Source organism: Heloderma suspectum, chromosome 7 (genome assembly GCF_057233095.1).
Source record: "Heloderma suspectum isolate Gila_16-S chromosome 7, 16-S_ref, whole genome shotgun sequence".
Classification (NCBI taxonomy): domain Eukaryota; kingdom Metazoa; phylum Chordata; class Lepidosauria; order Squamata; family Helodermatidae; genus Heloderma; species Heloderma suspectum.
In genome coordinates, this window is record NC_139464.1 from 88654695 (window position 1) to 88768828 (window position 114134).

At 42.5% G+C, this 114134-nt stretch overlaps 1 protein-coding gene across 2 annotated transcripts; it reads right to left on the bottom strand.

Annotated features, from left to right (window-relative positions):
- Positions 1 to 44897: 44897 nt before the first annotated feature.
- SLC13A1 (solute carrier family 13 member 1) lies at positions 44898 to 112769 on the bottom strand. 2 transcript variants are annotated; one of them, XM_084811827.1, is made up of 15 exons: positions 112649 to 112769; positions 102256 to 102384; positions 98866 to 99002; positions 87855 to 88042; positions 87677 to 87734; positions 87533 to 87590; positions 85234 to 85394; positions 70272 to 70391; positions 67076 to 67174; positions 66875 to 66976; positions 53596 to 53699; positions 52413 to 52522; positions 49046 to 49207; positions 48249 to 48386; positions 44898 to 46119 (listed from the first exon to the last, which is right to left on the bottom strand). In XM_084811827.1, exons 1-15 carry the CDS (start codon positions 112745 to 112747, stop codon positions 45976 to 45978), a joined length of 1809 nt encoding a protein of 602 aa, XP_084667953.1. In that variant the 5' UTR covers positions 112748 to 112769; the 3' UTR covers positions 44898 to 45975. The 2 variants fall into 2 exon arrangements, with proteins under 2 accessions (XP_084667953.1, XP_084667952.1); XM_084811826.1 differs by having other exon boundaries at positions 85234 to 85397.
- Between the last annotated feature and the right edge of the window lie 1365 nt (positions 112770 to 114134).

Here is a 114134-nt window from a genome sequence, read left to right on the forward strand (position 1 = left end):
TACCAACCCTCTGCATTTACTTTGGCATGATAGCCCTGCTCAGGGGTGTGTCTTTCACCTGGCCATGACCTCAATGACCCCGGTCAAGGGGTGTTCCCCCAATGTTTTCCCTCCCTGTGTTTCCCTGATGTTTCCACCATTTTTCAGCTGGCTGTTCAGAAGTTCTGAGCTACCTCATGGTATTTACTTTGCCTTGCCTACCACTAACCTGTGGTGGCCATCCCCCCCAAAGTATAGGTGTGCTCTGCTCTGCAGCCTCTACCTTAAAAAAAATCCCCTTAAAAGCGCAGCGTTGAAATAGCGCGTTGCTGCTCCATCGTGAACCCCAAGTAAGCACTCCAAGTTTCACCAACCGCAGCTGGCGCGGGGCAGGGGGTGGGGAGTGATTTACAAGTGGGGTATGGAGTGGGTAGACATAGAGTACAAAAGGTGGGGAGACCAATGAGTGAGGCATGTTTCCTTCCCCTGGCCAGACTCCTGGCTGCTACTGCATTATGAATGCTCCCATAAACTGGAAAGAACATTATTGCGATAAAGTGATAAAGCAGAGATGGGATTTTACATAATAACTGCAAAACTACAGAACATCAAAGAACCCCTCATATTACCGCAGTAGTGGGGACACTCAATCACTTTAGTTAGCCTGGTTTCAATCTTTAACATCCCCCCCCCCAATTCTTTGCATGTTTACTCAGAAGTAAGAAATAAATCTCAGTTCTCTGCAATGAAAAGGTTAAAGGCTAACTGTAGGAACTCGCCCTAAAGTGCTCTTTCGCTTCTCTGTGGCTCCTTTAAATCCCAGTTGCGATGTTGTGCTTCTTTGCTGTTCTGTAGTTTCTCTGTTGTGTAAAATCACTTCTCCACTTTATCACAGTAACGATCCTGGCTTCTCATTGTGATCAGGGGGAAGGAGAAAGAAAGGGAGAAAAGAAAAGTGGTGGCGGGGGGTGGTGGATGTGGAAGCAGTAGGCAAAAGTGCACACATGGGGGAAAATGTATGTGTGGGGCAGCAGTAACTCTGCAGCAGATTGCTGGGATGCAGCAAAATTGGGGTGGAGCTAGAAATGGGGAACACTGCAATCCTATGCATCTCTACTCAGAAGTAAGTAGACCCCAATGGGGCTTCTTCCCCTGTAAGTGGGTTTAGAATTGCAGCGGACATCTCCCAGAGGAGTTCTCAGAAACAAAAGCAGGATTAATAATAATAATAATAATAATAATAATAGAAGAAGAAGAAGAAGAAGAAGAAGAAGAAGAAGGAATTCCTTCCAAAATGGGCAAGCTGAAATCTGAATTTGAAGACTCCTTTGTAAATCCAGAGCTCCCCCCACCCCAATTTTGCCATATCCCAGCAATCTGCTTCAAATTCAGTCTTCAAATTCAGCTTGCCCATTTTGGAAGGGATTCTCCTGATGATGATGATGATGATCCTCTTTTTGTTTCTCAGAACTCCTCTGGGAGATGTTGGCTGCAATTCTAAACCCACTTACAGGGGAGGAACTTCCCTACTTACTTCTGAGTGGAGATGCATAGAATTGCAATGTTCCCCATTTCTAACTCCCCCCACTCCCATTTCATTGCATCCCAGCAATCTGCTGCAGAGTTATTGCTGTCCATCCTATTTCCCCCCCATGTGTGCACTTTTGCCTACTGCTTCCACACCCCCTTTCTCCTTCCCCCTGCTTGCAGTGAGAAGGCAAAATCGTTACTGCCATAAAGTGATAAAGTGGAGAAGTGATTTTACATAACAGAGAAACTACAGAACATCAAAAAGCACTAAGGGAGCAATGGAGAAGCGAAATAGTGCCTTAGGGAAAGTTACTATGGTTAGCCTTTAACCCTTTCACTGAATGGGAGTGAGATTTATTTCTTACTTCTAAGTAAACATGCACAGAAGGGGGTAGGCAATGTTAAAGATTGAAAGCAGGCTACCTAAAGTGATTGAGTGTCCCCCCTAATGCGGTAATGTGAGGGGTCGCTGCTAAGTATTAGTCCTGGCACTTTTGTGGTTTTAGAGGAAAAATAAAGTTTTAAAAATTGGTTGGGGAGGGTCAGACATAGGTTGGGGAGGGGGGGCACTAACACTCACACTGGCCAGAGAAAGCAGAAGGGGCAGAACAAGGCAAGAGTGGGAGGGTGGGAACAGGATCTCTAAATAATGACGTGGACGAGATGGATGAGACTCCATCTAGTAGCCACACAAACAATTTGCAGTAAACTGTGTGTGACCTGCCAAGAGCCCCAGGCTAGCTTTCAGATAATCCCAGTTTGTTTTTGACTCCCGTAAAACGGGAGAGAGAGCAGATTCGACTCCAGTAAAAACTGCAACAAAGTGGAGAGCGAACTAAACCCATCACCGTGGAGATTCCCCCTCTGCTTAGTAACATGGGGGTGGGATGGGGATGCATTTGCTTCTGTTCTCCTTGTAAAGATTTTTGGAAAGAAATGACCAGGCAAAGCTCAAAGCTCAGGTAGGTCTGCATCTTATTGGTTGTGAACATCACTCAAGGCAGTGCGACATTGAAGGCCATTAAACAAGAGGACAACTGATTCACAAAATCCTTTCCTCATGCTAAGATGAGCACCTGGTACGTCATGACAGCACAGAGCATCTCTTTGCTTCATCACACATTCTACTCGACAGAATGCCAGGTATGCAGTGAAATGTACCATGTTCCAGGAAATCACATATTAGTAGAACCAAAGGGGCTATGTTTATTAGCTGTTAGTGATGACTTGCTTCCCCCCACCCTTTTTTTGGCAGTTCTTTGCTTTCAGTCATAGAAATTTAAATATATTTTACCACATTTGTGATCCTAACGGAGCCTATTAAAGTGCTTTTAAAGAACAAAAATGGATCTGGAATGAGTGCAAAAGGTCTTTATTTTTTTTTCTTGATCCCATTGTATTACTTCATCTCATTTTCCATTTGTTTAACTTATGTATTCTAAACTCAATTCTGTTCTTAGTTGGAGAGCTCTTAAAAAGTGAAAGGGAATGCAATGACACATAAATTACTTTGCTGCTTCTTTCCTCCCTAGAACTTGGAGCTCTCACATTTTAAGTTGCGTCAGATTAATTTGCTTTTCCTTCACAAAGTATTTTTAATACAAGACCCTTGAGACTGATGCGTACTGATATAAAGGAGTTCTTCGGCTCACATCCTGGTATTATGTCCAGTGATTCCACCAATGGTGAAAACAACAGCCAATCATGTCATTTCTGAAGAAGGATTTTTGCCATCCTTTGTTTATATGATTAATAATAGCTATGGGAAGTTCAGGGCATGAATTAGCCTGTTGTGTGTCCTCTTATGTGGCTCTTTGAAAAAGAAGATTAATCACACCAGGGGAAAACGTGTTTTTTTTCCAAAAAAACATTACTGGAGATGATTTAAAATCATCTTATGGCTGGCCTATTGGATAGGCAGCAACTTAAGTTAGAAATGTGTCTGACTTTAATGCTGATTAAGGAAGCTTCAAGGTAGCAGTGGGGAAACCTGTGGCCCTTCAGATGTTGTTGGACTTTAACTACTATCAGCCCCAGTCAGCATGAAGAATAGTCAGGGATGATAAAAATTGTAGTCCAACAACATCTGGAGGGCTACAGTTCCCCACTCCTACTTTAAGGCATAATTGTGAAGCATCAGTATTCAGTGTTGGGAGAAGGTGGCTTAGCTTCCATTGCCCCAATGACTGGCTAATAAAGAGGTGTAGGTACTAGCAGTGAAAATACACACACCCCTAAGTTATATGTGTATGTAAAAAGTTGTGTTATGTAGCTTCTTGGCCTATTCCAGCAGCTTAGCCAGGCAGGTTATTTTTCAGACAAGACAATGATCCAGTTTAGGAACACAACAGATCTGGAACACAAACTAGGCCTCCCTTCTTGAAACTCCACCCCTCACACACGCACAGGCCTTCTTACTTCAGAACCCTCTCTGGTTTTCTGAGTTTGCCTCTCCACAGACAGCAGTCCTACTAGGGGCTGCTTTTAAAGATACATGAAGAATACATTGACTTTGTTAACACTTGTGTAAGTTGTAGATTTATATCCCACTCTAACTCCAAGAAGTTCAGGGAAGCATATGTAGGGTGTTCCCATTTTATCCTCACAATAACCCTGTGAGGTAAAAGAGGGTGACTTGCTCAAGGCCACCCACTGAGCTTCATGTCTGAGTAGGATTTGGACCAGGTTTGTCCTAGCCCAGGTCAAGACTCTATACTATCCTGGCTCTCAGATGCTGCCTTCAGGCTGATAATAATCTTTTCATCTGTAGCTTGTGAAATCAAGTATATTTATTAAGCCTTTGACTCTAGCAATTTATATTGATCTCCCACCACCACCACATACATGCTTGCCATCATAAATAGTGTTTATTTGGACTGAAGTATAAATTCTATTAGGCACCTGAAATATAGCGTCAGTGCTGTCTCTTTCTCGTATAACCCCTAGCCATGGATGGCTTCTCATTCATTTTTAGCTACTAACTCCTGTGGGCTTGTGTGGCAAGCCTGCTGACTCCTTAATTAAAATAGCATGCCAGGAAGCAAACTGCCTGCTGAAACCTTCCCTCCTACTGTTGCATTCTGTCAGTTCAGGGATTTTATTTATTTATTTATTTAGAAAGAAAATGTCAGCTGCTTTCTCTGAAATAAAATGTGGAAGTCTAGTAAAATGCAGAGAAAGTGATTAAAATCAGGGAAATCCCCAATCCAGATGAAAGAGAGCATATTTTATTAGTTCAAGGATTCAGCTATGGAGCATGTAAACACACAATAAGAGAAAAATGCTTTTAATAAATACAACATATTCATAATAAAGTCATCACATTGCTTAATAAAATTATCATGCTGCAGGGAGGGGTGGGCAGCGGCCGTGGTGGGAGGAGGAGGCTGGCAGCGGCGAAAGCAGGGAGGGCGAGGCGGCCTTTGGCAGCACCATGCCTGAGGGCACCCTGATGTCTGGCACTGGCCCTGAGAACCAGTACAACAAGGTATGGCCAGTCATCCATACCAATGCATGGATACCAGGGGGCAGGGCCAGCAGCATGGCCCTTCTCCGTGTATACCACAATGTTAAGTAACAACTGGGTTTGGTTTTCTTCCATCACAAGAAAGATGTGGACAGATCATGGAGAAATGTATTCACATTTGTTTTGGCTCACACTAAATGTAGGGGTGTGGAAACCAGCAAATAATGAGCTTGTCAAGGTTCTCCAAGTTCTACCTCAAAGTTTGGTCCAACTTGTGTCCATATCCGATTGTGAACTTTTTTTTTTTCATATGAAAATCACAAAGCACTTGGGTGCATACTTGGGTGTGCATTCAAAATTACTCAATCTTCTCCCATTGATTAAAGCATGTTTGTGAGCATTTTTTAAAAGTACACGATTTTTTCATGCGTATTTTTCAAACACATTTTCCCTCTCCCCTCTACAAACAGCATCGCAAGCGGGAATGTCCGAGCTTTGACCGCAGATTGTGTTCCTGTCTGGGAAGTATGAACAGGGTAAATTCTGGTCATAAACACATTTCTGTCATATATGTGGTGTGTGTAAGGGGATCCTTTCCAAGGATTGCTCCCATGCCGCCATTTGTGGAATGTACACGTATGGGCTGTGTATGAATAAGCCCTCTGTGATCAATTTTCTATAGCAAAATAGTCTACGAGAGACCACCAGGCCCATCTTCCACAATTATTTCAGCCCAGCGCAGCCAGCAACATGAGGTTTTTTTCCCCCATTTGCAGTGTGTAGACTTGTATAACAAATCCCCATTTGTTAGATTCAAAAAGGAATGTGAACAGGTTACCTTTTAATCGTGAATTTATAAAGTTAGACTAAATTTTTAACAATAAAGAATACAGAGCTTGGCAGACCTGACTTCTTCAGTGAAGCTACTTCTATAAGAGGAAATAGCTATGGGGAATACTCTCTCAACAGACCCTATAGATATTAGTATTAGACAGGTTATGACTGAGTAATAAGATAGAGGTTCTGACAATAGAAGAATCATATCCACTATATACAAGGATCCATAGGTCAGGGCCTCTGTGTTCCAAGTGTAAAATAGGATAGGTTGATGGATGCAAGAGCTCAGACAACCTAGGTACTATGTCAGAGGTAGGTAATGTGGTGCCCTCCAGATATTTTGGACTACAACTCCCATACTCACACCCCATTGGCCATAGAGGGTGGAACTAATGGGAGTTGTAATCCAAAACATGTGGAAGCACCAGGTTGCTTATCCTTGTACTATGGGCTTCTCCACATGGGGCTTTTATCCTGCAATTGAGATTGGTCATTCATGGAAGTTTGCAGTTCTTTTACATGACGTTGTCAACCACCAGGGTGTCTCCCACTCTAAATGACTTTTTAAAAGGTTGGAGATGATGACCTATCAAATTACAGCGCATTGAGTTTCCTCATGAAAAGAGGAAGCTGTGTAATAAGAAGAGCTAGACCACAGCACCATGTAGTGGCTGTATAATATATATCTTTTTGTATCTCTATGTCAATTCTGCCCTTTACTCTTTCAAATACTATTTTTCCTGTAACATATGATTTTCACATTGCAAAATCTGGTCATGAAGGATAACAATTAGAAGCCTCTTTGGCTAGAACGGAGTCTAATAATTTCAGTGGTCAGAAAAGTGACCGTAAAATTAGCACTTTCTCACTTAACAGACTGGCTGGACAAATACATTGAACCACACCTTACCCACCCAAAAGTTTGTCCTCAGTGCTTTTCAAATCCTATTTCACAGTTCTGAGGAGAAACAGAGATCTTGGTATGAATCCCCCATTTCATAGTGGATTTATGGATTCCATCTGCAGAGATTAAGTCCTATTTCTGTTGCATCCATAACACTGAGAGCAGAGCTGGACTTTACTGCAATAGAGAAAAGGTGAGTTGCAAAATATATTTTGGCTAATTATTCAGCCACTTATATTTTTAGACCCCAGATGGTATTTGTAAGATTGAATACAACACAAAATACTAACGATCCAGCCAAAGTTATGCATTTTTAAGTCCCATTTAATTTCGGTGGGAGACAGTATGGGGTTAACTCTCCCAACAACTGATCAGAAATACTAGCAAATCATGCCCGAATATAAAGATATGTGGAAGTGGCTAGGTCACATCTTGCTCATACTACTCTTTGCCTCGTGGATGAAAACATAAAGGGTCACAGAGGGCTGGCTTGCAATGTGTGCAGACAATGGCACAGATGTATGTGAAAGGAGTGAATGACAGCATATTAAAGAATAAATATAAAGCAAATGGTTATAATGTACTACAGGCCACATTATAGGATTACAAATGTCATGCTTAAGAACAGGCATGCTGCAATTATCTAGGACTATAAAAAAAACAACTACTGCCATCCATAATTGCCTAAGACAGCTAAAGTCCCAAATTGAGATTATGGGGTGAACGTCAAATCAGATCAGAGGGCAACTTCAACAAAGCAGTGAAAGGCGCATGGAGAATACAATATAACCAGGAACAGTGCAGTCAACCAATCAACTCAAACCCATCTAAACACAAGGGAAGTCTAAAATGTGCTGTGACAAAACTGAAAACTGCACAAAGAAGAAATTGTCTTTCTTTAACTGCATCAAAACATCAGATAAAGAACAGATGATCAAACTGCATCAAAACATCAGACAAAGAACAGATGTTCAGATGTGTGTTATGAGCATCCTTATACTAGTGCTTGTCAGGGTTGGATCTGAGCCCATAGAGTCCCAAAGCATCTCTGATTCTGAGGAAGAGATACAATCCGTGAAAGAGGAACCCACTTGTTTTTCAGAGGCACAGCTGGAGGGAGAGCCCCCCCCCCGCTCACATTCCTGGGAGCGACAGTGACCCTGGCATGGAGAGGGAGGGACAACTTGAGCTTCTAGATGTGAGGCCCAGGCGCAGAGACAAGCGAGAGGTTGTGGGTGCCAAGAGGAGGCACTCAGCCCAACTGGCGTGACGACAGCAGCTGCACCCCGATGCCCCACAGGAAAGGGGGGGACTCTCCCCTCCTACTCCTTAAGTTCAGAGAGTTGCCATGCTTTTCTCCAAATGGAGACCAACTGACATCCTAACGCTTAGAATCCCCTGGTAGGCTGCTCCTTTGAGTTTTCCACTTAGTCTCAGGCAATTAGCATCTGTAAATGTCATTAGGTTGAATGGAAAGAAAGCCTTGGAAAAGAGCCCTTTTGTCTGCATGTTGATTCTGGCTACTTGAGGATTTCAGAAGGCAGCAGGGGCGCTCCTGACAGTGCTACCCTGAAATCCTAGAACTGCTGCAAGAAAACACCAACTCCTTGAATTTCTCCTCTGGGATGTAAAAAACAAAACAAAGATAGCCATGCTGGTCCATGAAAAAAAAAATCCATAGATGGGCAATACCCTTATTATGACCAACCAAACTTGCACAAAAGTGTGCAAGCTTTCAAATTCTCCAGAACTCTTTATCAGGCTAGGTGGTATAAGAAGTAGGGGATGAGGGAAGAAAAATAGCCAAGTCCAAAAATTTGGCCAGATATTAAGGCCATATTTTGCTTGGTCTTAAAGGACAAAGCAAAATAATAACTGTTTTGGATTTTTTCTTTTGGAATGGTTCACCTATAACTTGATGTTCAGCACACACATCAAAAAAAGGCTATTTTCAAACTTGCAACTCAAATGACTCCTATAGCAGGGCTGGCCTGAGACATTTTGCTGCATGAGGCGAAAACAAGATGGCACCCTCTCCCATTCCATTTACATAAGCCACAAGCCAACTGGACTGGCAGTTGAATCTTACTTCAATACAGTGGATGTGACAGTGTCCTCCACTGCACCTGAAGGCAGCAGGCTAGCTTTGGAGTTACAGAGCAGGCTACATAGCGCACAGCTCTCTCCTCCAACACCTTTCTGCCACCTCTCAGCATCTGCGGCTTCAGGCGACTGCCTCACTCTGCCTAATGGTAGGGCTGGCCCTGCTTATCGGTCAATCAATCACTCTTTATTACGGTCCTATGAACAAAGCAGCACAATAATCAACAAAAAGCACACTGACCAATAACAGGAAATAAGACGATATATGTATAAAACCAAAAAATATAAAAGTTCCAGATATTTCAGAAAAGTTCTAGACATTTCAAAGAAAAAAATATTTTTACTGAGTGAATTGAGTAAATTCTTGACGGATGTTGCTTGCTGCTGCAAAAAATTTGGCAGCAGTAAGAGTAGTGGATGCTTTTTTATCAGAAGTAAATAAAAGGACATAAAATGCATCTGAGCATCCTGGCAGTTCAGATAAAATGGGATCAATACAAGTTTTAGGAATGTCACAATAGAAAAGACAGTACAGAAGAACGTGGGTCACTGTTTCAATCTCTCCTGAGTCACACGGACACTTCTGTTCATAGTAGGGAGTTTTACGGAATCTACCCTCCAAGACAGCTGAGGGTAGGGAATTGAGACGTGCCAATGTAAAAGCTCTGTGATACTTCTGGACTGAGAGTGAATACAAATAGTTTGCTAGTTTGTAAAGTTGAGGTGCAGTATCAATTAAAATGGAATTTGAATTTAAGCTCAAATCAACTTGATATTCAATATCTACTAGGCATTGCCTGAACATTGCTCTGGCCTTCTCATACCCCAGAGAAATCAAATAACTAGGGGAGAGTCCATAAAACAAAAGCTTTTGAGATAAAACTTTAGTCCAGAAAGATTGAAATACATCTTGAAAGATTAATGGAGCTAGACCTGCTGGAGAAAAAAAAAAAACTTTAACCAAAAATTTAAAATGGCAAGCCAAGCCCTAGTTTCAACCTTCTGGAGGCCAACTTCTAGTCTCAAAGCAGCATTGGAAACAGCAGGGCACCCGACGGATAGCCCTCAGAAATTTTGATTGTACTAGCAAACAGGGACATTTTGAGTTTATTGATGTGTTTCTCCACAAGATGCTGAAGGATTAAAGCTTGGTCCATAGTGGATTGGCCTGATCTAAAGCCAGCCTGTTCATCGGCCAAAATGTTTTCATGTTCCATCCAAGTTTGAAATTTCCAATACAGATGCCTGGCATATAGCTTGCTATATAATGGTAAGTAAGCTGACTGGGCGGTAATTGACTGGGTCATCTTTCCTTCCCTTTTTAAAGATGGAAATGATGATAGCCAAGCCCCAATCTGGAGGAATATGGGCAATTTGATCTATGTATGTGAAGCGAGTAGATAGAATAGGAGCTCACCAATCAATATTTCTTTTGATTAGCTCTGGATGTATATAGTTGCAGCCAGGGGCCTTGCCAGGTTTTAGTTGGTTTACCAGATCAATAATCTCAGAGACTGAGACAGGAGGCCATTCAGTAAAGGGTCCTGAGTTACACTCCATCCAGAAAGTAGGTGCCTCCTCTTCTGCATATAGTGCATGGAAATTTGTCTCCTTATCTCAGAAGAAATATGATAGTCCAAATGTGTTGGACCACAGGTAGGAAGCACTGTCGTCAAGTGCCAGAAGGAGGCCCTTCTCAGCATGAATGAGTTGTTCCCACCCTGCTTTTTGAGCACACTTCTTTTTGGCCTTATGCAGGGTTTTATAACATTTTTTTGGGTGATATTAAGTCAGCCAATGAGACTGCTAAAGGGTTTTCCTTATAGGCCCTGAATTTAGCAATCAGGGCTTTCTTAGCACAAATGCAGTCCTGGTCAAACCAGCTCTTAGATCTAAACTGGGTAGTCTGATGCTTCCCCGAGTTTTTAACTGTTAAATGAGCCTTTAATTCATCGAGCAAAATCTCGTCAACATCTAAAATTCCAGAGTTTGCACCCGTTGTAAGAATGGAAAAATGAATCTTGTGGAAGGGATCGGCGTTTAGCAACTTCGTAATGGACCTGTCCACCTTCTCAGTCCACTTGATCTTAGTGGTTCTGAAATCAGCCTCAATGTTACGCTGAAAAGCAGCAGTCACCTGCACATGGCACTCAAGGGGCTTTGGGGCCAGGGTCAAGGGAAGATGATCACTGTCAAGTCGATTGTCTGTTGCCAAATGATCCACAAGTTTTAACATGTTATGTGAGGAAATCGGGTAATCAATAGCACTCATCCTAGTACCTGACCAAAATGGGTATTCTCCCAGGATGTCGCCGGTAACACTTCCATTTAGAATACATAAATCCAAACGGTATGACATTTGGGCCAGGCATAATCCAGCATAACTGCAGATAGTATCTTTTGAAAGGCAGGAGTTTGTAGAAAAGAAAGTTGGCCTTTCAGGAGGACAGAGAGGATGATGAGCATAGAGGACAGTGTCACCTGGTCCCAATCTGGCATTAAAATCACCCCCAATAAATACTTGTGTAATCTGGGTGGTTATTATCAGATTTCCAATATATAATTCTAGATCTTGCCATAACGCATTGATCTGTGAATGGAGTCATTGGGAAGGAAGATATACGTTCAGGAGTAACATATTAAATGGATTTAATTTAATTGTTATTGCAATTACAAACCGATTAAAAGAGGGGAGATTAGTCAATGACATGTGAAGCCATGTAGAGACAAAAATGCCTAGGCCGGCATCTTATCACTTCTTATCACTAGGGGAGGAGTGAAGTTGGTAGCCAATGAAACCATTTAGTTCTATATTGTCCAGAGCCCAGGTCTCTTGTAACATCAAAATGTCAAATTTAGAGATGTAATTTATAAAGAAATCATCACTGCTCTTGTTTTTCCACCCTGCTATATTCCATGAAAGCACAGATAAATTTTGTTGGGAAGTTGGCAGTCAATCTGAGCATTTGGGAGAAGACTCCATAGTGGGAATTAGCCTCCCTGAGAATTCTGCAATGATTTTTGTAATGTCATGTTCAGCCAAAATATGATCTTTAGAGCCAGTGCTCTGCGGCACATACAAGGGAGTTGTAGTCTGAGACTGCGGGCCGATCTACACTGCACCTGCCATCGCAATGAATTTGGTGTCCCGTCGGGTTAAATGCTCTCGCATTAAAACATGATTATTCACACTCACTCATTTTCCCCATTGCAGTGCTTCATCAAATGTGCGAGCTCGGTTCACACTCGAGCGCTGTGCTGTTTTCCTGCTGTTTTCCTGCATGCGCTTGTCTTACCTCGGATGCTAAGCGGGGTCGGCCCTGGTCAGTAGTTGGATGGGCGACTGCCTCGGAATCAGGCTTCCTGCATTGAGCAGGGGGTTATTGTATCCCTTCAAATGAGACTAAGTTTTACCCCCTCCTATCCCCCGCTCAGGATTTTTTTTTTTTAAATTAAGGCGTTATCCTTGCAGAATCGGGGCTTCTCCGTGAAGCTTCACAACTTTGAAGCTTCAAAGATCATGCCTGAATTAGAAAAAAAACATCCCAGAGAAGCCCCGATTCTGTCAGAATAACGCCTTAATTTAAAAAACAACAACATCCAGAGCGAGGGATAGGAGGGGGTAAAACTTAATCTCATTTGAAAGGGATAGAATAACCCCCTGCTCAGTGGAGGAAGCCTGATTCCCAGGCAGTCACCCATCCAACTACTGACTGGGGCTGACCCCGCTTAGCTTCCGAGATAAGATAAGCACATGCACATCCAGCCCTTTGCTTGTTGCTGAGGAAACGGGGGCTGCTGAGGAAGCTATGCAATCAGTAGCCGGAAGAAGACATGGGGCCATCGAGAGCTGTGATTGGACAGCAGGGAAATACAAACACCGCCATATATGGACAAGTGGGGGAGGGGACTATGACCGGGTATAGTAGTGAAGGCGGAAAATCAGAGCACATTAAGGGAAAATACCAGGATACTGGGGTATTGAAAGCGGGAGCACGGAAGTGGGAAATTCTGGTTCCAATTCGAGGCGGCTACTGCGTAGTGTGAAAGGCAGGTGGTGAAACCTCATTGGAAGCGAAAAAAGGCGGTAAGTGTAGATCCAGCCTGCATCTTAGGGGACGGCACCTCCATGTGATTTAACTGTATGTTGGCTTCTGTTGTCATCGGTTGGAGAATAGGAAAGGAAAGACCAGAACTATCCTTGTTGTTGTTGTTTTTCAGTCGTTCAGTCGTGTCCGACTCTTCGTGACCCCATGGACCATAGCACGCCAGGCCTTCCTGTCCTGCGCTCTCTCCCGGAGCGTGCTCAAGTTCATATTCATTGCATCCGTGATGCTATCTAGCCATCTCATCCTCTGCCGTCCCCTTCTCCTTTGGCCTTCAGTCTTTCCCAGCATCAGGGTCTTTTCCAGAGAGTTTTCTCTTCGCATTAGGTGGCCAAAATATTTGAGCTTCAGCTTCAGCATCTGTCTTTCCAATGAGCACTCAGGGTTGATTTCCTTTAGGATTGACTGATTTGACCTCCTTGCAGTCCAGGGGACTCGTAAGAGTCTTCTCCAGCACCACAGTTCGAAAGCATCAATTCTTCGGCGCTCAGCCTTCCTTATAGTCCAGCTCTCACAGCCATACATTACTACTGGGAAAACCATAGCTTTGATTAGACGGACCTTTGTTGGCAAGGTGATGTCTCTGCTTCTTACTATGCTGTCTAGATTTGCCATAGCTTTCCTCCCAAGGAGCAAGCGTCTTTTAATTTCATGGCTACAGTCACCGTCTGCGGTGAACTTGGAGCCCAAGAAAGTAAACTCTGTCACTGCTTCCATTTCTTCCCCTTCTATATGCCAGGAAGTGATAGGGCCGGATGCCATGATCTTAGTTTTTTTAATGTTGAGTTTCAAACCATCTTTTGCACTCTCCTCTTTCACCCTCAACAAGAGGCTCTTTAGATCCTTTTCGCTTTCTGCCATTAGGGTGGTATCGTCTGCATATCGGAGGTTGTTGATAATTCTCCCAGCAATCTTAATTCCGATCTCTGATTCATCCAACCCGGCATTTCTCATGATGTACTGTGCATATAAGTTAAATAAGCAGGGTGACAATATGCAGCCTTGTCGTACTCCTTTCCCAATTTTGAACCAATCGGTTGTTCCATGTCTGGTTCTTACTGTTGCTTCTTGACCCTCGTACAGGTTTCTCAGGAGACAGGTAAGGTGGTCTGGTACTCCCATCACTTTAAGAATTTGCCACAGTTTGTTGTGATCCACACAATCAAAGGCTTTAGCATAGTCAATGAAGCAGAAATAGACGTATTTCTGGAATTCTCTTGCTTTCTCCATGATGCAGCGAATGTTGGCGATTTGATCTCTAGTTCCTCTGCCTCTTCGAAACCCCGCTTGTACTTCCGGTAGTTCTCGATTTGCATACTTCTGAAGCCTAGCTTGTAGGATTTTGAGCATCACCTTGCTGGCATGTGAAATGAGCGCAATTGTGCGGTAGTTTGAACACTCTTTGGCGTTGCCCTTCTTTGGAATTGGAATGTAAACTGACCTTTTCCAGTCTTGCGGCCATTGTTGAGTGTTCCAAATTTGTTGGCATATTGAATGCAGCACTTTAACAGCATCATCATTTAGGATTTTAAATAGCTCAGCTGGAATACTGTCATCTCCGCTAGCTTTGTTGTTACTAATGCTTCCTAAGGCCCACTTGACTTCACTCTCAAGGATGTCCAGCTCAAGTTCAGTGACCACACTATCATGGCTATCAAGGACATTACGATCTTTCCTGTATAGTTCTTCTGTGTATTCTTTCCACCTCTTCTTAATCTCATCTGCTTCTGTTAGGTCCCTGCCTTCTTTGTCCTTTATCATGCCCGTCTTTGCACAAAACGTTCCCTTGAGATCTCCAATTTTCTTGAAGAGATCTCTAGTCTTTCCCATTCTGTTTTCCTCGATTTCTTTGCATTGTTCATTTAAGAAGGCCTTCTTATGTCTCCTTGCTATTCTCTGGAACTCTGCATTCAGTTGGATATATCTTCCCCTTTCTCCCTTGCTTTTTGCTTCCCTTCTTTCCTCAGCTACTTGTAAAGCCTCATCAGACAGGTACTTTGCTTTCTTGCATTTCTTTTTCTTTGGGATAGATTTCGTTGCTGCCTCCTGAACAATGTTACGGACCTCCGTCCATAGTTCCTCAGGCACTCTGTCTATCAGGTCTAATCCCTGAAATCTATTCCTCACCTCCACTGTATATTCATAAGGGATATGATTGAGGTCATACCTGAATGGTTTAGTGGTTTTCCCTACGTTCTTCAATTTAAGCCGAAATTTTGCAATAAGAAGCTCATGATCTGAGCCACAGTCAGCTCCAGGTCTTGTTTTTACTGACTCTATGGAGCTTTTCCATCTTTGGCTGCAAAGTACATAATCAATCTGATTTCGATATTGACCATCTGGTGATGTCAATGTGTAGAGTCGTCCCTTGTGCTGTTGGAAAAGAGTGTTTGCTATGATCAGCGTGTTCTCTTAGCAAAACTCTATTAGCCTTTGTCCTGCTTCATTTTGTACACCAAGGCCATGCCTGTCTGTTATCCCGGTGATTTCTTGACTTCCTACTTTAGCATTCCAATCCCCTATGATGAAGAGGACATCTTTTTTTGGTGTTAGTTCTAGAAGGTGTTGTAGGTCTTCATAGAACTGATCAACCTCAGCTTCTTCGGCCTCAGTGGTTGGAGCAGACTTGAATTACTGTGATGTTGAATGGTTTGCCTTGGATTTGTACTGAGATCATTCTATCGTTTTTGAGATTGTACCCCAGTACTGCTTTTCCCACCCTTTTGTTGACTATGAGTGCTACTCCATTTCTTCTAAGGGATTCTTGCCCACAGTAGTAGAGATAATGGTCACCTGAATTAAATTCGCCCATGCCTGTCCATTTGAGTTCGCTGATTCCCAAGATGTCAATGTTCAATCTTGCCATTTCATGTTTGACCACCTCCAGCTTACCTTGATTCATTGATCTGACATTCCAGGTTCCTAAACAATATTGTTCTTTACAGCATCGGATTTTCTTTTCACCACCAGACACATCTACAGCTGAGTGTCCTTTCGGCTTTGGCCCAGCCACTTCACTCTTTCTGGCGCTACTTGGAAATACCCTCTGCTCTTCCCCAGTAGTATATTGGACACCTTCCGACCTGAGGGGCTCATCTTCCGGCGTCATCTCTTTTAGCCTTGTGATACGTTCCATGGGGTTTTCTTGGCAAGAATACTGGAGTGGGTTGCCATTTCCTTCTCCAGTGGACCACATTTTGTCAGAACTCTCCACCATGACCTGTCCGTCTTGGGTGGCCCTGCACGGCATAGCTTATGGCTTCACTGAGTTACGCAAGCCCCTTCGCCACAACAAGGCAGTGATCCATGAAGGGGGAGTTGGTGTTAGAGATCTGTAAAATATGCCCAGCTTGGAAGCAGCACTTTTTGAGTTTTCCTATTGCCTCCCCAAGGGCATCACCTTTAGTGCAGACTGCCTGGAGACTACCAAATATTGCAATAACAGTTTGGGCAGTTAAGAGACACTGTTGAGTAACATATTCGAAAGAAAAGTTCTTTAAAATATATGGAGTTCTATTTCCAGGAGATGGGATCTGTGCATTTTGAGAGCCCAGAAATTAAGTTTCAGCTGGTTTGTGGGAGGGGAGAGTCAAATCTACTGGTGGAGAGATAACTCAAGACTCCAAGACAGCATACCTATTTTTAGATGTGGGGGGCAATAAATTACCCGTAGAGCCGCTGGCTGAGAGAAGATGGTCAATCCTTTGTTGTTTCAGAGCCTTCGAGAACAGAGTTCCGGGGCTTGACCTGCGTCGCTTTTTATTGCCCATGAGTAAACAGTTTATGATCTGTTTTGGGTGCTTGTTATTTTTTGGAGCTTCCGCAGACTCCTCCCAACTGGTTTACAAACACGGTCCAGGAAATAAAAACTTAAAGCAGTCTTTCGATGTAGTTTTAAGGACCCTCTAAATAAAAAGAAAAGAAAAAACTAAAAACTAGAAGAGCTCATTAATCAGGCTGCCAGAACACAGCCCTCTCCTACCGGAAGTTCCCTGCTTATAGGTTTATAGATCTGATGGAAGGGGACCCAGTTAAGCGAAATCTGAAAATATTAACAGGCCAAATACCTCTATTCCATGTCTTCCAAATTCATAGTTAATTCACAGTAGGGCTACCATGAAATTCTCCCCTCCACTTTTGTAGCTTGATTTGCAAGCTGCAAAAATGGGGGAGGTGGATTTGGTGATTTTTTGGACGACTGAAGTTCAGGAGGGGGCAAAACATACCAGTGTTAGCAGAACAGGAACTGTGCTTTGTCTGACAGCCACCACTGCTCTCACACAAATGAGGGGACCTCTAAGGTGATGGTGAAGAAATGGAAGCTACCAGCTGGTGGTGGCTGGGACAAGCATTACTGCCCCCATCAGCATTAGCACTGCGACTGCCGCTGCTATCTCAAACAGGAAGCAATGAAGAAATGCAAAAGTGTCTAAGCCGTTTTAGGCTGAATGAATCTACACATAGCAGTTAGACCGTTATCATAGCATTATCATTCATTACTATTGGTTCTCATGACACCAATGGGCACCAATAGTTATGATAACAGTGTGATAACAGTATAATTGCTATGTGTCGATTCAGCCGGAGGGAGCAATCCTATGGCCGCTAGTCAGTGGCTAGGCCATAGGATATCTGGTTTTCCGGGAACCGACCTTCCCCCCTTCTGCGCTGCCTTGCAGGCAGCATGGAGAAGCCTCATGCTCCGCGCTGCATGGAGTGGCTGAAATGGGGCGTTCCAGGGTGGGGAGGGCAGAAATGCTGGTACCACACATCCAATGTGTAGTCCGGCAGCCTCCTCCCCTGCTCCGCCATCCCGTGGCTAGACAGCCAAAAGCGGCTATCTAGCTGAAAATTCAGGGCAGGAGGAGCATGGAGGGTATGATCCCTTCCATGCTTCTCCTGCCTTGCACTGGATAGGCGGTCACCTCCGACTTCGCAGGCAGCTACCTATCTGCATAGGATTGCGCCCTTAGTCCTCTTTCACCTTTCAAAATTGTCCCAAACCTTGCCTGAAAAAGAGCATTAATCTCAGCCATAGTAACCAGGATTCATATAAAAAATCATGTATACCCTGTAAAAGCCTTATTTATAGCATCCCTCTGGAAAGGAACACCCTGGTATCTAGACTATATCAGATTTTCTTCTAATCTACTGCCGACCTACAATAACAACAACAACAACAACAACAAGGAGTTATATGACATGCTGGGAATCAGATATAGGATTACCATTAACTGAAGTCAAAGTTTAGGCATCAACCATCAAAGTCTCACTCTGCACACGCTTTTACATTATCTCTTCTTTGTACCTGAATCCTCAAGGATTAAGCACATTATGCAGTCCAGCCCTGACCTCTGCTGGTCTGGCTGTCAACAGCCAGGAACTTATTCACATACAAGGATTATTTATTTATTTATTTATTTATTTTTATTTCTATACCGCCCAATAGCCGAAGCTCTCTGGGCGGTTCACAAAAATTGGATAGAATGTCTTGTGATTCAACAATTAATTTTGGTTAGAGATCATCTCTAAACAAAATGTCCAGTGTTTCATTCCCTTTTCCGGACACCCCATTGCATTCTGGATCCCCCTGCCACTGGTTTTCCATTCGTCCCGTAACAATCATGGCCCTTGAGCCTGCTCAGTCCTCACTTCTGCATGCGTTGGGGTTTCCTGGAGCTTCATACCTCCCTCTTGTGCGTAGATGGTACCATTTTGGCTACATAAAGACTGGTCCTCAGAGAACCGAGATTGCTATTAGTATATTCAAGTTGGATCTGCTACAGAAGATTGCAGTGCAAAGTGCTCCTGTTTAGGGTTCCAACCAGCCATGCACTCCACACTGCAATGTTTTGTTGCCAATCTCATTTGTTTATGCTAACAACATTATACTGTCAGCAAATATTTGGTGTGATGGGGACTTAGAGAAGACAAGGCTTTAAAAAGGAAGTATCTAAGGGTACAATCCTATGCATGCTGTAAGGGGAAAAACCCCAGGCTAAATGTGCCTGAGTAGGTAATACCAGGTGCTCTGGAAATTTAGCCTGTGGTTTTCCCCCTTACAATGTTTACACAGGAAAAAAGTCCTACAACTCCCAGCATTCCCCAGCAAGATACTTAGAGATGTCAGCTTATACCAGAAGTTCTGAGAATTTCTGTGGGTCAACCAAAACAAGGATCAATTTCAGATTGGACCAAAACCTTCTGGAGTCTGTCTGGATCAAGCTTAGGTCTCCTCAGAGGCTTTCTGATTAGGAATGTACGAAACCCCCCTTACCTGGCTCTGCCGGGTTCCGCTGGGGGGGGAGGCGCTCTGTCCCTCCCCCCGAAATCCTCGTGCCTCCCCCCGGAACCCTGGCCGGCCAGCTCCGCTCCGTGGGGATTCCGCAGAGCCGCCGGCCAGCTCCGCCAGCAGCCGGACATCTGGCTGCTGGCTAGCAGGGATGCAAATGGCGGCGACCGTAGCCGCTGGCTAGCAGGGACGCAAATGGTGGCAGCTGTAGCTGCCACCGTTTGTGTCCCTGTATTCAGCTGTGATAGGCTATGTAAAGACTTACACGTCTGGGTTAAAAAAAAAAACGCTGCCGCCATTTGCGTTCCCTATTTTTGGTTGTCTTAGTCTACGTAAATATTTACGTAGACTAAGACAGCGAAAATAAGGGGGAATGCAAATAGCGTCCACTACGCTATTTGCGTTCCCCCTTAGTTTCGCCGTCTTAGTCTACATAAATATTTATGTAGACTAAGACAACCAAAAATAGGGAACGCAAATGGCGGCGGCTGTAGCCGCCACCATTTGCGTACTTTTTTTTTTTTTAGCCTGCCGTGATAGGCTACGTAAATACTTACGTAGCCTATCATGGCCTCCGCAGGGACACAAAAGGCGTCCCTGCGTTAGCCGTGATAGGCTATGTATGTATTTATGTAGCCTATCACGGCTTGAAAGAAGAAGCGAATGTGTCAGGGTGGACACTGAGCCCATAGAATCCCAGAGTAGTTCTGATTCTGAGGAAGAGCAGTTGCTCCTGGGAGAGGAGCGCGCTCATTCTTCCCAGGGCCAACAGCTGACGGAGATTCCTCCCACCAGCATTCCTAGCTTAGATAGCAGTCCAGGGAGTGACAGAGCGCAGATAGCAGACTTGGTGGATGCGTGATGCCGACACAGAGAGCAGTGCCAAATGGAGGGCGCAGAAAGGAGGCGTAGTGCCCGGTTGGCGCGCAAACGGCTGCGCCCAGAGGATCCAAGGGAAAAGGGGAGGGACTCTCCCTAGTCCTTAAGTTCAGGGGTCTGCCAGTAATTCCCTTTCAAACGGGGACCAACTGTTCCAACTTAGGGCATAGGTACTGTGCTGCTCAGATCTAGTTGCAAATGGTAGAGTTGTTAAGTTGTAAAAGAAGAAGAAAGCTTTAAAAGGAATCCCTTTGTCTGTGTCTGGACTTGGCTACTGGATTAGACTGAGAGAGGCCTCCAAGGAGCCCTTGACAGAATGGCGGCCACAGGGCGGCCGCCATTCACAAATTGGTGCCGACGGGAGCAGGTAAGTGCTCCGTTTCGCGCGAGTTTCGTGGGGTGGGGTGGGGCGGGGGCTTCGTGCTGCCCGACTTTTGTGGGTTGGGGGAGGCAGGGGCTTCGTTCCACGATGGATTTTGGGGGGCCGAATGCACTTGCATTCGGCCTCACCGAGATCTGTCATGGAAGTCTCTGAAATCCCTATTTCTGATGCACCATGCATGTGTAGGAAATATACTGGCTGCACTATTCCAGCCATCCTTTCCATCTCCTGAAAGTAATGTGAAATGGTGGGATCAGCCAGGACTGCCTGACTGTCTACATTAAGGCCACGCTAGGATTTGAGAACTGTGGACTTCAGCACTAGATAATGATGTCATCACTATGTACCAAGGCTTTTAGGCTTTGGGGGAAGGTAGCACAGTCCACGAAACTCATCTGCATTTAATTTAAAGTTGAGATTCAATTCTTTTTCTGTTGAAATAAGAGTGGGATGAACATATCATATATTCATCATTAGAAGATACAGGAACCTGTACCTTTATTTTAAATAAAATTCCAGTAAAGCATCCCCCCTCCCCGAAAAAAGGTCAACAGAAGAAGTGATAGGCAGCTTGAGACATGCACTTTTGCTCTCTTTCATCTTACAGAATTAAATCATTATTGCTTTATTGAACTGAATGGCCAGTGGGCAACACATTTGCTGAAACTAATCAGCATTTAAAATGCAGGAAGGAGTCTGTCTGTAAACATGTTCATTGTTTTATAGTAGTCCTATCTTTGGAAGGAAACCAGTTTGTGCTTCTGAATTAATAGTGGCAAAAAATGAAATGGGTTGGGCAGGGGTGGTTATTGGTTGCAATCCTAAACATACTTTGTATTAATCCTAAATTTTCAACACACCCAGAGAGCTATGTCTCTGCTATGTCTTATCTATGTCCTATCTATGACATAGATATGTCATACCCAGAGAGCACACCCAGAGAGCTATGTCTTATCTATGTCCTAAGATAGGATTTTTCAGTTTCCCAGCTCTGAGCTCGTAGACAGTGTCATGAGTCTATAGCTGGGAAACTGTGCTCTCCCTGCTCCCTCCCCCTCCCTCTCACAGCCGGGGTGGAGAGAACCAAGGCGGCTGCCTGTCTGTGCTCATAACACAGAACACAGGCAGGGCAAGAAGGGGGCGTTCCTAGGGGCAGGGTGGGGAGGAGACTGTGGAAGCTGTTTTAGCCCCGAAATTGGGCATCTAAGGCAAACTGCAGAGCAGAGCAGGGAGAGGATTACTGGACTAGAACCTTTATCCCCAACATGCTACATTTTACTGGCAGGGAGTTTTTAAAAATGCATTAAAAATGGCATTTCCTCTCTGCAGCCTAAAGTGGATAGTGCTCATTCTACCACCTCAGATTCTCGCATCTCCTTCTGCTGCATGTGTAGACCCAGTGCTGGCTCTACCATTAGGTAGAGTGAAGTGTGCACCCCAGGCAGAAGTGTCATGTGAGGGTGGCAAATTGGGTGTCATGAGAGGGCAGCAAATTGTTGCTTTGTTATTACTGTATTTTTATTGCCAAGGATGTGAATTTTCTGACTCATGTGCCAAAATAATTTGGCTAGCTTTTGATACTAGGGACCTTAAGTTGGGTGGCGGGGGTAGTGGTGCCATTTGCTGCCCTGCCTCAGGCAGCAAAATGCCTTGGGTCAGCCCTATGTAGACCAGGTCTTATTAAAGGGTCAGGGAGTGGGTTATTGCTCCCATACTATCAATTCATGACTTTTCATGGTAACCAAATAGGCCACCTGACACTTTCAATGCAAAATCTATTTAAATTATTAGACTCTAAAAAGGCTCTGATAGGTACATCTAGCTGTGCTGACAGGCACATTAATTATCTGTCTCTGGTCTGCTACTTCGTAGATTTGATTAATAATGGTGACATTTAAAGACACAAGACAGACCACTCGCACCTTGCTCTTGCTTGTGTATGCGTGTCAGAGTTCAGCAGTATTTCAGAAATGGCTGCCAGGTCAAGATATGGAAAAATATATATATGGGCAAACTGCGACATCATGGAGCTGTGGTGGCTGTCAGACGGATTTCAGTGGAACAGCAGCATTTTGAAAGATGGACTCTCCCTCATGTTTAACTGGACAGTAATGATGCGTTATCATATTTATGTAGCGCCATGTACACGCCAACACTCAAACTGTTTCTGTTTACCAGATACCGTCACCCTTTTCTGGTACTTTTCTTTGGTAAATCACAGTCTATAATATTTTGTCTGTAGATGTCAGGGGAAGAGTACTTACTGGAGGTTCCATGCCCCAATAGGTTCTCTCTCAGGTCAGCACTCAGCAGAGACAGGTAGGTTGAGAAACAACCTCCTTTTCATTAGGAACAACACATGGAAACTTGCAGCAAGGCAGACCAACTCATACAAGCCTTTCCCTCACTCCAATATACCCTCAGAGTGGAATAAAAGAGAGCTACATCCAGTGGGACTAAAGGACACCTGAGGGATGTCTCCATGAGTGATTTACTCCAAGCCGGCTGTGTTTGGAGGTCGTTAGTGATCTATGACATCTTGGCCATCCAGCAGCCATCCCGGAGCTTATCATGGACATACCAGATTTTCTGATGCTGCTTAAAGTTCGATTCTTTTCCTTAAGTCTGGTTCTCCACAGTATAGTTGCTGTGTGCCCCAACCTCCGCATTGACCTCAGGTATGCTAGCCCTGACCAGGGGTGAGCCTTTCACTGTGACCTCGGTCAAAGGGTGTTTCCTGTGTGTTTCCCATCCCTGCACAAACCAATTAGTGTCTGTTCAGAAGTAACTCCCATTGTGGGCAATGAGGCGTGTCCCCTGAATGTCCACATCAGAATTTATAGAGATTCCCCCACACTGAAATAGCACATTTTAAAGCACTAATTCCCTAGAGACAAGGGAGGAAACCTCCCAGGATTTTATTAAAGGAGAAAGGGTGGGAGAGGGGGGAGCCTCTCTTATTGGTTGAGTAGCCCCTGCCAGTCACATGACACCCCCCCCCCAAGTATGTTCTGTGAAGCAACTTTTCCTGGTGCGATACACTCACCTATGGAGCCCTGCAAGGACCAAAGCTGGCTCCTTGAAAAATCAGGGCAAGCCAGCTTCTCCTTCCATCTTCTGTTGTCATGGAGACACCCCCCCCCCCAGGAACATACCAGGAGCGAAATGGGACTGTTACATTACAAGCCCCTTAAAGATACATTCCATATACCATACTCTGTCCCATTTTGAATAGATGCAGGGGTTGTCAGATGTTGTTAGTGCGAGTTGCTAATGTTTCTTGAGGGTTCAAGTATTGAGTAACACGCTTCCATGTAAATCAGGAGTGTTCAACCTCTTTCAGCCTGGGGGCAGAATTCAATTTTGGAGAAGCTGGGGGTTGAGGGCTGCATTCCATTGGTTGGTGGGGCTGAAGACAAAATGAGCTGGAGCGGAACACCAGAAATACTAGCCGATTTTAGTTTAAAGCTCTTACTGCCAGCGACTAAGCCTTAGAAGGGACCGTTCAGCTTTTTAGAATGGAGGAAAAATGCACAAAATCCCGGAAACCACCAAAAGATCAATGGCTGGGCTATCTAGGGTCACCCAGAGGGCTGGATTAGAACCTAAGAAGGCTGAATTTGGCTCACTGGCTGTATGCCCCAGCCGTGGGCTGCTAAGGTTTGGAGGTGCTGAGATAATGATATGCCAGACCCAGGTTTGCTTACAAGGAGAATTTATTGAGTACTTACAGCACACAGGCATACCCAAATGGTTGGATCAGACAGTTTCTCTGAACCCAGAGCCATGGGGTAAAATGGGTTTTATACCATACATGTCAGCAGTGAGGCAGCATGACAGCAGTAAGCGTTAATACATAAACATAGCCTCACTTCTCAGGCACATAGGACCTGATAAGATACTAGCCTTCGTTAGCATGGAATGTGCTGAGGCCACACTATCGACCTTTGACTCATCTCACATGCTCAGAGGTCCACTAGCAAGGAAACTGCACCAATAATGAACCTAAGCAAAGCATTATGGATCTCTAGGCCCCTCTAAAACTACAGGTGTCTTGGTTACAGGCCTGGGGCCAATACACGGGCCTGGGGTTCTGCACACCAAGGCAGTAAGTGTCATTTCACATACTGATGAAGCTCTGTTTTGAACTGTTACAGGACAGGTTATAGGACAGCTATATGTTTCCCGGAAGTTCTTTAAACTAAATAACAAACAGTTTATTGGCTTTTAAAACAGGTTATTGCAGGCTAATTGATTAGGGCTGCAATCCTATACCCACTAACGTAGGAGCATACCCTATTTGAGTTAATATGGACTTATTTCTGAGTAGATATGATTAAATTGCACTCTGGAGCCTGCAGCAAATTGAGTACAGCCTCCAGCAATGTGTGAAGGCTGGGAGTGGGTTGTACAGTAATGCTTGGTGTGAAAAAAGAGGTATTATAAGCAAGCAGGCCCTTCAGTAAAATATTGCCCCGTATCCCCGGTGTGCATGTGTTACCAGAGACAATGGCTGAGGAGGCTCAGGAAAAGAAAGTTAGCACCAAAGACAGGACACCCTGCTCTAACTTGGGTCTCATTTGATTTGCAGTTTTTAAAAAAAGGTTTTGAACCTTTTTAAAGTATAACCAGTCTGCATGTAAGTTAATAGCACATGTGGCTTTTGCAAACAGTTGAGTGGCCTGGCATGTCTGAAGGGCCTCTTCAGTGTACATCCCGGTTGTAGAATGACCTCCCCAGAGAGGTTTGCCTGGCACCTACACTGTGGTCTTTTCAGCACCAGGTGAAGACCTTTTTTTATTTTCCCAGGCTTTTAGCCCTTCAGTTTTGGAGACCCCTCACCTTTTAAATCCCCCTCCCTTAAGAAATCTTTGTACTTCTGCAAAACTTGGGATTCCCCTAAGCCTGCTGAGACTTCCCTCTTGTACATATGTAGTGCCACTTTGGTTACATATGGATCAACATTCAGGGAATTAGTTCATTGTTAATAGGAGTAATGCATCTATTAATTATTATTATTCTATACAAACACTACAAATGAATATACACCTATAGTTCTATACAGCCAATAACAAAACATCATTAAATACTCATTAAAGGAGCAATCCTATGGTCGCTAGTCAATGGCTAGACGGCCATAGGATATCAGATTTTCTGGGAACCGACCTCAGAGCCCATGCTCTGAGGTCGGTTCCTGGAGAACCGATCTTCTCCCACTTCCGTGCTGCCTTGCAAGCAGCGTGGAAAAGCCCCGTGCTCCGCACTCGCAAGAGGATCATGGAGCAGCCAAAATGGGGTGTTTCTGGGGGGCATTCTGGGGTGGGGAGGGCAGAAATGCCTGTACAACACATCCAATGTGTCTTACGGCAGCCTCCTCCTCCACTCTGCCCTTCTGCAGCTAGACAGCCTCAATTGGCTGTCTAGCCAAAAATGCAGGGCAGGAGAAGCATGGAGGGGACAATCCCCTCTGTGCTTCTCCTGCCCTGCATTGGATAGGTGGCCCCCTCCGAGTTTGGAGGCAGCCGCCTATCTGCATAGGATTGCACCCTTAATCCATTTTGATGCTCCAGTTAAAACGTCAAGTCACCCTTATCTAATATTATGTCAGATCATTTCATAATAATAAATAATTCATCTCCAAATCATTTCTACCCAATTTTAATCTTATACAATATAACACAGGGTCCCAAATTTTACTATTGTCTTATCACTCTTTAAAAATGCAGTTTAACAATAAGTTCAATTTGTTCCCACAGCTTACATATTAGTTCCTTTTTGCCAGGACAATTGATTACTTTCCCACAATGTTGTATAAGATATTCTGGCTGTTGTAGATATATATAAATTGGAATGTCCTTTCCTGTAGGAATATTATTCTTCACAAATTTCAACAAATTTATGACCAAATCTGTGCCTACCCTGAGCAAAAATATTTTGCTAATTCGACCATGTGGCATCTTCTTCAAGAACGTATCCTCTTTGCCACAAACACACATGTGATAAAATATTCGGATGGGCCCCCATTTTTATCAGTGAAGCATTAGTGGTGATGCCATTGACCCTTTACAGCAGGAATGTTGAACCAATTTCAGCCTGAGGACCGAATTCCATTTCAGAGAATCCCTTGGAGGCCACATTCCAATGGTGGGCAGGGCTGAAGGCAGAAATGAATGGGTCAAAATAGCAGCATATTTTAGCTTCAAGCTTCTACTGCCAGTTACTAAGCCTTAGGAGAGGCATTTCAACCTTTTAGAATAAGAAAAAACTGCTCAAATGGTGGGAAATCACCAAATGATTGGTGGCTGGGCAGGGAGTGACTATCTGGGGAACGCTGGAGGGCTGGATTAGGAACCCAAGTGGGCCAGATTTCACCCACTGGCCTGAAGTTCAGTACCCCTGCTTTACAAAGTGACATAAGCAAAAAGACCAGGCTCTTTGCCTCTGATGGGATTATTTAGTAATGATGCCTCCTGTTAGAGAAACAACAAAAAAGCAAGACAGAATGAGTGTTTACCAGTCCCACATGCATGCAGGTTATCTTAGAACAATAAAGGAGACCACACCCTTTGTTGTATACATAGTAAGAATGACTGCAAGCCTCAGCAGGCCTCAAACACAACTGTTCTTTACTCAGCACACATAGAAGTGAAGAACTGAGCAGAAGCTGCACCCACTGTTGCTCCCCCAACTCTACAGGAGCTGCCAAGGTTCAAAAACAATAACTAACCCACAGTACGCCCCCCCCAATACATCCTTCTTTAGTGAAGAAAATTTAACAAATATTCTTACATATACAATGCAGGTACAGCATACACTTTTAAAAGGAGCTTGATCAGTCCATTTTGTGTTCCATTACACTGGCAGGAGGGAGAAAGCAAACATATGTGCTCCCAGCGATGGTGGCAGGAAGGGAGGGCAGGGGGAGAGAAGGGGAGGAGCAAAGGGAAGAAATCAAAGGAAACTACATTGTAGGCTTGTTGTTGTTTATTTGTTCAGTTGCTTCTGACTCTTCGTGACTTCATGGACCAGCCCACGCCAGAGCTTCCTGTCAGCCATCACCACCCCCAGCTCCCCCAAGGTCGAGTCCATCACCTCCAGAATATCATCCATCCATCTTGCCCTTGGTCGGCCCCTCTTCCTTTTGCCTTCCACTTTCCCTAGCATCAGCATCTTCTCCGGGGTATCCTGTCTTCTCATTATGTGGCCAAAGTACTTCAGTTTTGCCTTTCATATCATTCCCTTAAGTCAGCAGTCTGGCTTTATTTCCTGGAGTATGGACTGGTTTGATGTTCTTGCAGTCCAAGGCACTCTCAGAATTTTCCTCCAGCACCACAGTTCAAAAGCATCTGTCTTCCTTCGGTCAGCCTTCCTTATGGTCCAGCTCTCGCAGCCATAGGTTACTACGGGGAATACCATTGCTTGAACTATGCGGACCTTTGTTGTCAGTGTGATGTCTCTGCTCTTAACTATTTTATCAAGATTTGTCATTGCTGTCCTCCCAAGAAGTAAACGTCTTCTGATTTCCTGGCTACAGTCAGCGTCTGCAGTAATCTTTGTGCCTAGAAAGACAAAGTCTGTCACTGCCTCCACGTTTTCTCCCTCTATTTGCCAGTTATCAATCAAGCTGGTTGCCATAATCTTGGTTTTTTTGAGGTTTAACTGCAACCCAACTTTTGCACTTTCTTCTTTCACCTTCGTCATGAGGTTCCTCAGCTCCTCCTCGCTTTCAGCCATCAAAGTGGTATCATCTGTATATCTGAGATTGTTAATGTTTCTTCCAGCGATTTTAACTCCAGCCTTGGCTCCGTCAAGCCCAGCACGTCGCATGATGTGTTCTGCGTACAGGTTGAATAGGTAGGGTGAGAGTATACAACCCTGCCCTACTCCTTTCCCAATCTTAAACCACTCCGTTGATCCATGGTCTGTTCTTACCGTTGCTACTTGGTCGTTATGCAGATTCCTCAGGAGGCAGACAAGATGACTTGGTATCCCCATCCCCCCAAGAACTTGCCACAATTTGTTATGATCCACACAGTCGAAGGCTTTAGAATAGTCAATAAAACAGAAATAGATATTTTCTGAAACTCCCTGGCTTTCTCCATTATCCAGAGGATATTGGCAATTTGGTCTCTAGTTCCTCTGCCTTTTCTAAACCCAGCTTGTTCATCTGGCAATTCTCGTTCCATGAATTGCTGGAGTCTACCTTGCAAGATCTTGAGCATTACCTTTCTGGCATGTGAAATAAGTGCCACTGTTCAATAGTTTGAACATTCTTTGGTGCTTCCCTTTTTTGGTATGGGGATATAAGTGGATTTTTTCCAATCTGTTGGCCATTCTTGTGTTTTCCAAATTTGCTGGCATATGGCATGCATCACCTTGACAGCATCATCTTGCAAGATTTTAAACAGTTCAGCTGGGATACCATCATCTCCTGCTGCCTTGTTATTAGCAATGCTTCTTAAGGCCCATTCAACCTCACTCTTCAGGATGTCTGGCTCTAGTTCACTGACCACACCGTCAAATCTATCCCCGATATTATTATCCTTCCTATACAGATCTTCCATATATTTTTGCCACCTGTTCTTGCTCTCTTCTGCTTCTGTTAGGTTCTTGCCATCTTTGTTTTTGATCATACCTATTTTTGCCTGGAATTTACCTCCGATATTTCTAATTTTCTGGAAGAGGTCTCTTGTCCTTCCTATTCTATTATCTTCTTCCGCTTCCGCGCATTGCTTGTTTAAAAATAATTCCTTATCTCTTCTGGCTAACCACTGGAATTTTGCATTTAATTGGGCATATCTCCCTCTATCACTGTTGCCATTTGCTTTCCTTCTTTCATGGGCTGCTTCCAGTGTCTCAGCAGACAGCCATCTTGCCTTCTTGGTTTTCTTTGGGATGTTTTTTGTTGCCGCCTCCTGAACAATGTTGCGAACTTCTGTACATAGTTCTTCCGGGACCCTATGTACTAAATCTAGTCCCTTAAATCTATTCTTCACCTCCACTGCATATTCATTAGGAATATTAGTGAGCTCATATCTAACTGATCTGTTGGTCTTCCCTATTCTCTTTAGTCTGATTCTAAATTGTGCAATAAGAAGTTTGTGATCTGAACTACAGTCAGCTCCAGGTCTTGTTTTTACCAACTGCATAGATATCCACCACCTTTGGCTACAAAGGATGTAGTCAATCTGATTTCAGTGTCAACCGTCTGGTGAAGTCCATGTATAAAGTCGTCTCTTAGGTTGTTGGAAGAGAGTGTTTGTTATGCACAGTGAGTTGTCCTGGCAAAATTCTATCAGCCTATGTCCTGCTTCATTTTGTTCTCCCAGACCATGCTTGCCTGTAATTCCAGGTGTTGTTTGACTACCCACCTTAGCATTCCAGTCTCCAGTAATGAAAATAACATCTCTTTTTGGCGTACTATCCAGTAGGTGCTGCAGATCCTCATAGAACAGATCTACTTCTGCTTCTTCAGCATCTGTGGTTGGGGCGTATATTTGGATCACTGTGATGTTAAATGGCTTACCCTGAATTCGAATTGAGATCATTCTGTCATTTTTTGGATTGTATCCAAGCACTGCTTTAGCCACTTTATTACTAATTATGAAGGCTACTCCATTTCTTCTGTGGTCCTCTTGTCCTCAGTAGTAGATGTGAAGTGGCCCATTCCAGTCCATTTCAGTTCACTGACACCCAAAATGTCTATATTTAATCTTGACATCTCCCCAATAACCACATCCAATTTGCCCTGGCTCATAGATCTTACATTCCAAGTTCCTATGGTGTGTTGATCTTTAGAACATCGGATTCGTCGTTCACCACATTGTAGGCTACGTATAGAGATCCTAAGTCTCGCAGTGATCAAAATTCCCATGAATTAACAAACTGCACCACTGCCCCCTTCTAGTAACTTGCAGACAAGGTTGCAATATTCCCAACAGCTTCAAGGAGCTTACTACCACTCCCAATAATGCAATTTTATTTCTAGGTATGTTTACTCAGAAATCAGTTCCACTGTGCAGTGGGACTTCCTCCTAAGGAAGAGGGTATAAGATTGTAGCCTTAGTTTTGAAAGGGATATGGAGAAATGAGGAAGGGGAGACAAAAGCAGTAAGGGATTAATGCGAACACATATATTATTGGCTGGCATGGTGTGAAATGGCCACTAATCAATAATTTAAGGCTATATACTCTCTGGAGCTTAATTGTATTCCATTATGTCTTCTAATAAGAAGAACCAGTTGTTTTGAATTCTCTCTGCATGACATCAGCAGAATAGCTAGCCAGAGGCAATGGTGACCATTAAATTAATGTCTGTGTTTTTAGTGTATTTCTCAAAAACGGTTGTGGGGCATTGCAAAATGTCAGCAAGACAGCATGCAAAGTCCCTAGTATATTTGCTGACCTTTATTATCAGAGACAGGTTTGTTGTATCCTGGTAATGCTACAGATGCTCTCTCTTCAATAATGTAACGCTGTTGTCTTGCTTTTGGAGACTGAAAGCACTTGACCAGGCTTGGGTAAAGCCTACAGCGTAGATAGAAAAATGCAGAGAAATAAATAAAAACTCACAAGTTGTGTGCCAATGCAACTGAGGTGGATAATGTTTCTATTTCTGTTTTGCTCCCAGCTAAGGATGTCAGGTCTCAACCAGGAAATGGCATCCACACCCCCGAAAGCTTCAAGGAGGTAGCAGAGGATGCTGTCTTTTTCTAATTTACTCACCTTCTACTCCCATCTCCTGTGGTGTACAAGTGGAATCCTGCATCTACAGCAGGCAAGGAAGGGAAAGTGGGCAAAGTCCCTAGTGGGCAGGGCAGCAGTTATTGCCTTCTCCCTCTTCATACCTTTTAAAGGTGTAGGCACCAGTACACCAGGTGTAGGCTATGCCTTGGCAATTATATTCCCAATATGTTCTTAATAAAGAATCCCTGAGGAGTGAGGCAGCAGGGCTAGCAGCTAGGGTTGTCAACTTTTTCTATGGCAGACCTTCTGTGCTTTTAAGAGCTGGATGACAAATAGAAATGCAGTAGCTGTTGTAGTCTTGGCATGGAGAAGTTTTCCCCTGTTGAACTGTGACCTGTTGTGCAGCTACTAAAACCACAGCCACCTGCCTTATACTGAGTCAGACCACTGGTCCATCCAGCTCCATAGTGTCGATACCAGCCTTCCCCAGTCTCGTGCCCTCCAGCTGTTTTGAACGACAGCATTGGCCATGCTGGCTGTGGCTGTTGGAGGGCAACCCAGCCAGCATCTGGAGGACACCAGGTTGGGAGAGGCTGGTCTACATGGGCTGGCAGTGGTTCCCCAGGTTCTTTCCCAGCCCTGTCTACAAATGCTGTGGAGTGAACATTTACGTACAAAGCATGAATCCTACCACAGAACTGTAGCCCTAATGTAGCAGTAGTACACCCAGCAGTTAGACATCCTTTCAGAGAAGGCTGGCCACCTTAGGCTTAATCTAGGCATTCTGAAAATGGTACGCACACATCCTTGCCCCTCCACAAGTCCAGCTTTGTCATAAAGCATTAGGAAGCAGATTTCAGAAAGGACACCCCTTGTCCCATCTCCAGTCTCCACCCCTGGCTATCATCTGGAGTTTGTTTGCAGCATTCCTTTTAAGTTTGCCTTATTTTTCCCTATATATTTCCTTTTTTGGTTTGTTCATTGATTGTTGATTGCACTTATTTGGTATTTTCTCACATTGAATAGGGACTTACATTTTGTCTACACTGGCTTGTACCAGACACTTAGAAATATACATATTACTATTAACTGTCTTCCTGGGCACTCTGTGTTAACATCATTTTTCATTCTATTTAAATTAAAGCTTATGACACTTGTATAAATACATCTTTCTTTCCTTCCTTCTTTCCTTCTTTCTTTCAATTAGACCTGCGTTCTTCAACCTGATGCCCTCCATATGTGTTCAATTACAGCTCTCATCATCCCTAACCATTGGTCATGCTGGTGGGATTTGTAGTCCAAAATCTCTGGAGGGCACCAGATTGGGGAAAACTGAATTAGACATTTTCAAGGCAGCTTGCAAAACTAACAAAAAGATCAGACAAACCACTTACAAAAAGTGTAATTATAAAACAGCAAGACAAGCAGCAGTAAAAACAACCATAGGAATAAAACAGCAAATGGGCAAATAAAACCATGGGCAAAAAAATATTTTGCACCTGGTGCCTAAAAGTCACAAGGCCCTTTGGCATCAAGCAAACAGTCCTGAGCAGGGTGTTCCAAAGCTGAGGTACGATTATTGAGGAGGTGTGACCACTGGTTGACCCCCATCTAACTTCTATAGCTGTATATTCAATATATATATATATATATTCCCAGGGTAGCTGGGATGATTGCAGTGAACAGGCAGGTTGATATAGAAGCAATTGGTCCCTGAAAGACTCTGGTATATAGTATATAGGTATCAAGTATATAGTGCTTTATACATAAAACCAGCACACTGAGTTGAACTAGCCTTAAAAGCACAATTGCTTTGAGTGTCTTCATTTGCTACGGACAATTTTAACAATGGGAGCAATTAACAATGCTTTTCATCATGAGCTAACTTGAAAGTCTTCAGCTGAGTTCAATAGAAACTATTTCAGGGCTTTTGAATTATCCAGTCCCTGTAGAAAGTGATGCTTCTTGGACTTCCCATAAACAAGATTTTATTCATTTGAATTATACATGGCTGAAAATGTTGGTATCTTTTTCATCTTTGCTGTGCCCAGTCTTTTAAATTTCATTAACATTATCACATAAAAACCTTTCTTTTCTTTTCTTTTCTTTTCTTTTGTTGGTCATATCTGTTGTGATGTTTAACGCTTTATGGTATTTGATCAGTTTGGTACTATTATGCTTTAATGTTCTGCCAACCCTAATACTATGGAAACACTAACACATTAGTACTTGAAAGGTTGTCACAGAGAAGAAGGCCAGGATCTCTTCTTGATCATCCCAGAGTGCAGGACACGGAATAATGGGCTCAAGTTACAGGAAGCCAGATTCCAGCTGAACATCAGGAAAAACTTCCTGACTGTAAGAGCAATACAACAATGGAGGCAACTACCCAGGGAGGTGGTGGGCTCTCCCACACTGGAGGCCTTCAAGACGAGGCTGGACAGCCATTTGTCAGGGATGCTCTGACTTGGATTCCTGCATTGAGCAGGGGGTTGGACTCGATGGCCTTGTAGGCCCCTTCCAACCCTACTATTCTATGATTACCTAGGAGTGACAAATAGGGAATGGTATTTATTAATGAGTGGTCGAATTACTTAAGCCAAAAAACAGAATATCACTTTTTATCATGGCACAGATGGAATAACAAATGTACGAACACAAAAAGATTGTTTTTAATTCTACTGACTGTGAGAGATTAATGTGCCAAAAGTACTGGTTCTGACAGTGTCTTCTCAGTGTCACTGAAAGAGAATGTACAACCTGATCCTGTGCATGTTTCTTCAGATGTAAGTTCCACTGTGTTCAAGGGGACTTACTCCCACATAGGTGTGCCTAAGTCTGCAGATGTATGCATACTTGCCTGTGAGTCAGCCTCATTGATCAGAGTGGAACTTCTATGTCAATGTGAGTAGGAGTGGTCTTTCCTAGAGTTGCCAGTACTGAGCTTTGGAAAACACGTTGAAGCTAGATGTCAAGAGAAGTTGAGCAACTGGAAAGTTCTCAAGCTTTATAATGAGCAGGCACACTTACAGCATAACCCTATGTGTGCCTGCTCAGAAGTAAGCCTTACTGAGTCCAATGGGACTTACTCCTAGGGAAGTGTGTATAGGCGTGCAACCTTAATGTGTACCACTTTAATTGTTTGTAGTGGTGAACATTTGAATGCTGCCACGCATATGGGAAAAATATATAAACTATAACATGACCTTACAAAACTATAATTTGATTAGGGATGGGTGAATCTGTCAGTTTTACTTTCACCTGTATTTGAATATTACAGATCTCAAGTTCTTCCTCTCCTAGATTTGCAAATTTTGGAAAATTCTGAGAAAAAACGAACTGAAACTTAATTCTGACTCAATCTGCACCAGCCAAATTCAATAGGTACAGCAATTTCCAGCATGGAGAGGAGTGGAGGACCATAATGTGCCTATTGGCCATGTAACTATTAAAGATGAGGAGTCTGTCATTAAAAACAAACAAACAAACAAAAAACAGAAGGAGGGAGCAATCCTATGGGTGCTAGACAGTGGCTAGATGGCCATAGGATATCTGGTTTTCTGGGAACCAACCTCCCTCCACTTCTGCGCTGCCTCAAAGGCAGCGCAGAACAGCTCCATGCTTGCAAGAGGAGCATGGAGTGGCTGAAAAGGGGCATGGCTGGGGGCGTTCCAGGGCGGGCAGGGTGGAAATGCCTGTATGACACATCCAATGTGTCATACAGCAGCCTCCTCCCCCGCTCAGCCCTCCCGCAGCTAGAAAGCCGCAATAAGCTGTCTAGCTGAAAATGCATGTGGAAGGAACTATCCCCTCCGTGCTTCTCCTGCTCTGCATTGGATAGGTGGTCGCCTCTGAGTTCGGAGGTGGGCACCTATCTGCATAGGATTGCTCCCTGAAGCACTCAAATCCCTGGGCCTGGATGGATGAAGTTTCAGTTTCTTCCACATTTGCATTTTTTAAATCTCAAATTCTTTTTCTCTTGAATATGGAGAACTTTGCAAATTCTGATATTTTTTAAAATCAAAACTGAACTGAAACAAAATTCTCACCTATCCCCAGCTCTGATGTTTTCTCACCTTTTATTTAGTATGATTGGATATTTAGATTAATTAGGATCCCAGTATCTTCTGTCAGTAACCAACAGAGACTGTATCCTTCCTTTCACCTTTCAGTGCAGCTCTCTGCTGACTGAGTCTCTTCTATGCTTTCCTTCCTCCTCCTTAGCAGATCTATTGTAGCATCATTATCATCCATTAATGGATCACACATTTGAACAGACAAGCTGAAGCACCTGTCTGTCCTATGGGAAGTCCCCCCCCCCTTAAGTGACACTGCTACATAGTTGTATATAAAAAAAGTTCACTTGCATGTGTCCGCCACCGTAGCTCATTATGCAGCTGTAAGTCTGACTTGTGAAGGTGGAGGTGAATATTTCATGACAGTCTGAACATGGGATTCAATTTCAAATGTGTCTCCAATGCAATTATGTGCAGAGTGAAAGTTGGACTTGAAATCCATTTGATTATGTAATCCCTACAGCTAAATTACTTTCTCTTGCTATTTCAACAATTGTAACAGGTTATTTTTTAAAAAGCTACAGTAGGAGTTGATTCGTTAGTACCAGACAGGATGTGTGTGTATTCATTTCTGAATTTCACTCTGAGCTGGTGTATGGCTAGAAACTTGAGCAATTTTCTATACTTTTGTTTATGACATTGATTTGAAGTTGAAACTCCTGTTTTCTTTGTGAAAATATTGGGAGGGGAGTAAAAGTGACAAGGGAGAGAAGGTGGGGGAGCAGAGATAGAAGAAATGAAGGAAAGGATAGAACACTGGGAAAGGCAAATAACAGCCCCATTAGAGCAAAGAAAATGTGCAGGGGATAAAACATGTAGTAGTGCAGAGCATGTGAGTGCCTGCATCCACCAGTCCTGCCCTAACATTCCGGTGCAGGCCAGCCTGGCCACTTTACCTGAACCTTTCTGGATTGAGTGGGAAGTTCTGAAGGGGATTCTAAGTACATTCAGCTGAACATGCTTAGAAGCATCCCTTCTATGGCAAATCCAGACAAAGCAGGGTTCCCAGTTGTGGGGAAGATTCTGCTGAACACACTTCGAATCACCTTTCAAATCTTCACGTAAAACTCTTCAGTGGGGATGGAGGCCTTGGGGGTGGGGCTTGCATGTACTGCCCTCTTCATGTGTTCACTGTGAATGCCTGAATATAGCTTATGCCTCATTTGGCATACTCCAGGGTATAGTTTTTCTCATACATTAGCACAGAGAACCCCAAACCACTTCACACAAGACATCTTTAAGATGCACTCTTTTTTTGTTTACACATGAATAAATATGAGAATACATGAAAAATGTAACACTATATATGGTTACAGGCACCCCGGTTCTCTAAGCAATGAAACGTTTCAGTGGTGCACTGCTTACTCTAGGTAGATTACCTTTGGAATGAGGTCACTGGAAGCTTATTGGCATTTTGTAATATTTGCATATACAGGCTGAGTGCAGATACAACATTAAACACTCCAGCAGATACCCAAAATCCACTGTTCCCACAGCAGGTCTTCTAAGAAAACAACCAGCATCTACAAGATCTCCAAACCTAGTCCTGCCCTTGTTTAGCCTGACTTTCTCCAACTTGTGCTTTACACACAGGGATCTGGATTAAAAAAATTATTCTAGCTAAAGGGGGAGAAATCTGAATAAGTCATTCTTAAGCTCCTGAGCTATTCAAAAGGCCAGCTATTGATAGCAATCAGGAGACGTATCCTAGGTTACACTTGGCTGAACCAGTTTGACCTCTTTTTCAGTGGTCTTGCCTCATTAACTGTTGCCCTGTCCAACACCCTACTCTTACTGAAATCCCTTTTTCTTGGGGCCTGGGGTTAATAATGTCTATGTACTGGTGCTTTCCTTCAGCTTGGATACATTGTGCTCGCTTACAACTTACCTTCCTTGCCCCCATGCTTTTCCTTGGACTTTCAGGCTCACATTCAAAGGGGGAGGGTGGAGTGCCTGGGACCAACAAAGATGCCCATGTTGTCTTGGTCTTGTATTGCCTCACATTACTATATTGCTAGAGGAATTCTCCTGTGAGTTGATCTACACCCATTTGTTGCTTGTAAGCAAGAACAATTCGTGACACTGTACAACATTGTTACTGATCATAGTTTGTTAAGGCATCAGCCTTAGCTTCCAATTTCCTGGCCTTGTGGAGCTTGAGGCAATGTGAGATAGTCTGAACTCTGGTTTTAAACTGGCAGGGTTTTTACCAGGCTTTTAAAAAGGAAATTTATTATTACACTTTTCTGGAAAACCCCCAAACTAAAACTAAAAACAGAACACTAACAAGTTATTAACTGAGTAGATATGTAGACATGAATAAATATATCCCTGTATTTTCAAAAAGGCTCAATTCTGAGTAAGCCTGCACAGGATTCCAACATATCCTTTCCCTCCCTATCCCCTCTTCATCAGTGATCTATCTATCAGTGAGAGTGGTTCCCTCAGCCTTCAAAATTATCTCACCCTTTTCTCAGTTGACAGTTCCCTGCTTCTCCTCCCTCACTGTCAGAATGCTGACAGGAACACTGGAATTCCTCTCAAAACACTGGAGTACTGGCAGCATTCTAGCTTCAGAGTGAAACTGAGCTTGCCCAGCATGATTTTGCCAGGAGTTGCTGCCATAGGTTTCATGAGAAAAAAAAAACCTTAATAACTTTCAAACTGCCACTCGGAACGTCACCAAGTCAATAAAAGGCACACCTCCTCTACAAACCTGAATAAACTACATCAGCTTGGATGAAGAAGTACAAATGTGACAATTTTCAGCAATTTGCTGAAAATGTGGCCTCGCTGTACATGTGGCAATCTTTAGCAGTGATTTGAAATTTTGCACAACTCGTTGGGTAGATCATGGATGACAAGTGTCACATTATTAGCTAAATGTGTCGTTTTTAAAGCAGTAGAAATGTTAGCCTCAGTGGTGGAAACTTCTTTTTATGACTCACCTTAACTAAAGGGGCACTCCCATGCCCCTTTAATAACTGGTTTGCCTGCAATTTTGGACCTGCTTAGGGGTGTGGCTATCGGGAGCATCATGATTAGCACTTCAAAATTTACCACACCACTTCCCCCCAGTGGAAAAGTCCTGAGGCAGGAAAACAATGGCTCTTCCCATTCTTGTTCGCTTCTCTTTGTGTTCCTCTGTCAGCTTCTTCCTGCAGTCTCCTCTTTTCTCTTTATCCTTCCTCTACCACTCTCCCCCTTCTCTCAGATCTTTAAGTCCAGGCAGGCTGTCTAGGCATCAAAACCCCTCAATGACTCTCTTTTCCTCAACTTTCCCCACTTCTTTTTTCCACTGTCAAAACCTAACCAGAACTAGGGATGTTGGAGAAAACTGCAATGGAACTAAATGAGTTTGGATTTTTATGAGTCTGACCCATGGATTCCACAGCAGAACAGCTTTTCAGGCGGATTCCATGGACTTGCAGACCAATTTTCTAACTTTCCCAAATTTCATCATGGAAAAATATGCACATTTAACAAAAAACAAAAAAAAACACCTCGGTCAAAAATGCACTTCCCCATAGGCTGAAGTGCAAAGGCTAAAACACATATTTTGGGGAATTTGCGAATTTTGCAAGTGCAAAATTGCACAATTGCCCATTACACAATTTTTTAAAAAAGATCCGATTCCATCAATGGGAGGATGATGGAATGAAAGGTGCCTGAGAATCCACGAAACACAGCTGGAATGCATTTTATACTGTCCATACATCCCTAACCAGAACTCTGATTTCCCTCAATAGTATTCTTCATTCATTTGTGTCAAGTTCCTTCCTACATCTTTTGTAGAGAACAGGAAAACTAAGGCTACAATAAAACCAAGAATCACAGAGTTGGAAGGGATCCTGGGAGGCCATCTAGTCCACTCCCCAGTCCCATAACAATATTATACAAGCACGTTCACCAGAGAACTGGGATTGGTCATAACTCCTGATGAGTGGCCACAACTAGTGCAGAATAATGATACAAGCAAAGTGCCTGGTTCTTTAGCCATGAACACACTCGGCTTGTGAGTTCTTAGGAAATACGCTATTTTCTCTCAGCCTCAGACCCTCCATCTGCAATGAGAGAATGATAATAATTAAATTGGCCTGTTGTAAAGATTACTGAGATAATACATGTGTGGCTGGACACGTTCAACATGGTTTGTGTATAGTTGTGTGTACACACATATATACACACTGTTGTTTTGTATTTCAAAAGAGTAATAATACTGTTGTATTGTAGGAAAAATGACAAGAAATCCTGTGCTGCCTTAAAGATGGATACATTTATTATAGCATGAGTTTATATCAGCAAGAGCCTACTGCATCATATGGGCATTCAGTGACAAACATGGATTTGCCTCCGCTATGACTCACACTCTAGAAATTGTTTACTAGAGTGTGCACTTTTTACATTAATATATGTTTCTTTACAGCCTTAGCGCCATTCAATTGCTGAACATCATTAAAGGGGGTTTAAAAGCCATTTTTAAATGGAAAGGCTTCTTTCTTTTACATGGGTCCTTCCATAATTTTAATGCACATTTTTCTATGAAGGACTTTTCAAATATTATCTTTAAAAATAATTAACTACAAGATGTTACAATAAGATCAGAGCAGTTATACATTATATCACTCCAAAACTTGACAAATACCTTCAGAAGTGATGACCTGGTTCGCAGGATCAAAACAGCCCATCCTGGATTATTTATTTAAGCCACGGTGGCTGTGGCATGTGCCAGGCATTTTGAATATTCAAACCCCAGCTGCAGCTTGTTGTGTCATCTGAACCCAGGGACTGCAGGTTATACAAGGGTTAAACAACCCTTGAATAACCCATGGCTGGGGCTTGATTATTCAAAATGGGCACCGGCATGTACCACAACCCACCTGTTTGATCATGCTTGTTTGATTGGGCTTGTTCGATTGTGCAAACAAGGCTAATGAGTAAAGCACTGTACAAAAAAGAACAAAGACATATAGATGCGTTGACAATATGTACATGGCAACAAAATACACAGTTTAATGGTACTGCCTTCAATATCCAGGCTACAGTTCTACAAAAAAATACATAGAAGAACTCTTCTTCAACTTAGGGGGACTTACTTCCAAGTATTTGTGTCAGGATTTGGCTGTAAGAATATATAGATCTTTGTCCTCAGTCTTATGAGTGCTTCAGTCTATACAGTGGAACTGTAGGATAAAGCTCTTCCAAAACAATTCCCTTGTGTACAGAAAGTGAATTACATAAGGCTAGTATACATGGTTAAGACATCAAGGCAGGGGTTGGCAACCTGTTCCCCTCCAGAAGTTATGGCCTAAAACTCCCATGATGGGAGTTGTAGGCCAGAATATCCGGAGGACTACAAGTTGCCCACTCCTTCATTAAGGGGTTTAAAATTAATATATTAAGGGTGGAAAAATCCTATGCATTTTTAGCCAGAAAAAAGTCCCACAATTCCTAGCACTCTCCAGCCAGCCATGCTGGGAACTGTTGGACATTTTTCTGTCTAAACATGCATAGGATTGCACCCTAATGGTATTTTAAAGCTTGACTGCCTAGAAGTTTCATCCTATCCCCTGGCCAGAGCCCAGGGGGTCTGGTAGCAACGCATCTAAAGCAATCAGTCTCGGCATTGCACCATCATCGCTACACATTGTGCCAATGCATGGCATTTGAGTTGTGTAATGCATCATACAAGTAGGGATGGATGGATCTGTTCATTTCCACTCCATGTCGATTTAGCATGTGTTCATTCCATCCCATTTCTGCATCTAGCTGCATTTTTTAAACCTCACAAAAAATTGCATTTAAATGTGTATTTAAATAAATATCTGAAAATGTATTTTTTTGCCAAAATACACATTTTCGTACACATATATTAAAATGTACACTTCAATACATATTTTATCCTAAAATATGCAAAGATATAGGTTCATTGTTTGAGCCAAGAACCATGCTGCGAAGTTCAGAGGAGCTTCTGATCCACATATTAGTCCTGAAAGTTCAAAACACTTAAAAATGCAGATCAAATGAAATCCTTGAGCAGCCCTACATACAGGGCCTTTTGCACCCCAAGGGAGTTAAGAAGGGGCTACATACTGGGGTTAATCAATTTAAAACCAATGCTTTAAACAAACATTTAAAGATATCACAAGCCAGTGAAAACTTTACATTCACCCCTTTCCCAATAATAATTGCCTGACCTACAAATTAAGTATAAATTATACAAATTAAGTATAATCCAATTTATAATACAATCCTATGCATGTTTAGACATAAAAAGTCCTACAACTCCCAGCATTGCATTGCTGGCTGGGGCATGCTGGGGGTTGCAGGACTTTTTTCTCTCTAAACATGCATAGAATTGTATTATAAATTGGATTATACTCCTCCCACTTTAAAAGCGACTATATTCCTCCAGCTACTGCAGAAGATATTCCCCAACTGCTTATTGGATGCTGGTCCAAACTGCTCACTGACTAGACTCAGATTCAATCCCACAGGCATCTTTCTAGCTCACTTCTTCCATTTTCTTTTCTGTTACCCTCTGCTCTCCAGTAACAACTGATAAGGTCAGTTGAAAGCCTTTTCATGTTTAACTCTGGCTTCTTCGTTTCTGTTTTAAATTAAAGTATTATTGTCTCCACCAGCAGCATGACCCTTTGAAAGAAAAAATGCCCATGGTTTATCCTCCTGTTCTTAGAGCAGCAATGGGCAGATGACTGAAGATTCCCCTTGCCAGTTCCATGAGACAGCACAGAAGGGATACTCCATGTGAAACCGTGACACCCCCCCCCCCGTTCTGTTTTATATAGAGAAAAAAGGTTAAAATTAAAATGTACCTCATTTCTATTCATCGGTAAAACAAAAAATGCAGGGAAGTCAAAATGGGATTGTAAACTGATATTTCTACATGGCTATGTATAAGTTTTTAAAAATGGTGACTAGACCATTTAAACCTAATTCTATACTTAAGTCACACCAACATCAACAGTGGGAGACAAGCTTAACAGTGTTATAAGTAGCAGGTGTGAAATCTGCCAGAAGATTCCCACTCCTTAGCCTTCTAACCTGACTTTATGCCAGATTAGTACTAATGACTGCAATTTCCGCTGAAGTACATTTGCTGACCTCCGTGTAAATTACAAGCTTTTTACAGGCATACAGCAGTATCCTCTCCATGTCTACTCAGAAGTAGATTTCATTGAGTTCAATGGGGCTTACTCCAAGAAAAGTGGGTATAGGTTTGCTACCTAAATTGTGAAGTTGCAGAATTGAGGGGCTGGAAATGGTAATTTAATTTGTTACTCTCCAATCAGATAGCACCACTGTCTCAATTATTTAGCCCACATGAGTGAGTGATCAAGATAAAGAGCCTGCAGACCTGTGTTAAAGCCCCACTTTCAGCTGAGCCCTTGCTCTTTAATGTCAGACTGAGGGAAACATTAATGTGTACATCATATATTATATTCTAGGACATGTTATTATTCTGTCAGATGTCTTGAAAGTAGCCTCCGCATTAGAGGCAGTAAACCTAAATGAGTGTTCCACTGTGTAAGTGACTCTTCATCTTTAAAGTGACATTTCACTTTCTGCTTAAAAGCAGACTGTGTAGAAATTCGTGTTATTAATTAGAAAGAAGCAACAAAAGTTTGTAAGTTGACAGTCATTATCCACTTTTTTGAATATGTGTTAGGGAAGGAAAATATCTGGCTGTTCATGTATGTAAAATATTATCTAAACTGATGGAACACTGAAAATGTTGCATACATTGCAAGAGAGCAATGTGGGCTGCAGACATTTTATTCCCCTCTGTCAAATCTTGTCAGGCACATCTCTTTATTTTTTTTAATTCAGAAGTTATTTGTTTAAAGTTCTGCTCTGTGGGATTGCCTGTTGAGATAACTTCCTTTTTGTTAAGGCTCAAGGGGGAGGAGCACTAATATTTTGCACAATCACTGACTAGCCAGACAAAAAGCCACAACAGAATAATTTGCTGCATCAAAAAAGTAAGAATTGATAGGACACAAAACACTAGGAACTAGCAGTGTATAATAGTGCATTATCTATCATAATTTGCTCTGTTCACATGGTTAGGTAGGTAGAGATAGACAGGGTCCTTGCAAAAGCCCAGTGATGCAATAGAACTTTATGTTTTGACCCAACATGACAATAATAGAATGTCCAAATTGTTTGTGAACACTTTTAGTTCCAAATTTGCATTGAGGGTTGCAAGTTAAAGCAGTTTATGACTGCAGTAGTCTGACTACTTCTCAAGCAGTGGGATCAAGGGGTACACAGATGTTCAAAGGTGTCTGTATATGCATGTATTATTTCCACACTTGATGTGTTTGTTGCAGAAAATACCAGTATAACTCTGGTGTTCCCCACAGCAACCGTAATTTGTAGGTGCTGCTTTTATTGTCTTGCACATACAGAATCCCATATTGGCCCTGAGTGACTCAGATTCAGAAGATCAGAGCCTCTAGCAAGCTAGGCTTCCTATCTGCCTGAACACCAACATCCTTGCTGCATTGGCAGCTGTAGTTCTTGGTTCCTCTACTACACCTCTTCTTACAATAGAGGGGTGCAACTTGTGGTCCTCCAGAAGTTTTGGCCCACATGTCCCCTCACCGTTGGGTATATTTGCTAGGGCTGGTGGGAATTGTAGGCCAAAAATCTGGAGGACCACCAGTTGCCTACCCTTTACTGCCTGTTTGTTTTACCATTGATTTTTGGAACTCGAATACTTTCCTTGGCCCAGTAATTCTATTTCCTCTGCCTCTACATTCTATACGAATGTCGTGGGCGTTTGAGTGATAGAGGCATTATGGTGGCTACCAACCTCAACTAATTACAGCTGAGCTGAAATTGATCAAAGTCATTTTTTTGAGGGAATTTCTGCTTTTTTTTCACCCTACCCCCAAAAAAGTCCTAACAGTAGGCAGTTTTCTAATGTAACATTTCAAAAAGTGCTGCTGCATCCCACCACCTCACTGAGGTTGTGAAGGGGGGAAAACATCTTTCTAGGCAACACAGTAACTACATCTTGTAACAATCCTGTATACAGCATAAGTACTCCACAAAATACAGCATAGACATCTAAGCTCCACCTAACATCATAAAGAGCCAGCTGTGATATTTCCAAAAATGAACAGTACAATCCTATACATGTCTACTCAGAAGTAAGTCCAATTAAGTTCAATGGAACTTACTCCCAGGTAAGCGGTTATAGGAGGGTTTGGGAACTTGTGGTCCTCAGGAAGATGTTGGACTCTAACTCCCATCAGACCCAGCCAACATGGCCAGTGGTCAGGCATGATGGGAATTAGAGTCCAATAACACCTGGAGGGCTACAGGTTCCCCAGCCCTGAGGTACCGGATTGCAGCCTAAGCCTCTCAACTAATAAGTGTAATCTTTGAAAAACAATTATTGCCATTATTGTGAAATAACTGCATCTACTATCCTGATCTATAGTGCTTAACACTGGCCAAACATATCTGTTCAACAGCCAAATTGTTGTAAGGGGAAGACATGTGTTCTGAATATAAAAAACAAGATAAATAAATTAAAAAACACTGTTCTATCGACCCCTACACATTCAGGTATCTTTGGAGTTTCTAGCATGGAACCAGCCTCAAAAAGAAATTTCCTGCAAGATTACCATAGCATAATTGTATAATTTATCCAAATGTTAGAATAACAAGACATTTCAATAAATAGGAATACTATTTGGCATTGTTACATTTACATAAAGCTATACTGGGGACATGCAATGAAACTGAATAACCAGGATTTTGGGTGAGTTTATACAATGATTTTTTAAACAAAGAAATATTACCAGAAGCAGAGAACTTGCTATAATTCTTCCATGATTACTTATCTTTATTAAAATACATGTATGCAATGCAATAGGAATAAAAAGGAAATAAATGGAAACAGCAATAAGAAAAACCCTTGTACCACACTCAAGCGGCACAATTGATTATGGCAGAATCAATATGGTTTGGTGAGGTTTTCTGGTTAAAAAAATGGTTAAGTAGTCTCACCCTCAGATTCTAGGTGTTTTTCTATTGTAGCGTCTAATTGTACCATGGTTAGGTCTAGCATGACACTGCCATGCAGAATATCCTAGTTGCTGTGTTTAGTTTTTTGTCTGACTGTTGCATCCATGCACAATTACTTGATCATTTGAAACTTCCATCTAAAACTTGGAAAAGATCTTCCCATTAGAAGCGACCAGTAGCCATCACTGAGGATGGAAGCTCACACTGGATAAGTTAGTTTATGGCATGATATGCTTCATGTGAGCATGTTGCTTTGTCTTAAGGCCCCCTATAATATTTCAGTGCACACACCGAGACTAGGAGACACACTGGCCATAAGTGTAAAAAGGACTAGCCCTAATATATGCTATGTCAGTATTCTTGCAGGCAAATTCCTAAAACTATATTATTTTGTGACCCTAAGAACAGGGGCAAATTACCATCCATAATGAATGCGCATAACCACAGATGCTAACTTCTGCTAATGCTCACAAGTAAAATCTGAACTAGAGGATCTGATGGAACACTTGTACAGACTCAAACTGAAACATTCTTGCTTTATAACCTTTGGTGTGGATAGCAAGGAAACATAACGCATTAGATCTCCTCGACCATAGTTGTACTGTGTCATACAGTTCTATCATCTTGCCCCATAGGAGGGGAGGAACAAGGAAAAGAGCCTTCTACTCTGTTTTTAAAGTCCAGTATTGTTAGAAATAGAAGGAAGCGGTGCCCAAGCAGGATACGTATGGAGATTGAACATGGGCACAGCCCACGTCATGACAGCAAGCATGACGACAGCAACTCCAATGATATTTATACCCAAACCAGCTTTTACCTAAAAAAGAGGAAAAATATTTTTACAAATGGAAGTTAGCAGGAAGCCCAACTTTTCTAAATAAATTCTGCAGAGCAAATTATGGGCCGATCTACATTGCGCCCGCCATCACAATGAATTCAGTGTCCCATTGGGTTAAACGCTCTTGCATTAAAATGTGATGATTCACACTCACCCATTTTCCCCATTGCAGTGCTTCATCGAATGCGCAAGCTCGGGTCACACTCGAGCGCTGTGCTGTTTTCCTGCTGTTTTCCTGTGCGTGCTTGTCTGATCTCGGATGCTAAGCGGGGTCGGCCCTGGTCAGTAGTTGGATGGGCGACCACCTGGGAATCAGGCTTCCTTCACTGAGCAGGGGGTTGTTGTATTCCTTCAAATGAGACTAAGTTTTACCCCCTCCTATCCCCCGCTCAGGATGGTTTTTTAAAAAAATTAAGGCGTTTTCCTCACAGAATTGGGGCTTCTCCACGATGTTTTTTTTTCTAATTGAGGTATGATCCTTGAAGTTGTGAAGCTTCACAACTTCGAAACTTCGAAGATCATGCCTCAATTAGAAAAAAAAAAAAAAAACATTGTGGAGAAGCCCCGATTCTGTGGGGATAACGCCTTAATTAAAAAACACACACATCCAGAGCGAGGGATAGGAGGGGGTAAAACTTAGTCTCATTTGAAGGGATACAACAACCCCCTGCTCAGTGCAGGAAGCCTGATTCCCAGGCAGTCTCCCATCCAAGCACTGACCGGGACCAACCCCGCTTATCTTCCAAGATCAGACAAGCGCGCGTACATATAGCCCTTTGCTTGTTGCTGAGGAAACGGGGGCTGCTGAGGAAGCTATGCGATTGGTAGCAGGAAGAAGACATGGGGCTGTCGAGAGCTGTGATTGGACAGGAGGGAAATACAAGCACCGCCGCATATGGAGAGGCGGTGGAGGGGACTATGACTGGATATGGTAGCGAAGGCGGAAAATCAGAGCACATTAAGGGGAAATACCGGGATATTAGGGTATTGAAAGCAGGAGCATGGAAGTGGGAAATTCCCGTTCCAATTCGAGGCGGCTACTGCGTAGTGTGAAAGGCAGGCGGTGAAACCCCATTGGAAGCGAAAAAAGGTGGTAAGTGTAGATCCAGCCTGTGAGAGCTTAAATAACATAATGCTTGAGAATGTGAATGCGATCTATGAACTGAGAGGTCCGTGGTTCAAATCTCAGAGCAGCCTTGCATTCACTGGCCACTATCTCTCATGACCCCTCTCTGAGGGTGCAATCCTAGGCATGTTTAGACAGAAAAAAGGCCTGCAGCTCCCAGCATGCCCCAGCCAGAATGGCCGGCTGGGGCATGCTGGGAGTGGTAGACTTTTTTTTCGGTCTAAACATGCATAGGATTCTGCTCTAAAGGGTTGTTGGAAGATCTGTTGTTAATTTATGGAATTCACTTCCGCAATCTGGTAAGTGATGATGGCACTAACTGAAAAATAGTGTGGTGTACTGGTTGGAGGATTGGACTTGGATTGGGGAAGTCTAGGTTCAAATTAGCAACGAAACTCACTGGGTAATCTTGGGCCAGTCACTTTTTCTCAGCCTAACCTACCTCACAGGGTTGTTGTGGAAATAAAAGGGGAAAGGAGAACCATGTATGATACCTTGAGCTCCTTGGAAGAAAGCTAGGATTAATTGATAATAAATAAATAAATACATAAATACATAAATAAATAGTAGTAAGTAACCTAGAAGGCTTTTGAATGGGATTAGGCATGGGATTCATGTAGGGTAGGTTTATCTATGGCTGTTAGTCATGATAGCTAGATAGAACCTCCATATTCAGAGGCAGTATGCCACTGAATACCAGTTATTGGGGAACAACAATGGGACAGCACTCTTTCCTTCAGACTCTTCTTGTAAGCTTTCTTGAGATATCTGGTTGGTGACTGTGGAAACAGGAATCTGGACTAGATGGGCTTTTTATCTGGCCACCCCAGGGCTTTTCTCATGCTCTTACGAATTACTTAGGTGATGTAGGAGAAGTGTTTTGTGAGGAAAAAGATGTAGTTGTTGCTCTTGTTGTTAGTAAAGATGATGATAATATTGCAAAATATGTGCATGAATTGTGCATTATTTGCTGATAACTTACCATGTCAATAACTGTCAGGTGACCATACGAAAATACAATGGCATTGGGTGGATTTGCTACAGGTAGCAGAAATGCAAATGAAGTGCAGAGGGTTGTGGGTATCAAGATATACAGAGGGTTCACATGGATGGCTTCAGCCTGTTACACAAGTAAACACTGTCAGAAATCCGTTATGCTCACTAAAGGATGATTGTACAGTCACTTGTTTTAATAGTGAAATGAGCATATTGATACTCCACTTTACTAGGCTGAGGAGACCATAGTCAAAATGAATATGATGACTCAATAATCTGTGCTATTTGTCACAGGTCACAGTATAGTCACTAAAGACTGGGATAAGAAACTTGAATGTATTATGATAAAGAGCATAAGGACACTCAGAAAGGGAACATGTCACTAACTCAAACCAAACACATAAATATTTTCACAGCCTCACAGACTGCACATTCAGATCTTGTTCCCCTGAATGTAATGGAAGAGAATGACTGATATTTACCCACTGTCATCCCTTAAGATCTATAGAAAATATGCATTTATTATTTTTCTTTGCAACTTCTCAAGAAACAGCCATGAACTCAACACCATACTATAACCTTTTAAACTAGAAATAAGAAACCTCATATAGCTATCACACTGTCTGGTTCTGTATTCACACACTCACAGCAGCTAATTCAGACCAGTCTTCTCTTAAGCATTTTTTGAAAGAATGGGAAATTCATCTTTTTAAAATCATCTTTACCATTTGTATTGTGGACAGACCATTTCAAAACTAAATCAGTCTTAGAAAGGTTACTCACCAAAGGACCTAGGATAGGTAAAAATATAGTGATTGTGGCAGGATTGCTGGCTACTTCAGTTACAGAGGTGACAATCAAAGATGAAATGAGGATAATCAGCCAGATGGGAAGTGATCCCAAAGGAGTTAATTTGCTTCCTATCCAGTGTGAGAGTTTTGAGACCTGCAAAAAGGAAAGCTCACATAGTTATCAATCAATGGTATTAAATACTTTTAATATTTATAACTGTAGCATTAACAGCATTTTTTCACTTATTAACAGTTATTTCTTCATAGGGTCAGTATGAAAATGGAAATAACTGGCTTGTAGGAATTCATGGCCCCAAAATGTGTCCCACACCCACTAAGTGTATTCATGCAAAGATGATAAACCTCCGGGAGGTGATATATTTTAACCATGTGTAATTTTGCATAGAAAATCACAACTGCTGGCAGGCCTTTTAAGATAGCAAGCTTCTTCTCCTGTTATCTCTGATCAGTAACTGGAAATTAACCTTTAAATAACCTGCAATGTATGGAGGTGTGTACTGGGGCTTACTCCTGAGTAGGTTTCCTTAGTATTGAGCTGTGTTTTGTATACTTAGTGGGAAAATGTCCAAACTGGTGAGAATTCTATCTGCCCCTGCCCACTTTGCTTTCTTTTTCCTTGGCCTTGCCCCATGCCTTAGCCCTGCCCACTGCTGGAATGCAGCCCCTTCAAGAGCCTTTCCATATTGGTGTTTGGCCCCTGGAATGAAAAAGGTTCAACACCCCTGTTTTAGAGGAAGGGGGCTAGGGGGCTGTATACATTGCTTAGTATAAAGGAGCTCCTATCAATATTTGCTCAATCCCTGACTGTTGCCATAAAGAATAATTAAACTCTCAGGTACATTCAAATCAATGGGACATATTTCTAAGTAAATATATTTAGAATTATGCTGTTAGGCTCAGCAAATGTAACAGCTCAGGTTTAAGCCCACTTCTACCCCAATCATGTCTAATGTAGGGATGGGTCTAATTTTTAGAGAAAAATGGGGATGAGAGTATTTGGAACAATCCCTGCACAAGCCGCTCAGCCCCCTTCCAGGTGCTTTTCTTAAGCGACAATAAGGAAGTAGGTTATGGGTGATGGAAGCAGAGTCTAGCACACCTGAGTTATGTGATCTTTTCACTCCACAAATCCCTCCCCCCATATTTCATTGGTTTTATTTATTTTAAGTGGGTTGAATCCAATGTTAGTTCAACTAAAAGCAGACACTTTGAAATGAATGGGACCTAAGTTAGACTAACATTGGATACAACCCAATATTTCTCTCCAGCTCTATAGTCTAGTAAAAACTGTTCTCCAGAACACCACACTCCTTTCCCCCAACCACCAATTATTTGGTGGTTTCCCTGCTTTTGTGCAGATTTTCCCCCTATTCTAAAAGGTTGAAATGCCTCTCCTAAGGCTCAGTTACTGGCAGGAAGAGCTTTAAGCGAAAATAGGCTGGTATTTTTAGTGTTCTGACTCCAGCCCTTTTGCCTTTGACCACACCCACCACTAGAATGTGGCTCCTGAGAGCTTCTCCGTAATGGAATTTGGCATTTGGGCTGAAAGAGGTTATCCACCCCTGGACTTTCAGAGCAGTTTCCACAATTAAAATACAATTGAGATAACATCACAAATAATTTAAGACTGAAAAAGCAGAATATAAAAATTAAGTCCACTTCAGCAGATAAATTAAAAACACGGGATGAAAAATAAAATGATCTGTATGATCTATATGATCCAATGCTCAGATGCAATTAGGATGGACCCAGGTTTAAACAAATGGTTCTGGCCACAGAGGTACGTGTAGTTTAAACCTCAGTTTCTCTAAATGCTACAACTCTATAACCAGTAGATAAAAAGGATGTTATTTTTATAGCCTAGTGGTATGTATAGGCCAGTGGTATGGGAATATGCATACTGTTGGCCGCTGGATTCTGATTTGGCCTCAGGCTGCATGCTGATGGCATAGCATCAGTTTGTCAGTAAGCTGGGATACTTTACAGGCATGGTAACACAACTATGGATATAAAGAGGCTGCATTCATGCTAAACCATGGTTTTATTTCTGAATCTATGCTGACTCATAAACGGCGGTTTGTGAGGGGCTTTCAAACCAGGATTTCAAACCACAGTTTGAAGCTAGTTTGCAAACCACCAGTTTGTGCAAACCTTGATTTACTTTTATATCTGAATTAACAAACCATCACTAAATAGTTATGGCTGTTGTTCTATCTCAAAAGACTGCTGCACTATGGAGAAGGGAGTGAATTTATGAAACTGAGTGCTGCTGAGCAGATGGAAAATGAAAGAACACAAGTACTAAGCCATGATTTGTCTGTTGTACATTTGGGAACTCAAACCACGTCATGCATTCTTAACTATGGTTAGCAGAATCCATGGTTTTGTGTGTTGTCTGAACTGGATCAGAATATAATTCAGAAAAATCCTTTTCTTTTTCTTCTACACCAGCTGGAAGATTCGGGTTGGGTCTGTTATGTTACAAGGCACAGTGGATTTTGACTATATGTGTGCATGGCAGTATCAACACACGTGAGCAAAATTGTTTTTATAGCTGGAGTCAGGCACTGGGCTTCAATGTGGGTAGTGAATATGTTTGATTACTAAATCATGAAATATGGCTAAAAAAACGAAACCTAAATCTGATTTCAAATATTTCAATTAAACAGCAGCATTATGTTATATGAAGCTGAGATGTTCTAGGATACATAACAGTCCTTTAAATTAGTGAAACCTAGAAAGTACCACAAGACACTAGCTCTGTGGTATGCTGATGGCCTAGTCCAGGGGCCAGGCCATAGGCCAGACTACATGCACTTATCATAAGGAGGAGATGACATGCTAGAGGAGATGACTCTCTGTGTTGCATGCCACGTACGGATCATGTTTTGTCCGTATCAGCTTAGACTCTTCTTGACTTCAGTGAATGAGCCTTAGGGCACAATCCTATGTATGTTTAGACAGAAAAAAGTCCTACAGCTCCCACCATCCCCTGGCTGGGGGATGCTGGGAGTTGTAGGACTTTTTTTTCTGTCTAAACATACATAGGGTCACACCCTTTGAGGATCCCGCCCCTGTACATCAAGACCTAAATGTTATTAGTTCCAGAGATAACATTTCGTCAAAGGAAATTACTGAACCTTCTATGCTAACCTCCTACTGCCCCATATCCTCCAAAATGACAATTCTGTTCAATATATTGTTTAATATTGTCCCAGTGTTAGATAAATATATATAACCTTGGAAACATGTCTGCTCTTTCCCTGCATTTCTCTTTCAATTAGCTACAGCCTATTAATATTATTATTGACTGAATATGTTGGAAAAATCTGCATTACCTCACAGCCATCTGCCAGTGCAAACCCTCCACCAACAAGAATGGCAATTTCCCAGGGCATGCATGCCTGAAACTCTTTCCAGGTTATCAGTGGAGTGTAATCGTAAACAACTAGAGGGGGAAAAAGATTTTTTTTTTTTTAATATCCAGGGCAGGAAAAGCCCATTACATTATCTTGCCATTACTGATTTGTTTGTTTTTTACACACACACAAACCTGAGGATTGTAATAATCCCTCTTGACTGTTTCTCACGATGAAGGATATACCATCTTTGGCAAAGTTCTATGACCCATTCACATTCAGACTGTCCATGCATTCATTCAGCCGGCACGCGTGGCGGCTAAGAGGATAGAGAGGACAGGGGTGCGCAAGCAAACCCCACACCCAAAGTTCCTGAGTGTGTAGGTGCTTCTAAAAACTGCTGCGTGTTTACCCTAAGGTCTGGGGGGTTGTATGCAAATTCCCCTTTATCAGGAAACCTACCTTATCAAGGTTCCTGATTGTGAGGAAGTTTGCAAGCATGCTCAATTGAACATACTTACAAACTCCCTACAGACCTTTGTGCTCAAGTGGAGATCTACAGAGGAGCCAGGAATGTTGGGATGCTAGAGAGGGTGTCGTCCCTACTGTAATTTTGACTCTCGTGTGTGTAGGCTGAATGCATAGGACTTGTGTGCATAGGTTATCCATGCAGCAGCTATGCACACAAGTCCTTGATAGGACTTGCGTGCATAGGTTATCCATGCAGCGGGTAATTGGAGCAAGCCAGGCAGGGAGAAAGTTTCTTTGCTGCACAAATAAGCTGTAATGAACACAAATGTGAAGATGGAGCTTGGCTAATCTATCTGACATTCTCATTCATTTGAATGGAGGGAGCTGATCCATGTGCAGAAATTGGCAAGCGTCACCGAAATTAATAGAACACCCTCTCTCACTTGCTTATAAGAGCCTGATGTGAGTATTGCACACAGAACTTTGGACCGGGGTGCATCAGTTTTAGCTTCTGGAAGCCAATTCACATGATTGGATTCCTACATGCATATTCAATCTGCACACAACAGCAGAAGTCTAGATTAATTGGAAAGGAAGCTAAAAATATTGTTGTGTAACTCAGCCCCAGGCTGTCTCACATAATCTTTACTTACACTAGTTAAGTGAAAAAGGCCAGAGATGTATACTCAACTGTTTTTTCCATTTGAAGTTCTTGACAATGTCTTTGCCGGAATAATGAAGAAGAGGAGGCCAATTATTAAGGCAGCTGTTGAGTCTGTCGCAAACCCAGGGTATCTGAAGAAAGATTCAACATTTCATTTTGGCAACTAATGTCACAACTTTAGGAAAATGAATTGTTAGGAAAATGAATTCTTCAGCGATAATATCAGGCATTAATCCACTTTGCTCATATTTCAGAAAGCTTATAAATCTATTTCGAGGTGATTAAAAACATCTCTTAATTTATATTGGGAGGCTATTATTATGTGTGAGCAGGACTACATAGCAGCGATAATAGCAGCGATAATTCTTCAGCAATAATATCAGACATTCATACACTTTGTTCATATTTCAGAAAGCTTATAAATCTATTTCAAGGTGATTAAAAACATCTCTAATTTATATTGGGAGGCTATTATTATATGTATAGCAGGGCTACATAGCAGCACCCACAAAACTGGACATGAGGAGGGCGTGGGCTGTGTAATGCCCATCCCTGTTACTTAGGTTGCCACTTGTGGGAAACTAGAATCCAGCAGTTTGGCTGGATTAGCTGATCTCAGGAAGTACAGTATAACAGCCTAAAGGAGGACAGATGGAAATCAGTAGTTCCTAATAGTTTTACAAAAACATTTTGTTGAGGCTAATCTCTTGACCTGAATGCATCTTACACATATCCTTTCCCCACTTGCTGGGAAACAAACAAATGTTGTTACTATTTATTAGGGAACCATACAAAGATAAAGGGTGCATCTACATTACAGGAGAATCTGGGAGCCCCCAGAGCATTTTGCTTCCATTTCCATAGTGCGATGACTGAGGACTGGCTCCTTAGATGAGGAAGGTGACAAGATGTCCTTTCTTGGCAGCCTTCCCAGAACTTTCTATATTTTTCAATAAAAACAGCACCACCTAGCAGCTGAAAAATTGTGGTATTCCCTGTATTAAACTATATTGTTTTAAAAATCTGATTATTTGAGGGGGGTTTACAATGGAGTAAACCAGAAAAAGCAAAGGAAGGGCCCTGGATGCCGACGGCGTCAGGTAAAGTATCTGCAAACTTCTGTGAGTGGCTAATCACGAGCGTGCATTAAATCATTCTGTTGTTGTTGTTCAGTTGTTAAGTCGTGTCCAACTCTTCATGACCCCATGGACCATAGCACGCCAGGCCTTCCTGTCCTCCGCTCTCTCCCACAGCGTGCTCAAGTTCATATTCATTGCATCGGTGATGCTATCTAGCCATCTCATCCTCTGCTGTCCCCTTCTCCTTTTGCCTTCAATAGTATTGTGACCGGAGACAGGGTAATAAAGAGACAGACACAAATGCTTGGGTTAAATATGGCACCACATTTATTGAAATATCTGCAAAGGGGAAACCTAGGATGGGCAGTGGCTAGCTGGCACTTTTATGGGTGAAAACATACCCAGCCTGAGGGGTGGTGTGACAGCATCGCCGCCCCTCCGTACTCTCCCTCATGGGGGAGGTAGACCTTCCCCTGTCACCCCCTCCTGGGTTGCAAAGCTCCTGGGTGAGTGAGGTGAGTCAGTCTCCCAGGCAACCCTTATCCGCCTGTCGAGCCACAAAACCTGTTTGGGAGGTCTCAGGCATCACCTGTCATCATAAGGTGCCTCTGAATGCTCACCATCCCTAAGCTCATTCTACTTTGCCCATCCTAGCTGCCACCAGGAGTGGGAAGTGGGGCCCTGGATGCCGACGGCATCATGTAAAGGACCTGCAAATTTCTGTGACTGGCCAATCACGAGCGTGCATTAAATCGCTCATGTAGAAATGCTCAAAGTTTAGTATTCTTGGGTACTTTATATTTGTATGTGCAAACTGGTCAGGAAGGAGAATTCACAGCTCCACTATATTTATTCCTCTTCCTCTGGGAAATCTGCAGTATTAAAGAACTTCTATGTCACTCTCTGCTTGTTATGAGCCTTTCTACCTGTTTTTGCTGGGAAAAGAAGAAGTATGTGATGGTTCTTGTTGGCTGGACTGTGAATCTCTAAGACAGCCTCCCCAGCCTGGTGCCCTCCAGATGTTTTGGACTACTGTCAGCATCCCAGACCATTGACCAATTCTGTCTGGGGCTGTTCGGAGTTGACGTCTAAAACATCTGGAGGGCACAGGTTTGGGAAGGCTGCTTTAAGGCATGATATGACAAGGTGGCACTGCTCCAGCAAAAAGGCAACTTGAAGCTTTGTTCTTTAAAAAGCTGTATTTGTACTAATTTCTATTTCTATAACTATTTACAATTATATTTTAAAATAATAACAATGAACAAGAACAAAAATTAAACTAACCCATGACAATATTTTAAATTCATCTAAAGCATACATAATCTTTATTTTTCCAGCGCCATATCATGACTCTACATGACCAATTTAAGAACAGCCCTGATGGGAAATGTCTTTATTGAAAATTAAAAATGTGGGTTCAATAAGCAAATACAAAAGTAATAGTTTGAGGTGTGCCAGCAAGTGTCAGATTAGCTTTTGTGTAAGCTAGAAACGACTTCACGTTAGAAAGAAACCTTCAGAGTTAGTATGGACCATTATTTCTTTGATTTGATGTGATGAGATCATGAGAAGCCCCAACTTTGAGCCACCTGTCTGGAATCCCAGTCACAGAGCAAGACTCTAACTGAGGAGGGAGGATCAGGTGAACACAATGAATGCAGCACAGTTCTTCTTGGCAACGATTAAAGTGCTGTTAACCTCCTCTCCTCCATATCTGAGGCCCAAGAAGAAACAGGAGCCGCAGAGATCCTGACACTACCATTGATTCACCAATTGAATTTTATCAGATTTGATTTTTTTTTTCAAATGGAAGGCTCCTTGAGAAGTTTGAAGGGATGGATACCAGAAACCCTCATTATCTCTACCCTCTCAAGAAATTGCTGAAAACAAGAGTTTAGGTGCTATGGTGTAAAATAGCTAAAGGATATTTTGTGGCTAATGAGCTAATCTGAAATGCCTGTAAGAAACAGGAATCACGGCAAAGCTCACATGAACTATTCTGTTCAGGTGCTTATAATCTCAAATGTTGCTATGGTAACTATACACTTTTTAGAGTAAATGTAAATAATATTTGAAAATGAAATCAGCAAAGGACATTCATATGTTCTTCAGCACATTTATTGATATATGGAAATGAGCCAAACACTCGAATGAACTCTCAATTTTCACATGAAACTTCACATTGCAAATAGAATATAAAGGATGTTCATAGTGAGACTGCTAAAGCCTGTAAGAATTAAAAGCTCAGTTTGGTGTTTTGAGGAAAATTAAAACAAATGCTAAATGTAAACAGAGACATATGGATGCAAGCAAGTTCTAGATAGCAAGAAAAAGAAAAGAAAGAAAAAGGAAAAGAAAATGATTTTTTAAGTTCTGTTATATCTTGGTATTGTTAAGAAGTGCAGCCTTCTGATTTTATCAGGTTAGTCTGGATATATTATGTTATAAAAATAATTTACTTTAATGTAGAATGACACATATTCACATTTAGTTCTGGACTATAGGGGAACATTAAAGCAGAGTCAAAAGGATCATACCTTTTTACTACCTGAAAATGGAGTTCCTATTTTTTTTTTAAAAAAGACCTGCCTCTGAATGACAAAGAAGGGCAACCAAATGTGGTAAAATGTGCAGATGTATCTGTTATAATCACTATCTGTTATTTGATATAATTAGTATGTAGCTAAAGCTCATTTACTCTGGAGGCTTTTAGTATCCATAGTAGGTTATGAATGTCATGTGATGTGACCAATTCATGCAATTCTCAGGTCCCAGATCATATCAGTAAGACCCCTGTAAAGGCTCTGCTTTGTAATAGGCAAAGATCATATACCTCCCACATAGTTTATTTTTATATTTTTCTCTTACTTTGGAGAAATATAGATACAGGATAATATAATTTTAATGTACTGATTTATGTATTTTTAAAAACACACCAATGGACTCTTATATTCCATACGTCACTAAATAATTCACTGGGATTTAGACATATTGAAATGGCTAAATATGCTAATACACATTTTAAGGCCGGAGAAGCAGCAATTGCAACATAGAGAGAAGACAGATTTGTTCACTGAGAAAATGTATAGCAATAAAAGGCAACAAGCATAGACAGTCTGTTGCTTTCACGTTTCCTAGAATCAACCCATAAAAGCCATAAGGTGAGACGTTACAGAAAACAATGACTGGAGTTGTTACCTTTGTATCCTGGAACAAATTATATGATAGGGACTGGAATCTGATGCCCCGTGAGCCAAATCCAGCTCAGCGAAGGTTGGCAGTGCCAACTGGCCCCTAGTGAGCGTTCCTGCCATCCGTACCTTATGGGAAGCATGGCAATATAACTTGGAAACTGGATTGATAAGAGTTCAGCAACAACAACAACAACAAGGTACACAATAATTACAAATGTGACTGTAGTTGTTTCTTTGTTCTGTCTCATGCAAAGTGAAACCTCCCTCAACTAAGCTGGCATAAAGCCATCTGGAAAGTTATGCCACTTCCACAGCCAGTGAGTTGGCTCACCTGAGGAAAGCTGAACCATGGATGCCAGGAGAAGGGAAAACTGATAGAATCTGCCCCCACTTCCCCTTCCATGCAAAATGTAAACATTTTGCAGGCCAGCTGGCTAGGAAGTTATGCTGCCCTTTGTGAAGGAATAACTAGCATATATTATCACTGTCACTTCTGACAGTTATGAGGGTTTTTTTACGTGTACTTCCAAATGTACTTAGTAATAATGTTAAGAATGGTAGTACAACTTCTTCATAGAAATTCTCAAAATAGTGCTACATAATGACTGTAAGCCCCTTCACGGATCACTGCCTTGTTGTGGCAAAGGGGCTTGCGTAACTCAGTGAAGCCATAAGCTATGCCGTGCAGGGCCACCCAAGACGGACAGGTCATGGTGGAGAGTTCTGACAAAATGTAGTCCACTGGAGAAGGAAATGGCAACCCACTCCAGTATTCTTGCCAAGAAAACGATGGAACGTATCACAAGGCTAAAAGAGATGACGCTGGAAGATGAGACCCTAAGGTTGGAAGGTGTCCAATATACTACTGGGGAAGAGCAGAGGGAATTTCCAAGTAGCACCAGAAAGAGTGAAGTGGTTGGGCCAAAGCCGAAAGGCCACTCAGCTGTGGATGTGTCTGGTGCTGAAAAGGAAGTCCAATGCTGTAAAGAACAATATTGTTTAGGAACCTGGAATGTAAGATCAATGAATCAAGGTAAGCTGGAGGTGGTCAAACATGAGATGGCAAGATTGAACATTGACATCTTGGGAATCAGTGAACTAAAATGGACAAGCATGGGCAAATTTAATTCAGGTGACCATCATATCTACTACTGTGGGCAAGAATCCCTGAGAAGAAATGGAGTAGCACTCATAGTCAACAAAAGGGTGGGAAAAGCAGTACTGGGGTACAATCTTAAAAACGACAGAATGATCTCAGTACGAATCCAAGGCAAACCATTCAACATCACAGTAATTCAAGTCTATGCCCCAACCACTGAGGCCGAAGAAGCTGAGGTTGATCAGTTCTATGAAGACCTACAACACCTTCTAGAACTAACACCAAAAAAAGATGTTCTCTTCATCGTAGGGGATTAGAATGCTAAAGTAGGAAGTCAAGAAATCACCGGGATAACAGGCAAGCATGGCCTTGGTGTACAAAATGAAGCAGGACAAAGGCTAATAGAGTTTTGCCAAGAGAATACGCTGATCATAGCAAACACTCTTTTCCAACAGCACAAGAGGCGACTCTACACATGGACATCACCAGATGGACAATAGCGAAATCAGATTGATTATGTACTTTGCAGCCAAAGATGGAGAAGCTCTATGCAGTCAGTAAAAACAAGACCTGGAGCTGACTGTGGCTCAGATCATGAGCTGCTTCTTGCAAAATTTCGGCTGAAATTGAAGAACGTAGGGAAAGCCACTAAACCATTCAGGTATGACCTCAATCATATCCCTTATGAATATACAGTGGAGGTGAGGAATAGATTTCAGGGATTAGACCTGATAGACAGAGTGCTTGAGGAACTATGGACAGAGGTCCGTAACATTGTTCAGGAGGCAGCAACTCAATCCATCCCAAAGAAAAAGAAATGCGAGAAAGCAAAGTGACTGTCTGAGGACGCTTTACAAGTAGCCGAGGAAAGAAGGGAAGCAAAAAGCAAGGGAGAAAGGGGAAGATATATCCAACTGAATGCAGAGTTCCAGAGAATAGCAAGGAGACATAAGAAGGCCTTCTTAAATGAACAATGCAAAGAAATCGAGGAAAACAATAGAATGGGAAAGACTAGAGATCTTTTCAGGAAAATCGGAGATATCAAGGGAACGTTTTGTGCAAAGACGGGCATGATCAAGGACAAAGAAGGCAGGGACCTAACAGAAGCAGATGAGATTAAGAAGAGGTGGAAAGAATACACAGAAGAACTATACAGGAAAGATCGTAATGTCCCTGATAGCCATGATAGTGCCATCACTGAACTTGAGCCGGACATCCTAGAGAGTGAAATCAAGTGGGCCTTAGGAAGCATTACTAACAACAAAGCTAGCGGAGATGACAGTATTCCAGCTGAGCTATTTAAAATCCTAAAAGATGATGCTGTTAAAGTGCTGCACTCAATATGCCAACACATTTGGAACACTCAACAGTGGCCACAAGACTGGAAAAGGTCAGTTTACATTCCAATTCCAAAGAAGGGCAATGCCAAAGAGTGTTCAAACTACCGCACAATTGCGCTCATTTCACATGCCAGCAAGGTTATGCTCAAAATCCTACAAGCTAGGCTTCAGCAGCATGTGAACCGACAACTACCGGAAGTACAAGCGGGGTTTCGAAGAGGCAGAGGAACTAGAGATCAAATCGCCAACATTTGCTGGATCACGGAGAAAGCAAGAGAATTCCAGAAAAGTGTCTATTTCTGCTTCATTGACTACGCTAAAGCCTTTGATTGTGTGGATCACAACAAACTCTGGCAAATTCTTAAAGTGATGGGAGTACCAGACCACCTTACCTGTCTCCTGAGAAACCTGTACGAGGGTCAAGAAGCAACAGTAAGAACTGGACATGGAACAACCGATTGGTTCAACATTGGGAAAGGAGTACGACAAGGCTGTATATTGTCGCCCTGCTTATTTAATTTATATGCAGAGTACATAATGAGAAACGCCGGGTTGGATGAATCACAGGTCGGAATTAAGATTGCCGGGAGAATTATCAACAACCTCAGATACGCAGACAATACCACCCTAATGGTAGAAAGTGAAGAGGATCTAAAGAGCCTCTTGTTGAGAGTGAAAGTGGAGAGTGCAAAAGCTGGTTTGAAACTCAACATTAAAAAAACTAAGATCATGGCATCTGGCCCCATCACTTCCTGGCATATAGAATGGGAAGAAATGGAAGCAGTGACAAATTTTACGTTTTTGGGCTCCAAGATCACCGCAGACGGTGACTGTAGCCATGAAATTAAAAGACGTTTGCTCCTTGGGAGGAAAGCTATGGCACACCTAGACAGCATAGTAAGAAGCAGAGACATCACCTTGCCGACAAATGTTCGTATAATCAAAGCTATGATTTTCCCAGTAGTAATATATGGCTGTGAGAGCTGGACTATAAGGAAGGCTGAGTGCCGAAGAATTGATGCTTTTGAACTGTGGTGCTGGAGAAGACTCTTACGAGTCCCCTGGACTGCAAGGAGGTCAAATCAGTCCATCCTAAAGGAAATCAACCTGAGTGCTCATTGGAAGGACAGGTACTGAAGCTGAAGCTGAAATATTTTGGCCACCTAATGTGAAGAGAAAACTCCCTGGAAAAGACCCTGATGCTGGGAAAGATTGAAGGCAAAAGGAGAAGGGGAATGCAGAGGATGAGATGGCTAGATAGCATCACCGATGCAATGAATATGAACTTGAGCACCCTCCGAGAGAGAGCGGAGGACAGGAAGGCCTGGCATGCTATGGTCCATGGGGTCACGAAGAGTCGGACACGACTCAACGACTGAACAACAACAACAACAACAGCAAAGAATAGGACACTTTCAGATCAAGGGGTCCTAGTTAGGGATGTCAGAGAATTCCGCGACGGATCTCGGTGAGGCCAAATGCCAGTGCATTCGGCCCCCCGAAAACCATTGTGGAATGAAGCCCCCACCCCCCCAACCCACGAAAGGCATGCGGACGAAGTGCCTGCCGCCCCCACCCCACAAAAGGCGCGTGAAACGGAGCACTTACCTGCTCCTGTCTGTGCTGCTGTGCGAATGGCAGCTGTCCTGCGGCCGCCATTCGCTTCCTCCTTCAGCCGTGATAGGCTACGTAAATACTTACGTAGCCTATCACGGCTAACGCAGGGACGGCTAATGCAGGGCTAATCACGGCTAATGCAGGGACGTTTTTTCCCCCCTGCTCTGATAAGCTATGTAAATATTTACGTAGCCTATCACGGCAGGGGGGAAAAAACCCAGCCTACACAAATGGTGGCGGCTACCGCCATTTGCGTACGCTGGGGTTTTCCCCCTGCCATGATAGGCTACGTAAATATTTACGTAGCCTATCACGGCTCACTACAGGGATGCAAATGATGGCGGCTACGACAGCCGCCATTTGCGTCCCTGCAGGGCTGCCCAGCACCTCCCCCCACCTGAGGAACCTGGCAGAGCCAGGTAAGCGGGGTTTTGTACACTCCTAGTCCTAGTGTTGCTGATCAAAATATATTGAACACTTGTTCCATTTTTTCTTCCATAATGGAATTCTTCTGGTCAAAAAGAAGATGGAAGAAGTGGAGGGATAATAAAGGAGGGTTAAAAATGGAAGAAAATAAAAGCACTGGGTACTACCCAATGGTGACTGCCCAAGAGCGACCTACCCTGCTAATTCTGTTGCACTTACAGCATCCACCACTTGCACAAAAGAGATTCACCTCTCACGGGGGCAATCCGACATGAGCAAAAAAGCTCATTTCTGGACTGGGGTAGGTTGGCGGAGCTCTCTGTCCACTCATGGAATGGAAGCAGCGGTGGGCCCTGGTCATGGACAGGCAGTGCTGGATCCTGCCCTTCATCTGGAAGCACCTTAAATGGCAGGTACTGGAAACAAGTGAGGAAGTTAGGTGTGCTACAAAAGCAAGAGTTAGAAGGAGAAAAGAACTGACGATATACGACAGTGTGATTTATACTGCAACCCAAAACAGGTTTACCTTGAAGTTAGAAGTAGAACCGATTTCCACATAAGGACTGTAGCCTTAGACACATGTAGGTGCTGGTTATTTGAAGTACAGCAAATGAAACATAGTGGTGCTTTGAATTCATCTATCCTCATTAGTACTCCTGTTGTGAGGCTGAGTGGGGATGACAAAGACTGAAAGGCTAACTCTAGAACAGGGAACCTCTTTCCTGTCAAGGTCCAAATTACTTCACTTTAAATCTGTTTGGGTCCACATTCCAGCAGTGGGTGTGGCCAGAGTCCAAAGTGGGCAGAGTTACAGATGTGACTTTTACCTTTGTTAAGTATACAACAGGAGAAAAAAGATACTTGCATCAGGCATTCTTCTTTCCCAATTTTGTTAGTTTCCCTCCATCAGCTTTGTAGTTGGGGGATACAGCAGGATGGAATAAATAATAACAATAACCCAGAGTGGATGTGGGGAAAGTCCAAATTCAGAGGCCTGGTCTGGAGGTCCGCATTTGGGTTGACACACAGGCTGGCAGTTTCACACTGCTGATCTAGGAGATCTCAGAAATAACTATCTTGGCTACTTGGGTTCAAACATACTGCCATTTTAAAAAACTTTATTGGCCATGGCTGATTTAGGTTATCTCCATGTCAGTGGGGGCAACATGACTAGAAGTGTGCTGTTCCTATCTGGCTTGAAAATTATCACAAGAGGTTTATGGAACAAACTCTGTGACATTAATTTTTGTGAACTGCCCAGAGAGCTTCAGCTATTGGGCGGTATAGAAATAAATAAATAAATAAATAAATAAATAATAAATTTCCAGAAAATATCTCATTTTAGCTTCATTGGAATTGCTGGGAAGGCTACTGAGAAACTACTAAACCACCTCTGTCAAAGCAATATAAGATATGTTTTTATAAAATGCCAGGTGAAGTGTAACTGAATAAGCTTAATGATATCTTATTAAGAATTTGGAGATGTAAACAAGTAAGAACACTAATGTATTAAGGAGAAGACACACAAAGACACAAGCAGGTCAACAATGAATTCTGAGTAACTGATATGAAGAAATAATGGGCAAAGAGGTCTGGGCTATATTTAAGGAAGGAATGCAGAATTAATACCCATCATTTAGGGCCAAGGGGTATTCGAGGAATGAAGCATTGTACAACTTTATGTTTGGTGTCAATGTTTATCTTAAGAGTGTTGGGTTGTAAAACAGTATCATTTAAGGTCAAATGTATACTTAGAATTTTGCTTATCCACTCATGGTTGATAATTAATGGGAAATAAATATTGTACAAATATTGATTGTTTACACTATCAAATCTGATACATAGATGTTTAGGGAAGATGATACAATTAGATTTTAAGTAGTACATTTTGAGATGGAAATTGTTTTCCCAAAGATAGGATTTAGAACCAGTCTTATCTGACCTGAAACATATATGATAACCTTAAGCCCTTTTGTTAGTATATCATTAGAATTTTTGAGGAGTTGAAATTGATCTCAAAAGCATGGGATAGTAAACAGTGAAATAATTTTGTAGAAAGTGTATAAGAATGTGCTGACGTTTTGGGTAAATCAGCTTCTTAACATCAAGAAATGCACCAACACATATATACCAACATATCATCTGATAGCCTATTCAGAGCTGGGTAAGAGACTTGGACTTAGAACTCTCTTCTTAAAACCTTAAAGTATTAAGAACTCTTTAATAACAAGAAATGCTAAGAAATGCTAACTCATTTAAAAACCTTTAAGGGCACAATCCTATGGCTGCTAGTCAGTGGCTAGATGGCCATAAGACTTGGAGCCCACGCTCTGAGGTCAGTTCCCTAAGAACTGACCTCCACCCCGTCCTGCACTGCCTCATAGGCAGTACAGAATCTTCATGCTCAAGCATGGAGTGGCGAAAATGGGACATTCCTGGGGGTGTGCCAGGGTGGGGTGTGGGGCAGAAGTGCCGTCCTGATGCTTCCTATGCGTTGTCCAGTGTCCGCCCCCCCGCTCCAACTTCCTGAGGCTACACAGCTGAAATCGGCTGTCTAGCTGCGAATGCAGGTCAGCTGAAGCGTGGAGGGGATGATCCCCTCTGTGCTTCTCCTGCCCTGCATTGGATAGGTGATTGCCTATCCTGATAGGATTGTGCCCTAAGATATTTGAGGTTGTTGAAACTGAAATTTCTTACTGCTAAGGAACTATTGTTTTAGCCTACATGGTTGTATTTTCATATGTGCTATTGAGATTATTTAATAAAAATGGGGGAAAGGATCTAATGATATTTCCCTTACTAATTCTTGTTAGCACAAATCCAAAACTGAACCTAACTTGCAGCAAAGTTGTGGTGTACTCTTTGTCTGAAGTGTTTACATCAGTATAGATAGTTAACTGGCAAACAAGTGCTTCTTAAATACAGAACTATAGCTTGATAACATTCAGCAGAAGTGAAATCACTGATAGCTGTAGTGTGTACAAGTTTGGTTTTCAATTTGGGTCAGCTGGATTAAAGTAATGGTGTTTAACAATAGTCATCTGCAACAGTTTAGTTATATACAACTCTGAAGCCTTCAATTATTGGACAAGATACACACACACACACACACACACACAAAACTATGATGAGCATTTATCATCCCTGACTTTTGTTACTATCTTCCATCCATTTTTACCTATTCTTAGAAATAGTAGGAAAATTACCATGTGGCTGTATATGCTCTATACAATGTCTGTTTTATTCTGTACTTTTGTTGTTGTTCAGTCATTAAGTCGTGTCCGACTCTTCGTGACCCCATGGCACGCCAGGCCTTCCTGTACTCCGCTCTCTCTCAGAGGGTGCTCAAGTTCATATTCATTGCATCGGTGATGCTATCTAGCCATTTCATCCTCTGCCGTCCCCTTCTCCTTTTGCCTTCAATCTTTCCCAGCATCAGGGTCTTTTCCAGGGAGTTTTCTCTTCACATTAGGTGGCCAAAATATTTCAGCTTCAGCTTCAGTATCTGTCCTTCCAATGAGCACTCAGGGTTGATTTCCTTTAGGATGGACTGATTTGACCTCCTTGCAGTCCAGTGGACTCGAAAGAGTCTTCTCCAGCACCACAGTTCGAAAGCATCAATTCTTCGGCACTCAGCCTTCCTTATAGTCCAGCTCTCACAGCCATACGTTACTACTGGGAAAACCATAGCTTTGATTATACGGACCTTTGTCGGCAAGGTGATGTCTCTGCTTCTTACTATGCTGTCTAGGTTTGCCATAGCTTTCCTCCCAAGGAGCAAGGTCTTTTAATTTCACGGCTACAGTCACCGTCTGCGGTGATCTTGGAGCCCAAGAAAATAAAATCTGTCGCTGCTTCCATTTCTTCCCCTTCTATATGCCAGGAAGTGATGGGGCCTGATGCCATGATCTTCGTTTTTTTAATGTTGAGTTTCAAACCAGCTTTTGCACTCTCCACTTTCACCCTCAACAAGAGGCTCGTTAGATCCTCTTCGCTTTCTGCCATTAGGGTGGTATCATCTGCGTATCTGAGGTTGTTGATAATTCTCCTGGCAATCTTAATTCCGACCTGTGATTCATCCAACCCAGCGTTTCTCATGATGTACTCTGCATATAAGTTAAATAAGCAGGGTGACAATATACAGCCTTGGTTTTCCCAGTAGCAAGTCTTTCGACTGCAAGGAGGTCAAATCAGTCAATCCTAAAGGAAATCGACCCTGAGTGCTCATTGGAAGGACAGATACTGAAGCTGAAGCTCTAATATTTTGGCCACCTAATGCGAAGAGAAAACTCCCTGGAAAAGACCTTGATGCTGGGAAAGACTGAAGGCAAAAGGAGAAGGGGATGGCAGAGGATGAGATGGCTAGATAGCATCACCGATGCAATGAATATGAATTTGAGCACACTCCGGGAGAGAGCGGAGGACAGGAAGGCCCGGCGTGCTATGGTCCATGGGGTCATGAAGAGTTGGACATGACTTAATGACTGAACAACAACAACAAAGAGATAATGCAAAAGCCTTGAAATTGTACAATGCAACTCATCAACTTACGCTGAAAACAATGAAGCCCAGCCAGGAATGAATCCAGGATCTCTAGTAAACCATAACAAGGCCATTAGAAAGAACAGGACAAGGGTGATGATTTCTGGGTAGCTGCAACAGAAGCACACTGTGTGTTAGCATGATCCTTTGAATCTGTTCGTGTTGACATCACTGTTAAGATTTCCCCTGTGGTTTAGCCTTCTGCCTTACCTTACAGGTCCAAGTTTCTTGTATTCCTCTTCAATCACCTGGGCTGAAGCTTGTTCCCTGGCTGACTTTGCCTTGCCACACTGGAACATTTCTTTCAAGCTGAAATGAAAATTGAAATAAGAATAACCAGTGAATGAAGGTATCCATGTCACATTAGGGGTTTCTTTTCTTGTGGCTGGGATCCAAAGAGCTACGGAATTTTTTACTTTTCCCCTTTGAACGGGAGACCCCTCCATTCTGAATCACAAACGACTTGGAAAACTCCCTTCCATTTCAAGAGAGTCTTGCCATGTGGGCATCTGTTTTGAAAAGCGCAGTTCAAAACTTCCTTGGGCAGGTAGAATTGACCACATATTTCTTTGGATTCAGGCCACAGTCTCTGGAACAAAAATAACCAATGCTTCATAATTCATAAGTGTATGAACTTTATACCAAACTATAGCATGGTGCATGGTGCACAGGGCTATGTTTTGGCAAACTGGGTGTTTTGGAGCACATCATTTATAGTCGCCCCATAGAGACATGGTGTCATAGACGTGCATACAGGGAACGCTGAGTGGGCCCAGACATATCCTGATGCCTCAGGGAAAAAATTGGTGTTGTGTTTTAATTTAATCGCATGATACGCTCTTTTAGTTTTAAACTATGGATTGTTGCATTATGCAATGAGCACTGAATTGTGTGATATAGATGTAGAAATGTATAGGAAGCCCACATGTGCTTGCAGCATGCATCCCCCCTACTGCGCTGCTGCATTACCATTGGTCCTCCCCTCCCCCTCTGACTACTATTCTAGCTTTGACCTATATAAGCAACCGCAAAAAGATTGGGGTGCTGTGTCTCATTTTTTAAAGTTTGTATTTTTAAAGTAAAGTTTAGTCGTTAATTTTTTTTAAAAATTAAGTTTAGTTAAGTTTTAGTTTCTTTAGTTTGATGTATAAAAATAATGTCCTTTATGACTGAGCATTTAATAAAGGTTTGCCTTAAAAAAAAATTCCCTGGGTGCACACCCTAATGAAATGTTCTGCGCACGCCTATGCATGGTATGCAAATTGGTGGCAACGGACATACCAGATGGAGTGCCTTTCCCTATACTAGGCGGCCTGTGTCTTAAGATCTTCAGAGAAGGCTCTTCTCTTGGTTATTTTGCCAAGGGAAGCTCATTATCTGAGAACTGGGCTGAGGGCCTTCTCTATGGCGGTGCAATCTCATTCCAGATCATTCCCCCCCCTCCGCCCCGGCCTGCTACTTACTAAACAAAAAGTCATTATACAAGTGCTAGTAGCATGACTATCATCACATCAGGTCTGGGCCGCCAGCACAAGGTGATTGATCAGCTGAAGCAGACCATGGCTCCCTTAGCTGAGCTATTTATGGCATGTACATTCCATGGCTTGCTTGGTACAGAAGTTTATCTTTGGGGTCCAGATTATCTCTGTCTCTGTCATTCCACTTACCAGCCTAGAACAGGGAAAGTGTTCCTGGATGTTGTAACTATGCAATGTGGTCCCAGCTGAACCTGAGAGAAAAACCTTCCATATGTGTAGGAGCAAATACTGGTGTTTTAGAATCAGTCTACCTGAGCGGTGAGTTACACGTGCATGGCCATGAATGATTCCACAAACTTCTACCACCATCACTCCAAATGCAAATATTATTTTGGACTGCCCTGGCTTGATTTCAAGCTTACAAAGTCTGTCTTGACCCTAACTATTTATGCCTTCTGTTTCTAGTAAATGCTCCTGAATCTTCATGAATGAAACCACGCATTCTCATTTTAAAATGATCTCACATCATTATCTACGTACTATTCTGACTAGCTCAACAGTAGTTGTTGCATTGAGCATTTATACCAGCGGTGGGCAACATGCAGTCTTTGGCCCATCTCTGCCCCCAGTGGTCTTTTGTGCAGCTCCCATTGCCCCCTGCAACTGCTGAATTTCCTGTGGTGGTGGCAAAAATAATAGTTTGCTGCCAAATTTTGGTGATGCAGTGTGTGTGTGGGGGGGTAATTTAGTTTTAAAACCAGGCCCCCACTCTCTACAAATCTTGTTTTAAAACAGGGGGGCAAGATGTGCCCCCATCCCTTTTTGTGCCCCCTGCTGCCCCCAAATGGCTGCTGCCACACTGGCAAATTCCACAGCAGTGGCAAAGAAGAAAAGCCACATTTTTGCTTTAAAACCAAGTGCACAGAGAGCGTGAACCTTGTTTTAATGAAAAATTGCACTCCCCCCTAGGGTTTCAGGAGCACAATTTTGCATTAAATCAAGGTGTGCACTGCCCAGACACCTTGTTTTAAAGTGAAAATGTGGCTTTTTTCTCACTGAGAAATTGCCCCTGAAACCTGGCAGCAATCTGGCAGTTCTGATTTCAGTGGCGAGGATGTTCATGCAGCTCCTGGTGGATTCTTGGGGATGGAACTCGGGCCCTGGACGCCACAAAGTTGCCCAGCCCTGTTTTAAAGCTGAATCAGTCCATTTCACATGATACCATGCTACCAAAATTTGGCAGCAAACCATCATTTTTGGCCACTGTGGTGTGGCTGAGTTTCAGCAGCATGGCAACAGCACCAGTATGGAACCCTGGAGGGGGTGGGAGATTGGTTCCTGGAACCCCAGAAGTTGTCTCCTCCTGATTTATACTCATGCTTGTGCTTGCCCAAGTAGAAGAGGGCTCCTTGGGTGTGACATCTTTGCATGGCTGCTTTGTGGCCCCTCCCACCTTGAGAACTTCCTGAGGCCAGTAAAGAGCTGTTGTGTGCCCTGAATGCTTGGACCCTTGATGCTGCTGAAATGCCCGTTTCAAACATTATGGCACTCACCTGCACTCTCCCTCTCCAAATCCCATTTCTTTGCATTGCCTCTGCCCCTCCTGCTTCTCTTCTCCTGTTCCCTCTGGAATTGCTGCTCTCTCATCCAGATAGCATAGTCCATGGCCTTTTCCTTTCTTGGTCTGTCATGTCACTTGCCCTCACTGAAACTTAATACACTTTCCCCTATTTCTTATTGCAACTAGTGCAATTAAAATAATCACATATTCTTCCCCTGGCTCCCCATGCCTCTCTTCCTCTGTTGTTTCCCTGTGTCTGTTTTAGATTGTAACCCCTTTGGGTAGGGACCTGTCATACCTGTTCTTTGTAAAAGCAGCAGGTATATAGATGGCATTGTATAAATAAAATAACAATAACAATACTTACTTGAAACCCAGGAAAAGCCACTGAAGCCAAACCCAGGAAAGTAACAAAATAATAATAGTGATGGGGATGGAAAGAATAAACCAGGATCCAAAATTGATGCATTGGCAAGCTGGGTACCGTCTGAATAAAAGCAAAAGAAAACCTACATTAAGACATGGGGTTGCATTTGAAAAGCAAGATATGTGTTAAACCAAGGTCCGTGGGATGGGCTGCAGCCATGCTACACCTCACCAGAAAAACATGTCCAGCAATAGGTCTGAAGATGGATGGATGACTGCTTTATCAGGAAGTGAAGATGGAATATGGCTCCATCCAAAATGTAGATCTGAATGCCTTACTGCACATTCATTTAGCATCAATAGTGCAAACTTCTGTAGCAGTTTGCCCACCCATTGAGATAAAGTGGAAAGTCTCTTCCCTGTGTTCCACCTATGGTAAAAGCATGGCTGGTTGGAATAAGAGATAGGGTCTTCTCAGTGGCCATACCAATATTATGGAACACCTTGCCCCATTAATTGCCACTCCTCCCTAGTTGTCTTCCATCAGTTATTGAAGACTTTTTTAAAATTTACCATTATCTACCAAGTAGATAATGCTTTATCTGAAAATTGTGTTTTATCTGCTGTGCCTGCCTTTATTGTGTTTTGTTTGATATTACGGCTTTATTGCGATGTTGTGATTTTAATCATTGTAAACTGCCCTGACTAAAGCATACGCATTAGAAAGGTGGGGTAAAAAACACACATATATAAACAAACAAACAAATGCTAAACAAACAAACACTGGCCTAGGTCACTGGGTTCTAATCTTACTCCTTTGTTTCATCTGACTTTCCATTCCTTAGTACTACTTAACTTTGGGAGAGAGGAACAGACATAATTGCCACAGGCATCCAAAAGTAGTCTGGCGGTGAAGGTGGTGACTTTTCCCTCTTTTCAAAGGTTTATTTTAAAATGTGCCCAAGTTCCCAGATATATAATATTCATATTATACTAGATGATATCGTAGATAGGATATGAGATATGAACTAGCCTTTTATTTAGGGGACAAAAGTAGGATGAGATCGTCAAGAAACAAGCCCTTTCAATAATAATACACCATCATTAGCCCTGGCACTTTCAACTACTGCATTTCATGTTGCTAAAATGTTGGTTTTATATATGTCTGACTCTTCGGGGTATAAAGTATAAAGTATAACTAAGGGTATAAAGTATAACTAAGTATAACAAGGCTTCACAAAAAGCTTAGAGATGACCTGAAAACAACAAAAAAGACACATCCAGGAAGTGGAAGGAAGGCCAAGATACAAAGGAAGAGTACAGGCAAGTAGCACAGAATTGCAGGGATGATGTCAGGAAGGCTAAAGCTGAGAACGAGCTGAGGTTAGCAAGGGATGCTAAAAGCAACAAAAAGGCTTTCTTCAGCTACGTGCATAGTAAAAGGCAGAGGAAAGAAATGGTGGTTCAACTATTAAATAAGGATGGCAGAATGATAACAGATGACAAGGAAAAGGCAGAAGTGCTCAATTCCTACTTTGGCTCAGTCTTCTCCCAAAAGAGGGTCTGTGACCCCCCGGCAAAGGAGAAGTACAGGCTGAAGGGGCAGGATTGCAGCTTGAGATCGACAGGCATATAGTCAAGGAACACCTAATTACTTTGAATGAGTTCACATCTCCAGGGCCAGATGAACTGCATCCTAGAGTAATAAAGGAACTGGCAGAAGAACTCTCAGAACCACTGTCGATTATCTTTGAGAAATCATGGAGGATGGGTGAAGTGCCAGATGACTGGAGGAGGGCTAATGTTGTCCCTATCTTCAAAAAGGGCAAAAAGGAGGAACCTGGGAACTACAGACCAGTCAGTCTGACATCAATCCCTGGGAAAATTCTGGAGCAGATTATAAAGTAATCAGTCTGTAAGCACCTACTCAAAGCGAACATGGATTTGTCAAGAATGAATCCTGCCAGACTAGTCTGATCTAGGGATGGCAGAGAAATCTGCCACAGATCATGGTGAGGCCGAATGCCAGTGCATTCGGCCCCCCGAAATCTGTGGCGGAACGGCCTGCCACCCCCCGCCCCCCCCGCAGATCCCCCCTGGGACGAGACTTACCTGGGACGGATCTTCCAAGCGGTGGCGGCTCCGGCAGCGGCTTCGGCGGCAGCAGCTGGTCTTCCAACCGGCTGCTGCCGCTATTTGCAGCTTTTTTTTTTTTTTTTACAGAGACGTGATAGGCTACGTAAGTTTTTGCATAGCCTAAAACATCTGGGTAAAAAAAAAAAATGGTGGCTACGGCCGCCACCATTTGCGTACACTTTTTTTTTTTTTACCCAGACGTTTTTGTTGTTGTTCAGTCGTTCAGTCGTGTCCGACTCTTCGTGACCCCATGGACCATAGCACGCCAGGCCTTCCTGTCCTGCACTCTCTCCCGGAGCATGCTCAAGTCCATATTCATTGCATCCGTGATGCTATCTGCCATCTCATCCTCTGCCGTCCCCTTCTCCTTTTGCCTTCAGTCTTTCCCAGCATCAGGGTCTTTTCCAGAGAGTTTTCTCTTCGCATTAGGTGGCCAAAATATTTCAGCTTCAGCTTCAGTATCTGTCCTTCCAATGAGCACTCAGGGTTGATTTCCTTTAGGATGGACTGATTTGACCTCCTTGCAGTCCAGTGGACTCGAAAGAGTCTTCTCCAGCACCACAGTTCGAAAGCATCAATTCTTCGGCGCTCAGCCTTCCTTATAGTCCTACGTAAAAACTTAAGTAGCCTAAAATAACTGGGTAAAAAAAAGGTGTACGCAAATGGCGGTGGCTACGCTATTTGCGTTCCTTAGTTTGGGCCGTCTTAGTCTATGTAAATATTTACATAGACTAAGAAGGCCCAAACTAAGGAACGCAAATGGTGGTGGCCATTTGCGTACGTGTTTCCCCCCCCCGAGCCCTCCGCGGCCGGAAATCCGGCTGCGGACGGCTCTGGCCTGGCTGGGTCTGGCCGGCTGCTCCGCGGAGCTGCCATGGAGCACAGCCGGCCACGGAGGATTCCGGGGGGGGAGGAACGGAGCGCCTCCCCGCCCGGCGAGGATTCCGGGGGGAGGGACAGAATGCCTCCCCCCCCATCAACATAATCTGCGAAAGGTAAGTGACTTTCGTACATCCCTAGTCTGATCTCATTTTTTGATCAGGTAACCTCCCTTGTGGACTGTGGGAATGCTGTGGACATAATGTACCTCAACATCAGCAAAGCTTTCGACAAAGTGCCCCATGATATCCTGATGAGCAAACTAGCTCAAAGTGGGCTAGATGAAACAATGATCAGGTGGATCTACAGTTGGCTACAGAATCAGAGTCAAAGAGTGTTTATCAATGGGATTTCTCACACTGGGGAGAGGTAACAAGCGGGGTACCACAGGACTCAGTCCTGGGCCCAGTGCTCTTCAACATTTTTATTAATGACTTGGAGGAGGAGGTGCAGGGAATTCTGATCAAATTTGCAGATGACACAAAATTGGGTAGGATAGCTAATACCCTGGAAGACAGAAACAGAATTCAAAGTGATCTTGATAGGCTGGAGTGCTGGGCAGAAAACAACAGAATAAATTTAATAGGGATAAATGCCAAGTTCTGCACCTAGGAAAAAGAAACCAAATGCACAGCTACAAGATGGGCAAAGCTGACTCAACAAGACTACAAGTGAGAGGGATCTTGGAATTGTTGTGGCTAAATATAAGCCAACAATGTGATGTGGCTGCAAAAAAGGCAAATGCTCTTTTGGGATGCATTAATAGAAGCATAGCTTCCAAATCCCAGGAAGTACTAGTTCCCCTCAACTCAGTACTGGTTAGGCCTCATCTGGAGTACTGTGTCCAGTTCTGGGCACCACACTTTAAGAAGGATGCAGACAAACTGGAGAGGGCAATGAAGATGATCAGGGGACTGGAAACAACGCCCTGTGAGGAGAGACTGAAAGAACTGGGCATGTTTAGCCTTGAGAAGAGAAGACTGAGGGGAGCTATGATAGCACTCTTCAAGTACTTGAAGGGATGTCACAGAAAGGAAGGCCCAGATTTCTTCTCCATCATCCTAGAATTTAGGAATACGGAATAATGGGCTCAAATTACAGGAAGCCAGATTCCGGCTGAACATCAGGAAAATCGTCCTGACTGTTAGAGCAATACAACAATGGAACCAATTACCTAGGGAGGTAGTGGGCTTTCCCACACTGGAGGAATTCAAGATGAAGCTGGACAGCCATCCAGTTTCAGGGATGCTTTTAGGGATGTCAGAGAATTCCGCGACAGATCTCGGTGAGGCCGAATGCAAGTGCATTCGGCCCCCCGAAATCCATTGTGGAACAAAGCCCCCGACTCCCCCAACCCACGAAAGTTGGGTGGGACGACTCTCCCACCCCCCACCCCACGGAAATTGCGCGAAACGGAGCACTTACCTGCTCCCGTCGGCGCCGGCTTGCGAATGGCGGCCGCCCTGCGGCCGCCATTTGCTTCTTCTTCACGGCCATGATAGGCTACGTAAATACATACATAGCCTATGTTGGCTAACGCAGGGACGCCTTTTGTGTCCCTGCAGAGGCCATGATAGGCTACATAAGTATTTACATAGCCTATCCCAGCAGGCTTAAAAAAAAAAAAACCCGTACGCAAATGGCAGCTACGGCGGCCGCCATTTGCGTTCTGTATTTTTCGCCATTTAAGCCTACGTAAATATTTACGTAGGCTATTACGGCCAAAAAAAGGGGAACGCAAATGGTGCCCACTACGTCATTTGCGTTCCCCTTTATTTCGCCGTAATAGCCTACGTAAATATTTACGTAGGCTAAAACGGCGAAAAATACAGAACGCAAATGGCGGCCGCCGTAGCCGCTGCCATTTGCATACACTTATTTTTTTTAAGCCTGCTGTGATAGGCTACGTAAATACTTACATAGCCTATCACGGTTCACTACAGGGACGCAAGTGGCGGTGGCTACGGCCACCGCCATTTGCATCCCTGCTGCCCAGCAATCAGATGTCCGGCCGCAGGCGGAGCCAGCCGGCAGCTCCGCGGAATCACCGCAGAGTGAAGCCGTCCGGGCGAGATTCCAGGGGGGCCAACTGGAGTGCCTCCCCCCGTCAAGAATTCCGGGAGGAGGGACGGAGCACCTCCCCCCCGCCGCAAATGAATCCGCGAAACGGTAAGTGATTTTCGTACATCCCTGGATGCTTTGACTTAGATTCCTGCACTGAGCAAGGGGGTGGACTTGATGGTCTTATAGGCCCCTTCCAACCCTACTATTCTATTATTCTAATCTATGTATTCCAAAGACTATATAAGCTCGGTGAACTATAATGATTAATAAATTAGAATACACTTGTACTGCTTATTGGGATTGTATTATACTGGGGTTGTACTGAAGTTTTTCCTAGGTTCTGAATTTTATCTGTGAACTGTAACAAGCTCTGAAACTGCCAAGGCAAAACTTCCTATTTACAGCAATGATTAACTGAAATCAAAGAAGATATTATATATTAGAATACTGTTTTTGAGTGAAAAATGAACCAGGAACTCTGTAGGATGTTCTGAATGTGTATTGTGTGAGCAACTTGATTGTCAGAATCTACCCAGTGGCCCTGTTCAGATGTCATCTAAGCCATGATGGTTAGGCATTTTTTGCTAACCATGGTGGCTTAGCATGCCATGGGGGTAGGGAGAAATGTTCCTCATGGTTAATAAGCCACCCCGGCAAACCATCTCCCTGCAACAGGGTTAAGGACCCCTGGAGTGGCTTACTGTATCATCTGGTAGGCTCCCTGGTAGTTAAAATGGGCTCCGTTGGACTTGAAGGCCAAGATCATAGAGTCTGCTGGCCAGAGCATGTGCCACTTCCAGCAACACTCTAGCCACCATGGACTTTCTCTATACCCATGTGGCCATTTTGGATGCTGGACCAGCTGCTGGGAGCCTGTTCACACCACAGGGGATGACAGGATGGATGGTAACCACACCAGGACGATTGCAATAACTACAGAGGGGGTGGTTAGCGGAACCACATGGCACCACATGGTTCCGCGATTGTCTGATGGGCCTGTGCATCATGGTTTCACAAGCCCTCCCCTCTTGCAGTTACCCTAACCACCCTCTCCCCAAACGCATCTGAACAGGGCCACTGACTGCTAAATGCACTATGATTGCTAGGCACACCAAGCAGTTCAGTTATATATAATGGGGAAAATTCTGCTCCTCTTAAATAATTGATTGTGCTCAGTTAATTGAACAGTATAATGTCTGACTGATGTGATTTGATGTTACAGAATTTTAAAGGAATCCTTCTCCCCAACCCCTGCAACAGAACTAACCACTTCATAATTAAGTAAATATTAACTAAAAAATAACGGTAGCATACTCATGTAGGAATTAGAAACAGATTAGGTGGCACCACTACTCATGATGCTAAGGCAAACACATCATTGAATAATAACATGACAAATAATTAAGTTGCAAAAGACTCTGTCCAAAACGTTGGCTAAAGTCATTTTAGCCAATCTTGAAATCATGGAAACTGTGCCTTTGTGAGTAATATGGTATTTATAAGTACTTAACTTCAGGATTATTACATGCCTATGATACTAAAGCATGTAAAATAAGCTGCTATGGTATCTTACAATTTTGTCTTCTGTGTGACATTGAACCTTTTGAGGCAGAGATATATGAGCGATGCCACTGGAAAGAGTCCTTTGGGGAGCAATTCTAGTCAGAGGCTTAGTGCCTTATGCATGGCAACTTCCCTTGAGTGATGCAACACTCTGCACAGCAATAGCCTGAACTCACCATAGTTCAAAGTCAGACACAGATCAACAGCTTAACAAACATAGAGATTTTCTATAATGAGAAAAGGTTTCATTAAGTGAAGAGCTTTGTTTGATCTTATTAAACTCTTTCTGGGACAAAGGTTTCAGGCTTGATCTGAAAGTTACAAAATAAGCAAGGCAACATCTTTTATTGGACCAGCTCTTTCAGAGAAAGGGGGCAGGTCGCAAAATTCATGTTATCTGGAATGCCAAAATAGCCTGGCATACCAAGGTGAACTTGAAAAAGCACAACATCAGTTTGTATGCAATGGGCTGTGAGAATCAGTCACAATACAAACGGTGTTTTCTGTACTACTACTATTTTTTTAGAGCTGTGCACAGAAAAAAAAATGTCTTGGAACCCACCTCGTTGGCTTGGACAGAGGGTTGCCTCAGCCCAGTGATTCAGATTAACATCACTTCACCTTGAATCCGAGAGGGTTGCCTCATCTCATTTTCTGAAGCTTCAGATATCTTCCCCATTGACTATAAGAGGAAAAATCAACAAATGCCTATAACTTTTTTAATTTGGAGGCTGAGCTGGATAACATTTTCAGGCATAATAGTCTGAGGGGATTAAGCCTGCCAAACTTCAGATAAATAGGCACTTTTAAAGTTTGAGATTAAAAAACAAACAAAAACATTTTGATGCCCTTCTCTGTGGTTTTGTGGGCAATTTGTATGAACATGGCATTCAGTGTAGATGTGCCCCAAGGTAAGTTCCCTCCAAAATGTCAGAAGGATACTTGCAGGGGTTAGAGAGTTATAAATATATGAAACTGTATTTGAGGCTTTAAAAATAATTTTCTTTTCTGCTCAATTTGCACCAGTCACAGCTTCTGATATATACTTTCTACATCCTCCCAAAAGCACTTTGACAAAAAGTAAAAGGAGAGCCCTCGTAATGTCCTTCCCTGATTGGAAGCTAGGGCTTTCAGTCACAAAACTACACCCTCCTCCTTTGCAAAAAAACTACACAAAACTCCACCCTCCCACCTCTCGGCCTGGCATTTTCCATTCATGGACAGCCTGGGGGAGGTTACAAAAATGTATCAAATAGTAATTTAAAAACAACAACCTTAGAAGCCCTCCCAAGGCTCCAAAGTGATTCTGTAGTCTTAGAGCAACATGCATTTCCTCAGACTATCCTAATCCAAGCCACCTCAGATTCTGAGGTGGTCCGAATACCTCTGAGGTGAGGATCCTTTCCTTGGACTTGTGCCTCATCTGAGGTGAATGCACAGTTATCCTGTTGTCTTTGTCATCCCCAACTGGTAACAACTACCAATTTGTTGTACCTAAATGATAGTTTAGAAAGATCCTTAATTTGCTGATATACAGGAGGACATAGCAAGTGACAAAAAGTGATCTGCTGTCCTCTTTCATTTTACAGCATTTCATTTTTGAAATGCTGAAGCTTCCCTGTATGACTTCTAGCCAATACCCCTACAATTCCTCTGAAATGCATCTTCATACTATGAGATTTTGTATGTCTTTAAGGTGTAGGCAAAGCTAAAGTCCTCTAGGGCATGCTAAAGAAGATGTTACCATTCAGAAGAGAAGTTCATCATCATGTGAAAAATGGCAGTCAGCTTGGACATATTTGTACATCATGTTTAGCCAGATATCCTACCTTAATAAGCCAAACTGCGAATGAGCAGCATGAGGCCATTCACTACTGCTTACCTCTTCCTTTCAAATTATGTCTGAACCTGAGATTGTGATGGAGGGAGCAATCCTATTATCGTTAGTCAGTGGGTAGATGGCCATAGGATATCTGGTTTTCCTGGAGAACCGACCTTCCTCCACTTCTGCGCTGTCTTGCAGGCAGTGCAGAAAAGCCCCATGTTCCATGCTCGCAAGAGGAGCGCAGAGCGGCCAAAATGGGGCATTCCTGGGGGGCGTTCCAGGGTGGGGAGGGCAGAAATGCCTGTACAACACATCCAATGTGTTGTCCAGCAGCCTCCTCTCCCGCTCTGCCCTCCTGTGGCTAGACAGCCACAATCGGCTGTCTATCTGAAAATGCAGGACAGGAGAAGCAGAGAGGGAACAATCCTCGCTGTGCTTCTCCTGCCCTGCATTGGATAGGTGGTCACCTCCGAGTTCAGGGGCGGCTGCCTATCTGCATAGGATTGTGCCCTAAGTCTACTTAAACAAGCAAGGACTTGTAAACCAACAACAAATACTGGTTTAAAGCTATTTTGTTATTCTGGCTTGTTTGGGAGTACAACCATAATCCTGGGTTCGAATTAAACACAAAGCTATCCCTTTCTGGTTTGTTTACCCATTATTGTGAAGGAACGAGCTAATGGGTTGCATGCACAAGCACATTTCTTGTTCACATCATGGTTTGGGATGTTGGACGAATCTGTCTGGGGGTTGGGGCTCGACAAGCTTTCATCAGCTTGGCCCTCCAGAATTCAGCTCAGCTTCCACTAGCTGGCCGGACTCAGTCTGCAGCGAGATGGACTAGCTAGTGGATTTTCCATATTTTTTTTAATTTGTGGAAGTAGACATTTGTGCAAATTGCACCTGCAATTTGCACAAATTTCAGCCACGATTTGTGTAATTTGTGTGAATTGCAGCTGCAATTTGCATAAATACCTACTTTCACAAATAAAAAAACCTAGAACACTTCAAACCCGCAACTTGGCTCGCAAATGCAAGCCGAGTTGGACATACCGCAGAACTCTGGTAAGCCTAAAAAAGGCTTTTTCCTGACACTGGACATCCCTAATCATGGTTTATTAAGCCAGGATTCCTGGTTTAAAGTGAAGCTCCAATGCAGCCACAATGGGGTGATAGCACTATCTCAAAATTAAAAGGTGGGAATCAGCGTTAACCAGTCTGTGTACTGGAAAATGCACAAGCTGTGCTGCTCAATGAAAGAGGGTAGCTAAGGGTGCAATCCTATTCAGATAGGTGCCTATCCAATGCAGGGCAGGAGAAGCACAGTGATGATCGTTCCCTCCATGCTTCTCCTGCCCTGCATTTTTGGCTAGACAGCCGACTGTGGCTGGCTAGCTGCAGGAGGGCTGAGCCGGGGAGGAGGCTGCTGTCTGACATATTGGATGTGTCGTACAGGCATTTCCACCCTCCCCACCGCAGAACGCCCCTTTTTGGCTGTTCTGCACTCCTCTTGCAAACGCGGAGCACAGGGCTGTTCCACGCTGCTTCCGAGGCAGCACGGAAGTGGGGGGAGGTCAGTTTCCAGGAAACCAGATATTCTATGGCCATCTAGCTGCTGTGGCCATTCCCCCCTCCGAATGTGGGTTATAGTAATCCAAACTATGTAAGATTATATCATCATAATTGCTCATCTAGGATTGCTCAGGCACACTTTTTGTCCAACTAGCTTTCCAGTAACACATATGCTGAAAACTATCTACCTTTGACCTTAGAGACTTGGGCCTGTCACATGGATATGTTCCTACAGAGACAAGACTAGAAACCTGTTTTTCTAACTGCTCAGCTCCTATCTTCACCTTCTTGCATGGTTCTTGCTGTGTAATCTGCATTAATCATATTCTGTACTGACTGAAAATGATTCATACCAGCAATATAGATCATGATAAAATTGCTCTATCAGGGATAAATTTATCACCCTGCAATAAGGTTTTTATTTCCTTAAGGATGTTCTTAAGATTTTAAAAATTACTTTGATTACCCCCGCCCCCCCGCCCAGAAACGATCAAGAACAGTGGAACTAAATCATAGCCAAATGAAACGCAGAGGAGCAGCCACAGCCTGGAAGGCTACAGACCCTGATGACATTAATGACTGATTACTATTAATATTTCTTCATTTGGGGCATTGTCATTTCCCCTCTGCTGAATGCCAGCTCAGTTCATTGGCTTCTTACATGTCCCCCTATGTTGCTTCATCTGTCTCTAATCCAAATTCTTTCTGTGGTCCACTTTTGCCACAATTTCTCCTTTCATGGCACATTTCATTTTACTCAAGCTATTTATTAGATTCCGGAATGTACATTGGGTGGCCAGTTACATCTGGGAAGATGTATGTACCTTAAAGTGGGAGATGAAATAGCTGTGGCTGCTATGAGCCATTTCTCATCTATTTGTCTGTCGTTCTCTGCCTGCAGTAAGGTAAATGTGGAGTCTTGCTCACCACGACAGGTGGGGGAGGAAAATGGACAAAAGGACCATTTTGGTGGGACAGATGGGAGCAATTGCGGCTATCCCACACCCCACTTCTTTTTAACCAAATATTTTTAAGCAAATACTTTTAACAGAATAAGCCATTTAGCGAAATACTACATTAAAAACAAACAGTAATGAATATAATTATTTAAAGAAAAGAAATTATATACCTGACCTATAGATATCACAGCAAACAGTGCATTTGTCACAATGTTTTTGCTAATATTCCAACAAATCACTGCAATGGAACCCTTAATGTGTCCTTTTTCATATTGGCTATGTGTCTCAAAAAAACAATTCCCAACCAATTTTAAACTTATCAGACTTTTCTTGTCTCCGTGCACATCTGATCTGATTAGTTAACATATCCATAATAAGTTGATTCCCAGTATTCAGTGATTTCACCTGACTTTTCCATTGTGTTATTATTACAATTCTCACAGCTATGCATTTCCTCATCTTCCACTTCACTGATATATTTAAGGGTAATGAATGTTTTCTGGGTTGTAATCTTGCAACCTTAAATATATCTTTTAAAAACCTCCCTCAACCATCACAATAGAATAATAGATGTGAGAATGTCAGACTACTACCCTATAAACTTTGTTCTATAACATTCTTCCTCCCCACATGATCCTGTTCTGTAAAGTAGGGTTTGCAGAAGTAGGGAAAATGATGATTTATGGGGCTTCTTTTCATATAACATTTGAACATGACCATCTGGTTGCCAGGTCACTTACGGGAACTGCCCTTCAACACTTAGGACTGTCTGTACATGGATACCCAGTACCAAGCTCCCCTATTCTCCAACTCAGAAGGGTATGGCAGGCATAAGAGACAAGACATCTCCTTTCTTCTGGTCATCTGACATGCAGAGGAAACACAGAGGAAGGAAAGGTTGGTTGTTCACTTCATTCTGGGCTCTGGATAAAGTCAGGAGTAGACAGAAGGATTCATGCCGATTCTTTGCTAGCAGCGTGAGAGAAAGGACCCTCCTCACCTTCAGGTTCTCTGCACACTGTTGTGGTAACCATAAATAATGGCTGGCTAGTAGGTCAAGTCACGTGGTCAGTTTAGCTCTGAGATTCTTTCCACACTACAAAATGGCTCAATAGTTTAAAGCAAATGTCTGTTTGTGCTGGATAAATATTTCTGCCATTTACTCTTGGAAATTATGGTGGGCATTTTTCTGCATCTTGACAAATTCCAAAGTGGCACAAAACCAACTTCCATACTCAGAGGCAGTCCATCTCTGAACAAACAACGTGGGAAGACCATCCCTTACATGTCCTGTTTGAGGAGCTCCCAGAGGCATCTGGCTGGCTACAGCTGGAAACAGAATGCCTGACCTGGAGGCCCATTGGTATGATCCAGTGAAGTAGCTCTTATGATCCAGCAAAACAGCTCTTACGTTCAGTGGCATATTTCAAATAAAAACAATAGTATTCTCCAGTGGAGAGATGACCTTGCAGCTGCCGCTAAACCAAGGGTCATGGCCAAATGCCATGTCTAAATAGAGTTTTGCAGCCCAATCCTATGCACACTTACCCATTGAACCCAGTGGCACATACTTCTGACTAAACACACATCAGCTTGCCCTGCTAGTTGCTTAAGATGGAACCACATGGCATATTAGAGAAGAGGTGGAGTTGCTCTGGTATGGTTATTATTCTCTTGCCTTGTTTATAACGAGGTTTGACAGCTTTAATGTGTCCTTCCTTATTTGATTATATGTATGCTTTTATTTTATTGCTTTAAAGTAACTATGATATATTCTTGTGTGAAAAATTCAGTTTGCAATGATGCAACTTTTAACAAATTACAGGTGGCAGACAGACAATATTCCTGGCAACTAGAAATTGTTTTAGCAGATTAGAAATATTTGGGATGCAGAGTGAAACTGACAGCATACTCACTGGTATCATGATTGTTGTCAATTAGTATCAAGTGCAGTTGCCTCAGAAATAACATGAACTATATATCTTCAGCTGTGAGTAAAGTTTCTTGGGGCCGAGGTATGTCACCATCTTTTATAATATGTTTCTAAGACAGCACCAGTGTTTTCAATGGGATTTGATAAAAGGAAAACATTCACAAACTTGCGGAATAATGGTTTTAGACATGATTGTGCATTTGTTATTCTGTCATCCTGGTTTGGGTACTGCATTCCAGCTGTCATTTTTTAATCTCTATGAATGTCATATTTTTACAATGTGTTCACTGGGGTCCAGTAGAGAAATGATTGGATATAGATATCGGAGTCCTCACTTTAAAACTGCTTTTCCTTGGCTACTTGTGATTCCTACTTGTGTAGTGGAAAGAACAGAGCACGATCTGGCCAGTTAAATATTTTTCACTAAGCCTCAGTAATTTCAACAGGAGATATTTAAACATGTGGCAACTCCCCATTTGAAATAATTATGACCCTTAAAATTCTAAGCCTTAGCTGGATCCTTCCATTGTGACATTATAAATGGTTAGTGTCAAGGACAAAACCAAGATGAAACCATAAAGCTTGGATATAAGTGCTAGATAAGTGGATAGGACGATAATTATGGTTCATAAATACTTTTGCATTCTGCTTTTTGGCATTGTAGCTAACGAGGAATTAGTATGTCAGGAGACTGTGATGGAGCCATGTCGGCAGCTAACCTACAAGAGCACCATCATGTGACTCACTGTCATGCCTCCCTCGGACTCCTCCTCGGTAGGCTCCAGACATGGGGGGAGGGACTAGCACAGAAGTAGCCTGAGCTCCTTCAGCCCCTGTGAAGGAGCGATGCCCAGCTGCAGCTTCCCCAGAGGATTTAGAGGGCCAAGTACAACTGACCCCAGCAGAGCGAAGGTGGCTTCATGTCAAAGAGCAGCAAGGCGAGCCTCTGTCCATTTAAGACAGAGAGGCTCTCAGAGACCAGAGGACTGATTGCCAGCAGCTGCTCCAGGATGCTGCCGTTAAAACCAGGAAGCAGGCAGGGGCAAAGCTGCGGGGGAACAGTGTTGTTTCCATGTACCGGATCTCGACAGCCCCACCTCGACCCCGAACCTAAACCTCAGCCTTGCTTCTGAATCCCTGTGTTTAGACCTTGGACTAGAAAATGAACTTCTCTCTGCCATGCTGTCTTGGATTTGTTGAACTGGTAAAGCTGCCCCCTCCCTTTAGCCTTCTCCTTTCCTAGCTTTGGATAAGTTTATGACTTGGCTTATCAGGCAGTGAGTTATTGCTGCTGTTTGCTGGGGGCAAGTACTGACACTCACTCATGTATTTGGTTAGCTGATCTATGGAAGATTTATGTGACTTGGAACAAGGTCAACTGACCTGCAAAACAATAATGTGGGTAAGCTTTGTATATGGTCAGATGACAGACCTGGATAAGCAGTAGAGGCTGGCAGCCCCAGTTTTGGAGGAGTGGTGTTTCCATTCTGGGTTTTAGTTAGAACCAGCCAGAACTCTAAAGGTGCTATCCAAGGTGCTGGATCCTATCCCCAAAATGGGTACAGCACTTTGGATACCACCTTTAGAGCTCTGGTTGGCTCTAACCAAAATCCAGAATGGAATTACAGCCCCTCGGAAACTGTAGCCAGCAGCCTCCACTGTAGATAAGGATTTTAAAAAGGGAAATTCCTCAGTGAAAGCTGCTTTGGGACAGGAAAGTGTCGCCAACCTGTATGCTGGGTTTAACCCATCCATCAGGCTAGATCAGAAATGCCAGTGGAGCAACCAGGCTCTCAGTTCTGAGGCTCTTTGCTGCGCAGTTCCCAAAGAAAGAAGAGGGGCTTTGTTACGTGAGAGCACTCGTTGGCATGTGTAGCAGAGGTACTAAAACTGAAAGGATAACATTAATTGAGAGAAGGGAGAAGCATAGTGCATGGATATAAAATAAAAACGACTTGAATTAATAAAGGCCAGGAATGAAAAATAATAGTTAAATTAGAAGCAGAACAACTAATTTGGTCTCTTTTCTCACGTATTGAATTGTTCTGCAAATATCAGGTTGGTTGAAGTTCCAGTGATGGTCGTCAGTCCTCCAATAGTAGACGAATAGGCAATACACAGGCTCATGACTTTACATATCATGTGGTCCCTTTGAGTTCGGTATTTTCTTCCTGTTTCGTTTGATACTGGATTCTGCTTAAATATGAAATAAAAATAATCAACATATTTATATTAGCCTAATGTAAAACCCAACAATCTCAATTTGGAATGGGCTGGGTTTTTGCAAGCCTTTTGGGATAATTCTCCTAACAATCTTTTTTTAATGAGAATTCTCATAAAATGCTTCAGCCTGCTTGACATATACATTTTAAAGAACAAATGCATATGGCTCTGCTATCTGTCTGGTATGCGATTTCAGCACTTTTGATTCCAGCAGACCAGAGTGCAGGGTGCTTTAGCCTGTAGAAGGAAGGGAGGAGGAGGAGGAAGTAGTGGGAAGAACCCATTTTAAGATCCCCATTATCAGACTAACCACCGACGTCCCAAGCTGAATGAAATTACTAATATTCTGAGACTTCATATGTTGTTTAATTTCATGGCCAAACTGAAAATATAATACTTTAATCCTTGATGCAGCTCTCAGGACTCCAGTAACAGAGGAATGGCTTGGAGCCAGGGGTTAATCAAGCTGATCTGGGATACAAGATAAAGATTCACGAGTCATCATTACAGAGTATGATCAGGGTGAGATTTGGCACTGCAATATAGCAATATAATATTTTTGCTGCTAAAAGTTCTATTAGGTAGAAAGGGACATATATGGGGATGTCTCTTCTTCATGCTGATTTTTCTAAAAGGAATGACCTGGAAAGCATCAGTTACTGCAAACCAATAGCCTAAACTAATCTCTTGTATAATTCTGTGGTCAAAGAAATGAAAAATTAATGCAACAACTCTATAAGATTCTTATGGCGTTTCATGACTTCCATGTGCACTCCTGTTTCATCACTGACCATAAAATAGTTAGGATTCTTTCTAATACCCTCTAAAAACATACCAGTCCATTTCAAGTTAATCTACATTATTCTTTGATATGCTGCATGCTGGGGCAGGATGCATTTGCTGTTTATTTAGTGCCACCAGGCATGGCAGTCTGTTATCATTTATGGCAGACTTAGATGGTATACTATATGGCACAAAAAGAAGGGGATTAGTAATCTGTTTGTCACTAAGACAATCTCTGTATGAGGATTGGCTATGATTGCTTTCAAAGTGTAATAGAGGATGAATTCATAGTACTGCTGGATAACTTCTGATGAAGATCCACAAAACTGGTATATTACCAGATGTCCATCCTTGTGTATCCTTGTGTATTGTTACTTAGAATGTGTTCTATGGTATATCCTCTTGTATAGTTTGTAGCTTAGACTGTGCTGAATTTAGTCCCCTCTTTTGTTTGTTCATGGCTTCGCTTCAACAGTGTACAACTGAATTTCATCTTACTGTACAATAAGATGTGTGTATGAAATTGTTATAACAGGTGGTGCTTTACAGCATTTGGGGGGTGTTGTGGTATACAATATGGTGTCAGCCTCATTCAGATTCCATCACCCTTCAAGCCAGGGAATGTGTGTGTATGTGTATCAAATAAGGTTTCTTACAGTACAATCCTATACATGTCAATTCAGAAGTAATTCTTGGTGATTTCAGTGAGGCTTACAAGAGCTAGACAAATCTGTCAAGTTTGATTCTGCTCATTCTTATTTTTCCAACATTAAGTTTGTTCCGTCCTCTTTCTGCATCAGTTTGCAGATGTTTTTGAAAAGCTTTATGTGAAAATTCACATGTCTTTTCATGCGCATTTCTCCTAATATCTATACTTTTGTACACACTTTCCAAAATATATGCATTTTTGTGCGCACTTTTCAAAATATGTGCTTTTTCCACAAATGATTTTCCTTAATTTAATGATTTTTTGTGGCTCTTTCCCCCAATATACATATTTTTGTGTGCACCTCCCTCTAATATATGCATTTTGTGCACGCTTTCCCCTATTACACACATTTTTGGTTGCATTTTAAAATTTGCAGACTGCATCACAAAATTTGGAAAAGTGTGAATATTGCAATATAATTGTGTTCCTGTGGATATGTACATTCAGGAAGTGTGAATTTGGTGAGTTGGCCTTAAATGGTAAACTCAACAAAATTCTTACCCATCTCTAGGGCTTACTCCCAGGTATGGATATAGGATTGCACCCTTAATCTTCTAGATCGATATCTAACCATGCACTAATTCCTGAAAATATGCTGAGAATGATTTTTAAATACCTTTTCCTTTTCAGTGTTGCACACAGTGTGAGAGGTATGAGCAGTACAATTGCTGTATCTGGAAAAGAAACTTGCTATAGTAATTAATCTATTGAGCTTGAACAAATTGATAATTAAATAAATGATCAAATATATAAACTTTACCCATTGGCTTGCTTTGTTTTCCCTTTACAGTCAACTGCTTCACAATCAGCAATATTTTCTGGGGATGGAGAAAGGGAAAAGATTAGTGAAAAGTTCAGAATATGTGCTTCCCTCTAGCTGGTTTTTCCCCAGCAAAGGTGAAAATGGAAAATGTGAAAAGGTCCTTATCTATGCATACCATCAAGTTCCAGTGCATGATTGGTGGCTCCATTTGCATAAGTCATGTCTATGGCATCAACTTCAGCCTCAGCACTAATGATCTGCTGAGCCACTGCCTCTACAATTGGCATCACCATTGCAGCAGTGGAAGTATTGCTAAGCCACATAGACAAGAAGGCACAGCTGACCATGAAACCAAGGGTGAGCCTGAAATAAGAAACACATCCATGTATCTCTGCTACAATGATTCCGCACCATCAAAATGAGTATTTACCATCAAGAAAGCTTCTAACAATGCCCTGTTGTATAATAGTACTAAAATGTACATAGCTTGCAATTCAAACACAGTACAACTATGCTATCTACTTTAGCCAGCATGCTGTATTGAGTTGAAAGTTGATGCAGGAGTTAATTGTACATTACGGACTCATCAGTTGCTGTAATACAATGAAAAGCCTGTGCCAAAAGCATATCCTATGCTAGCAGCCAGGCAAATGGAGCAGAGTTATCAAGTTCTGGCTCTAGTTACCTTTGCAACATAGATTAGTCAGCACAGCACATTTAGTACTCTAGCAGCCATTGGAACATTAGAAAGGAACATTGGGGAAAATCCAACATAAGTCCTACTTAGAGTAGACCCACTGAAATGAATGAGATGTAGATTAGTGATGACTGACCTAAGTCCCAGGCGTTTCAGTGGATCTATTCTAAGTAGGACTTATGTTGGATTTTACCTATTAAAAGTAAATACCTGAAAGTTGCCTTATGTCAGACTAATCTAAATTAATATTGTCTGCACTGACTGGCAGCAGTTGTCCAGGGCTTCAGACAAGGGTCTTTCTCAGCCCTACCTGGATGCTGGGGATTGGGCATGAGACCTTCTGCATGCAAAACATATGCTCCACTACTGAGTTATGGCCCTTCCCTATGCCCACGAAGTTTCGTAAAAGAAGTGTCAGAAGTTCTCCCTCCCTTTTTGCCCTTCCCTGCCCAGGAAGAAAAGAGCATGCACCAGGCCAATTCCCGATATAGGCCAATAGCAATATAATTATTGCTATTTTTAAATAATGCATATGTAAGACATTTTACGTAGAGCAGAACATATTTTAAGACAATGTGGTTATAATAATCATATTCCCTGACCTTGTTTCATCCCCAAACAATGTCTATCTCATAATGACCGGCCTGCCATACTAGTGCAAAGCAAGAAAGAAGGGAAGGCCAAAAAAAAAAAAAAGGAGGGGAGACTCAAAGGAGCAGCGAGAGTAATTTCTTGGCCCAATGCTTTTCAAGTCATGTGACTTTTCTTCAGTGGACCAGGTCCAGCCCATTCAGAAGATCACTGACATTATCTAAAGACAAGGGCTGGTGCAAATACTAACATGAAAATTCACAAAAATTTATGCCATTCCACCATTGGATGTTTTTGCTGTGAAATAGCATATTTGAAGATGGCAGGTATACAGTTGACTCCAATAGTATATTTTGACAGACTGGGCCTAGAGTTGTGTCACCATGGTTTACGATGCATGAAATGCATGGCTGGATGAACAATTCTCATTGAAACATCCTAAATTATTGCAGTAATCACAGTTCAAATTAGCTACCTCTTAGAACTTCAAGGTCAGCTCATGGTCCCTGCCTAATGAACAGGTAGGACTTTTTTGCACAGACATTAAAAAGACAAGTTACATGCAGACCTCACTTCCAATTTCCATTTGTATATGAGGCAGTAGCACAAACCAAAATGGGAGATCTTGCTTTACCCCAACATTTCTCTGGTGCCTTGATCCATTTCTTTCCACTGGTCACTCCACATCATGTGCAACTGAAAACTGTGCCACTATAGTTGCATTGAGTCTGTGTTCTTGCTGTATAAGTGTAAGCTTCCATTACCTTGTTTCCTGGCACCTGGTCCTGCTCTGTGAAGTTTCCTCTCCTACTGTCTTAGTTTTACAGTCTCTCCTGCAGGTTCACGCATTCCTGCAACCTGAACCCAGCAAGCTTTTTCTGGACAGATTCTCCAGCAAAGATATTTCATAGAATAGTAGGGTTGGAAGGGGCCTATAAGACCATCGAGTCCAACCCCCTATTTGCCCTTCTGAATAGATTACCCATACAGTAGTACCCCCCTCTCTGTTACTTCAGCAAGAGTTCATGCCAAGTTCCTTTCTATTGTTGTGTTCTGAAGCTCCTCTTCCTACTGAGACTTACTACCTCCTGTCACCTAAGCCTGGCATAACTGGCCATGGCTCAGTTGCTGACAATCCTAGCTTTATATACAGGAATCCTAGCTTTATATAGAGGTGTGGTGTCCTGTTAGGCATGGACAAATCTGTCAGTTTTGCTTTCTTGAACATTCAATTTTTAAAAATCTTAAGTTCTTTCCATCCCATTTATGAAGAAATTTGAGGAATTGGTAAACTGTTATATGAAATGAACCAGACAAAATTCTAGGGATGTCAGAGAATTCCGCCATGGACTCTAGTGAGGCCGGATTCTTTAGAATCCGGCCCCCTGGAATCTGTGGTGGAACGGCCTCCCCCCCCCCCGCCATCCCACGGAATCCTCCTGGGACGGAGCTTACCTGGTGGCAGATGCGGCTTCGGTGGTGGCTCCGGCAGCAGCTCCAGCTGGTCTCCTGGCCGCTGCCATGCTGCTGCAGCTGCAAATGGTGGCTGTCATAGTGGTCACCATTTGTATGGCTGCCTTTTGCTGTGATACGTAATAGACTTACGTAGCCTATTACGGCAAAGAGCAGAGGCACAAGTGGTGGCCGCTACGCCATTTGCGCTCCTGTTCTTTGCCGTAATAGGCTACGTAAGTATTTACATAGCCTATCATGGCAAAAGGCTGCCACGCAAATGGCGTAGCGGCCGCCATTTGCGGCCGCAGTAGCCTGGTTGCAGCCGGAATTCCAGCTGCGGCCAGCCCCAGCCGGCGGTTCTGTGGAGTCACCACAGAGTGGAGCCAGTCAGGGAGGATTCCGGTGTGAGGGATGGAGTGCCTCCTCCCCACCGCCAATGCCCCGGAACGGACGGGTGAGTAGGATTCGTACATCCCTACAAGATTCTCACCAATCTACACGAGACAAATTCAATAGGTGGAGACCATGGAGAGGACCATTTTGTACCTGCCATGTAGCTGTTAAAGATGAGGAGTCTGTCAGAAAAAAGAGTTGGAAACCCTAATTTGACACCATAAATATGGCTGAATATACAGGAATTAAAACTTAGACTTTTACGAGCTAAGCCGTCTTACTGGATGGATTAATTTGTCAATTTTGCTTTCTCCCACATTTTTTTTAATCTCAAGTCCTTTCCATTTCACTTCCGAAGAAATTTGTGAATTTGCATAAGTTCTTATAAAAACGAACCAAACAAAATTCTGCCCTATCTCAGCTTTCTGTACTTACAGAACATTCAGCAAAGTACAGAGTGTAACACTTCCATGTGAAAATGCGCTGAATCATAAGGTAGTGTTATGATTCTACTACCTTATGATTTTTTATAAGTTAGTATAAAGAAAACACTGCCTTCTTCTTTCTTTAACACTGCCTTTCCATCTGAGTAACCTTGAACACTTCATTGAAATTGCTCCCAGGCCATAGTACTATCTTGGAAACACTGAAAACTGATCCTCTGTCCTGGTCAAAATTCAACTTGTGATATCACGACCGTGCCTAAATAATAACTGGCTACAATGTAAATGCACTGCATACACCATTTTTACTTCACACTAAGTGATCCTAGCATGGATAATTTTTACGAAGATTACAAAGACCTTTGGAATATACGTGGATGAAAAGCTCTGCATAAGTGTTAATGATTGCTTAACACAGAAAGGGCAGGCTTCTTTAAAAATGCAAAATGACTTTGCAAATTACCTTGGTGGCACTTTCTCCGTATTGGCTAATTATACCTTGTCTACTCTGAAAGATAGTTTTTTGCTCTTATATTATTGGGGCACCAAACCATGATTAGGCCACATTTCACTTCTGAATAATACCTGTCTGTCCGTTATGTCTGCCTGTTATTAAGTGGATTGTAGTCAATATTGCAAAAGGCTCTAAATGAGGCCAGTTTTTCTTTTGTTTGTTTATTACATTTCTATACCGCCCAATAGCCAAAGCTCTCTTGAACCACATTACTTATTTCAAGGGTCACATTAGAGATAGGGTATTAGTAGTATTTATAAGTTCTGTATTTGATGGTCAGAGTGCCCTAAAAAGAGGTTTTTGCCTCTTTTAAGTCTCCTAGGAAAATCAACTTTGGTCTGGAACAGACATACCAGCCTTTTGTCTCTACCCACTCCTTGGTCTAGAACAAACAAAATCCAGCAGTAGGAGACATCTTGTCAGAACCAGGAAGCCCTTGCCTCTGCCATCTCCTGAACAAAATTGCAAAATCTAACCCCTGCTGAGTTTTGCAATCCCTAGAAACAGGGGAAGGCAGTGGCAGGTTTGCAAATTCCAGAAGGATTCTTGCCTCTGATTGATTTTGTAAATAGAGACAGGGGTTATAAAAATCTAGTAAGAAGGAAAATTCCAGTACTTCTCTCTCTCCTTTCTTTGACAAGGGGACTTAGTACAACAATGCATATTAGATTGCAATTGCTGGATCGCTAGTCCTGTCATAGAAGTGCCCTCACCCTGAGCCCGGCTTGCCTGGCCGTGGGGGGGGGCTGTTGCGGGTGGCGGGGGGAGGACAGGACAAGGGCGAAGGCCATTGGCCTTCGCCCCTGGCATCACCAAGGGGCGGGTCAAGCCAGCCACTATTTAGGCTGTGCTGCCCCACAACCTCCTCATTCCGGCTATTCCAGCTCCCTCCCTCCCACACTTACTGCAGTGCGAGTTGTTTACTGGTCGTCCTATTTTGGGGGCCGAGTAGGAATTTTGGCTCCTAGCCGCATTGGTCAGGCTTTAGGGGTTTTTTGCCTACTTCACACTGCAGTTTCGATATTGAGCTGCATACGTTAAGCTAGCACCCAACGATACGAACTTCTGGTCACATAGCTGCACCGGTGGCTCCGGGCAGGCTCTCCACTGGGGGAGTGGACAGGTGAGCATTCGTAGGCACCGTTTCAGGTGACTGGTAAGGCCCAAGGCTTCCGGCTCAGGGTTTTGTGGCCCCAGTTGGGAGATATGGCTTACCTTTGAGGCCAACCCTCCTCACCCACTCAGGTTCTGTGGCTCGAGGGGGGGGTGACAGGGGAAGGTCTCCCAGCCCAGAACTGGGTATGTCCGATTGGTGGGCGAGGGCGGACGCCTCGCCACAGACAACGAATGCCTCACTCTACACCTGTCATGTTGGTCTTGTTGGTGGTGTGCCGGCCGGTGCTTTCTTCGCAGATTGTAATCTATCAATAAATGTGGCTCTGTTTATCCCAAATTGATTGATGTCGTCTTGTCATTTCTCCCCTGTCCACTCGCAATGGAAGATTCTAATAAGGTGTCTATTTTCAAAAACAAAACCCAGAAACTGTCTGCCAAGAACTTGTAATCTTCAAAAATAAAAAAGAGAAAAAGGACAAATAAAGGAGCTGCTTTATAGCAATTTCTTCTTGATAGCAAACAACTGATAGACCAGTGTTCAAATGATAGTTCTATTCACAAGAGTGTTAAATTATTCCTATTATCTTTGCAGACTGAGAACTGATGATTCCCATTCTAAAGCTGATTTCAAAAAACAACAGAATATGACTTAATCTATTCCACCTCAATTTCCCCTCATCTACTCCGCCTATAACAGTCTGAAATCTCTTTGGATGGCTTCATTTATCACCAAGGAAGGTATCAGTGTCTTTATCCAAAGTAGGATTGATTTAGATTCTCAGCAGAATTGGACCAGGACATCTACATGATCTGAGAGGTAGTCCTCAAGATCATTTACAGTTTCACAGAAGGTAGTGGAGACAGGCTCCTGGATCACATGCAGCCGTGATGTGACTTTGCAGGGAATCTTGGGTGGTACATTGCTTCAACGACATGACTGTTTTTCCCCATACGTATCTTCCAATAGAGCTGACACTTGACAGAGTAGTTGCTGAGATCTCTCCATCCCAGGGGAAGGGGTTGTAGAGTACATGTCCTGCATGCAGAAGGTCCCAGTTTCAAATGGTGGCATCTCAAGTTAAAAGGACCAGGTGGTGTGAAAGGCCTGTGCCTGAGACCCTGAAGATCAACTGCCAGTCAGTTAAACAACTCTGGGCTGGATGGAACTAATGGTCTGACCTGTTATAATAAGGCAATTCCCTATGTTCCTCTCCTGTGAAGTGGGAGGACTGTATGATGCCAGGAAAAATACCTGGGATCAGGTCTTAGGTGAAATGCTAACTTTCTGTGTATGTTTCTCATTTGTCTAAAGTGGAATAATCAGTGCAATTTCATGCATTGCATAGGCCTGCCTTAGATGATAGATCCAGCTATAACAACAATTATCTCTGGCCTCTATGAAGAAGAAGAGTTTGTGGGAAAGCACCAACAAAAATGTACCTCTTTTCTAACAGGTCCCCAAACAAACTCAGCCAAAAGCCAAAATGCCGCAAACAGTTGGAATTTGAAGTAGTGTTGTCAAACACAGAATACACACTTAAAGCAACAACAGTAAATTCCTGCTAGACAGCTCCATTTTCTTCCTGAACACCTCAATTCGCATTAAAGCAAGTATCTAAAATATTTGTCATTATATATCTATCTACACACACCCCTCACTGAATATCTTACTGGTTATTAAAGTACTTGCATAATAGGTAGCAGAAGATTATTGAAAACAAGTTATGAAAGCAGTACATTATGGCACTTTTCCTAGCAAATGCATAATATCTACATTATAAAAGCAGCCACATGCATGACGGAAAGAAGAGGAATTCTTTTACAAACTTGAAAAAGCTTTGGATTGGGGAGACTTTATTTCCCCTGAAGTCTGATAATTGAACAAGCCACATGCTGAGAGAATGAAGGCATATCAGAGCCCTCGCTTCACACACTGTAGCATTCCTCAGATGAGGAAAGGAAGATTTCTAGTGGTAACCAGCAATATTTTGGCATTTGCAAAATTATATTTTCTAGTACGTACATACATATTTTACTTATTTGTTCTTATTCATTTATTTTAGAACATTTATAACCCACCCTTCCACAGACAAAAAAAACAGCACTCATGGCAACTATGTAGTTGCCACACAACAGTCCCACACAACATACACAATTGGTTACTTTCCCAAATAAAGCTGACATTATAGGTTATAACTATATTTTGCATTTATATAGTTATAACCTATATAACCCTCACATTTATAGTAAAGTCACATATGTGATCCTGCGTATCTGGCACTCGGTATAATGTGCTTCAGCGTTAAGGACAGCAGCCATGGTGCCCTGCCCTTGTGAATATTTTTACATTCTATTTACTTATAGAATGTACAATTGCTTTTTCTAGCTACTATAAACATGCTCCTTAAAGTATGCTTCCACCCCTACTTACCCCAGGATAATCAAGGAAACCTGCTCTCATCCCATGCCACATCCTCCACCTTCACCCAAGCTTAATGGTATCCGGGTTGGAGAAGAAGGATGGGGGTGGGAATAAGCAAATCAAAGGAGCAATTTGATAATGAGAAAGGTATCACCCCCTTCTGCAAAACTGTTTCATGTCTCTTAAATCCCAGGAATGACTATATGGATATCACCAAGAAAGGGCCATTTGGTTCCTTCCTGGGAAAATTATGATTGGGACATAGGAAAGCCATAGCCTACTCATCACCATCATCATGAGCGTGAGGTTTACTTCAAACCATGGCTTTATAACCTAGTTTGTTCCAGTACAAACTAGGCTTTATAACCTAGTTTGTTTCCATAATGGGAAACCATGGTTAACTGAAAACTTCCTGACTTGTTTACTCACTCAAAGGGAGAGGTAAAACAGCTGTATGCAAAGGAATGAAGCTCATTCATATCTCACCTTATTTAGCCCAGATATGGTTGTCTGAACTTGGCCATTGAGTAAATTTGGAAGAAACAGAATAGGCATGCAGAATCTATCATCAATGACCATTGGCCATGCTGGCTGGGGCTGATAGAGCCAACAACATCTGGAGGGCCATAGGTTCCCATTCTAGGGGTAGAACGTGCATCATCCATCCTTTATCAAGGGCAGTCCCTATTTCTGGTACCTGTTCCTGATATTTTGTAAGGCATTTTTCATATTAAAGTGCTATACATTTTATTAATGAGGCAAGGTGACCATTGGTAAGAATGCTTATGAGATCCTCCCCATCCAAATTTATTTCTGGATTTGGGGGTTCTGAATTTCTTAGACTTGTTTTTAGGTGGCACTAATGCCTAAGGAATCTGCCATTCTTTCATTTTGATTTTCAGGCTTCATAGAAGCCACTATTCATGCTCAGCCTGCCACAGCTTTAATTTTCATTCATTCATTCATTCTTTAATTTCCTTCCATTCTTCCCCCTCAAACACCACTTGTGCACATTGATAAAACACTGTGCAAAAAAGTCGGGAGGGACTCTTGCTGTGCTCATCTGCTTGTCTGCTCATCCATTTTGTATTCCAGCAATGATTGCTTGTATGCATTGGTACGGTAGAGAGGTGAAAGTGATGAGAACAAAGGAAGAGAGATAAAAGCTTCAGCAAAGTATGCATGGGCCTGTTCCAGAATTAAATTATAGAAAGTTTCCATGTTAAATCAGAAGGAGGAATTAGGAAGAGCAGAATGAAACTAAGAAAATCCACTCATGGCTTGACTAGTGTGTTCAACTACACAGAAAAAAATCTGGAGCAACTGCCTACATCCTCCCTACAGCACTGTTGACATCTTGCTGCGTGCTTAGGAAAGACACAGTGTGAAATCAGTCCTGATCAGTTCTTGTGTTGGGTTTTTCTCTGCCCCCCACTTCTCCTTTTTTTTTCAACTTGTGAAGACATCAAGAGCGCCGATGAAGAAGAGTAAGTAGGAAATTCAATAAGTAGGGATTTATTGACTCTTTTCCATCACCTATCTGAGCTTTCAACAAATTTGTAAATGTAACATTTAACCCTTTTAGGCTGAGATCCTATACACACTTAGATGGGAGTAACTGTGCAACTCTATACATGTCTATTCAGAAGTAAGACCCACTGAGCTCAATGGGGTTACTCCCATTTAGGTGGGTATAGGATTGCCATGCAGGTCTCACTGAGCTGAACAGGGTTTACATCTGAGTAGACATGTATTAGGATTGTACTGCTCATGGACAGATCTTCTTAGGTGAAGGAATAATGATGTTATGAGCATCGTGACGAGTTTCATAGGAAGTCGTGCACAAGCACTGCCTCAGCCTCTTACACAGGTTTCCTTTTCACTCATTCCAAAATTGAGAGAGGGGAGGTGTTGCTACTTTATCTAGCTGTGCTAATTTATCATCATCAAATAAGTAAGGGGCAACTTTTTGCTGTGATGGGAAAGCAACATCTGATAATTCAGAATCAGAAAGCCCGTTACAGGAGGCTGCTGTTTCTATCTTGATGATCAAATTGAAAGGAGACAGTTGGGGCTATTTGACCCCTTGTAATCAATAAGAAAGAACACAGCATGGTGTTCATTTCCCTTGCCTAAGCCTTCCGATTTGTAACAAGTGTGAGCAAATTGGGGAATGGCAGCATCTTCCTTACGTGTCTGTGAAAATACTGCTGGAACAATCTAAACTACAAATTGAATAATAGTGACATAATGTATGAAAGATCTCTCCAGTTGCTTAATCTTAGTCATTAAGAAGTATGAGTCAGAATTATTCACCAGTTCATCTGCTAGTTTGTTCCAAGCCATGCACCATTATTATCAATAACAGGAGCATTTCATGTAAGAATCATCTTCTCACCCCAATGGTACGTATAATTCAATTTCAGCAAAAGGCTGCTTTTCGCAAGCCCCTTTAGCAGCCAAATAGAGTTGTAATTCTTGCTCATAAACAGGCAATACCTCACATCCCAAATTGCCAAAAGGTTGTCACTTCATTTCGTGTACCTCTATAACAGTTGCATGACACTGAAATATCCAACAGGTGAAGGTTCTATTGCCATGGAGCGGCAGTGATGGGGAAAACAGTGCCTGTTGAATTTCTTCCCAGTGTGCAGTTGTTTAAGGACAGGGGACTTTGGGTGGATCCAAACTTAGTCATACCTAGAGTAGAGCCATTGAAATCAGTGGGACTTAAGTTAGTCATGACTAACTGAAGTCCCATTGATTTCAATGGTCCACTCCAGGGGTCCACAACCTTTTTGGACCCATGGGCACATTTGGGAAGTTGAGAAACTGCTGTGGGAACCACCACAAGGTGGCTCCCACAGAGGATGTGGCTAGTCACATAATGGCTGCCATGGGGGCCTGGCTAATCAAAAGATAAGTAATTCACCCAAGAAATTGAGTACAAGCAAAGGAAGGGGTCTGAACTCCAAAGCCAATCCACACATTTGACCCCACAGAAGCACAACAAAATACCCATTAAAGGTTGCAATCTTATGCATGTGTACATGGAACTCAGTGGGAATTACTTTTGAGTAGACCTATATAGGATTGCTCTGCTCATCCTATTCACATGTGCATACACACACACACACACACACAGGGAGTGGAGAGAAAGCAAAGGGGAAAGGTCTATGTGGGTGAAAAAAGATAGGGCTAGGCCAAGAAACATATCTTTCCTTCTCTTCCTGCCCCTGCCCCCCAACAGCTGATCAGTCGAAGGTTCAGGAACAGGAAGGAGAACCTGGCACCCAAACATTTTTCAAGTTTTTAAAATTAATCCATTTTTGAAGGGGGCAGGGAGTGGAAAGCTTTGTGGGTGCCATTGGAGGTGCCTATGGATGCACTGGTCCCCACGGGCACCACACTGGGGACCCCTGGTCTACTCTAAGTATGACTAAATCTGGATCCAACCCTCTGTCAAGAAAAGAGGTGACAACTTTACCTGCACAGGAGAGTCATTTCTGGGCAGAGGTTCTTAGTGGCATTTTCTTTTGCAAGTATACTACATACCATGCAGGGTTAACACCCACCAGCATCACCATTTTCAAGGCTATTCTCTTGTGCAAATTCCATTTTTCTATTGATGTTGCCAAGCAAATTACTCCAGTTAATAGAAGATGAAAATCTTTGAAATAAGAAGAAGCCACCTAAAGTAAAAGACATTTTGTTAGTTATATGTATGTTCCTTAGCTGCCATCATTCAATCCAAAGTACAGAATACATTGTGCAATTTGTGTAGGAAATGGGCTTTTGAAAATCAAAATGTATGAAGCAATTTGGAGAAATAAAAGATACGCAACCGCTGCTTCAGTCCTCATGATCTCTCCTAAAACCATGTGGGTTAGGAGTTCCTGTCATGAGATAAATAAAACTGAACTAGTGGAAAATCAGAGCATAGTAAAGGGGTAATTTATATGATGGGTTTGAAGAAATGAAGCCACTTGCATTTCTGCTTTCTCTGCATGTCCTAACTGGCTCTTGTTAATATATGGGTTGCGACTTCATATTGAGTGCTTGCACTAGCAATCAACAGGCATTGCACACCTATTCTGGACCGGGTTGCACTCCCCCTGAAAGAGTAGGTTCATAGCTTGGGGGTTCTTCTGGAGCCGTCGTTGTCACTTGAGGTTCAGGTGGCCTCAGTGGCATGGAGTACTTTCTTCCAACTTCGGTTGGTGGACAACTATGCCCATATCTTGACAGGGATAATCTGGCTTCAGTTGTCTATGCTCTGGTAACCTCCAAGTTAGATGCGTTCTACATGGAGCTGCCTTTGAAAATGGTTTAGAAGCTGCAGCTCATGCAAAATACGGCAGCCAGATTGACAACGGGGACTAGAACAGCCGAACATATAAGACTGACTCAGGTCCGCTTGCACTGGCTGCCTATATGCTTCTGAGCTCGATTCAAATTGCTGGCTTTGATTGCTCAAAGTTATTTTTAGGTATATGTTGTCTCTGTGTATGCTGTCTGATGGTGTGTTTTTATGTAAATCATTTTTAAACTTTGTATGCTGCATTTTAATTATTTTTAATCTTTGTAAACTCATCATCATCATCATCATCTGACTTTTCCTCCTTAACTTATTTTTTTCTGGTAAGAAAAAAAGATGGATGGAAGAAGCTGTGGGAAAACAAGGCAAATTATAAATGGAAGGTGATTATGTCATCTGGACTCTCCCTCCTCCCCCACTACAATTCCATGAATGAAGCAGTGCGATTGCACAATAAAAGCCTCATCTTGAAGACCTGCTTTGACAGTTAGGATGAATTTATATGTTCATTTATGAAAGGATAACTTTCCCCATTATTCTTAGAGATGTTGCTGAAGTTTGTAACAATCTAATTAACAATACAAATTTGCCCAGCCTATAAAACTTGGATGTTTTACAAACTGTATAGTTCTTTTCCAAACGTTTTTCTCTCGTTCTCAATGTAAAATGAGATTCTGCACACCTGCATTCAGCAGACCAAGTGCTAGGGATGTACGGATTCCCCACTGTCCGTTCCGGTGGGGAATCCATGCGGGTGGGGAGGCGATCCGTGCTTCCCCCCCGGAATCCTCGCAGAGGATTCCACAGAGCTGAGGGCTGCCGCTTACCTGCAACCGGAGCCCTTTGCCTCTGCGCCGACAGCCATTAAAAAAAAAAGGTGATCGGCAGGATGTGCCCATAGATTTATACGCAAAATGGAGCCATGACTCTTGCATATAAGCCTATGGACAAATAGACTTAGATACAAGATTCACGGCTCTATTTAGTGTATAAGTCTATGGGGACATCCTGCCGATCGCCTTTTTTTTTTTTTAATGGCGATCGGCACAGAGGCAGCCGTGCTGTCCCACGTGGAATCCTCCAGGAGAGGAGGTAAGTGGGGCTGATCCGCCTCAGATTCCTGAGGCCAGATTCCAAAGAAATGAGGAATTGCCTCATTTGAATCCACAGCGGATTTCTCTAACATCCCTACCAAGTGCTCAAAGCAAGCTGCTTTGTAGATCCATACGCAAAAGTTCTTTAAGGTTAGACCCTTACTATAAGTGAAATTCTTCTGATATAGTCTATTAGGCAATTTATCATTCAACATTCATCATTTAGTTAGTAATTTCTTCAGTGGAGACTGTTGTATATATGAAAACTTAGAGTATGTCCATGTACACAGTTACGGATATGTCTTAAATTCCCTTGATACTAGAACACTGATCCCTTGGTAGACCTTAGTGCATTGTAGGGCTGGGTTTGAGGAACTGATGCTATTGGGCAGTATCCAACACTTCCCATGTGCCAGCAGGACCCACCACCAATGCAATGGGAAGCCAACATTTCCTAAAGCGACCAAAAACAAGCCAAAATGCTCATTTCTGGAATGGTGGGTCAATGGATCTTGCAGAAGGGAGCTCCACTGACCTGTCCCATTCCGGAAACCCTAGTTTCTGCTAGTTTCTGGGGTTGCTGTAGGAAGTGCTAGCTTTCTGTTGTACCTGCTATGGGTCCTGCTCATATGATGTAATCAGTGGAGGTGCATGGGCAGTGCTGGATACTTACCCATGGTGTACAAATGGTGTACAAATAGCAGCCCCCAAAGGTAGGGTCCTTCCATGTCACTGTACTCTCCTGCTTTGTCTAGTTAAGATATATAGAAATCTTGCATAGGCAGTGGGATCCAGAGGTTGGGCCAGATGGTCCTGATTGAGGAAACAGTCAGGCAATGGGAGGCGCAGGGATGGGCCCAACCTGGCAGTGGACCATAAGAGAAGAAAGATGGAGAGGCGTGAGGGCTGGGAGGTGCAGGGGCTTGTCTGTCCAATGTGCCAGGGAAAGAAAGATGGGCCCTAACCACAGAGAAGGTGGTAGCTAGTGTTGGGTGGGAAGTCCAAAAACTGAACTTTTGGCCCGATTTGAAGACAAAAGGATACATGAAATCACTCATTCTGTTTTGATTTTCATCATAGCTGCTACATGTTTTTCATGGTGGTGGCGGTCAGTAGCAATCTCAATGACTACCAATTGGCAATCACCATTCCACCCCCAGAATGTATTTGGTAGGGACAACTTCTGATTAAATACGCTTAGGAGACACTTTAAGTGAGGGTTGCAGGGGGCAAAGAAGGCACATGAGGCAGCCACCTTGCTGAAGGTAAGCAGGTCTGGGTCTAGTCAGTGCTTGGAGGGGAGACCACCTGGGAACCACATGTAGCCACCTTGAGTTCCATGATGGAAGAAAGGTGGGATATAAATGTAATAAATAAATAAATACGTTCATGGCTTCATAATATTTAGGATATATATGAACACTTGATTAAGGAGAGTAAACAAAAATGATACAATTGTTTAATATTTCGAATATCAAATAGATGGATAAATGCAGTAACAGTGGAAGGAAAGGGAAAAGAAAAAAAATGTACCTCTTTGGAAGCCATAATTCCAAACATTGGAAACATTAAAGCAGGAAGTAATGCTGTAACAGCCAGGGGCAACGCTTCGGTAAGCCAAAAGATAGCCACCACAAACAATGTGTATGCGCATTCTGCTTCCTAGAACAAACAAATGTAATTCAGATTTATATTACACAATACTAGCAATGAAATGGCAAAAACTTAAATCAGAAAAAGAAAAATTCTAAATCAATATTATAACATCTGACTGAAGGGCAATAACATTTACTGGGAAGACGCTACATTCAACTAGAATCCAGAGATGTAATCAATTCCATTCCAAAAATTGTTGCCATAGTAGAACTCTCAATTCCTTGAGCTATGTTCCCCCTCCAAAAAAAATACATTGAAGAGCTGCACAGCTGTGGTGACCATAACTGAAATCAAGATGTATTTAAATACTCCAAAAGAATCTTTCCCCATCTTTGACACTACCGCTTATTTCGCTTTTGGGGGCAATTACAGTGCAATCTTATACATGTCTACTCAGAAGTAAGCCACATTGAGTTAAATGGGATTTACTTCCAGGCTGCAATCCTGTACACTGTACAGGATCGCAGCCTTAAACTATTTTTTTCCACATCATTGGGTTTTGTTTTGTCTTTCAGGGGTCAGGGAAAATGGTTTCTTACAGCTAGAAAAGGAAGCCCCATATTAGTTTTATCCAATTTTGTTCCATCACAACCTTGTTTCCTGCTAATGAAATAAAATCACCCAAAGAGCAAGTGAAGGAGATGGGGAAAATAGCTAAAGTTACATAGAATCATAGAATAGAAGGGGCCTACAAGACCATCGAGTCCAACCCCCTGCTCAATGCAGGAAGCCTGATTCCCCCCAGGCAGTCTCCCATCCAAGTACTTCAGTGGTCGTTTAGTTTGTACGTTTAATATAAATATATGTTTATGGTTCTAAGACTTTGCTATGATGGCAAAATTAACATATTATATTAGAACTGCTGAAAAAAGACAAAGAGGAGATATATTTGTAAAAAAAAATGGACATGCTTCATTAATTTCTGTAGAGGTAAAGCAATATATCCAAATATTCAATTTTGTTTTTCAATAATTTGATTTACTGTGCAATCCTATGCATGTTTAGACAGGAAAAAGGTCTGTAAGCCCCAGCCAGCGAAGCTGTCTGGGGCATGATTGGGTGTTACAGGACTTTTTTCTATCTAAACATGCATAGGATTGTGCCCTTTGTTATATATAAAATGTATGGATGCATATAAAGAAGAGTAAATTGGTAACAAGCTTATTGGTAACTCTGGATTACGCATAAGAAACATAATGTAAATATAAATGAGTGTGAAAATGTATATACCTTATTTCAGTGATTCACAGAAGTGATCTATTGATTGATGTATATAATAATAGTAATAGTAATAGTAATAATATGTCACCATTCATGATCCTGAGCATTGTTGACAATAAAATGTTCCTGGGTTCTATATGTCAAATTATTAATAATAAGCCACACAATTATTCTGAAGCAGCAATATTTATGTCCAATAGGAATCATCGATATTTAATTTGACAATTGTGTAAAAATATGTCAATGAAAATGTGTTGGTGCAAGTCTAACCCTTACTCCTGTGATGCAACCAATACATCTGGAAAGGAATTATTTCCCCCTGTCTGGATGATTATGCACCTTTAGAACAGGAATTTTCCACTGAGATTCAATAACATCTGACCTAGACGGTCACATGCTCAGAATCTGATTGAACAAAAATCACATTCATGCCAAATAGACAGCCATAGAAAAACCTGTGTCGGATGTGGGTTTTCCGTTAATGGATAGTTTTCATTAATATTAAATCAGCATTGTAATGTGAAGGTTGCTGAACCTGATCTGACCTTACTTGTTTACTTAATGGAGGAGGGAAACAAGTGTGTAGACTGCAACTGCCAACTTTAAAGCTGTTGGCCAGTTCTCCACATTTTGGTTTTGATTAGATAGCTGTTGTATAATGGGAGAGTGTTTCCAAGAGCCATGCTCTTGAACTAAAGTCTAGTTGGTTTTCACATTCTGAGGGAATTCCAATCTACAGTGAAACATGACCCTAAACATTTTACAACCCATCCCCGCCCCCCAAACCTAAAGAGAGTTCACAGCAAGCAGTAATTGCAAGAGTGAAGGCTATCTACAGAGTAGGGCCCAGTGTTGGCATAGATGGGCTGCTCCTGAGGTTCCAGAGGCTCAAAAGGGCCCAACCATTCCCAGCCCAGACCCTGTGCTGCAGCTGCTGCTGGGGTTGGATTTTTGCAGCTGCCGCAGCAGCTCCTCTTCCTCTTCCAGTCCTCTTCCTCCTAGACGGCTGGCCCCACTGGCAAAAAGATGCACCTGCTCCACTCTATTTCAAAACAAAGCCTGTTTTTAACCTTACATTTTGAGTAGCAGTGATCTGAACCAGTCAGATGCTGCCTTTGAGTGGAATGGCCAATGAGGGCACAGGAGCGGCAAAAAGACCATCACCACTTGCTTTCTGTGAAATGGGTCTTTTGTTGTGCTTTGTGGGGATAATATATGATTTGGCATTTAGGGCTCAGAGTAACTCTGCCTTGTTTCTTGGCCCTCTTACTTGTCCCTGAGCCTCATCAGTTTACCTTTTCTGAAATGGGTGCTGGAGCAGTAAACTGTGGGTTCAGAAGAGTGTTTTTGTGTTTTGGAGCCTTGTACAGCTTGTACTCATGTTCTTGGGTATGTTATTTTTTTTAGCTCCACCAGTTTGCCTTTGGGTGCTTTGTGATTGTCCATGCCCACCATGGGTGCAATTTTGTGAATGGGCAAGCCCACCCACAGCAGCCATTTTGTGAGAGCACTGATAGCACTCTCTCAAAATTCGAAATGTGCCCATCCTCCAAAAAGCCTTGGGGATCCCTGATGTAAGTGCTAGATGTCATTAAATGACATATTTGATACTAAAATATATGTCTCATCAGGCCAGCCTTAGGGATGGGCGAGCTGGGCGATCGCCCAGGGTGCCAAGCTGAGGGGGGTTGTGCTAAGCTGAAGGGGGCACCAAGCTGAGCTCAGAGGCTGCTTTTTTTAAAGTACTGTCTGCAGTGAGGAAGGGTAGCGAAAAGCAAGTGACTGTAATCTTTTTTTCCAAGTTTCTACAGGTGTTTGGGTCCTAACTACAAAAATTATCTTCCTTCAGTTAGCTTTAAAGTATGCTTCTTTTTCATTTTCCACTTTGATGTCATTTGCGCTGGGTAAAAACCAGTGGAACACAGTTTTACTTTGAGGCAATGTTACCAAGCACTTAGCACTTCAGATACTGTAAACACTACAAGTACTATATAAATAATAACAAAATAATGCAATAATCTGTAAGAGAACAGCTGGATGCTGTTTTTATTTATAACTTTTCTTTATGTTTTTTAAAAATAAAAATAATGGATATTCTAAAATAAAGATGTTTACCAAAAGAGAGGAAATGCCACAAAACAAACATATTATAATTAAAATCTGCGACAGTTCTGCTGTGCTGCACAGTGCATGGGCATGGCTCAGAATGCGGCTTTTCAAACTTTGGCTTGTGCAAACTCAAACTGTAGCACAGTGGCTGAGAGATCAAGGTTTTGAGCCATGTCGTTCTCGATGGACATGACTCCTGCACCAGGCTCCAGAAATCCTCTGGGTGACCCTGCAAAACTGACTATGGAGTGGTGGTGGAGACTTCTCTCAAAAGAGGGTCTATGACCCCCCTGGCAAAGTACAGGTTGAAGGGGCAGGATTGCAGCTTGAGATCGATAGGCATATGGTCAAGGAATACCTAATTACTTTGAATGAGCTCAAATCTCCAGGGCCAGATGAACTGCACCCTAGAATAATAAAGGAACTGGCAGAAGAGCTCTCAGAGCCACTGTCTATTCTCTTTGAGAAATCATGGAGGATGGGTAAAGTGCCAGATGACTGCAGGAGGGCTAATGTTGTCCCTATCTTCAAAAGGGGTAAAAAGGAGGGACCTGGGAACTACAGACCAGTCAGTCTGACATCAATCCTTGGAAAAATTCTGGAGCAGAATGGGCAGAAAACAACAGAATGAAATTTAATAGGAATAAATGCCAAGTTCTGCACTTAGGAAAAAGAAACCAAATGCACAGTTACAAGATGGGGGATATGTGGCTCAATAACACAGCAAACAAGAAGGATCTTGGAATTATTGTAGATCACAAACTGAATAAGAGCCAACAATGTGATGTGGCTGCGAAACAGGCAAATGCTATTTTGGGCGGCATTAATAGAAGCATAACTTCCAAATCATATGAAGTACTAGTTCCCCTCTACTCAACGCTGGTTAGGCCTCTTCTGAAGTACTGTGTCCAGTTCTGGACACTTTAAGAAGGATGCAGACAAGCTGGAGAGAGTTCAGAGGAGGGCAACAAAGATGATCAGGGGACTGGAAACGAAGCCCTATGAAGAGAGACTGAGAGAACTAGGCATGAGTCCTTGAGGAGAGAAGACTGAGGGGAGATATGCTAGCGCTCTTCAAGTACTTGAAAGGATGTCACAGAGAGGAAGGCCAGGATCTATTCTCGATCATCCCAGAATGCAGGACAGGGAATAATGGGCTCAAGTTACAGGATGCCAGATTCCAGCTGAACATCAGGAAAATCATCCTGACTGTTAGAGCAACACGACAATGGAACCAATTGCCTGGGGAGGTGGTGGGCTCTCCCACACTGGAGGCATTCAAGATGAGGCTGGACAGCCATCTGTCAAAGATGCTCTGACTTGGATTCCTGCATTGAACAGGGGGTTGGACTCGATGGTCTTGTAGGCCCCTTACAACCCTACTATTCTATGATTCCATGACTCCTCACCCAAGGTGCTATTTATCCTAGGGCCAACCTTGTGTCTCATGGTATTGCTTTATTATATACAATTTTATATTTAAAATACAGGTTAGAGTACCTCTTTGCATGGTTCAAAAGTGCCCTTTTAAATTCATTCCCACCAAGTGAATTTTTTTTTAAGCATTGAAGTGTAGAAGACTGGCCACATATATAATTCAGTTAACAAAACCCCTTTCATCAGTTTCACATGTTTTGTTAAGGGCTTTCCATATTCATGTGAGCTTCAAAATACTGGGAAATTACAGCTGTTCAATGCCATGCTGTTACATGTGCATTATTTAGGCAATATGGATATGGCTTGGCATCTTATGCTGTGGGTAGCTTCACCCCTGCCTTGGAGCTGGATGGCTGTCAGTGGCAGAGTGGTAGATCTAAATCTCAGAACAGACACATGGAGTATATGCGACTAAAGCTATCATGCAATGGAAGCTACCATTCGACATTACAAAAACCCAACTAGCAACCAATGTTATCCACACAGAAGGATAGAGCAGCATAAATAATGTGTATGTTTAAAGTAGAATGACCACTGCAGCTCTTATTTCCCCCCAAACCTCATTGTCTCCTAACTGCCTAACCTTAAAACTAAAATGATGATAAGTTATACTTTCAAAAAAGGCCCACAGTTGGTTCGCTACCCTGCAGTATAATAAAACAGCATAAATAACTCATACAATTATTAACACTGCAGCTCCTGTTTTCCCCCAAACAAAACTTCACTGTCTCCTAACTGCCTAAACCTTAGCTGAGGTAATAACTCTCTTCTCACCTTCTCCCCTTCTGTTCCATTTTCCTGGTGACCAACATCTCACTCAGTTGTATTCTACCTCTTCGCTCCTGCAGGATCATTCTGGGCATGCGCAGTGAAGGAACTTAAGAACTCTCACATGGTAAAATGGGCCATATGATTTTAAATAATGAGTACAACCATCGTACAGTGGTCACAGCACATATGAGACTCCCCCCACCCCAACCTGATACAACAAACAGTTTTCTCTAAGATGCTGTACAAATGGAGCAATTGGCCAATAAAGTTTAACTCTAACAACTGACCTGTAAAACAGCTGGAAGTCAGTAGTTGAACTTTAAACTCCCATATCTAAGCAATTCCTTACCTTTTCTACCTCAATATTGACACAGACTATTCTCAAACCAACCTCTCTGGAAGGTTGGAGCACTGGAAATTGTAGCTCCATGAAGAGGACTGGGGACAGGAAGGATCCTCTAAGAAATTCCGATGCATTTCCACTTCATACTTTAGCTTGTTTTCCAAAGCACATTAAAAAACACGCACCAAAGGTAGCCGTGCTGGTCCATGCGGGAAAAAGAAATAAAAAATCCACAGTTGGGCAATATCTTTTTCTTAGGACCAATCAAAATTGCACAAAATTGTGCACGCTTTCAAGTTTCCCCGAACAATTCATCAGGCGAGGTGGTACAAAAACTGGGACTGGGGGAAGAAAGCAAAGCAGGGGATTGGGTTTCTTCCCCAATCCCCTGCTTTTTTTTTTTAACCACCTAACCTGATGAAGAGTTCTGGCAAACAAAGCTTGGACATGTCTGTAGAATTTTGGCTGGTCTTAAAAAAAAAAGAATTGCAAAACTGTGGGTTTTCGATTTTTATTGCATTTTGTTGCTTTAAATCCAGTCTATATGTGGCAAATAGCCATGTCATATAAAGTGTGAATTTGCCCTGAGATGGTGATAAATGTAGACCTTCTTCACATATACCCACAGTTACCTGGGAACTGCTTCCTCGTGTTGAGATCTAAACTGGTTGGGTCCTGGGGATGAATCCTGTAATCACACTGATAATGTGTGTCTTTTCTATCTGGTCATCATCTGCCCTCTTAGAGGTGCTTGCAATAACACCATAGAAAACATGGCTATGTGGTATGTGTTTGAAGAGGGCCTTGGAAATAGTAATTTGTGGTTAACAATTCTGTCTATCTTTTAGAGTTCTTCTGAATCCTGTGGAACAGATTATGCCATGGAGTACTAATCATAAAGAGGAAGTTACGACTTAATTCCAGCTATCATTAAGGTCATGAACAAATCTCAAACAAACCAAAGCAGACACAAATGATTTACATATTAACATTTCTACAGCCAGTCTTTTTTTTTTTTCTTTTTTTACCATTTGAACAACGCTGCAAATGATCATATTGCACGTACACTATAGTAGAGGGAAGGTTAGCCGGAACAATTAGTCATTAAAATAGCAGATTGAGCATATTTAGTTCTCTGTGCCTCAAACAGTATTATCCATCTCTTAGGCAGAGCTACATTTCAGTAAGATTCAGTAAACAAGATAACTTTATCTCTCACTTGTTGTTGTTGTTGTTTTTAAATAAACCCGCTTCCAGCAACCACATTATTACACGATTACATTACTTAAGAAGAAAGGGGGAAAATAAAAATTCAGTTTGTGAAAACTTCTCAAATCTGAATTTGCTGGAGTCTCACGTGTTTCAAAAGCAATCCCTTTCCTGTGTGATTATTCACACATAATTCTGTAAAGTTACCAAATCATGGCTAGTTTCTTAGAATGCTATACTGAACTCTGCTACATGATTTCACCTGCTGATATGTTTAACACTACTGGCATTCCTATGAACACAGCTTTGGTGTCATGCATCACCATGCCAAGCATAAAGATAAGCGTGAACTTGCTTGAACATCATACATTATAGCAGAGACTCCCTGAGCCAAATCACAATGGGAAGGCGGTCCCGGGGGGTGGGGGTGATGGATCCATGGACAAGAATGACTAGCATCCAGTTTGTGGTAGGTCCCTTTAATGGATACTGTGCATAATATTACAAACCTCTATCATATTCCCTCTTTTTTTTCTAACCTAAAAAGCTCCAGACACTTAAATTCCAATTACATTATGGATGTGTAACAGATTAGCCACTGACTGGTATTTAGCATGGAAGCATTCAAGCTGAATTTGTCAGCAAAATCTATTATTAAGAAAAGAACATAAGAACATAAGAAGAGCCATGCTGGATCAGACCTAGTCCAGCATTCCATTCACACAGTGGCTGACCAGCTGTGAACCAGGAACCCACAAGCAGGACATTTTCTTCTCTTGGTTTAAGACAGGCTCAGTCGTGGAGATATTTCAGTAGGTAACAACCAAATGATACAAGTTTTCATAAACATAGAATATGACTCTGTGCCTCACAAAGAATGGGTTTGGATATGCATTTACGATGTCAAAATAGGGTGTGCTATGCACACATCATGCGTATATCAATGCGTGTGATAGGACAGTACATTAGTCCCTGACAATACCTACTGATGCATGTGGTGGACATGCATCAATAAGTGGCATGAGCTGGTATGCTTAGAGGGGAAAAAGTAAGTGGATGTGGTGGGTTCACACTTAAGTTAAACCTACATATAGTCTATTATTCTCTGTTCTCAAAAGACACATTTCCTTGAATGTGGTACTCTGAATAAGGACAATAAACAAGGCAATGGTGTGGTGTTGTTTCCTTCGCCTATATGAGCAGGAAGAACAACCCCTGAAAAGCAACAAAAACTGGCAATCTCGGAATACTTATAAAAACAATCCCTGAATAGCCATAAAAACTGGCACTGCCTGTAAATGGAATTCAGCTTCACTGAAATCAATTGGACTTTTGCCTTAACGGAGCCAAGTTTTCACCCATTAAGTTCATTAACAACTGACTGAGAAACATCTTGATTAGATAGCAAGGTAAAGGGCCATATTTTTCCAACAATAGACAAGTCACTATTTTCTACTTAGTTTGGCCTTATGTGATTAGTCAACATGAAGGCCTTTAACATAAAGTACTCGATTCATAGCCAGCTTCTGCCTCCTTTCCTAAATGCCCAAGTCCATTCTCAAGACTGCTTGCTGTGTGGCAGCTGCCACACACATTGATTTCAACCTAGTGGTAGTATGACTGTTATGTGTCAGCCACTGATACACACAGAACTGGGCAGGTATTGACTTTTTAACATTCCCCTGGAACACCAGGCTCTGGAGCAATGTGCTAAAACAAAAATAAGAATCAATACATGCTGAATCTAGTGTCCTAGCAGCCTGCACACAATGGCCTCCATGCATGGCACTGTGGTTTGAAATCAGTGTAAGTGGCAGATTTCTGTGGAGCATTTCAAAAGGGGGAGGGGGGTGCCCTTTATATATGTTTGTTCTACTGAGAGAGTCTGGTGAGGCATGCTGCAGATGAACAAGGACAATATTACTGGTTTAAAGAAAAATAATACACTAATGATGTACTTAAAGCACCTCTTACATACCTGTATGAGCACCAGATCATGCAAATGCCCATTTTGCATGATTCCTGCCTCCCTTTTTTGCAGGTCAGAAATCACACAAACTGGGCTTCCACAGAATCAGAGGCTATCTGCATGATGAGGTTCGCATTGGAGGTGAAGGAAAGATGCTCACATCACATGCTGCTCTTCCACCATGCTATTGCAGTGCTGCTGAACTATCAGAATGTGTGAACCCAACATTAGGATAGACATACTGCAAATAGCAGAATTTATTTTCATCCTTTCAGTTCTTTGGGTAGTATCCAATGTTGGTCCTACCTAGAATAGACTCACTGAAATGAATGAGACTGAAATTAATCACAACTATCTTCAGTACCATTCATTTCAATGGGTCTAAGCTACGTAGGACTAACATTGGATACTATCATTTCACTCCATTCAGCTAGTAATGCTGACATTCCTACTGGATTGTATATTTTCGAAAATGGTGAATGAACCGTTGCATGCTTCTTCATCTCAGAAGACCTAGGTACAATCTGAAACCTGCATAACACCTCGTAGAGCCTAATTGGAAAGTCTGCTACCTCGTCCCACATTTCTGTTAAGGGTGGGACTAATGCACACTCCATGGTTTCAGTGTCAGCCAGCTTCCCCAGCCCCCAGCCTTGCTTTGTTTACTATCTAACCTGATGAAGAGTTCTGAAGCTCTCAAAACCTGCACACTGTTTTGTGACATTTTGGTTGGCCTATTAAAGGCATTGCACAAATATGGATTTTGGAATGTTTCTTATGGCCCACACCATTTGTTTTTAGTAAATAACATATAAAATGAAATTATATGTCAGGTAAAACTAGCCACAGACTTCCTCTCAAATTGAAAAAGCAATTAAAAGGTAGATCTTATTGATATCCCATATAAGATTGGAAAAACAAAATGCACTGTCAGGTAATCTGCTGTGCCTTGGAATTGATACTGCGGTGAGATTTTCAATGATCTGAAATAGTGTGGTTGTTGGCTGATCAGTTTTATCTACTGAGAATGCACCAAGAAAGCTCTGTAAAAGACGCTCAATAATTTTGATCACTTTTGCATTGCATAATTGCATGGATTCATGAAGAGATGAATCTGACAAGAAATAGCAGGAGCAAATTATAGGGACAGGTAAAACATTTCAATGAGGTTTTCAAAACATAAACATGTAGGTCCACAGTTATTCACTTACTTTGGTTCTGATGATGAGAGGCAATGGAAGTAAGAGAAGGGGAGTAAAAAGAATGAGCAGGAACCGCCGGTACACCAAGAGTTCTCTAATAATCTTCATTGCTGTGGGTTTGTAACTTCGCTTTTCTCTAGAAACAGTAACCCAAAAAATTAGATTGAACCTTAAGTACATGCGTCTGATTAATATTTCTCCAAGCCATCACCTTTAGTCATTGCAAGAGAAGCTTCAGTCAAGCCAAGTTAAAAATAAATCCTGTTCTTTATTGTTTTAGTATCTATATTAATACTTCAGATAAGAGATGCATTCACCAGCAACACTCCATGTTCTTCTTTTAAGATAAAATGGTTTCTGTTCTTACTATACTCTTTTTATCATAGCCTTTCTCTAGACTAGAATGTGGCTTAGAAACCCCAAAGACTTTTTCACCCTTAATTAAGCTTGAATAGTCTGAGGCTTTATTTGGGATCATTGTACCTGCTTTAGTTAAATGCATAACCAAAGTAGAAATAAATTGAACTGAGTGGACAATGAACTGAAAAGTAAAAATTCAGAACTCTAGCTTCATTTTTTTGATTGTACTACACTGGCATCTCACCAGGAATACTATCTCATACCTTGAGCTGAGAGAAAGTTATAGTATAAGTGTAGTAGCCTCAGATGTCACTTAACTATGGATCACCAACAACAGTGTAGTGGTGATGGGTTGCACCGGGGCGTCGCTCTGGCACTTTTTTTGAAGCCAGCCCCCAGCCAGGTTGCAGTCTGCTAGGGAAGAGGAGGGAGCAGAGGGAGTGCAGGCGGCTGCCTCTTGGCTGCTGGCCAGACAAAGAGAGCGAGAGAGGGAGCCTGAGGGAACTCTGCAGCCTCTTCTCGGGGCCCCCCCCCCCAGTTCTTGGCTTTTCCGTCTGCCCCTGCGCGCCCAGCGCTGCCCTTGTCTCCTACAACACTGGCCACCCATTCAGGGCTGCTGCTGCTGCCCATGGAAGCAGCAGGAGATGGGGGAGGAGCTGCCACCATTATTTACTTATGAGGCAGGGCAGGTGGCTGGTTTGTGCCAGTTTTTAGGATTTATCACACAATCCTATGCATGTTTACTTGGGAAGTCAGTCCCGCTATGTTCAATTGCCAATTGGGCTTTCTCCGAGGTAAGTGTGCGCAAGACTGCAGCCTTAGCTGCCTTCCCAAGGTCTCTGTAAATTTAATTGGAAATAAAGACCCTTTGGATTGCACTGTTAATTCTTGAACATTAATTTCTACAGTAAGCAGAACAGCCAAATGCACCCTGCTCTGTCAGCTACACTTAGTACAAGTGTACAAGTGTAGCCTTGGTACAAGGCTAAGCATATATCTGGGCAAACAAACCCTGGTGGAGGGAAGGGAAACAGAAAAAAATCAGTTGGGGGGAGAGGAGAAAGAAGGTAGCTTTGTGTGTGTGTGTGGTTCAATCCAGCTGGGTGTTTGGACGTTTCTGTTGCAGGATGGGAGA

What these genes read in the sequence shown, in the direction of transcription:
- SLC13A1 (XM_084811826.1), bottom strand. Translation starts at nt 112,747, where the DNA reads ATGAAGATTATTAGAGAACTCTTGGTGTACCGGCGGTTCCTGCTCATT. An exon ending in TGGGCTTCATTGTTTTCAGC is followed by an intron (nt 53,700 to 66,874) that starts GTAAGTTGATGA and finishes ATCTTTCTTCAG; the next exon opens with ATACCCTGGGTTTGCGACAG. An exon ending in TACCTATCCTAGGTCCTTTG is followed by an intron (nt 48,387 to 49,045) that starts GTGAGTAACCTT and finishes CTTGTGTAACAG; the next exon opens with GCTGAAGCCATCCATGTGAA.